A 144,179-nucleotide genomic window follows, 5' to 3' on the forward strand; every position below is an offset into this window, starting at 1 on the left:
GGTTTCTCCCCACGTCCAGTAAAGGATGGAGATTCTCCTTAGTCCTCCATTTTGCATAGATGTATTTGTAAAAAGATTTTTTGTTGTCTTCAATGGCAGTAACCAGATTGAGCTCCAGATGAGCTTTGGCCTTTCTAATTTTGTCCCTGCACAGCCTCGTAACATCCTTATAGTCCTCCTCAGTGGCCTGCCCTTTTTTCCAAAGATTATAAACACTCTTTTTTTCTCCTAAGCTCAAGCTGCAACTCTCTGTTGAGCCAGACCAGTCTTCTTCCGCGTTGGCTCATGTTGCACATCCATCTCTCCAGATGTACATCTACACTGTAATCATTTATTAGTATGTTATCAGCACATTGATTTGGTTCTAATCAATTACAGCTAGATTAAGACTAGCTAGCTCCTAAGAGTTATTTAAAAGTGACAAGAAGTTTTGAAAATATAGATATCTCTGTTAGGTCCATACATGACACCTGATCTCTTGTGGAAACTTAGCTTGAATGTTGCAGCATCAAAACATGGCTTCTCAAGAGTATATCACTTTATAGCTTAAGTAGTCTTTAGGGTAAGTAGGACAGAAAAAACTTGCATGTACCAGAAATTGAAAATTACTAAAAATTATCCCTAATGTGTCTAGCTAGTTTTTATAACATGCAATTCTCTGGAAAGTGGAAGCAAATTTTATTAACTTCACTACTTATATAATGTTTACAACTGTTTATTAACTCATTTTAAATTATGTTTTTAAGCACCCTTATGTACCTTATAATTTTTACAGTTTATGTGCAACATTACATTTTTAAAATTCCATGATTTATGAAACAATAAATATGAGTAAAACCAAAATAAAAATAAAATGTTTCTAAAATGTATTCAATGAAATTGAGGAGGATGTCTATTATGCAGTATCTATATAATTGTGATCAGAGAAGAAGGAAGGGAAAAACACTGAAAAGAGAGGAAGGAGGAAACAAGAAATGAAAAAAAAAAAAAAAAAAGATGAAAAATTACAGAATTACAGGCTATTATGTATTTAACTCAGGTGTCTGAATTCAGATCTATACATAGTTTCCCTGCATATGTCTTTAGTCACATAGAAGACATCACTGAATGTCATTACTATATTTGCTATATCACTACTTGAACACCCACAAATCTGTGGGAACGGATGGGACCCACTATCCTGGCTGTGGTTGGGATTGAGTTAATATTCTGCTTAGTAGCTGATATGGTGCTGTGTTTTGGATTTAGGATGAGACTAATGTTGATAACACACCAGTGCTTCAGTTGTTGCTGAGCAGTACTTACACAGAGCCAAGGAATTTTCAGCTTCTCGTGCTGCCCTGCCAGCAAGGGGGCTGGGGGTGCACAAGGAGCTGGGAGGGGACAGAAACAGGACAGGTGACCCAAACTGGACAAAGGGATATTCCATACCATGTGGTATCATCCTGACCAATATATATGGGCTGGTTGGCTGGGATGAGGGTCTGCTGCTGCTTGGGGATAGGCAGGGCAGTGGTTGGTGGATGGTGAGAAATTTTGTTGTGCATTACTTGCTTTATACATTTTGTTATTATTATTATTATCATTATTTCTTTTTCTCCATTCCGTTTCTGTCCTGTTAAGCTGTATTTATCTCAACCTACAGGCTTTTGCCTTTTTTTTCTCCCCCTGATTCTCTCCACTGGGATGAGAACGAATGCGCCAGTTTAAACCACAACACCACTGAAGGGTGGAAAAGGAGATGGTGTAGTGGGTTTACGTGGCAAGGTTTGGTAGCAGGGGGCCATAGGGGTGGTTTCTGTGAGAAAGATCTAGAAGCTGCCCCATGTTTGGGAAGGGCCCCGTTGTTTTCCAGATCTGAGCCAATAAGCGATGCTGTTTTGCGCCTCTGTGAGAGCATATTTAAGACAAGGAAAAAAAACGCTGCGACACACAGCAGCCGGGAGAGTCAAGGGAGTGAGAAACAGCCTTGCAGGTGCCAAGGTCAGTGTAGAAGGAGGGGGAGAGGTGCTCCAGGGGCCGGAGCAGAAGTCCCCTGCGGCCTGTGGTGAGGACCATGGTGAAGCAGGATGTCCCCCTGCAGCCCATGGAGTACCACGGTGGAGCAGGGGTTCACGCTGCAGCCCATGGAGGAGACCACGGTGGAGCAGGTGGCCCTGCACCGACGGAGGCTGCCGCCTGTGGAAGACCCCTGCCTTCCACGGGCAGATGGCAAAAGTGCTTTGCCAAGCCATTTTCTAGTGGTCTGCTAGCAGTCTTGGCTGACTAAGAAGGTCCCAGTTAACAGTACATTAGTGAATGTGACACACAAATACAAGAAGTGTAGGAAGGAGGATCCAAGGATCTAAGGGCCTGTCAATTTAACCTTGATGCCAAAGAAGATTATGGAGCATATAATCATGAATGTAATCACATGGTACAACCAGGTGATGAGGTTCAGTCAGTATGGGTTTATGAATGGTGGGTCCTGCTTGACTAACCTGATCACCTTGTGCAACAAGATGTTTAGTGGATAAGGAAAGGTTGTGGGTGTTGTTTACTTGGACTTCAGCAAGACATTTGGTACTGTTTCCCGTAGCCCTGTCCTGGAGAATCTGGCTGCTCATGGTTTGAATGAATGTACTCTTATCTGGGGAAAACTGACTATCAACCAATGAAAAGCAATGAAGTAATACAGATGTTGACCATTAAATATGGATGATAAAACATTGAAGTGGTGTCTCATTTCTTGAATATAGTTCATACAATATATATCCATATATCTTAGAAAATATATATATATATATATCTCTTAGAAAATAATGTTCTAATATATGAGTATCTACAAAAAGAACAAACTAAGATCATGGAGTCTGAATAGATAACTAACTGAATACATAGCTATTAACTGAATTTTATTCTGAGTTTTGAAATTTAAGGGAGCATTACTAAAAATCAGGTGATTTCATTTTTTTTATGTAAGAATGCTGATTTTCTGGGAGTCTATCTTAGAAATTAAGATTTGAAACTTTTGACCTTAACTTTTATCTGTTTTCCATAAATTTTATATAATACAGTAGCTTCTGGCTATATTTAGTTTTTTTTTTTAAGAAAGCGCTTCTGACTGCAAATCTTATGAGATTATAGTAATTTTGTTTGTTTGCTTGTTTGTTCATTTGTTGAAATATTATGCAAAGCTATCTTTACCTAAGAATGGAAAATTTCAAAGGTCACTCCTCATTCATTTAATATCATTATACTGGACTGATAATAAGAAATATCAGATTATTAATTTTTGAATATCTAACCAAACTAACTGAAGCTATGAGGTTGGTGTGGTGAATTATTGTTATTAACCATATATATGAATGCTAAACTAAAAGCCTGATTTGGAGTGATACCACATTGCTTTGGAGTGATACCACATAGATATATGAGATACTCATATTTCAGTAGATATGAAATGATATGAAATAGTAGATATGAAATATGAGTATCAGTAGATACATACCCTGAACCCAATTTTTAGTTGTATAGCAACTAAAAAATCCAAAATGCCAGTTTTGCTTGCACAGTAAATGGAAAGATTTTGGTGTCTTTTAAATACCTCTGGCAACCTAATTTATTTAAATTGGAGACCTGAAATTTATGTAGGCAGATTAATTTTCTAGAAATCTTCAAAAACTTCTCACAGTCTCCACTTACTATGAAGGAAGCTTAGTGAGAACTGCCTCATTTTGAGTAGCTGAATATAGGTGTCTAATTTAGGATAGACAGGACGGATCTTCACATTCCACTCAGTATAGGAACTGGACAGAGCAATCAATTTTCTACATTTAGGTAGCTGGTGCCTTTTGAGACAGCTTTTGATCCTTTACCTACTCATCATTGCTCCTTAGATACCCTAGGGAAAAAAAAAAATGAACAGTTGGATCAGCAGAGTTATACCTTACTAATCTTAGCAAGTCAGTTAATTTTCTTGTACATAAGCATAGAGTGCTGTTTGGTATGAACTTGATATTCCAGACCCATGCTGTGTAAGATCAGAAACTGGAGAATGTGTGCGATATTATAGGACATCTCAAATCACATTAGTTGCCTATGGTTGGGCAAATGAATAGAGTCCTGCGTGCTAGCTGATATCAACATTAAGTAGATTGGATCCCCCAATGTAAGTACAAAATAGCAGATGAAATCTGTCCCAAAGAGATTAAAATCAATGCATTTTAGATGATCATGGGATGGGAAAAATTCTATAATATACAAATGACATTTTGACAGCAAATTTTATCTCAGTTCAGTTCTGCAGGAAAAGTAGGAAGAATAATTAGGAAAAAAAATCTAAATGGGGAATAAAGTATAGACTATTTTGGAGGAACAGCACAGTGGAGTTCACAATGACTGGGCAGATTGTTAGGAAGGACAGGGGCAGAGTGAAAGATCATCCATTACATGACATTAAAGAAATCCAGTGTAACTGAGGTACCTTTAGAGGACGCACTTCTTTTGGTGGTTTTTGTTGTTGTTTATATGTTCATTTTTGAAGATGCTTTTACTTGTTGGTATTACTATCTGTCTCTCTCCACAGTTCTCCCCTACATAATCTGTGTTTAAAAAGAAAAATCTAGGCCCTAGTGCCACCTTGTGAATATTTTTTTATTTTACAAATATCTTTATGTCGCGTTAAAGGGGTGTAGCTGATTAACCGTCACGGGCCCGTTTGGATTCAGAGTACTGAACTAGTCGGACATTCACCAAAACTGGGGGTCCGTTCGGACATTCACCAAAAACGTAATAACCGCCTGGGGGTCCACTCAGACATTCACCAAAAACGTATTAACCACCTCGGGGTCCGTTCAGACATTCACCAACAATGCATTAACCGTCTGGGGGTCTGGTTAGATTCAGAACACTGAATTATCACGGATAATCACCCTCACCCAAGTCGCATTAATGAAAGCTATCACAATGCAATCAAGTATGGTTTATTACAGCAACAGATAATCAGGTTCTTTTGGATTGCCGGCGATAGTGACTGTCTGCAAAAGCAAGTTAGTATGTATGAAATACACAGGCGTTATAGGTGTTATAGATGTGACAGGTGTTATAGGTGTTGCAGATGTTATAGGTGTTACAGGTGTTATAGATGTTATAGGTGTTACAGATGTTATAGGTGTTATAGATGTTATAGGTGTTACAGATGTTATAGGTGTTATAGGTGTTATGGGTGTTATGGGTGCACAGCCTAGAAATAAACGCGTTGAAAGGATCGAAGACTCTATATAGAGATTTATAAGCAAATATTCAGATCTCACCCAAAGGCATCCCAATGGGGGGGGAAGAGAGGCTCAGCCCGTCGACTGATCCCAGGAGTCAGGAGGTCCTAAGGATGTTGTATGTCCTCGGGATGGTATCTCCCCTGACGGTGGTATCTTCCCTAACATCCCCTCTCTCTTGGGCCAATTTATATTATTTTCTATCTTTTAGGTGGAGCTTGAGTGGCTCTAGTCAAGCATATCTTAGTTATGATTGGTGTAAAGTTTTCCCGTCTCCGTTTAAAGTAATAGGCTCCGAGAAATTCAGAGCGCATGCTCAGTGAGGGGTGGTCGCACCTTGGAGGCGGGTAGCTTTTGGGATGGAGGTGTGTTTTGGTATTATAATGATATTATAATGAGCAAAAAGTACACTAGGGTACAGCATTTGTCAAAACATGACAGGTCTTTGGCTTAGGGTGGCAAAAAGTGCTGCTTTGTGCACAAGAACAATCGAGGTCCGACCTGATCACAGAGCCTAGCCGTGGTGTCTCCACTCCACTCCACGCTCCGTGCTGTTCCTTAGGGCTAGCACACCAAGTTTCCCCAGCGCGATAGCATCTAAGGTTGGGAGCCTAGCGAACGCTCAGATAATGCAGTTATGCCCTACCCTGAAAGCCTCTTCAAAGCTGTACCTTTTCCTTAAAAACGTGAATGTTAGTTTTATTTTCCTAGTTACTTCAGGCATTTACACCACACTTTACTTCCATGATATTTTTCATCAAATCATGTCTAATTATAGCCAGATTCCCTGGTATTTAACTATTATTGAATGCAGTAATGAAAGAAACCATAGAGATACTTAATTATATACACAGCAGGTGTCCAATGAAGAGTCTTCATTCTAACCTTTTCCTCTGTGATAAGATAATTAGTTGGGTATAATTGCTGTTAGTACAAATATTCACTGATTGCAAAATGTTTCTGTGAAATAAAGTAAAATAAATTAAAATAAAATAAAAGCTCTCCCATAAATCTACAGGAGTGCCATTGCTCAATTTTAAAAGAATATAGAATTGTAATAATAATTTTTCATTGAGCTGCTGCTTGTCTGCACAGAAGTCTATTGCTGGAACTTTAAGAGTATGTTGACTCTCCACACTGGTGAAAAGTTTGGAAATTAAAAAGGCATATGGAGACTGCATGTTATAGTAAGACAGATAAGGCATATGCAAATCAATAAGTAATGAAATTATTAATGACACTTACATGGCTTTTCATGTTTTGGTCTCAGCATTAAACTTTAAGACATTGAAACAGTTCCCACAGAAGTTATGAAAAGATCAGCATTGATGGTGGAGGCATTCAACCATATCATAACTAAATAAGAAGAGCATCAAAGCTTTCTTTGCACGGATGTTGGGGATTCTGTATACAAAGGGACACAGCTTACCAATTGTTTATTATTAGTACAGCTTTTTTGCCTTGTGAAAAAGATATAATTTGAGGGGAAAAAACAAAAGAACTCAGAGGATTTACTTTCTGCAATGTAGTTCTGAGGCTAGGATTTATTTTGGAATTGTGTTCTCTGGAGAAAGATTTGCAGAATTCATTGGACTCTGAGAATAACTGGGTTCAAATAAACACATACACATATATATTTTAACAAATTTAATATAAACAATAATTTCTTTATTGTGGTTGAATTCCTGGCAAACCTTAGAAGTGCAGTTCTTTCAACCAAGAACCCTTTTATGGAACTCTTCAATCCCATTATCTAGAATAGCAATAGGAAATAGTCAACATCTTAAGAAGTTGCCCAGTACTCAGCAAGATCAGACCTTCAATTTTCTGTCTTTCACACATTTCACACAGAATAATAATATAAAGACTGGCTTATTTTTTTCCATCTTTTACCAAAAGAGTGGACAGTTTTCTCTTCTGTCTTTGGCCTCAATTGTCATTGCTCATGATGCATCACTTTAAGGAGAAAAGTAAATTATTTCTTCTAGTTTTTATGTTTATTATTTCCATACAGTTAATGTTATGAGAAGGCTTCTAATGCTGACAACTTAAATACTTTAAAGGAAGTTAATGTTCTTTTCTGTTATAGACATCTGTTGAAAACAAACAAGCATATCTAAAAATTAATAAATTGAATACTAACAGGAAAAAAATATTAAAACTAAAGTAAAATAGGAAATAACATCTAAAGACAGGCTCGTGTATACATGTATAAACTATGTTATAAATAAATCTGGATCTTTTACTCATGAGATGCACAGCTACGAAATAGGAAGAATACGTAACAATGAATTCCAGTGTGGGAGAGAGATGAGAAGATTACAAATTAGATTCCAGACTTTGAAACAATAAGCATGGGCTGAACTTAATTTTGATGCGATAGCTCAGGGTACTGTATAAATCTTAAGTCAGTACCCTAAGTAATGTGACAAAATATATATATATATATATATATATATATATATATATATATATATAATAGAAATCCGAACTAAAAACAAACAAAAAAAATCCTTTCAAGTAGTGCTTCTCAGTACCTTTTGTACTTCATATTGATGAAAGGACTGATAAATCTTAAATCAAAATATAAGTGCTTTGTGCAGTGCTGGGAGATGTTTTTTTAATCTCTAACTAAGCTTTCAATGACCATTTAGTACTTTTATTTTCCCATATCTCGTTTCTTTCTTTTATAGAAACATATACATTGCAGTGACTCACAACCACATCACCATAGAAAAGTCTGATATGGATGTTTATCACCTTTATTCATCCGGAATTTCCTTGGTCAGTTTTCACAGAATCACAGAACTGTAGGGGTTGGAAGGGACCTTGAAAGGTCATCAGGTCCAACCCCCCTGCCATAGCAGGTTCCTCAGAGCAGGCTGCCCAGGTAGGAACCCAGACAGGCTTTGAATATCTCCAGAGAAGGAGACTCCACAACCTCCCTAGGCAGCCTGTTTCAATGCTCTGTCACCCTAACCATGAAGAAGTTCTTTCGCATGTCAGTGCAGAACTTCCTGTGCTCTAACTTGCAGCCATTGCCCCTTGTCCTGTCCCCACAAACCACTGAGAAGAGGTTGGCTACATCCTTCTGTCCCCCACCCCTCAGATATTTATATACACTGAGAAGATTCCTTCTCAGTGTATATTCCCTCCCAGGCCCCGTATCATCTTTGTGGCCCTCTGCTGGACTCTTTCCAGGAGATCCCTGTCTTTCTTGTACCCGGGAGCCTAGAACTGGACTGAGTGCTCCAGATGAGGCCTGACCAGGGCAGAGTAGAGGGGGAGAATCACCTCCCTTGACCTGCTGGCCACGCTCCTTTTAATGCACGCTAGGATCCCATTAGCCCTCTTGGCCACAAGGGCACAGTGCTGGCTCATGGTCAACCTGTCATCCATCAGGACCCCCAGGTCCTTTTCGTCAGAGCTTCTCTCCAACAGGTAGTCCCCCAGCCTGTACTGATACTTCGGGTTGTTCCTTTCCAGGTGCAGGACTCTACACTTGCTCTTATTAAATCTCATTTGGTTTCTTCCTGCCCATCTCTCCAGTCAGTCCAGGTCTCGCTGAATGGCAGCACAGCCTTCTGGTGTGTCAGCCACTCCTCCCAGCTTTGTATCATCCTCATACTTGCTGAGGGCAAACACTATTCCCTCATCAAGGTCGTCGATAAAGATGTTGAACAAGACTGGACCCAGCACTGACCCCTGGGGAACAGCGCTAGTCACAGGCCTCCAGCAAGACTGCTCCGCCGATCATCACCCTCTGAGCTTGGCCAGTCAGCCAGTTCTCAACCCACCTTGCCATCCACTCATCTATCCCACACTTTCTCAGCTTTGCGAGTAGGATGTCATGGGAGACAGTATCGAAAGCCTTACTAAAGTCAAGGTAGATGACATCCACCACTCTCCCCCCATCTACACAGCTGGTGATGCCATCATAGAAGGCAACAAGGTTGGTCGAGCACGACTTCCCCTTGGTGAATCCATGCTGCCTACTCCTCCTTCTTTTCTTCCAATTGCTTGGAGATGGCGTCCAGAACAAGCTGCTCCAATACCTTTCCAGGGACAGAGGTGAGACTGACTGGCCTGTAGTTTCCCGGATCCTCCTTCCTGTCCTTCTTGAAGACCAGAGTGACATTGGCTATCCTCCAGTCTTCAGGCACCTCACCCGTTCTCCAGGACCTTTCAAAGATGATAGAGAGCGGTTCGGCGATCTCATCTGCCAGCTCCCTTAGCAGATGCGGATGCATCCCATTGGGACCCATGGATTTGTGTGCGTTGAGCCCACTCAGACACTCCCGAACCACTCCGTCGTCCAGCAGGGGGGAACCCTCCATTTCCCATACCCTTTGTCCTATTGCCAGGGGCGAGGAGTCCCGGGGGAGTGACCTTAAAGCAAAGACTGAAGCACAGAAAGCATTCTGTGTCTCTGCCTTCTCAGCGTCTCCCATGACCAGGACACTCCCCTCATTCAGCAAGGGACCCACATTATCCCTATTCTTCTTGCTGTTTACATATTTGAAAAAAAACCTTCTTATTATCCTTTATCTCTTTTGCAGGCCTCATCTCTAGGTGGGCTTTAGCCTTCCTCATCGCATCCCTGCAGACCCTGAAAACACATCTATACTCTTCCCAATAAGACAGGCCCTTTTTCCACATTTCATAGGCTTTCCTTTTCCTTTTGATCTTATTGATGAGCTCCTTGCTCATCCACGCGGGTTTCCTGCCCACCTTCCCTGATTTCCTATTCTTTGGGATGCACCAATCCTTAACATGGAAGAAGTGCTGCTTAAATGCAGCCCAGCTCTCACAAGCACCCTTGTCTTCTAGCAGCCTATCCCATGAGATACTCGAGATACTCCTAAGCAGGTCCCAGAAGAGGTCAAAGTTGGCTCTTTGAAAGTCCAGGGTAGTAATCTTGCTTTTAGCCTTACTTCCTTTGCCTAGTTCCATCTGGAAAATGGTTTTAATATAATACATTCTCAAACTGCTTTCTGACTTTGTTCCCATATTCTTTTTGCATTCAGAAACTGAGTAAACCACATCCTAATTTTATTGTTTTTCAAAAGTGCATGCACACAAAAGTTTACAAATATGCATGTATGCATTTTATATATTTTAATATAAATATTGATATATCTTTTATGGTCTTTTACAGTTCTGAAAGTAGCCTGTCTGTGGCAGATGAGTTGACTACTGAATATAACCATATTATCCTTACTAAAATTAGTACTTCTGAACTCCTAAGAAATTAAAAAATGCTAGAGATCTATCATGATACGATTTAAAAGAATGGGAAAAATAAATCTGTTTAAGTTATAATTTACCCACCAAATTTATTTGGTTGGACAAGATAATCTTGAAGGTCTTTTCCAACCTTAATGATTCTACAATGTCTCAGTTTGTACAGCAAAACAGCATAAAACAAAATATTAGATACTAAGAATGCTATTTTTGATTTGAGAGGTTTAATGGTAATACAGCAAAGCCAAAACTTGTTCTCAGACTCTTCTGAATGAACAGTGAACAGACAGAATCTTGTGTTAGACATTCCTTATTTGGTCCAAATAGTAAGATACTATCTTAGCCTGAGGCAAAGCATTATGATATGAAACCTGCATGTATGAACAAGGAGATCCTGGTGAAACTAAAATTGAAAAAGGAAGCATACAGCATCAGAAGTGAATAACCTGGAAGAAATACAGAAACATTGTCCAAGCAGCCAGAAAGCAGATCTGTTTCCTAACAGATGAAGTTAGGAAAGCGAAAGCTCAGATATGAAGGAATCCCAGGTCACAGAGACCAGCCAAAAAAGCTGGAGCAAGGAAGATGTACCCTTGTTGGAAGAGGATTGGGTCAGGGAATACTTGACCAAATTGGACATTCCATGGGCCCTGATGGAATGCACCCATGAGTGATGAGGGAGCTGGCAGATATGATTGTGAGGCAACTCTTGATAATCTGTGCTTGATCATGGCAGCTCAGAGAAGTGCCTGAAGACTGGAAGAAAGCAGATCACTCCTATCTTCAAGAAGACCAAGAAAGAATACCCAGAGAACTACAAGCCAATCCCTGGAAATGTGATAGAACAGCTAATCCTGGAAACCATTTCCAGAAACATGAAGGACAAGGAAATCATCAGCAGTAGTCAGCATGGATTCATCAAAAGGGAGTCATGCTTGACCACTTTGATAAGAATCTTAAATAAGTGGCCTGATGGATGAGCGTATTGCAAAACTTCCTTTAAGGAAGTTTTGAACAAATGAAAACATTCAGTTTCTAAGGGCTGGTGAGAAGCCAATGCTTGCAAAGTCTCAACCAGAGCTCAGATCATCATTGACTCCTTCTATATTATTTGTGCTGTTATTAAAGGATATGGCCAAATTCTCTTAAAACCAAGTCACTTCTGTTGCCCATGAAATGTACAGTTAGTTCCACAAAGTGGAGTCAGCTGTTTTACCACCTCTTACAAGCACGGATACAGTATACAGAAAGAGATTGTGATTTGTATTTGCTAAGATTAGTGGATTTTATTATTATTATTATTAAAAATTGAATACATACTTATGTCTTTGCAAGATCAGAGACATATGCAGTTGATCCACTACCCCTATTTTATTGGAGTCAGTGTCCTTATTTACATTTGCCATAACCAGAACATGTCCATCTCCTTTAAACACTAGCCTCAGTTTTCTCAGTATGCCATCATATTTACTAAATGAAGAAATTATTGTTTAATGCACAGTAATGTATTATTAATAAAAGCAGTCACATTATATCTAGTATATGTCACCCAGGTAAACTGAGCCACTGGCATACAAAATAGATAATGATAACAATAAAAATATTAATACGTAAAATAATGAAAAATAAAATATAATAATATTAATTAATATTTAGATTTTTCTAATGATTTTGATCTATGGATTCTGTTTGCAGTGATAGATAGATAAATGTAAGTTTCATAAAAATACTTTCAGAGATGAGAGTATGAAAATTACTTGATCAAAGAACAAATTAAAAAATGAATTTTGCTGGAACCATCTAAGTATGTCTTTAAGTACTTCTATTAAAAATAAAATAATAATAATGATTACAAACATTATTTTCACCAACACTTTTTCTGTAAAGCTATATACAAACATTAAAATATGTTTTATTTTTCTTGGATTTTATTCATAGGATGTCTATTATTCTTTGAAAGGAAGCTTCCATTCATGACACATTATTCAGTAATTCAAACTGTATGAGAATTCTCCCTGCTGAGAAGCAAAGGTTAATAGTAGGGGCTAATATAACTAACCATTTTTATTCATCTATCTGACCAGGTAAATTCTAAGTGCATATTTTAATAGGACTTAATGAGGTTTCTCACAGTTTATAGGTTCTGGCTATACCATAGTAATTAGCACTGAGGCATTATTCACTTTTCTCTTAATAAGGGTTTCATTTTAGCCTTTGCACAAGGTCCTGTTATTTTTTGCTTCATTGCTTTGCTTTATTAAACATTATACTACATGGTAAACAATTAAGTATTATTGTGGAAGAAATTAAAACACAGGCTTAAATCCATAAAAGCAGTGAAACTGAAGTTAAGATTGAAACCATACTTTACTTCATTGTGCCTATGAACTACAGCTTGCATAGTATTCAAGTTCATTCACTCTTTTCATCTCAGTAGTTATATACAATGGGGAGAAATTACATTTTTCTCTGTAATTCGATATTTACTTCCATTGTGAGTCTTTCAAGAGCTCAGTGTTCTACTGATTATAGTTCTATATTTCTTAAGATGATATTAAAAATGCCCGTGGCCATTACCTAGGCATGTAAATTAATTTAAGTATCTCCAGCTTAACCTATGACTCAAATCTTTTTTTTATAGTGTTGATGAAAAACCTCAGAGATATTCAACCACAAAGATATATCTGTTATGATGAGCATTAGCACATCAGAGGGGAGGGGAGGGGAGGGGAGGGGAGGGGAGGGGAGGGGAGGGGAGGGGAGGGGAGGGGAGGGGAGGGGAGGGGAGGGGAGGGGAGGGGAGGGAAGGGAAGGGAAGGGAAGGGAAGGGAAGGGAAGGGAAGGGAAGGGAAGGGAAGGGAAGGGAAGGGAAGGGAAGGGAAGGGAAGGGAAGGGAAGGGAAGGGAAGGGAAGGGAAGGGAAGGGAAGGGAAGGGAAGGGAAGGGAAGGGAAGGGAAGGGAAGGGAAGGGAAGGGAAGGGAAGGGAAGGGAAGGGAAGGGAAGGGAAGGGAAGGGAAGGGAAGGGAAGGGAAGGGAAGGGAAGGGAAGGGAAGGGAAGGGAAGGGAAGGGAAGGGAAGGGAAGATTCATCTTTTCATAGGTTTTGGAGTATGATTAACTCCTTCCCAGAATCATCTGGGAACTTGCTTCAAACATACTCCTTTTGATCAGTAGTATAACGATATTGTCTGAAAGTTGTATCTTTCCTCCTTTCTTCCTAGTGTTTGTTCTTAGTTTTATTATACAGTAAAATAATAAAAAGCAGAATTCATGTTGAAAGACAGTTGATGAGGTCATCTAGTCTACCTCCTACACAAAGAAGGAAAAAGTCAATTACATAAGGTTTCTCAGGTCTTTGTCTTGTGCAGCTTTGAAAATCTCCAAAATTAGAGATTCTTAAAGGTTGCTAGTCAACCTCTTCCAGCGTTTAACCACTCTGATAAGTTTTTATTGTTGTCTTTGTTTTGCTTCTTTTGGTTTATTTTGCTTCTTTTGGTTATTGCTGTGTTTTGTTTATTTGTTTTTTTTTTTTTGGTCGTTTGGTTTTTATTTTCTCTTGTCAGAATGTCCCTTTTTGCAGCTTAAAACCATTACCTCTGATACGCTCACAGGGCACCTGAGAGAAAAGTCTCATACCGTTATCTGTATCTGTCATACATATATGTCATATATAGAAAATGAAAGACTTATGATTCCCCTCTGTGATCCCAGAATTGTCTTCATGGTCCCCAAATCCAGTACCCACAACTTCTCCTTGGATATGTCACCCCTCTTGGTTTTGTGAAGTACTTATTTCAATCTCTCTCTCTTTTCCGGAAAGCTCCAAAACTGTTTTTCAGAGTCTTGCTGTATAGTGCTCTTAAGGACGGAAGTTAGTTTGTGGGACTGCAGGATATGAACATTAATTAGGGATGGACAAAGGAAGGAAGGAAGGAGTTTGGAACTTTCCATGAAATTCATTTTATTATATTGATTATATTAATCTCCCTATGTTGAGTCTGTTTTGCCTCTGACAATAATTGGTGATTGAGCTCCATATCCTTATCTCAACCCTTGAGTCCTTTCCATAGTATTTTCTCCCCATTTTCCTTTGAGGAAGGGGAATGAAAGAATGGTTGTTGTGGAGTTCAGCTGCCCAGCAGGGTAAAAACATTGCACAGTTATGTAATTTTTTGTATGACAATAGAACTCGGTCAGGAAAGAATGATCAGCTTTTAACCAGTACTTTTTCTGTATTAGAATTTTTAATATAGTAATAGCAGAAATCTCATCTCATCCTCTGAACATGTCACTCCATGAGTGAACAGAAGTTATAAGAAGCCTATGAAATGTTAGTGACAGCAGTTTACAATACATGTTTCCTCAACCTCTGTTCTAGACATCTCAGTATTTCCTAAAGTGTCAATGAATATATATACTGAAGAACTATGAAGTCATTAAATAGCAAAGGAGGAAAAGCAAGTATGAAATAATACAATGAATAAACTTTGCTTTTTATTTATTATTTTATTTATTTATAATTATTTTATTTATTATTAATTTATTTTTCTCTCTGAACAAGTCTGAGACAGATGCTTTTGCAATTGCTTAATCCAATGAAATATTGACTAGTTCTTAGTAGTAATAAAAGCAGATTATCTCTTGTTGAATACATCATAAAAATTTCCATCATATATTAAAAGTTTGTATACCCCCATTGCAGTATTAAATATCTTAGCAGAGACAGAAGGACTCCTGTCAGGTCTGTACAGATTACTTCTGACTAGCCATTTTAAACATAGACAGAATGGGTGTTTCTTGCTCATTAAATGCTTTCACACATAGAATTCTCCTGTGGATCAATGCTGCTACATCCATTATTTAGTATTTATATCCCATATCAAGGCTAACAGTAGCAACAGCTTGGGAATGGAAGAAGGCATTTTATGGTCTAAGGCTTCACATTAATTCAGCAAATAATTTAAAGCTGGTAAAGAAGCTTTACAGTGTGGAGCCCAAATACTTAAAATACTCATTTTAACAAAGAGCATGTTGAGAATTGCTTACTTTTCATAAACATATATAGAAAACTGATGTTATAACAGTGCAGTAGAGCATTGCTGGCATAAGCAAAAGTAGAAGAATCAATGGCTGGAAGCTAGAATCAGACAAAATCAACCTTGAAATAAGGTGCATTTTCCTAGCTGTGATGGTAATTAAACATTGGAAAAGCTATTGCAGTAGGCAATGGACTAACCAGTTCTTGCAGTCTTTAACATGAGGTTAGCTGTCTTTAAAAGTATAATGCTTTAATCAAGTCTTTCAGACAAATGTAATGAATGAACTTAAAAAGTAATTACTGCAGTTATGTTCATAGAATCATTGAATAACCTGAGTTGGAAGGGACCCACAAGTATCACCAAGTCCAACTTCTGGATCCTAACAGAACCAACATCAGCCTGACCCTCCCCTTTTGCAGCTCCATGCCATTCCCTTATGTCCTGTCTCTGTCCCCAGAGAGCAGAGCTCAGTGCCTACCTCTCCACTCCCCCTCATGAGGAATCCGTAGGCTTCTATGAGGCCTGCCCTCAGTCTCCCCCTTGCTAGGCTGAATAAAACAAGTGACCTCAGCTTCTCCTCATATGTCTTCCCCTTTAGACCCTTTACAACCTTTGCTGCCCCCCTTTGGACACTAACAGTTTTATACTGTGGCACCCAAAGCTGCACAGTAATCGAGATGAGTCTACATGAGCACAGTGTAGAGCAGGACAATCACTTTCCTCAACCAGATAGCAATGCTGTTCTTGATGCACCCCAGAATACAGTTGACTCTTCTGGCTGCCAAGGCACACTGCTGGCTCATGTTCAGCTTGCTGTCAACCAAAACTCCCAGATCCCCTTCTGCAGGGCTTCTGTCCAGTATCTCATCCCCCATTCTGTACATATAACCAAGGTTGCCCCTTCCCTGGAAGAAATGATACTGGGAGGACATCAGCCAGTTCCTTCTGTTGTGTTGAGCTACGTAGACTTTTATATGCCCTGGTGGATCAGCAAATCCTGCACGAGTCTGAGGTTGTTTATCATTCCAAGACAGAGTCCTCCAGCTCAGGGCACCTGGGGTCTCAGAGCCCATCATCAATGTTGAAGACAGAGGCAAAAAAGTATTAAACAACACTGCTTTGTCTATGTCTCTGTTTGTGAGGTGACTATCCTCATCAAGAAATGTACCAATGTCTTCTCTGCTCCTCCTTTTGCTGTTATCATTTAAAACAAACAAACAAACAGACAAACAACAAAAACAAAAACAAAACAAAAAGCTTTTTGATTGTTTCCCACAGTACAGATCTTTAACTCATTTTCTCCCTACAGAAACAACATATCTGTAGTCCTCCCATGTCATCTGACCTTGATTCCTTGATTATTTTCAGGATGATTCTTTCTGGCTCGGAAATTTGTGAAGGCATAAGGTAGTAGTCCATATCTTTCTTGCTTATCTTTGAGCAGATCAGAATTGTAAGTATTGTCCTTAATATTTGCAGATCTATGCAGGACTGACAACAATCAAATATCAACTAATATATTTCAGCTATTAACCTCTTTATATAAGAATGATTTTCTCCCATCCTGTCTTTGTCCTTCAAAAACAACAACTGACATTGTAAGTTTTTAGCTTTGTCATCTCATAATTTGGAATAAATTCTTTACTTAATGAGGATAGTAAGGCACTGGAAGAGTTTGCCCATAGAAGTTGTGGATGTCCCATCTGCAGATGTGTTGAAGGCCAGGTTGGATGGGGCTTTGAGCAACCCACCCTAGTGTAAGGTGTTCCTGCCCTTGGTAGGGATATTGGAATTAGATGACCTTCAAGGTCCTTTCTGACTCAAGCTGTCCTATGATTCAGTGATCCTGTGATCCTATGATCTCTTTTCTCTGAACATCAAATGTTGGTTATGTAATGGGACACAGCAGACAGGCAGATCTGTTTCTCCAGTCATACATAGCTGACCCATCTTGCCCACAAGTTCAAGCTCCACCTAATGATCATATTTTGGGTTTGTAAAACACTTTTTCTTCAAATGCGACTCAAAAAGGACTTTGAAAAAAGTGTCATTCCTTTTCAATATGGAGGTATTATTTATCTAAGGATTTAGATCTAAATGATATCTAAGAATATCATTTATCTTGGATAAAATAGGCATTGCTAGGATGATCCATTGTTGCAGGAAGCACGGCCAAAAGCACGACAGACACCAGTAGAGTCAGATCATGCTCCATTTTATTGCCCGAATAGCCTAACTTTTATAGAGAACTTAACAGGGGTGGACAGTGTTTCACGCAAGATTATTGGTCAAAGCACTCAGAAAAACAACTAGAAGAAAAGAACCCCACCTGCAAGATAACAGTCCCCTTGTGATTAGTAGTCACGTAGACCTTGTCTTTGGTATCAGCTGCTGGTAACAATATTTTCCTGCACTCCTCAGTTGGGCGATGTGGGAACACTGTCATAGGAGCTTCTCACAGTTATCCTGGTATCTTGGTTTGCTCAGCTGCAGCAGGCCATGGGATCTATGCTGTTTCCAGATTCCCTCAACAATCCATCCTTACATAATCAAACTTTCCTGTCTTTTTAAGTCTCAGGCACTGAAACCAAGATGATCACATCCTGGTTTCTCCTCCCTGTATCACAAAGTTTAGTCTCCTCATAACTAAAAAAGTAATCTAATTACTAGACATTATACTTATTTTAGGGCATTTGTATTAAACTTTATAAACAGCAGCATATAAAAGGTAATACCAGTAGACTATCTGCTCCCCTTTGTGAAAGATTTACCTTCATGCATGAAGCTAAACATATATGTAAATGACTAGTTGATAGGAACACATTAAATATAAATAGAGAGAGATTTGATAGGTTTGCAGAAATACTGCATACATATTCAATAGTGCTTTGTCTCATTCAATCTTTGATTGTTCCATTTGAAATAGTCAAACAGTCCTAATGCATCTGTTTATAAGATATGATAGTATGAAAATACCATGGAATCGCAGTTTAGATAGATCTTGGTCTGTTTCATCAAAGTAAATGATGTCTTTCCCATAAGAGAGGGAAAGTACAAAAAAGTAGCAGAATCTCTGTATCTTTCTTAGAATATAAACCAATCTGATCTACATAATTCTGGGGAGAAATGACTCATTGCTTTGGACAGGACTTGCTGTTTTAACTTGACACAGTACATATATAGACATGTAATTATAGGCACTTTATAAAAACCTATAAATATAGAGTCAAAACCAGATGAATAACGGAAAAAAAAAAAAAAAAAAGTAGAGAGGAGTAAACATCAGGTAAACATCAGGAAAAAAAAAAAAAGTCTTATCAAAAGATTATTCTCAAAGAGTAGTCACAGATTATAAACGTCAACATCCTCAATCATAGGCCAAAACAGAAATATTTTAATTAATCATCCTGTTTTTAAGTACTATAGAAAACATTTTCACCAAATTTGTTTGACAAAGTTGACTCTCTGATCACTGCTGGCTGTTATTCAAAGTATTTTGAAGAGTTCAGAGCACAAAAAGTAACATGCATGACCATTTAAAGTGCCCATGGATAATTGTTTTTCAAGATGAAATATGACAAATTAATAGTATATAACATATATTCCAGGTTGTCCATACAGATTATTATTTAAAAGAATATGAGACTGAATACATGCTATATTTTCAAGCAGATATTGCCAGAAAAATTAAGTTTTCAGTTTCTGTTCAACTGAAACAGCTGTCAGCATAAAAATGAATGCTACAAGTGAGCATATACATATTATCAAATGTTCTCTAAAATGTTCTGTATATTTCATTTCATTCGAATAATTTTGTTTTCATTCCCTTGAATGTTATAAAATTGAATTATATGATAATATATATTCATAGAAGGGCACATAAATTCACTTATAAGAGTACATGTACAAGGAAAAAAAAAAAAAAAAAAAGGAAAGAAAAAGGAAAACTTGCACTTCTACTCAGTTAAAAAACAGCACTACTATGGCTAGGGTTAATAATAACATTAATTCAACTGCAGTTATCCCAACTACTTCCAGTCTTCATCGTCTTGTCTCCTGTCCCACCCTCCCAGCTTGCCCTGTGCCAGATGAGGTTCTTTGTATGTTGCACAGACTGCACAGCTGGCAATGCTCCCATCTGACCTCTGGGACAGAGTTGGAGGATGTTCTGACAACTTTCAGGTATATGAACTTCTGCTTCTACCTCCAGTACAGCTTGAAAGAGATTGCTTTTTACTGTCTCTGTCTTTATACTATTTTTTTTTTTCCAAACTAAACTGAACAGTGGCCTTGGTAGGCAGAGAAAGAGTACAGCTCTCTGTGCCTTTTAAAAGAGTGCAGTGACAATAGTGACAGTTACAATGAAGGAATGGATATGGGTAGGCAGGTTTGAAGGTGTCATCTGCTTTAAGGGTATCTCTCCCTGATGCTATTGCTTTAACATACTAACATACTTATTTTGAATGCTTTCCACTGTATAAATTGTTGGAGTTCAATATTTTTCTTCTGGGGCAGATGAATTATGACTAAATGCAAAGACCAGTTTTGAAGGGAAGCATCTAAAAATTTCAACATATATGTTTTTCTTAAAGAATGTTCTTCAAATATAATGAAATCTGATCTTAAGGATTATCACATGCATTACTGAAATGTTAGGAAAAGATATTAAAAGCACAAAAATATTACCATCAAAAATATTACCAGCTTTATACTTGGAAAGGTAGACAAATGATTCAAAGATTATAGAACTCTAGAAAAGTCTAAAAAGTTTTATTTCAGGCATGTTCTTGGTTAAGCAGCTACCTCATTATCTGCTTGGATAAATGTTAGGTACTCAGAAAAATTAAGAACTTTCAGAAATATAAAAATATTTCACCTAAAACTTTTATCTCCCAAACAATTAGAGTTAGTAATAGAATTTCCTTCTGCATTATTGTTAGTCTTCTCCACTACATGGACTTATCTATGGATCTACAATTTCAGTTAATTTTTTTTTTAAGAGTTGTTTTCTTGACGTCTTAAACTTTAGCCTATATACATATTCTAAATGCTAGTGCTATTATTTTTAAAAGCAGAACTGTTTTATATGTATAGCAGAATTGGTTTCATAAACAAGTCTTTGTTCTTTTTTATGTTTTAATCACAACAAAAGAATGAAAAACCAAACAAACAAAAAAAAATGTTGTATATTTATATACTTCAGTTTTTTCTTCTTAGTCGGCTCTACGTACAAAGTAAATATTTATAATTGGATTCTGACCACATCATACCCCAGTTCCCCAGTTACAAATCTTTCTAGTTGTCTGACAAACTCCATCTTACTCTGTAAATGGACAATGTTTTTGTTTGTTTGTTTGTTTGTTTTTGTTTGTTTGTTTGTTTGTTTTTTTCCCAGCAGATTTCACTGTACTGACTATTACATCCATCTATATTGTATGTTATTTGCTTCTCATGAACTTAGAGGAACAGTGTAGTGAGATTCATCTCATGAGTGTGTAACTACACTACTAACATTTAGGTGTCTACACCTAAATAATAATTTAGATTGCTTGTTATAAAATAAGTATGTTTATTTATCAAACTTGCTTGTAACTTGCAAGTAAGCCCTTTGATGAGATGAATCAGACTTCAGAACATCTTGTGGACCTGACAATAACTTGGTTTGACAGCTTCCAAATAAGGAACATCAAAGAAAAATTGCCTTTGCAATAGTTTGTGACTTGTTAGATTTCAGTCTAAACAAGTCTAACCATACAGACAGGAATAAGGAAATTGGAAAACTAGAAAGTAAAAGAACCAGCTCAGGAGACATATAGCTTCTATATATCAATAATTAAGTAGTTATTTCCACCCTAGATCAAGCAGTTGGTAGTAGTTGTCTACTGTGTAATTGCCCTAGGATCATCACAGTCAGGGTCTCAAAATCTCACCAGCTGTTCCTGTGCAAAACCTCCTTGCACTCCAGCCACTGCTTTGTACTGATTTCAACTCCTTCTTCTCAACTTTTCAATCTGATCTTTCCTAGAAGACTATATTCATCAACATCCACAGGCATGCAAGGAAGTCCACAATGAACCTCTAGTCTCAAAGAGGCCACAGTTCTGACTGTACATGAGTTTTTAATTCCTATTGATTGTTTCCCATGATGCATGTATACTTACGCAGACATTTGAACTAGACTTCCACCTGTGCTTATTTCACAAGGGAAATGTGAGGGCCTTGCCCATCACAATGTTTCCCAGATAATTCCTCACTGCATGCCATGCCTTCGTTGTGTTTAGGTTATAAGCATTGTTCTTCAGTATAACCTACTTAAAGCTCTCCTCACTAGGATAGAAAGCCTGTTCAAAAACAGAAAAGCCCCACTTTGTCAGATGCAGTGGTCGCTGTGCCCGGCAGTCCTTGTTCCTTAGGCAAGCTCCCATACTCATAAAAACCAAAGCACAGTCCAGTCTGTGATGTCAGCTGTGCACCGGGAGTGCCATGCACACTAGATGCATATGCTCCTCTTTTTCCCTGCTACAGAATGACCAAAGAAGCCTATCACCTGAGCTCTTACTCTGTTCTTTGTCAATCTAAAAGTGTGAAGAAAAGAGTGAAATCACTTTCGATATGTGCTGTGTCTGCCTTGTAACACAGCATGGAGGAACAGCAAAGGTTAATGCTCCAAGAACCAGGTGGGTTTTGAGTCTTTCAGCAACTGCGTTTGTCTGAACCTCCCATAAGCGTACAACCTTCTGAGATACCAGGTCAGGCTAGCAGATAGTTTGCTTCATTCCCTGCAGGAGGAAGACTCCAGTAATGTTTACCTGGAATTTCATTTTTATGCATAAACTTAATCGAGGCTTTTCTGACTCTGATGCCTTCCATGACAGGTCTGTCTCTCTCTCCCTGTCCCCTCTCCCCAACTCCCTCAATACCTATCCCACTATAGTAGTACTGAAGCAATATAGGTATAAGTGGAGAAAGATCCTTTATTCTTCTGCTCAAAGTCACAATCTTTGAAGAAACCCCTCTGTGGGAGTCTACATCCACTGCTACCTTTGAGCATATTTTTTGGCTATTCCTTCTTCCTTTTCTACAGGGCTTGGTCTCCTGCCCTGTCAGGCTCTCCATGAAGACCCTATTTCTTTTTATTTCTCCTCTCTAATGGTGGACCATCTGCTCACTTCCTCCCATAGCTACTTCACCTGAAAATTCAGCACCTCATTCAGAGCACACCTCCCAGATGAGGTAATCCATCCCCTGAAGCTCAAGATCTGCAAGGACATCCACCTTCTGGAGCCCTATGTTCAGGTTCTCTGACTTACCAAGTCACATCTTGGCTGGAGACTGTACTTTGAGACACTTTGGCATGACTTTTGCACAACCTTGCATAGCATACTTAGCCACAGTGACATAAAAGGTAAAGATCACAGCACTCTGGAGTTCATTTGGTGCTTCATTTGTGAACTAAGTTGAAAGTCCAGTTCAGAATTGCATTCTAAGCATTATCTGTAGAAGGAAATCTCTTTTCTGCCATTAGTTGAACAGCAATAATTTTTTATAATACTTACTGTAATCGGTAAAAATGATTGATGAGATTCTTATAAACAGGATGAACTCAAATAATAGGTCAGTATTCATTTCAAACTTTCAGACTCAATTCACTTTGTATCATTACATTACTACAGTATACTTTATGGTATAAATTTGAGGATTTTCCAAAGAAAACACCCACACATGGCACTACCAGAACTCACAGAAAACTGAAGTAAAGATGGCCAGCTCCTGATCTCTACTTATGTGGAATTGTGAAAATTGTTTCACTTGTGGAAGCACATACTCTACAGATTCACAAGCACTCTACAGATTCACAAACATGTCCACACTTTTAGATCCCTCAGATATCAGCAGACACCACAGACCCACTGGCCCAAGGTCCCACTCCAGTTGTTGTGATTTAAACCTTGCAGAATTCACATTTGGGATAGAGAATGAAATTAGACAGAAAGATATTTAAGAAATGATTTAATCAAGAGGCATGCAGAATGTGGTTGGTGATCAGGTTCCAGGTTCAGTCAGGCAATTGTATCAACCAGAAGCCTACTTTACATGCAACAGGCCAGACCCACATTATCCTTCCTCTTCTCATTTCTCATCTAATTTTCTCTACCCATTCTTCCTTTTCCTCACGTTTAACCCTTCTCATAAGCATTCCTTAACGTATTTTGCATAGTCGCACAGGATCCTTTCAAATATCTGAAATGCTTGTGATCATCTTGTTTACCCTTTTTTATCACTTACAAATCCAAGTCTGGCTGTTTCCAAACCTGTACCTGTAGTTTCTTAATGGCCTATCAATTAGTAGCTGAAGAGTCTTGGTCCTCATTATAGTGTCCCTTATCAGGTTTGTGTTTCTGTGTTCTGTTTATCTTTTTCCCTGTCACTTTTTATTCCCTTTGAACTGAAATGGTCTTTGACCTGATAGCTTTAATGAAACAGATGCTCTCAGATTTAATGTGATTTTTACAGACACTTTTCAGTATTTTACACCATCATTGCCATAAGATGTTAGGATAGCCTCTGAAACTGCTAACCAATCAGAACACAATCATACCATTTTAGGCCCATCTGTTCAATAATGTTACACCCAAAGCCCAAAAGTTTGAACAAGAAATATGACAAAGCAGATGGCAAGTGGTGGTGATGATGATCAAAAGGTCTAATCGGTTTGGGGAATATTTAGAATCCCCATCCATTCTTCACAGAAGAAACAAAAAATATTGGTAAACTAACAAATGACAATTTAAGCTACACTTTTCCCAGCTGTGAGATATTTTAACATAATTATGTTTTCTCACATAGCCAAAAATGTTAACCACGTCAACTAAAAAGGAAAAAGTTACACTAAATAACATCATTAAATTTTCTTTATTTTTTATCATTATTAAAGCAAACTAACTTATTTTCTTTATAGTTAATGTACGTATATTAGTACATACTGTATGTGCTAAAACATGTTAAGAAAAATGCCAAATTAGAATCATTAATGCAATATTTATATTATGATATTGCTTATTGTACAAGATAATAAATGTAATTATATTAAAAGAGGATACTGTAACTTCAAAAAAAAAATCTACTGTCATGTCACTTCAATAACTGGAACTGAGAGTTGTGTTTCTTGCCTTAACATGCTTCCCAAACGAGCCCTTGAATATTATCACTGGCAGTCAGTATTGTTTTCAAGTGGCACAGTTGTGTCGCTCCTATACAACTCCCCACACTGTTACTGCTACACTGTTATACAATGCCCTCTCCAAGAGACCTTGGCCCATATTTATCCAGCATGTAAATAGTTATACCGAAATCCCTGGATTTATCATTGAGGGAAACCAGGTAGAAGACACTGCCTGCTATGTACTCGACCTTTGAGAGGTGGCAGCCCAATCCCACCATCAGTTTCATCAGTCTGCCCTCACTTTGCACTGGCAATTTCATCTACCATTATCTGAAGCGAGAAACATAGTGGCAGCTTGTTGCACTTGCAACACTGCAGCACCCTTGCCCACAGGGGTTAATCCTCGGGGTCTACGCCCCAATGAGTTATGGCAGATGGATGTCACAAAATTTGCGCCTTTTGGGCGACTCAAATATTTGCACATAGCAGTCGACATGTGCAGCGGTCTCATGTGGGCTACCGCCAGTATGGGCCAGAAAGCGAAACAATGTATTGCCGCGCTTCACATAGCTATTGGTGTCCTAGGCACACCTACCACCCTGAAAAGCAATAACGGCCCAGCTTATATCAGTCATACTTTTACCGATGCTGTGCTGCGTGGGGTATTAAGCTCGTTAAGGCAATCCTGGCAATAGCCAAGGCTAGGAGATTGTGGAACGAGTGCACTGGACCCCCAAGGAGCAACTTCAGTCGCTTAAGGAGGGGGGACGTTTGGATACTCTGGAGCTATGCCCACATGCTTTGCTTCTGCGAGCTCTCTTTTCGTTAAACCATCCAAAAGGACAGGCTAATGACCACCTTTGGGATTCTGCAACACCCATTGGTATAGTCCAGACATGGACAGCGGCAGGCCTATGGTCGAAAGACCCGATACCTTTATTGGTCTTGGACCGGGGCTCTGCTTGTGTGCAGCTCCCTTCTGGACCAACCTGGCTGCCAGCCTGACATGTACACCCTGTGCTGAGAGGTGAATTCCCCTTGTGAGTAGAGGCCGTTTATATTCCTGCAGCTCATTCGAAATACTAAGACGATTGAGCGGTTACCTTGTTGGGTGCTGAAGAATGCTAACCGCATGGCAAAGGCTTTGACAAATCTCATTGACGGCATGGAAATTCTTAAGGAAAGATTGTCCTCAACAAGGCTGGCTGTGGACTACTTGCTTGCTTGAACCGGCATCAGTTGCTCTGAGTTGGAGGACGCTGGCGTCAAAGGTTTCTGTTGTATTGATTAGACAAAGAACGCGACAATGGCAATTGAGCAAGCCAAGGGCACGGTTGAGGAGTTGTTGAAGAGCTCGTATGGAGATTGCATTAACTGAGACTGGTGGGGCTGGCTAGATTGTCTAGGAACACCAGATTTGTGGATAACTTCTCTTTTATCAGCAGTTTTGTTGGTGGTGATATTATTGGGTGTCGGTGTATTCTTCTTGCTCCTGCTATTTTGACTAATGTGACAGCTGCTTGAAAAGCTAGTCCTGCAAATGGTGAATATTAACCTGCTTCTTAATAATGGATGGCAGTGCCTGCCACAAAAATAAGAGAATGATCGCCTTTAGCTAACGCTGTACTATGCTAATATTTTTTGTAACGGGAAAAGGGGGTGCGACAAAAAGGGGCATGACATGTAGCATAAGGAGGGGGGAGATGTAGGGGGAGATGTGAGGGGAGGATTGGGAGGGACCATGGGTGGAACAGAGGGTCACGGGGATTCGGGGCAGTCGCGTGTACAGGTATAAGAAGCTATGCTACGCAGCAATAAATTGGCACTTGAGCTAGACACAGTGTGTCCATCTCTGGTGTCCTTGCTTGGGGAGCAGACGTCCAGGCAGCCAATTGATGTTTTCTCTCGGGATGGGGTAGCACGGAGAGAAGCAACAGTAACAAATAGATTCAAAGCTGATAAGAAAATCCAGGAAGAGTCCTGTTATTTATTTTTATTTTTTCACCCAGTTATATCACTCTAGTCTCCTGCATGCAGAAGGCATGAAAGTAGGGACAACAGGATGAACTGAGAAAAAAAAAAAAAAAAAAAAAAAAAAGCCAATATTGCATTTAAAAACTGCTTGTTTTGGGAAAATTCAAGTCTTTAGCGAAGTGCATAGATTAACCTTGAAACAATTCAGTATATCCCAGAATACTGGTAATGTTGGGGTGGTGTGGTAGTGAATGTTCTTCTCCCAGCTATTCAATAAACTAAACCAAAAGCAAATAAATAATTCATCATGATAGAAGATAGTTTCTAAAAGATGAACAGAAGAAAGGGACAATATTAGACATGGAAAACATTAAACAAACATCCATTGACACATCTTTAGTTATACTTGACTGGTCAGGGACAGGGAATGTAAATGGCACAGTTTTAACAGTAGATAGGATTTTCAGTTAAGTGAGAATGATCCAACTCCAAGGTTAAGTATTCCTCCTCATCCCCCTCAACCCTCCCCCCAAAAAAAGAAAAAAAAAAAAAAAAAAAAAAAAAAGGAAGACTGTTAAGCAAGGAGTCAGTCTTTAAATTATGCACACATTTCAAGGAAAGGAATCTATAATGCCAAGCAGGGTACCTGTGCCTGGAACCACAACAGATAGTGTGCTGAATCACTACACTCTCCCTCTGAAATGTATATTTAAAACTGACCTCTAGAATGAGATATCACATTTTTGCAAAATACATTTTAAAGATTTATACTAATCTGAATACTTAGGTATTAAAATCTTTTATTATTTTTTTTTTTTCTCCTCTCTCTCTCTCAAAAACACTGGTAGAGAAGTAGATAACACTGTAGCATTGTAAACTTTCCACAAAAATTCCTGGTGCTCTGGAACTTGCACAGTCTAATGGAGATGTTGGATTTGGCTCCTCTTCAGGAAATTTGAATCCAGAATCCTTAAGCAGAAGATCCAAACTATTAGCCCAATGGCCATTCTGAAGACATCTTTCACATCTCCTCTTGAGGTTTGATCACGGTGTAGTGAAGAAAGTAAGACTGCTGGACCCAAGATAAAATGAAATTGAAAATCATCATCTATTGCTGAGAGATAGAAGGGAAGGAAAATGGACAGGACTCAAGATTTAGAAGGATGGATATATGTTTCTTGTATTCAGTCTTTCCTATTATCTCATTTTTAGAAAGCTTTGTGTAATATAAATGTTCACATCATCAAAATGAAAATATAGTGAACTAGCATAATAATATATTTGTGCATGTTATAGATAAGACAAGATTATTTTAACAATTAACAATTTCACAACATTGGAGCACTGTAGCCATGCTCTCTCTCAAATTAAGGGGCTTTATTTTATCCATGTTCATATGACCAACTCTTCTATTGTTTTATTTTATTTTATTTACTATATTTTTTGTGTCTTTTCCAGTTTTGACCATTTATTATGTTTCACCTAAATAAATTTTTTTCCATACCTCATCTATCTTTGCAGTGCAAGTTCAGCCATTTATCATTTGAAATTTTAAATTTTCACTTAAAAAAAATAATAATAATAAAAACAACACGTGATTTGTTTTCTCTCTCTCCTTCTCTCCTTTTTTTTTTTTTTTTTCTAGGAATACAGCAGTAGCCCTCCTGATCCAATATTTTGTTGACACTCCTGAAAATAACTATTTTTTAGACTTCATTTTTTTAAAAAATTGTTTGAGTATAGTTTTCATTACTATGTCAAGTTAGAACTGATGGCTGGCCTTACTTGGCTTCAACATGGAGCAAGTACATGTCTGAGGAGTCTGTAAAATGTGTATATACTGGCACTGCGTTATGGTTTAACCCGGTCGGCAGCTAAACACCACATAGCTGTTCGCTCACTCTCCCCCCTCCCTCTCTGGGATGGAGGAGAGAAATAGGAAAGTGAAGCCTGTGAGTTGAGATTTTGGTGGTTTTACCGTGCTGGGCAGCCAAACACCACAACCGCTTTCTCACTCCCCCTCCTTAGATGAGGAGAGGAAGAAGTAAAGCAAAGAACAACACACGGGTTGAGATAAGGATAATATAATTAAAGGGAAATAATAATAATAATAATTAAAGCAAGATTATTATGAACTAAACAATTTAACTAAAGGAAAAAAAAAAAAAAAAAGGAAAGGGGAAAAGGGATGGGGAAAGGAAAAAAAAAGGGAGGAAAACAAACAAATAAAACAAATGAAGGCTATGTGGAAGTGCAGAGGAAAGAAATTACTCTCTACTTCCCACAAATGAGAGATGTTTGACCACGTCCTTGAAGCAGGGCCTCAACACACATAGCCAGTGTTCAGGAGAAGAACCAACATTTTCAAAAGAGCCCACCTCTTCACTCTTCTTCCTGTTTCCACCTCTTATTGCTGAGTGTGACATTATATGGTACAGAATACAGAATATCCCTTTGGTTGGTTTAGGTCAGCTGCCCTGGTAATGTTTCTCTTCTCACTTTTTGCCCACCCCCTAGGAGGGTTAGAGAGAGTCCCAATGCTGTGCCAGCACTGCTCAGCAGTAGACACAACACTGGTGTGATAACACTGCTGTTCCAGCTAGAAGTGCAGAGCACAGCACTGTATGGGCTGTGTAGTGGGTTTACCTGGCAAGGTTTTGGTAGCAGGGGGCCATAGGGGTGGTTTCTGTGAGAAAGATCTAGAAGCTGCCCCATGTTTGGTAAGGGCCCCACTGCTGACCAGAGCTGAGCCAATAAGCGATGTTGTTTTGCGCCTCTGTGAGAGCATATTTAAGACAGGGAAAAAAACACTGCGCCACACAGCAGCCAGGAGAGTCAAGGGAGTGAGAAACAGCCTTGCAGGTGCCAAGGTCAGTGTAGAAGGAGGGGGAGAGGTGCTCCAGGCGCCGGAGAAGTCCCCTGCGGCCTGTGGTGAGGACCATGGTGAAGCAGGATGTCCCCCTGCAGCCCATGGAGTACCACAGTGGAGCAGGGTTCCACGCTGCAGCCCGTGGAGGAGACCATGGTGGAGCAGGTGGCCCTGCACCGACAGAGGCTTCCGCCTGTGGAAGACCCCTGACGGAGCAGATTCCGGGCCGGACCTGTAGCCCGTGGAGAGGAGACCATGCAGGAGCAGGTGACCTGGCAGGAGCTGCTGCCCATAGGGGAGCCAGGTAGGAGCAGTTTTCTCCTGAGAGATGGACCCCGTGGTACGGACCCATATCTGGAGCAGTTCTGGAAGAGCTGCTGCCTGTGGGAAGCCCACGCCGGATCAGTTCATCAAGGACCTCATCCCATGGGTGGGACCCCACAGCACAGGGGATGAGAGTGACCGAGAAGGAGCGGCAGAGAAGAAGTACTGTAGACTGACCATAACCCCCATTCCCCCGTTCCCCTGCGCCGCTCGGGGGGAGGAGATGGAAGAGGGTGGATGGGGGGGGAGGTGCTTTTGGTTTCTTTCCTTTGTTTCTCACTTCTCTAGCTTGTTGGTAATGAGCAATAAATCTTACTATCTGTCTTCTTACGCTGAGTCTGTTTGCCCGTTACACTAATTATTGCGTGATTTTCTCGTCCTTATCTCAATCCTTGAGCCCCTTTCACATATTTTCTCCCCATTCCTCTTTGAGGAGGGGGAGTGAGAGAGCGGCTGTGGTGGAGCTCGGCTGCCCACTCGAGTGGAACCACGACAGGCTGGTGCCGGGAAAGTTAACATTCCAGCCAGACCCAGTACAGAGATAAAGACAGTTTATTAAGACAGGAAAATATTAACAACAATAATAATAATAACAATAATGATGATACTAGTACTACTAATAATAATGTGTACAAAACAAGTGATGCAAAATGCATTTGCTCACCACCTGCTGACCGATGCCCAGCCTAACCCCAAGCAATCCATCCCCCTCCCCCCAGCTAGCCACACCTATATTTTGTTTAGCATGATGTCAGATGGTATGGAATACCCCTTTGGACAGTTTGGGTCAGCTGTTCTGGGTCTGTCCCCTCCCAGCTCTTGCTGCACCCCTAGCCTGCCCGGTGAGAGGACAGAGTGAGAAGTTGAAATGTTCTTGGCTTGGTGTAAGCACTGCTCTGCAACAATTAAAACATCAGTGTGTTATCAGCACTCTTCTCATCCTAAACCAACACATAGCATTCTACCAGCTACTAGGAAGACAATTAACTCTGTCCTAATTGAAACCAGGACACACTGCCAATTTCAAGTTTTTAAGATTATTATGTTTCTCTTGCAAATTAATAATAAAAATGAGAATTAAAAGGTGTTCTTTAAGAAAAACCAGGAAAGTTTCTACCAAAGTGATCTAGAAGTAGAACTTCAAGAAAGACAACATTTTCTGAGGGGGAGAAAAAAGCAATATTTAATACAGGAACATATATAGATATTGCTGATATATTCATAGGTTTGAATGAAGAAAACCTGGAGATGACTTCTGTTTTCTGTGGGACACAAAAGGACTGCTTTGGCAGGGGGGTTGGACCCGATGATCTCTGCAGGTCCCTTCCAACCCCTACAATTCTGTGATTTTGTGATTCTGTAACTGTAAAGCCTTGAGTAGAGTGAAGGTCCATCATTTGCCTTATGTAACTAATTTTCTTTGCTCTTCACAGAAAAGATGAAAAAAAAAAAGATCTAATACTTGTCCTTTGTACTAGGAGAGACAATTTTTAGTTGTGCAAAGTAGACTGGGGTTTAAAAAAATATTATTCCATATTGCTTTTCTGTCAGTGTGATGGAACAGCTTGTCCTGGAGGTCGTCTCCAAGCACGTGGAGGATAAGAAAGTGATCAGGAATAGTCAGAATGGATTCACCAAGGGGAAATCATGCGTAACCAATATGATATCCTTCTATGAAGAGATGACTAGCTGGGTAGAGTGGTGGATATGGTCTACCTTGACGTCAGCAAGGGTTTTGACAATGTCTCCCATAACATCCTCATAGACAAGCTCAGGAAGTGTGGCCTGGATGAGTGGACTGGCAATTGGCCAGATGGCAGAGTTCAGAAGGTTGTGCTTAGCAGTGTGGAGTCTAGTTAGATGCCTGTAGTGAGTGGTGTCCCCAGGGGTCAGTACTGGATCCAGTCTTGTTCAAAATGTTCTTCGGTGACCTGGATGATGGAATAGCATGCACCCTCAGCAAGTTTGTTTGCACATAAAACTGAGAAGTGGCTGATACACCAGAGGGCTGTGCTGCCATTCAGAGGGACCTGGATATGCTGGTGAGTTGGACAGCAAGGAATTTCAAGAAGTTCAACAAAGACAAGGGCAGGGTTGTGCACCTAGGAAGGAATAACCCCAAGCACTGATACAGGCTGGGGGCTGACCTGGTGGAGAGCAGCTCTGCAGAGAGGGACATGGGGGTCCTGGTGGACAGCAGGCTGACTATGAGCCATCAGTGTGCCCTTGTGGCCAAGAAAGCCAATGATATCCAGGGTGCATTCAGAAGAGTGTTGCCAGCAGGTCAAAGGAGGTGATCCTGCCTCTCTGTTCAGCCTTGGTGAGGCCATACCTAGAGCACTGTGTCCAGTTCTGAACTCCCCAGTACAAGAAGTACATAGACCTACTGGAGTGAGTCCAGAGGAGGGCTACGAAGATGATTCTCTAATCATCTAATCATTTAATGACTGGAGCACCTGTCGAATGAGGACAGGCTGAGGGAACTGGGCCTGGTTAGCCTGAAAAAGAGAAGGCTGAGAGGAGACCTCATCAATGTTTATAAATATCTGAGGGGAGGGTTGTCACATTCAGGGGCATAGCTGATTAACTGTTATGGGTCCTGTTGGATTCAGGGTACTGAACTATCATGGTCACAGATTCACCAATAACATATTGTGCCCTCAGTCTAGTCGCGTTCAATGAGAACTATCACAGCTAGGAACAATGCAATTAAATGCAATTTATTATAGCAACAGTTAAACAGGTTCTTTGGATTGACAGTGATAAATTCACTTTCTGCAAAAGCAAGCTAGCATGCATAAAATACACAGGTACACAATCTGGCTATTAACATGTTAAAAGGCACAAACACTCCAGAGATTTCTATGTTTCTGTGGAGACACCCTGTATAACCAAGTGTTCAAATCTTACCCCACAACATCCCAATGGGGGAGGGGGGAAGGGGAGAAGGTGGAAGAGAGACTCTTCCCATCACCTAATTCCAGAAGTCAGAAGGTGTCCTTCATGAGGGTGTTTTCCCTAACATCCCCTCTCTCTTAAGCCAATTTATATTATTTTCTGTCTTATAGGTGGAGCTTGAGCGACTCTTGTCAGATATATCTTGCTTATGATTGGTAAAAAGTTTTCTTGCTTTTATTTAAAGGTATGGGCTCTGAGAAATTCAGGGCACATGCTCAGTGAGGGGTGGTCACACCTTGGAAGTGGGTAGATTTGGGGATGGAGGTGTGTTTTGGTATTATAATGATATTACAATGAGCAAAAGTACACTAGAGTACAGTATTTTGTCAAAAACATGCCAGGTCGTTGGCTCAGGATAGCAAATACGCAGCTTATCAGTCTCAGTGTGCACAAGAACAATCAAATCTCCATCTTGTCACAGAGCTTAGCCATGGTGTCTCCACTCCAACCTATGCTCTGTACTGTTCCTTAGAGTCAGCACACCAGGTTTCCCTAGTGCAATGGCATCTAAGGTTGGAAACCTAGGGAATGCTTAGGTAATGAGCATTTCGCCACCCTGAAAGCTTCTTCAATCCTGTACATTTTCTTTGAAATGTGAATATTAGTTTAATTCTCCTAGTCACTTTAGGCAATTATTCCACAAAGGTGTCGAGAGGATGGAACCAGTCTCTTTTCAGTTATGCCCAGAAAGAGGACAAGAGATAATGGGCACAAACTAAAGCACAGAAAGTTCTGTCTGAATATGAGAGGGCATTTCTTTCTGTGAGGGTGACAGAACACTGGCACAGGTTGCCCAGAGAGGTTGTGGAGTCTCCTTCTCTGGAGATATTCAAAACCTGCCTGGATGCCATCCTGTGCAACATGCTCTAGGTGATCCTGCTTGTCAGGGGGCTTGGACTAGAGGTCCCTTCAGAGGTCCCTTCCAACCTCTGCCATTCCTTGATTCTGTGATTCTGTTTCTGTTCTGATTTTTCTTAGCAGTATTAAATTGAATGTCATTACTAAACATAATTGTCAACAATTTTTAAAACCTTTTCTACATATAATTTCACACACTGCATATTGGCTTATGTCTTAATATGTTCCACTTTTTAAGTGTAAGGAGATGGTGGATGTCAAAAAAATTCTTAAGTTAAATTTAACTGAATAATATAAGCTGCCTCTGTTACTCTTTCATTACAGTTTTCCACATTTTAGCAATAACCATCATTCAAGTGCCAAATATAATGTGTCTACTGAAATTTTAATAGAAGAATTATGCACAACAGGGATTCAACAGGGATTCTATTATGATCTTATACTGTTACTATGAACATAAAAGACATTAAGCTGAATTGTAGAGAGAATGCATCCACTCAAAATTCATTAGAGGAATTTTCACAGTGAAGAAGTTGTAATTTAGGAAAAAAATAAAAAAATCTTTGAACTGAGGAGGAGATAGCTTTTGTACATCCAGATTTCCTTGGAATCAAGCAGCATTGCTAAAATATTGGGGAAGATGTGATCCTCCATGCCATTATGTTAGGAAACAATAAAGCATTGAACACCTTAATTACCCTTATTCCAGGTCCATTCTATCAACTGCCAGATTTCAGGGAAAGTCATTTCCACAAAACCTCTATAACCTGAGTTACTAAACTGAGAAAATTTAAAGTAAGTCTACCACAATGATACTTAACTAATCCCACCCTCCATGAAAACTCCTTCATGAAAATAACAGGCTATTCCTGGTTTATGCTGAAAGACAGGGAAATAAAATACTATTTTCACTCCTCATCAAACTGACTACAAATACTGTATTTGATGTTACTTAATTCTTCCTTAAACAGCTGTAATAAAATGGCTGTCCTTGTGGAAAAGCAAAGATTAAAGATTTTACTTTACTTTTGTAGCAGCAGAGGAATCATTGCTAAAGGTATTATGGCTCACATAATAGTAGTGGCAAAACCCCATCTGGATACAAGTTGTAAATGCTGGGCCTTACCTGTCTTGAAGGCTAAGCCCTCTGGCCAGTCTTGCAGTGTATAGGTCTTCAAGATGTGGTAGAGATATATATAATATAATTTATTTGCCATATCTATGAATATTTGTGTTCATTTTCTCCTGTTCTTTCTTTTAAATAAAAATAATTCAAATTTCAAAAAGAAAAACAAAACAAAATTCTGTTTGCTAAGTGTAATACACTTTTACCACTGTTTAAATCTTAGAATGTACATCTTATCATGATCATTATCTAAGTCTTACTAACTACAAACTTAATTCAATACTTATTGGGAGCCAGTATTAATTTTTACATGCTTTTCTAATGGATGACTTGTAACTGTTGCATTAGTATTTGTAGGTTAAATTCATGTTCAGGGAGCAATTTTTTTATAGCTACCTTTTTAAAACTTGGAGATTTGTTAGTTTTAGAAATATTTTTATCCATTTGGGCTATAAATATCTACATTAAATTTTACAGCTATTAATAAAAAAGCAAAAAGAAACACATGCTATCCCTGTGGCTAACATAAACATATATTCCTACATAGTGAGAGACTATTTCCATTTAATAACTGTAACTGTTAAAGAACATATACATTCTTACATGAGAGCATAAAAATGCTGTTCTGTAGTTATACTTAATGACATAGTTGTATACCTTATAATATATACATTATTATTATATTATATAGATTCATACAGATTTTATAAATAAATAATGTATATTATGCTGTTGTGTATGCAAATTTTAATGATATATGCCATATATAAACAATATTTTTATTGCAACTCTGATAACCTCACCATGCTTAAAAAATGTATTTGAAACCTCTAATTTTTTTTAAAGCTCTTCTTAGTAGACTATATATATAATTAAATGCAGGCATCATCAATACTTTCTTAAAATATGTCTTTGGAAGTAATCAATGTTTTGATTATCTGTGCTTCCTCTGTGTGAGATAAAAATCTTAAAAGGGGTTGTTCATGTTCACTGAAAATGCTTCAGATTAAAGGTTCTTTTCTTTCTAAATTAAACATCCCCTAAGAAATTGACATAATCAAGGTAAAGTGCATAACACAACAGTGAGGGTACTTACAGAGGAATGAGCCTAATTATTTGTAATTACTAGAACAGGCAGCTATTCAGAAGAAATACACACAAAGAACAGGTGTACCCAAAGAACTTTTAAAAATTATTTACATTAATCTTGAATTAAATATATAGATTCCAGTTTGAGAAGCATTTTTTTTTTTTAATATATTTAGATAGGAAAAATATCTTGTATCATATTGCCTGAAAGAGATATATTTAATGAAACAAAATGAGTAATAAAACAGTGTTTCAGTGATGCCAGAGATTATAGGCAAAGCATCTGCCACTACAATTTCCAAAGTCAGAGCTGGCTGGGATAACCTTCAAATCTTCTCATTCATTTTGTTGTTTTCTAGTTTTTCTATTAGAAGCACTGCATGTGGCATGTAGGCTACAGACTTTGCCACCTTGTATAATAGGTGTTTGGGGAAATTAGAATAAATGTTCCTAATTGAAATTTAAATGCTGTCTGTTTCTTTCCTGTCTTCATTTCTAAAAGGAGTAAAAATTTTTTAACATTGGAATCCTGATTTTTTAACGATTTGGCAACAATACTACTATGTTGCACTGCTTAAACAGGTTAAGACCTGTACTGTATGCTTAGTGCAGTATAATGATCAGTACTTTAGGGAACTGTTACGCTGTATTTATAGAAAAATCAGAGTTGTTTGTTTGTTTCTTAGAAGTATTTTCTTCTCCATTTCTCATCCATTTTAAAAGACAGTGAGAATTTGTCCTTGTATCTTCCTTGTCCCTCTTGGGCCAAGTTTTTATTCCCATCTATGTTCATAAAAATATATGCACTATCTTCAAAGAAAGAAAGATATTTTTTTGTGGTTACTGCATAATATTCCCTGTAGAAGGAAGTTTTTATACCTGCAGAGAAAACATGGGAAAACACTAGCTTTGGTTATCTATGCTCAACCTTATATATATCTTCTTTATTCCCCATGTTTAAAAATAATAATAATAACAATAAAAAAGTCGAATTTCAAGAGAGATATAGATTTAAGTTAATAGTGATTTTTAAGTCATGAGTTTTTGTTTTGTTTTCACACTTGCTCAGGTGCTAGAGCTATGATGTTCCTTGGACAGCAAATTTGTGCTCAAGAATACAAAGTATTCATGTGGTCCATCAGAAAGTGGAACACCTTATATATACAACATCAAAGATCCAGAAGACATATTTCTACAGTGCTCCTTATGGTTAACGTGAGAAGCTGTACTGCTTAAATTAAACCCTCTAATTTTGTGAACAACTGTGTTCAGGATCAGGACATTTATTAACAGATAAATATACATGTTTTAAAAATGTTATTGGGATGTATGTTTTAGCATTCATTTAATGTTAAGGAACTTAAAATAAAAATTTCTTAATATGTTACAAGAAAATGAAAATGCTGCAACATTTCTTTAGGATTATAGTTAATATTATGTCTTTTCCCTAGTCATATTTTAATAAATGAAGATCCAGAGATGAACACTGTCTTGAAATTAAGGTTTTTCATTTCTCTTGTCTAAGAACTGCTGCTTCTTTTTTTTTTCTTTCTTGTGTGATATATATATATGCTCGTATAGATGTGTACTTACTGTGTATATGTGCATAAATAACCTTTCCACATTACAAATAGTTGATTGTAGTTGTAGCAATACTTATATACTTTGTAAACCCAATCCATAGTTAACAAACAAACAAAAAAAGTTACATCGTGTTTAATTTTTTTCATTTTACATACTTGGAGAAAATGTCCAATTTTTAGCCTATCCATAAGACTTTAACTTTCCTTTACCAAATACTTAAAATTCATATTATCATGTTACTGAGTATCAACCATTAAGCAAAGAGAACTCAAAAAATAATGGTCTCAATTTATTCATTACTTATTAGAACATCTAAGGTCATCTAACAATTTTGCATACAATTACAACATATTATATTTGAATATATTTTTTTTTCTAGAGTGCTAGATGTTATCAAGATGTTTGACAAAATATTGATATGATTTAGTCCAACAGAATCTTTATTGTTCATTTAATATGACCTTGCTTTTATTCGTCTTTATATATTCTATTTTTAGAATGATGAAATCTTGAGTCCTGGCTGGACCCCTGGATAATAGTACATTGCAAAACGTTAATCATGAGTCTCTTCAAGATGGTAAACAAAACCATTAAAGTAGTAGAAGTGTAAAACTTTAATATTGAGACTTTTTGGTTTTAAGATGACTGATTAAAGATGTGCATTCACAGCCACAATATATTAAATGAAAATTTAGATTTTGTATCTGTGATTTACATATAGCAAGACATAGATGATGTTTGAATGGAATATCATCCATAGAACAGACTGTTACTTACTTCGATGGAAGAGAAAAAAAGTACCTCTCCATGGGTTCAATCACATTCTTACTAAACTTTGGCTTGAAAGTTTCCTAAGTAACAGCAACATTTGTTCTCTTAAAATTCTTTTTGGTAAAGAATTAAACAGTTAACTACAGATGGTTGTTGCCTCTGTTATGCTTATATTTCTGTTTCTTGGAGGTATGCTTTGGCATAAAAGTAGAAGATCACTCTGAATTTTTAGTGAATGAAAAAATAACTGTCCACATAGCATTTCTTAAGTAATATAAAGTCCTAATGTTGTTTTATTATATTAAACAGAAATAAACATACCTGCTTTATGAATCTTCAGGAGTTGTGAAGTTTGTTTTCCACGTCTCACTAGGATTAGGAATCTGTGACCATTGTGCTATTGCAGGAACACTGTAAACCTACCAACATAAAAGCAGAGAGTTAACAAAAAATCAAGCATAACTAAGCATGGGTATGTCAGGTTTAATAACAGGAGTGGCAGGGACTGAGCTTGATCATTCATTCGAGTTTATTTCATTCTTTTGATGGCCTGTTTTGCAACAGTTTCAACAAGTTCTCACTCCAAGTGATATCTCCTTTAAAAGAGTTTAAGTCTAAGCTATGTGGACAGAAAATATCTAGTGCCACTTGGTCAAAGTGCAAAGGATAATGCAAACGGGGATCCTCTTAGCAATACAGACATCAAGCTTGATGAGCATTGTAAAAAAAATAAAAAAATATATATATTTATATATTTATATATTTATATATAAGTATATATATTTATATAAATATAAACAATTTGGTATTCTATTATGAACTTATCAACAAATATTCTTTTTAAAAATATATACATTTATATTATATATATATAATAATATATTTATATATATATATATATTTGTATATTTATATATAAGTATATATATTTATATATATACTTATATATATATATTATTATATATATAATAATATAATATATTATATTATATTATAATATAATATATTATATTATAATATAATATATTATATATATTATATATATTATATATAATATATATATATAATATATATAACTCATTATAATATATTATAATATTATAATATAATATAATATATTATATTATATTATACATATATATTATATATATAATATATATGTATATATTTTAAAAAAGAATATTTGATGATAAGTTCATAATAGAATACCAAATTGTTTTTATATTACAGTAATGTAGATTAGAAAAACTTGTTTTATCCAGGTAGAGAAATCCTTTTCTTCCCCAAAAGAACAAATACTTTTTTTTATAAACTATACTGACTCCTACAAATATATTATCACATTGTACTAAATATGTACATGCTTATGGATGACATTAATAAATATTTGTTTCGCGTATTGTACCATTCAAAGGTCATATGTTTAAATATTTGATTATTTCTCCTTTGAATTTTAATTTTGTCCTTCATTTTTAGATTTTGTAAAAATGCTTCTTGGTATTGCAAGTAGTACAATTCTAATTGTGGCAAAAAAAAAAAATCAAAATAGATATAGTGGTAAAATATGACAAAGAAGATGCAAATTGAATCAATATCAGTGTTACTCATTTCACTTTTCTGTGGATTTCATGTAGTGGGCTTTGGATTTTATGACTCAGAATTTCTCTAAGTTCTAACAAAAAGTCAAAATTCAAAAATGAGATGAGGATGTCGACTTTGTCAAGATGTTCTTTTCATGGAAATTTGTTTTGTATAGTCTTTGTTTGTATACCAGTCTTTGTATACCAGTTTCATTTTATGTATTTTATGTATCCAGTGCCATAGATTACATATTGGCTTTATGCCATTGTTGCACTTTTCCTGAAGGACCAGATATATATCAAGTTTTTATGGTGTATATATATATATATGGTGTATATGTATATATACACTACACTACATATATATAGTGTATATATACATATATACTGTATATATACACTATACTACAGTGTATGTATATTGCAAAAGAGAGATTGCCTTAATCTTCAGCTGCTTGACAGTTTTAACTTTATATAGTCTTTTGTTATACAATCAAGTCTTCCTTTCACTGCTTATCAGGCAGCTCAGTGCAGCAAAGTGATAGAACTACCAGACGGTCATCTGCCTGCCAAGGCTTTCAGGGGGAAGCTCAGAAATGAAGTGTTCTATCTGGAAAAAAAATTGACTGCTAAAGCATTCAAGAAACTGATGGACTGGAACTACTTTGAAAAAAATATTGCTAAACATACTTTATCTTTATTTCAGTGCCTAAATATCTATAAGCAGTCAAAACATCCTTCCCAATATATTTAGTTTTCAACAGTATATACAAATTCAATGAACTATAAAAATTTAACAGTATTCTTATTTTTGTAAGTCATTTCCATTTTCAAAAATCTGTTTGATAAGGTTTAAGGATACATAATTTTAGGCAGTTTCTCTTTTTTATATAGAATCTCTTTTACCAAGGGCTGTGTTTCTAACACACTGTTCTCAGACTATTTCTAGAGAAGGAAACAGATAAGTTTCTCTTTATGATGATGTGTAGTTTTCTACAAGTATATTGTCATCTTTTTAAATTTTACTCTATTAAAATAAATAAATAAATAAATAAATAAAGCTCTTTAATGTAGAGTAACAAAAATACTATGACATATAGTTTTTTTCTTCCATATTTTATGTTTATTTATTTTAAATTCAGCATTGTTTTTTTTTTTTTTGTTTTGTTTTTTTTTTTTTTCCGTCTTATCTTCACATCCTTTTTCTTTCTTTCTTTTATCTTATCCTTTATGATTTTGGGGAATAACATAAAAATAAAATCCTAAATGTACTCATAGTTATTTTAAAAGTATTAAAGGAAAGTAAAAAATATTTAGTGTAATATTTACTATTAAATTAATGTATTATATTATTTTTTTTTAAAGTCAATTGCTCTCTCCACTTAGCAGAAATGTTAAGATGCATAGATAGTGAATATTCATAATCCAATTTGCAATCCTTATATATACAAGATTGTATGTGTGGAAAATATCCTAACACATTTTCCCTTGAATAGAAAATATCTACCCTTAAGCTATAATCTAACACTCCAAGGGTGTTCCTGAGGGTGTCACCTAATGAAGGTCCTCACACATTAGATAGCTCAGAATGTGGTTTGGCATAGACTTAGTAATTGTTACGCGTTGTTAAAGACTGATTGTGCAATTGACATCGCATTATTGGTCAACAAATGTTAATCTTATAATGGACCTAGTCATAATCACAAGATACAGCTGTTAAATAATCTCTGTTTAGCTAATACAAGACTCGTATAGCCTTGCAATTAAATGGCATACACTTCACAGTAATTTCTTGTAGTCAGGGCTCAAAGAAAGGAGTTGCTATAAAAACAAATTGAGTATTAGTATATTTTAACATTTTTATTATAACTAGTGTTATAAATTCTGAGTCATTTTAGCTTTATCAGATTTATTTATGGGGTCAATAAAAAGCAAGTAAACAGTGCTGGGTGTGCAAGGAGTCTGGGCTCCTTCAACACACACATGTTACTTCAGGCAGCTGGTTTTTATGCTCCTAGGCTAATACATTGTCGTGGTTTAACCCGGCCGGCAGCTAAACACCACACGACCGTTCGCTCACCCTCCCCGCTCCCTCTCTGGGACAGGGGAGAGAAATGGAAAGTGAAGCCTGTGAGTTGAGATAAAGACAGTTTAATAAGACAGGAAAATAATAATAACAATAATAATAACAATAATAATAATAATAAATAATAATAATAATAACAACAACAACAACAACAACAATAATAATAATAATAATAATAATAATAATAATAATAATAATAATAATAATAAATAATAATAATACAATGGTGATAATAGTACTACCACTAATAATATGTACAAACAAGTGATGCACAATGCAATTGCTCACCACCCGCTGACCGATGCCCAGCCTAACCCCGAGCAGTCCGGCCCCCTCCCCCGGCTAGCCACCCCTATATATTGTTTAGCATGACGTCAGATGGTATGGAATACCCCTTTGGCTAGTTTGGGTCACCTGTCCTGGGTCTGTCCCCTCCCAGCTCTTACTGCACCCCCAGCCTGCCCGTTGGCAGGACAGAGCAAGAAGCTGAGATGTCCTTGGCTTAGTATAAGCACTGCTCTGCAACAATTAAAACATCGGGGTGTTACCAGCACTCTTCTCATCCTAAGCCAAAACATAGCATTCTACCAGCTACTAGGAAGAAAATTAACTCTCTTCTAACTGAAACCAGGACATACATATTCATTACTTCTTCTATAAAAGGCAGGGTTATTATAATTAGTTCCCAGAATCTGAACGCTCCCACTGGCACATGTGTATCAGTTGGTACCTCTGGTATCAGGTGGTTCCTGGGGGTCTCTCATGCTGAAGGTGTTCCTCCCAGGCTTTGTCCTTGTCCTTCTTCTTTGTCCATCTTGGCCATCACAGACTCGCTCAGCGTCCCATGCAAGGTTTGTCTTTTAGTTGTCCTTCAGCTTTCCCTTTCTCCTTAATCTCTTGGTCGGATATCAGAGACTTGTGTAGTGTCCCATGCAATAGTCACAATAGTTAGCAGTTATTCTGAACTGATATCCGATATCTCCCAGATATCAGATACTCAAGGTTTACCATTCAAGCCTTCTATTAACACGAATTGCTAGAACATTCCTTACACTAGTAAGGTTATTTGCTTTCATAAAGAGATAGGAAACATCTTATTTCAGGGATCCACATTCTTTTTGTTTATTTATTTTTTGCTTGTTATTTCATTTCATTTCATTTCATTTTTATTTTGTAAAATCATGGTTAGTTTGTACAGTGAATATTATACATGTATTTTGATACTAGATTGTATTTGTAAAACTTGATGACTTTCAGTAAACATATTTACTAATATTTCATAACATAATATAAGATTATTTAAAGAAACAACGCATAATAAATGTTTTGAATTGAATAATTCTGGGTTCAATAGTTCTTCCATGATTGGAAGTCTTACTATTTTAATAAAAGCATAGGCAGCAAGAAAATTATTATATGGAGTAAGATGCACTGGAGTGTGAAACATCTATTTTCCCTTAAGAAAAAAGTTATAAGGAGTTTAAGGAAAAAAGTTTATATAAGTTTAAGGAAAAAGCAAGTAATACTGAGATTCAATGTTTTTCTTTTTTTTTTTTTTTTTTGGTAATATATTTTTTCTTTAAAAAAAAAAAGAAAAAAGAAAGAAAGTTAGGAGACTAGTCAGCAAGCTTTACAGAAGACAAAAACAGTAACAGATGCAAGAAACTTGAGTGTCAATAAAAAATGGAAAAAAATAAAAAAAGAAAAAAAAAGAAAAGGTGGATGACAACTGAAACTATTCATGTAACCTACCAGAATTAAAATTAACAGTATTAGCCAGAAAATTAACTTTGGAGTTAATGTTGACAGCTCAAGAGAAACCGCCTTTCTGTGTATAAACATGATAAAACATCTACAAGACACTGCACACATGGAGAAATAAATAATGCAAAGAACATCAGGGTGATTTTATTTAAATGTGGTTACATGTTTTAAAACATTTGTATATAATGCAATTAATATATAATATAATATTATAATAATATAATATTATTAATTAATAGTATAATAAAAATAATTAAGAATAAAAAAAGCATTAAAAAAAAAAAGATAACTAAAGAGCTGAGGAATCTTTGCAAGCCTTGAAAGATTGTTTTTCATCTTTAAAATCCATCTTAGGATGACAGGACAGAGATAAACTTATAAAAATAAATCATAAATGAACACTATGGACAATATATATCAGAATATTTTTTCTACCTGCCTCAAAGCTGAAAAACAAACAAAAATAATTGAATTGAAATCTGAAGAGTTAAACAGCTAAAATATCATCTCATTCAGTGTTTAAGTATAAATGCCATTGTCTTAGGAAGTCACTCAAAAAAAAAAAAAAAAGCAAAATTAAAAACTATGATGAAATTTATGTGCTTGTTTTGTGTTTGTATTTTAAGGTGGTTTAGCTGAAAATTTTCTTCTGTGTAGTATAAGAAGTAGATAATTTTCATATACCTTGGTCTAACAATGGTCAAGACAGAAAGTTAAATGAACCAGAGAAAAATTTTGAGTTTGTCAAAAAGTGTTATGCAGTCATCTTTTTTCTTAACAACACTGTAAATTTATATGCAAAACTATTTAACTATTGAGTTATAATTAATAATTTAAAAGTGGAAGGCTTATTAAATTTCATGCTTCAAAGATTAAAAGATTATATTCCAACTAGTAATCATGATGAGATTTAATATATATAAAAAAAAAAAAAAAAAAAAGATCACGAAAGATCACTGTATAGCTGTTAAGTAAATGAACAAAAACCACCTTCAAACTCAGAGTATTCACTTTTATGCCTCCTATTTCTTCACTTTGTTCCAGAGAGCTAAAAGACATGCAAAAGTTGCAGTGTGTTCTCTTGATACCACAGATGTTAAGGATGAAGCAGATTATCTGTAGGGCTGATATCTGAAGGACAAAATTTGACTGGGTCCCAAATTTCAACATAAAATAACAATTGGTTTTATCATCTCAGCTGAGGATGAGGTGTGAGTAACATACATAAAACTCTTATTGGATTCCCCCTACCAGTCTGGGAATTTATTTTTTCTTCATAATCTCAGTGTTGATGAATTTATATGAACCCACGATAATAGATAATGGGAAACTGTTGAAACTGACAAACTTAATTGAAGTGTAGAGTTAGACTGTTTTAATTTACCTTAGAAACCTAGAATTTATATGTCTAATTTGAGTTCTTTACCTTACATTCCTTTCACAAACAGTGGACGAAAGAAGAATCCAGCCCATGGACATTTTTTACTTGTTTATGTATTTCAGATATCTACCTTCAAGTTAAATCATAGATAATAGACCCATTAAGGTTGGAAAAGACCTTCAAGATCATCTGGTACAACCATCACCCTGCTAAAAATGTCACCCATTAAACCATGTCCCTAAGCACCACATCCAACCTTTTCTTGAACACCTGCAGGAATGGTGATTCCACCACCTCCCTGGGCAACCCATTCCAATGCCTAACCACTCCTTCTGAGAAGAAATGTGTCCTAATTTCCAACCTAAACCTCCCCTGGTGCAACCTGAGGCCATTCCATCTTTTCCTATTGCTAGTTATCAGAGAAAAAAGAGGCTGACCCTCAGCTCCCCACAACTTCCTTTCAGGTAGTTGCAGAGAGCAATAAGGTCTCCCCTGAGTCTTCTCTTCTCCAGATGAAACAACCCCAGTTTCCTCAGCTGCTCCTCATAAGACTTGTATTCCAGACCCTTCACCAGCTTTGTAGCTGTTCCCTGGACACACTCCAGAGCCTCAGTGTCCTTGTACTGAGTACTCGAGGTGCAGCCTCATCAGAGCTGAGTACACGGGGATGATCACCTCCCTCGTCCTGCTGGTTACACTGCTCCTGATACAAACCAGGGTGCCATTGTCTTTCTTGGCCAGCTGGGCACACTGCTGGAACATGTTCAGGCGAGCGCTGATTAGCACCCCCACATCCTTTTCCTCTGAACAGTTTTCCAGCCAAGTTTTCTACCCGAAGCCTGTAGCATCGCATGGGTTTGTTGTAGTACAGGACAGGATACTTAGCCATTCTGAACCTCATTCAACTGGCATCTGTCCATGGATCCAACCTGCAGGGCCTTCCTGCTCTCCAGCAGGTTGACACTTGGTGTCATCTGCAAACTTACTGAGGGTGCACTCAATTCCTTCATCCAAATCATCAATAAAGATATTAAAGATGATGAGCCCCAACACTGATCCCTGGGGAACACCACTAGTGACAGGTCACCAGCTCGATTTCACTCCATTCACCACTACTCTCTGGGCCCAGGATCCAGCCAGTTTTTAACCCAGAAAAGAGCATACCTGTCCAAGCCATGGGCTGCCAGTTTATTCAGAAGAATACTGTGGGAGACCTTGTCAAAAGCCTTGCTGAAGGTAGACTCTAGGTAGACTACAAAAAACTATTTTTCTTCTATTGATTTATGTTTTTGTTGACTTTATCTTGACATCTAGTCCACATTAGATATCTAGCTTTTCTATTCCTGCTTTAAAGTAGATTAAGGTTACTTACTTTCTGATTTCAGCATATGTGCATATGAGAAAGAAAATGAATGTGTGCTCTTTCTTCTTCCCTTCCACCTGTTATGTCTACCTCCATCTCTCCTTTTCATCATCCTATTAAGGAAAGAAAATATGTAGTACCAAATGAAGTTTTCTTGCTTACTATGGGAGCCGAGAATAGAATCCAGGCTGGTCATCTGCTGACCATGCATACAACTCTTTTCAGGTAAAAAAAAACTCTTTGCAGTTTCCACAAGAGATGTAACAGGTGTAGTGAATGGATAATAAAGAACTATATATAACATAATCTTTAGATACAGCAGTCAACTTCCACCAAGCATCCATCTGAAGATGTGTGTTAATTAGGTTTTCCTCATTCAAAATTACTGTTGTCACTGTCTCATACTCACAGACACTCAGGATCATTTCATGTTAACAACATATGCTGTAATACCTTCTGTTACATAAAACAAATACAAATTAAAGGACCATTGTGCCTCTGTGCAAACTTTCGGCTACTATCAGGAGGTTTTGATAACAGAAATAAAATTATGAAAACAACTTAAATCACATTTAGACAAGAAATAGCTACTTTTAAAATTTATGTCAAGCCACAAGCTAACCAGTACAATTCGTAAGGATCATTGTTGAGCAAGGGATAGAAAAAATAACTATGTCTTCTATAACATTATGGCACAAAAGAACAATGAATACATTCAGTCATTTCTACAAATGAACAGCAAAAGTAAAAAAAATATGTTATGGCAGTAGGACTCCACACCTATACAGAAGCCTATAACTAGTTATTTAATCACAGCAGAGATGGTAGAATGAACTCTCAAATTGTCCTTGTTAGGTGCAGTGGAGATTAAGGGTTGAGATGGAGGCTTATTACCACAGTATGGGACAAAGAGAGTCATTCACCTTTGTCAAAGAATACTACTTTTCTGAAATGTCAGACCTAGAGATAAAATGTGTCTACTACTGTATCTCTTGATTTTTTTGTTCCTATTCCACTGTCTGCTTTCCCTGCTGTCCATACTACACCATGAACTGAAAGAATGAAGAGAGGAAAAAATCTCTAACCATCATAACTGCAATTCTCTTGCAAGCTGTGCTCTGAAAACAGGAAGAAATTTCCATGTGAGAATAAAGCACAAACCAGGACCAAATTAGAATAAACTCCTTCAATGTAAAATGCATGATTTTTTTTTTTTTTTCCAGCACTAACATAACTGTTGTCTGTAGGTTTGTGCTCAGTGCACCCTACCAATAAGCACACAGAGTTATTTTCTCAGCTATAGACTGCAAAAGCTACAAGCCTCCCTATTTTCTTCAAGGCTTCCTTGTTTTTTTCTCATCTTGGTACTACATAACACTGCCGTTAGTATTCATATATAAAATAGATGTGAAGTTCTAAGTGATATACACGTAGCTGTCACTATCCCTCTAAAATCACTTTTTTGTATGAAAACTGAGAATTATTTAAAATAATTAAACCTGAAATATGTCTTCAAAGTTCTTTCTTGAGAGTAGTATATCATTTTTGAAATAATACTTTTCATTTGAAAACATTCAAAACATTTTCATTAAAATCATTTTTGAAATAATATTTTTATTATTTCAAAAATGCCCACGCATCTCACTTTTAACCTATCATTTATTTTCACAAGTAGTTTGAAATAAAACGATAATGGGACTCCCTTTAATTGGGCCTTATATAAACAAATAAAGATTTAGACATGTTCAGAACCCATATGATAGACCATTGGGATAAATGACAAGCTAACTGAGTTGTGAATTAGAATATTCTGCCTAGTTGTAATGTTTGCTCACAAAACAGGGACCGATGTAAAAATAAATTGAATTTAGAAATACATAGCACAAGATTGTTTACCATAGTCTTCAATCTAGAATGAAAAAACAAAGGAAAAATAACAGTCAATAAGAAGCTAACATCCAGAAAGATAAGTGTCCCAGCAGTAAATCATTTCCTTCTTATAAATAAATAAATAAATAAATAAATAAATAAATAAATCTGCTTTTCAAATGAAAAGTAATTAGAAGTAGCAATGCTCACACCTGTTAGCCATTTTCAAAGTAATTAAAACTTAAATTTGGGTTTCATAGCATATTTAAGAACTTGAAATTTGTCTGAGATGTACTGTATGTAGGTAAGATGCACTAAATCTGTTATTTCCTCATTCTTTGCTTTAAAAGTAGTTCATTCTTTAATCAATCACAGCATTCATCACAGAGTATTTAATTTATTACTACAATGTCCCTGATTTTGGGGTCTTAATATCAGCTGATTGCAGACATATCTGCATATGTAGTCATACTATCCTACATTATTTTTGTTACACGTATGAGATTCTTGTTATATTTAGCACATCTAAGCTAAGTATTTCAATGATAGGATAGAAGCCTTGGAAACTCATTTCATACCCACAGAGGAAAATTTACTTGAGTACTTGGAAATTAGAAGTTTTACATTAGAAATCTGTATTTTCTACATCTACTGGATAACAATTCTCCTGATCATTATCAAATAATCAACATCTCTACAAAGAAAAATATATACCAATTTCCTCAATTAAAATTCTTTATTTTTACTTAATTTCTGGAAATTAGTAGGGAATAATGCTTACATGGTTTATGTGCAAAATTTATAAAATCGTAGAATCATAAATCACAGAATCATAGAATGCCTTGGGTTGGAAGAGACTTTAAAGATATCCAATCCCTTCCAATCCCTTTTCATGGACAGGGACACCTTCCGCTATAATAGGTTGCTCAAAGCCCCATCCAACCTGGTTTTATCAACAAGTTTACAGATTACACAAAATTGGGAGGAGTGCCTAATACACCATAAGGTCATGCTACCATCCAGAGGGACCTCAACAGGCTGTAGAAAGAGACATAGGAGTCCTTATAGACAACAGCAGCAATATGCCCTTAGTGCTAAGGTTTATTCTTGGATGCATTAGGCAAAGTATAGTCAGCAGGTCAAGAGAGGTGATCCTTCTGCTCTACACAGCTTTGGTGAGTTCATAATAGGAGTACTGTCCAGTTCTGGGCTAAACAGTACAAGACAGACATGGACATACTGGAAAGAGTCCAACAGAAGGTCACCAAGATAATCAAGGGACTGGAGCACCTCTCCAATGAAGAGAGGCTGAGAGAGTTGGGACTGTTCAGTCTGGAGGAGAGGAGGCTCAAGGAGTGGGTCTTATCAATGTGCATAAATAACTGAAGAGAGGGTGCAAAGAACATTGTGCTGTGCTCTTTTCAGTGGTGCCCAGTGCCAGGACAAGAAGCAACAGGCACAAACTGAAAAACAAGAGGTTCTGTCCAAACATCAAGAAGCACTTCTTTACTGTGTAGGTGGCAGAACACTTGCACAGGTTGCCCAGAGAGGTTGTGGAGTCTCTCTCCCTGGAGATCTTAAAAAGCCACCTAGACATGGTCCTGGGCAACCCAATTTAGGTGTACCTGATTGAGCAGGGGGGCTGGAACAGATGACCTGCAGAGATCTTCCAACCTAAATCACTATGATTCTGTGATTTGTGGAATAATGAAGATTGTGCCACAGATACTTTCAAATAGAGGTGAAAAACCATTGGTTTATTTAATATCGAATCTCCATTTATTAGCAAGGAGATATAATTTCTTTCCTTCTCTGGTGACCTTTGTAAGTGGACAGTGAGAGAGATTTACATAAGAACAGAAGTTATTTTCTCAACAGGAAGAGACTTGAGCACTTGAAATTTAAATTCTGAATAAAATGAATGTAGTCTAAGCCTCTCATTTTGCTAACAGTTATATACATAAAGCTCAACATCGCCAACTCACAAGCTTTTTTGAAATTTATTAATTTATCCACATTATTCTAATAGCACATAATATTTTCTTGAGCCTCTTTGTAACTACATCTGAGTATCTTTGATTTTATTTTTTTGGTTTCAAAGAAGAGACTTCTGGAAGAATCTTCAAAGCAGCTTTTTTTCCCTTCCTTTTGTTAAATTATAAGTAGAAGTGTCATCATCAAAAAGCATAGCTTTCTTTCAGTAGATTACTTTCAGCAATTCTCATGTCTGGCCAAATGCAAGATTAGACCCTTTGCTTAAACTTGAGAGTATTTATATTATTATTATTATTATTATTATTATTATTATTATTATTATTATTATTATTATTATTATTATTATTATTATTTCCTAGCAGAATCTGAAAATAATGTACCTTGACAGTATTCTTTCTCTCAAGATGTTTTTACAAACTAGTTATTTAATAATACTCAGTGGCTGATGTAGGAACAAAATAAACATTTATCACATTACTTCTTGTTCTGCCATTGATTGTTATGTTTTACACAAGCATTGCTAAAGCCTATAATTTTCTTTTAAAATAATAAGGACAAATAATAAGGGAACTTAAGGGAACATCTTCCAGTGTTTGAAAGATAATGTATGAGGGGCAAAATTCATAATAAACAGTGTGAGAAGGACTGCACTGTGCTTGTTTCCCTTTGATCTACACATTCTTCAGAAGTCCTCCAAAAGGCTTTACATCTTCAGATACTCTCACAGATACTCCAATATGTCCTCATGATAAACCCCGAAGCATGCCACAAACACCCTCAATTTTATTTCAAAATCATATAACTGAGGTTTTCCATACAGATCTCACAACAACTCAGATGACTGAACTGAAAAAAAAAAAAAAAAAAAAACAAAGAAAAAATAATAAAAATAATAAAACCAAACCAAACCTCACAAAAACAAACAAACAAACAAAACACTTATGCCAAGGAAGCACCCAGAGGAAATGTGGGGACAAAGGAAAAATAGGACCAACTGCTATGTAGCATGAATGCACTCAGTCTGGGCCATCTCACTTTCAGTGAAGCATGCCTGGTCCTATTTTAAACAACAGCATTGATATAAGATGTAATGGAAGTAAATCATTTTCAGTTAAAATCGGGACAACTTGGGTTTAAACACTGAATTCTTTTTCATTTACACTGCTTAATTATTAGATCACTTGACCTGAATATATATGGGATTGTGCCAACTTACTTTTTTTTTTTTTTTCCCAGATAAATGTGCTACAGATCATGTTACGCTCAAAATTTGTTTATAGGCAAGAGTTATCCGTTATACTATCCTAGTATATACATTGAGCTAAGAATTTAATGATAGTCAGTCAATGTTTTAATTTATTCAATACTTAGAATAGCATGTACTCATTTTCCAATTACTAAATAAAAGTCTCAGTAAATATATGAAAATTGTTACATAGGAAAACAACAACAACAACAACAAACAAACAAACAAACAAAAAACATAAAACAAACAAACAAACACCTGCCCTTTCCTAATACCATTATTCTTTGGTATTATGTTCAGTCTTTTGGTGTTCTGGGTTCTAGGTCTGAATGTCAGCTTTCTTCAAGAAGCAGAGTGACAGGGAGCTAGGTTTTCACTAGGAAGAGTATGATGTCAAGAGTGCTGTCTTTTTCCTTCTCTTCCCTGTAGGGGGAAGGGAAGAGTATAATACTGAGGCTTTCTTTCTCTTCAACCTACTTTAGACCCACTTTTCAGGTGCACTAGGGCAGTTCTTTCCGTAAATTTTCCTTTCTGTCAATTTCTTTCTCCTTAGTTGCCAGCAGAAGTTTGGATATTGCAGAATAGCCTTCTTCAGCTTCAGTAGATGTAAAGAACTGTTGTTTGCTATGTTAATAGTAGTGGATTAAAAATGTTTTGACAGAGTATTTTAAAATATTTTTAGTATAATTTTTAGAGAATTAAGTTTGTATGCTTTTGCATCTGAATAGAGAATACTTCAGATGGCTAATATCTTTTGTGTGGTATACTGAGAACTTTAATAATTTTCAGAGCTACTGATTGGCTTCTTATAAACTGAAAATGTAACAAAAATATAATTTATCTATACAAAAGTATTGTTTCCTTCAGAGAATATATAACAGGCACACACATTTTGTGGACTACTTTTAATTGATCTTACATTTCCTGTGGAATTGTTTCCTTTGTTAGCTAAGTGGCATTTTCATGTTTCCTTTGCCTGGTTTTCTCACAAATCAGTGGTTCATCAGCTGTAACTCTCAGCACACACAGAGAGCAAATGCAACTCACAGACTATGATTAACATAAACCCCTTCAAATCCAGCACTGTTTACACATACTACCCAAAGTTTTATGCAACAGATTAAATCCAAGTGATTTGCCACTAAACCATTCATTTAATTTAACAATCCACAAAAGACTGAACATAAAAATGTTTCACATCACAAGAATTATAATATTCATCTGATATAAACCCAAAACATGTCAATCAAAAATTGGAATATACAAATTTTAAAGTCCTTCCAATTCATGAATTGCTATTTTATTCATTTACTTATTTATTTTTGTTTAAAAAAAATAAAAAATAAATAGTCCCATAGTTTTCAATGAAGATTGAAATGTGAAAAAGTAAACCTTCTAACAAACTCAAACTCTCAAAGGAAAAAAAAAAAAAAAGAAAAAGAGAGGGGATGGGATGTGACAGAATAAGGTGTGGGGGGAGGATTCAAATTTATACATTTGAAAGTATATGTGATCATTGTCTGTAACTCTAAAAATATAGCTATGACTGTTTTAAGATTTCAACAGTATGGTCTTGAAAAGATTTAATATAGAAAAAAAAATAATCCTAATAACCAAATTGTTGTTAGGAATACACCTTGGGAATGTCTACACTGATGTACATTTTCAGGTCAGTTCTCTTTTAGAACAACAGACAGCCATATACTAACTACAAATAACAAGTAGTAAATTACAGAAGTGAAAATATGAGAGTAGCTCACAGAAGTTAGTAAGCACCTTTAATAAGAAACTATTGTAGAAGATGAGATGGGCTACATTTGCATTCAATTTTATATTTAATGCTTGATTTTTAATACTTCAGAGTCATGTACAGGAATGTTACAATTTTCTGGTATTTTCTTCCCCTATAACTATGTATAACTACGCATGTCAGAATTAACTGGAACACATTTTAAAATTACATATAATTTTTACAGAGTTGTTGCAAACTACCTTTGAGAAAAAAAAATAATAAAAAATAATAATAATAATAATATTTTTTTCACATACAATGTAAAGCATGGTTTTCTATCTTGATAGTACATTGCAATAACTAATAATCATTTATTTATTTCTAAAAAAAATGAACATATTTTCTTGCTTAGTTGCTTATTTTTAAATCCTTGAATATATTTTTGATAATACTGTCAAAGTCTGCTTCTTCAACCAAGTGCCATAAAAAAAGGGAAAGAGTCAAGAAGAAGGTGTTTTCATTCACTTTGAGAACTGAAGCATTGACACACTTTGGATGATAAGTAGTTCAAGAAATATAGATATGCCAGATCAAATATTTACTATTATGGGTGATTCTATTTCACCTACTCTATTATATAAAATTGGAGAAGAGAGGGGCCATTTATGGACTTTTTCTTGTCTAAATTAGAAGAACTGTAGACTGCATATGTCTGTATCCAAAAGAGTCTCCCTACTGCTCTTGCCATCAATCTGGATCATACTCAAGTCTTGTTTTAGTTTTCAGTAACAGAGTATAGGGGTTCTTAGGTATAAAGATGTAATTTTCTCAGTATCTATCACACAATGTACAGCAATTTAAAGACAAATTTAAGCAAAGGAGAGCTTGACATACTCAAGAGAGATGAAGCATCTCCCAGAACTGTCTGGAATTTCTTTTATTGCATCCTTCCTCCTCAATATTTTACATCAATAAGGCAGAATTAGCACAGGATAGACTGAAGTCAGGATTACATCTCTAGAAATCTTCCACAACAAAAATGCTTACAATGATGAACAAAAAGTGAAAAAGTAAGTGTGACCCTGGGTAGTTACAGATTCTATTTGTGAAATTGAAAACACTTATTCTTGATATCTGAGTTGAAGTGGTTGTATGACTATATTTGCAAATGTCTTACTAATACACAAACAAGAATACTGCCACTACTTTTTACATTTATTTACTGCTACTCATTATTTTTCTCTTGATTCAGACATAAATAGAACATAAATTATCCCATCTGGCTCAACTGAATGATTACAAACACCACATTTGGCTTCTTGTGCCACAAGCTTCTGAAGAACTATTTTATGATAACCAGGAATGTTCTTTCAAAGGTAACAAGGTACTCAGAGTACTGATGCTTCATTGGACCAAAGGTTCCATCTAGTTAATGGAAAGACTAGGTAACACCAAAGCAAAACACACTGCAGGTGACTTAGTATGAGAGGCATTTATGACAGATCATAAGAAAGGATGTGACTACAACTGACAAGAACGACAAGTTTAGGGCACTCATCTAAAATAATATTTTCCAGGGTATGTTTTTGCATTTTCTATTTAAAATGCGTCCTGATGATAGGAGAATTTGTATCGACTGTGGCTAATTCAGATACCTAGAAAATAGGAAATGATATATCAGAGAGAGTTCTGCTTAACATTTCATGTTTTTCTGTTTCCCTAAGCAGGGAAACACTCCCTTAGTGTGATATCTTCTGTGACTCAATGTCAAGTCCCCAACTTGTTCTATATGTTGTATTTATGTTTTAGACATTTTAGTCATGAATGACTTTACTATCAGAAGTTTAAGTGGCAGGCACTGCAACGTTATGAAAAATCTGTTGTTGTAGTTTTTTTGTTTATATATATATATAAATATGTATACATAGATATAAGTTACTTAAGAGTACTTCAGTAAAACAGAAAGTAATACAAACATAAAGAAATATACAGAAGTCATGTCTGGAACCAGTCTAAAACATGAATTCTCATTAATATACACTCACACTGCTTGGCTAATCACTAAAAACTGTCCTTAAGGAAGATAATTTGTTAAGCATAAGGGTTTGTGAAAGTATTACAAAAATGTTGCTTGCCTCTAAGTTAGTCTAATTAAAGGACCCTGGAAATATTCTAACAAATTATACTCAAAAAATTGATTTGTGGCATTCATACACAAGGCAATATTTATGTAAATCCCTTTGATTAATACCAATATTATTAACAGTGACAGTAATAATAATTATTACAGACAGTAATTAGTTAAATTAGTAATAGCTGTGTACTATGTAAAGGCTATGATTATTTGAAAAGACAGTTTAACAGAACGTCCAAGGTCCTCTGCCAATCAATGTGTATCATGTGTTTTTACCTACTTTAAAGGAAGATTCTAGTATACAAAACATATAATATGCTCTGCTATACTCTGTGGAAAAAGTTGAATAGATAAATTTACTTTTCCAGTCAGTAGGAGAGTGGCTTTCTCTTTCCCTTCCTTGTAAAGAGATGAATTATCTTTCATGAAGAAATCATATTCTTCTCAAAAGCAATATATTTTCTTAAACATTACACAGAAGTGACAGAGTTAGTCAGGCAATTACTAGGTCGATTGGTAAAATAGCTATTTTGCTCCTAGCAGATGTCTCTCCATCTCTACTCATCTAAATTGCCAGTGATATGGATATAATAATGGATCTCCGATTCATACACATGGGTGAAAAACTTTTATTTTACTATGCATGAAAACTATATATCATGAGCACCATTTTTATATTCTGGTAATGTCAAAGCAGAATCCCTGGTGTGACTGAAGCTGTGACAGCTGGGCGACAAGCAGTAATTGAACATATTTAAAAATCCACCCTGTGTACTGAACAGATTTCAATGTCTGCTTTGTTTAAGGTCCACTGAGTTGTGAAATGGTTGCTTCATGCACACAGATGTTAATATCTCCAGGCTCTTCTTTGTTGTTCCTCATTTACATATTTGCAGTAAGTTTGCTGCTCGTGAAGTCAGATACAGATACTTGTTACTACTTTTAGAATAATGCATGTTCCAGACAAAATATGAGAAACTGTAATTACACCCATTAAGATTTAAGGAGAAAAATAATAAGAAGCATACCGATAGGTGTTCAGTAACCAGTGCTTCATTAGTTTCTTTACTATTGAAATATCTGTCTCTGATGATGTTAATTATGTAGGGAAAATAATATAATTTTGAATCAGTTTAAGTTCTCTTCTTAGTCTCTTCATCTATGAACACATTTTGAAGTAATGATCCAACAAGATTCTGAAGTTTTATATGGTTATTAACTGTTATACTTGGTCATTCTATTACAAAACAAACAAACAAACAAACGAAAAAACAGAAATGTCTTTTTCTTTTATCCATTCTTTGAGAATCACGGTATGATGCCGAGTACTCCAGAAAACTTATTTCATTGAACAAGAACTACAAATAAATTAATGAATAAATAATTAAATAAAACAAATGAGTTGGCTGACTGATTAAGCTGCAGACAACAAAATCAGGTATCAGTGACCATTCATTTGTTTAGTAAATTGTACATCAAGATGATGAAGTGCCACTTTTACAGAGAAGAATGATTTCACAGGAGATAACAGAAAAACAAAGACATATCACGTTAACGTTGTCATATGCATTTTTAATATCATTGACAGGGTGTCAGATAACTCAATGTGTATTACAACTGTAACAACAGTGTATCACTTAAAAATAATATCTGGGTTACAACTGATACTTATAGATCTATGAATCATAGTTACTATAAAAGCTTATCCTCTTCATATTTTTTTTTAATTATTGTTATAATTATTTAGTTTTTAATCTGAAATCATTATACTTCAGCCTTACAAAGTCTCTTCAAGTTTGTATTTAGTTTGTCAGGTTACTTGTAAACTAGAATATGTCATATTATTGAGAAGTAGGTTGACCTGGCTAGCACCTAACCACTCTCTTAACTCCCGTTCCTGATAAGCGAGAGAAAATAAGATGAAAAGTTCATGGGTTGAGATAAAGATGGGGAGATTACTTACTAATTACTGTCACAGACAAAACTCAGCAGAGAGAAACTTATTTTAACGATGCAGGGATTTTTATTTTTATTTTATTCTAATTTTTTCTGATGATAATTATTTGGATAGTGAGAAATAAAGACACATTTAAACACCACCTTTCCAGAGAAGGAAATATTCATCTGCTCTAGTGTGGGCTGCAGTTTGGATATGTACTCCACCATGGTCTTCACTATGGGCTTTCAGCGGAATCTCTGCCATGGTCCCTGAAGCACCTCCTCTCCTTCTTCTCTGACCTTGGTGCTAGGGCTTTTTCATTACTTGTCTGTCTGTGTAGCATTTTGTAACATTTTTTGCCCTTTTTTTATCTAGGTTTTACCAGAGGTACTACTACTGTCTTAGCTACTGGGCCCAGCCATGCCCTGTGGTGGTGCCAGTGGAACTGGAAAAAGCTGTGTCCAGCACGGGGAAACCCCAGACTCTGCTCACAGATGCCACCCTCCATTTTGCTACTGGGGCATCTGCACCCAGTACATCCTGCAATCTAGTTTTACCTGTGTCACTTATTTCAAATTTATTTTCTCAGGGGAATGGACTTTAAAATTTTCTGCAGCTGCAAATGAAAACATAAGTAAATAAATAAATAATTAGGAAGTAAGGTAAACCTACTGTTTTGTCATTTACAGATAAGACTGACATAAATTCCCATTGGGTTAAAAACACTTTTGTCTCTAGCAAAAGGGTTGATGCCCTGGCTATAATAATGGGTAAGTGCAATTGTTGTACGCGTGGTAAAAGCTTAGAAGGATTTCTGTCACAAAGAGTATTTTGTTGACCTGAGAAAATTATATTTGTTGGAGTTATTTTTCAAAGAGTTGGTGATAGAGCTGTGCCCATATTTCTAAAGGGAAGGGATTCACTACAACTTGTACTCTGGGAGGGATCTTTAAAAATTGTTATTGCATTTCAGTGGGGAGATGTTATTTAGGAAATCCCACTGTTCTGAGAAGGAATCTGAACTCATTTGTGTTTTCACATTCTAAAATATGACAGGGAATTACTGTATAAAATAACCCAGCAGATCACATGAGACAGTCCAATGATACATTACCAGAAAATTTACAAACTAGAACAAATCACACTCAGCAACAGGAATATGTGGGGTCTATAACCACTGGGGTGACAGCTAGCACTAAACAAGTAACTGCTGAAAGAGAATATAATTATCAAAGGTATCTAATGGCACATCAGCTAATGGTGATTAATGGGACCACAGCTAGCATGATCCACAATGTATACATTTACAAAGAGTGGATACTGGCAAAACAACAAGATCAGCATCAACTCAGAGAATCATAGAATCATAGAATGGTTTGGGTTGGAAAGGATCTTAAAGATCATCTAATCCCAACTCTCCTGCCATGGGCAGGGACACCTACCACTAGATCAGGTTGACCAAAGCTCCATCCAACTTGGTCTTGTACACTTCTAGGGATGGGGCATCCACAACTTCTCTGGGCAACCTGTTCCTGTGTCTCACCACCCTCATAATAAATAATTTATTTCTAATACCTAATCTAATTCTATAATCTTTTAGTTTTAAACCCTTACTCCTTGTCCTATCATTGTCCCAATAAAAAAGTCCCTCCCCAGCTTTCCTATAGGCCCCCATTAGGTATTGGAAGACTGCAATGAGTTCTCTCCAGAACCTTCTCTTCTCCAGGCTGAATAATTCCAGCTCCCTAAGCTTGTCTTCACGAAAGAGGTGGTCTAGCCCTTAGATCAACTTTGTGGCCCTCCTCTGGACTTGTTATAACAGGTCCATGTCCTTGTGCTGGGCAACTCAGAGCTGAACACAGTGCTCCAGGTAGGGTCTCACAAGAGCGGAAGGGGAGAATCACCACCCTCAATGGTGTTTGACCATGCTTCTTTTGAAGGCCAACCCAAGATACAATTGGCTTTTTGGGACAAGTTGTTAACATATAAGTGTCTAAGCAGAAGCTAAGAGTCTCTGATTGTTTTAAATCACCAGATACCTAAGCTTTGACTGAGTTTTCTTTTAAATAGGCATTGCCCAAATTACTTTAACAGGCATTTAGCACTCTTTGAGATTCCTTAGGAGCTCCTACTAATGTTCACACTGCTACTGACGACACGGGTCTTCTCTGTCATGTTTTCCTGCCTCATCTGAACATCTTCAGTGTCCCAGTGCATTTCAGAGGGTATTTAGATAACTACATTTATCTCTTAGTTGATATATTCATTGAAGCCAAGGGGAAGAATTTAATTGAAGCTTTAATGTCTCAGATCTGAGACTTCTGAATGGAACTGGCAGACACAATACAGAATCCACACATTTTCATCGATCCCTATGTCTTACAATTATTAATGATTATCAGTGATTTGAACCTCATGTTGACATTTTCTGTTGAAAACAAAGCGGAGTAAATAATTAAGAATTATTCTTAAATTCATTTCCTTTAAGATGAAATAGAGGTAAAGAACTAAAGAGCATGCAAGAATGCACAACCTAGTTCAGAAAAGAAGATAAAACCAGATCGTCTTCTTTAAGCCAGGAAAATATTTTGTGATAGCTCTGTAAAGTCCTGGACCCATAGGGGCTTCATGGTTTTCCCTCTGATTCACAACATCTTCCTTCATACTTTATGTTCAGATACATTGTAGGACATTCTATTTTCCTTGTAGTAATCAACATTTACTTGGCTAAAATATTTTACCCCCTCACTTTTTTAATTTTTATTTTAATATCTGCTTACTAATGTGATCTAAAAGCCCTAACTGAAATACTTATTTTCACTTATTTTCCCCAGCCTTCTATGGTTAGGTCTGATTTTTCTGCATTTTTATTGGATTTATTTATAGTTTGTGTGTAAATAAACCTGAGAAACCAATATCTCCCATGGAAGTCAGGCTTATATTTGAAAAACTAAATCTGATTGGTATGTAGAAAAAGAAATCACAGAATCACAGAATCGAAGGGGTTGGAAGGGACCTCGAAAGATCATCAGGTCCAACACCCCTGCCAAAGCAGGTTCCTTGGAGCAGGCTAGGCTGCCCAGGTAGGCATCCAAACAGGCCTTAAGTATCTCCAGAGAAGGGGACTCCACAACCACCCTGGGCAGGCTGTTCCAGTGCTCCATCACCCTTACCCTGTAGAAGTTCTTTCTCATATTGGTGCAGAACTTCCCGTGATCCATTTTGTGGGCATTGCTCCTTGTCCTGTCCCCACAAACCACTGAAAAGAGGTTGGCCAAATCCCTCTGTCTTCCACACTCAAGATATTTGTAAACATCAATAAAATCCCCTCTCAGTCTTCTCTCCTCCAGGCTGAACAGACCCAGGTCTCTCAGCCTTTCCTCATAGGGAAGATGCTCCAGGCCCCATATCATCTTTGTGGCCCTCCGCTGGACTCTTTCCAGGAGATCCCTGTCTTTCTTGTACTGGGGAGACCAGAACTGGACAGAGTGCTCCAGATGAGGCCTGACCAGGGCAGAGCAGAGGGGGAGGACCACCTCCCTTGACCTGCTGTCTCCTTTTAATGTATGCCAGGACCCCATTGGCCCTCTTGGCCAATGATACTCATCCAACCTTTTTTAATGCAATACATATTTGGGGGAAATTGTAGAGAATACTCAAATTGCATGAATATTCACGTTTCACTCGGAGGTGAGCAATGATGCAAGCTCCTGTTTTCCACTGTCTCTTTGTTGTGTTTCCGCTCAAGTGGGCAGCCGAGCTCCACCACAGCAGCTCTCTCACTCCCCCTCCTCAAAGAAAATAAGATGAAAAGGGCTCAAAGGTTGAGATAAGGACAAGAAGATCAAGCAGTAATTATTGTAACGGGCAAAACAGACTCAGCATAGGGAGATAGTAAGATTTATTGCTCATTACTAACAAGCTAGAGAAGTGAGAAACAAAGGAAAGAAACCAAAAGCACCTTCCCCTCCCCATCCACCCTCTTCCACTTCCTCCCCCAGAGCGGCGCAGGGGAACAGGGAAATGGGGGTTATGGTCTGTCTACAGTACTTCTTCTCTGCCGCTCCTTCTCGGTCACTCTCGTCCCCTGTGCTGTGGGGTCCCACCCATGGGATACAGTCCTTGATGAACTGATCCGGCGTGGGCTTCCCACAGGCAGCAGCTCTTCCAGAACTGCTCCAGATATGGGTCCGTACCACAGGGTCCATCTCTCAGGAGAAAACTGCTCCTACCTGGGTCCCCCACGGGCAGCAGCTCCTGCCAGATCACCTGCTCCTGCGTGGTCTCCTCTCCACGGGCTACAGGTCCGGCCCGGAATCTGCTCCAGCAGATTCCACAGGTCTTCTACAGGTGGCAGCCTCCGTCGGTGCAAGGCCACCTGCTCCACCGTGGTCTACTCCACAGGCTGCAGCGTGGAACCCTGCTCCACCGTGGTACTCCATGGGCTGCAGGGGGACATCCTGCTTCACCATGGTCCTCACCACAGGCCGCAGGGGACTTCTTCTCCGGCGCCTGGAGCACCTCTCCCCCTCCTTCTGCACTGACCTTGGTGCCTGCAAGGCCGTTCCTCACTCCTTTCACTCTCCCAGCTGCTGTGTGGCTCAGCGTTTTTTTTTCCCTGTCTTAAATATGCTCTCACAGAGGCGCAAAACAACATCGCTTATTGGCTCAGCTCTGGTCAGCAGTGGGGCCCTTCCCAAACATGGAGCAGCTTCTAGATCCTTCTCACAGAAGCCACCCCTATGGCCCCCTGCTACCAAAACCTTGCCATGTAAACCCACTACACTCTTGTACATTGTTTTTTGAGGGTTTTGTTGTTTGTTTGTTGATGTTTTATTTAAATATATGTTTTTAATTATGTTTTTTCTTGATTATACTCTGTAAGATCAGTTCTGTAGAATGGTGAACAGGAACAACCTTAATCTAATGTCATTTTGCACAATTAACTTTCCCTAGCCAATTTGGATTTAGTTCTTTTCTTTGTCTTTTTAGTGCCAATCAATCAAAAATTTATCAGATTAATTCATTATCCTCATCCTTCACTGACTCTCCATACTCAATAATGGCACCCACATTGTTCAATATATTTTTTTTTTCTGATTGTTCTAGTACACATAACTTTTTTCATAACTGTTTTTTTAACATAACTGTTAACTTTTTTTTTTTTTTTTTCCCTGCAGAAACCTCTAGAGAGAACAGGCTTCTTAGCTTTTTAGAGAACTTCAAGAAATAAAGTTACAGTAGTTACTTGCTTCATTTGAAATGTTGGCAAATTTTTAAAAACAAAAATAAAATAAATCAATTGAGAAAATCAGAAACTGTTATTAATCACATGAAGTCCATACCATTCAGGGTAATGTCCCTCTTCTCATGAAAAGGTACTTCGAATAAAAAAGGTGAAAGATTAAATAGATCAAATTCTTCTTCACGTTAAACCATGGTGTTGGAAATTTACATTTTTTTTTTCTTCAACTGCATATATAAAAGACTAATCACATAGTGTCCTACAGTATTAAAAGACATCAAAGATGCCTCTTTACATATTAAATTTGAAAAATAAAGGTTTGTTAATGCACATGAATAAACTATGAAATACAGAACAATTGAATTATCATAAATGATAAAAATTAGGATAAAAGTTTTATTGAAGTAGCTGACAGTCTGAGAAGTATTGTTGACAAAATTTATGAAAATAATTGGCAGTGAAATTAAGATTTTATTTTATTTTTTTAAGGATTTTCATGTAGGCATAACAGTTAGGCTAAATCATTACAACGCCATCTACAATAAGATTCCACAATGGAAAATGATGGACATTCTCAGGAGGCCATTTCCATTATTTCCGCCTCTGTAAGGCTTCACTGGGACCAACAGAACATGGGTAATAATTCGCTAGCACATTTCTGAATTATGTCTTATTAGTATCTATGTCACTCATTTCAGGGCATAAATGGATCACTCAACATCTCCTGCTTTTTCCACCATTGTTTATTACTATAAACTACAGATATCAGAACGGAATATTGCTGTAGAGAGTAGAAAACTATACATGCTGCATAAATAAATAAATAAATAAATAAATAAATAAATAAATAAATAAAATCCAAGTAACTTTTCTGCTTTTTGCTTGTTTGTTTTATTATTTTTTTATTAGGTGCTTGTTATGAATACTTCAGGTGGGATCTATCTAATTAGGTTTTCTATAAATTAATTTTCCTTGAACAATTAAAGGAAATCAGTCTCTCTAAAGTGTGATTTGTTACATTTTGAAAAGGAATCAGCAAGATTTTAAAATCAATCTTATAGAAATTCTGTATAATTAAGATAAAATTAAGAAAAGTATCTTATTTTCAAATAGCTAAAGCTGTATAAAATAAATCCCAATCTTCTGCATTACAAACTTAATTATTCTTCTTATAAAGTCAAGGACAAATCTCTGTTGAGTTTAATAGGAATATTAGCTAGCACATACAACTTACCATTCATTCTCAGAGAGTAGAAAAAAAAATATGTCAATTAGATGTTATCTGACTAATACAATTTACATTTTTCATATTTTGTATATATATTTTAATCCTTCTAGAGCAAGTATAATAGTATAATGAGTTGTCTCTCTCTACAGTTCTGCAGCTTCTGTAGCTATAGCCCAACTCAAATAACAAACCACTTTCTATTATTTCTTGTATTAAAATGTTACTTTTTTTTTTTTTTTTTTTTTTTTTCTTACTTGTTTTCATGTTTTAAAGACATTTTGGATTATTTCAGTCATACTTCTGTCTTTTACCTGCCATCTAGATACTCAAGACTATAATGACTGTGCATTATTAAGAGCCATCAGAAGTGCATAGACTCCATATTTGTATGATATATCTGCATGATATTGCTGCTGAGACCTGAACTATCCTTTCCATTGTCAACTGGCAGCTGCTAAACTCAAAGATGCAAAATAAATTGTCTTTTATGGGCAAAACTACTTTTATCATTGGTGTTTTTGTTTGGTTTGGTTTGTGAAAATTATTCTTTATATATTTTAAATAAATTTCTCATAACTGAGGGCAAATAAATATTTTTCCTTTGAAAATTTTCCTAAATTTTAAATACCCTCAGGATTTTTAATAGCTAGGTCAGTCAAAGTAAACCCATATTATCGATGGAAATCCCACTAAAGGAAACAGAGGTTAAGTGGGATTCATCTTACCTGTTGTCAGGCGCCTTACCTTAAAACAAGCACCTTGAACAAGATATACGGTTCAAGTAGTCTGCTAGATTTTCTTTATAGCTCATAGACAGAAATAGTCTCTTTCATAGGGCAATTCACTTATGTGTATGATATCAATCTTACAAGGAGATGAACTGCCCTCTGGAAATGGCTATTTCTTTTCATGGATCATAAAGAGAGTTTAGATGACTAGTTTATCCTGAGAACTTAACTTTTAACTAGCAGAAGTTAGATGAAGTGAATCCAGGACTGAATTAGTGATATTTTAATATTAGTTTCATGAAAAATATTATACTCTTGACAATGTTAATAAAATGTGCAATTAATATAAGTTAAAATCAGACTTTATGCCTTCATGAGTGCACATGAAGTTTTCTCATGCCATTTAACATACTGTATGATATCTGAGACATATGCAGATTCTGATAAATGTGGAATAGGACAGAGAAAACCTGCACCTGTCTGAACCAGCAGCTAGAGGCCACCTGGAAGACACTAGAGCATCTGAAACTGTACTAGTACACCTATGTTTATAGAACTGAAAGTAGCCACTAATACTCCCTTGACTCCAACATACAGTAAAGCAAACAAGCCCTGTGACTTGGCAAGGAGACTACCAATTCACAGCTGAGGAACTGTGACTATAAATACAGTGCAGCATGCTCTGATCACGGCTGCCATTATCTGGAGCCCCTTGAGTCCCAGGTTGGGTCCCAAAATACGTGCCGAAGTTTACCAATAATTTAATAGATGAAGTAAAATATCCATACATGGGAAGGGAAGGGAAGGGAAGGGAAGGGAAGGGAAGGGAAGGGAAGGGAAGGGAAGGGAAGGGAAGGGAAGGGAAGGGAAGGGAAGGGAAGGGAAGGGAAGGGAAGGGAAGGGAAGGGAAGGGAAGGGAAGGGAAGGGAAGGGAAGGGAAGGGAAGGGAAGGGAAGGGAAGGGAAGGGAAGGGAAGGGAAGGGAAGGGAAGGGAAGGGAAGGGAAGGGAAGGGAAGGGAAGGGAAGGGAAAAAAGAAAAAAAATAAAAAGGAAAACTTTATTCACTGGTTCTCAACAAGAGGCAGATGCTTAAACATTTCCTGGAAAGTTTGGCCATAGCATGCATATCTTTGTTTGTTTGTTTGTTTGTTTGTTTTTGTGAAGAAATACAACATAATCCTGAGTGTCCCCATTTCCTCCTCCTTTTCTTGAACTTTTATCACTGAGCATAATGTCATATGGAATGGTATATCCTTTTGGTCAGTTTAGGTCAGCTGACCCAGCAGTGTCCCCTCCCAACTTCTTGCCCATCCCCTGCATAATGGTTGCAGGACACAGAGTGAGAAAAAAAAAGAAAGCCTTGGCACTGTGCAAGCATTACCCATCTACCCATCAGTGTTCAAAACACTTATGTGTTATCTAAATGTTTTTTATCACAGATCCAAAACAACAGTGCTATACGGGTTACTAAGAAAAAAGTTAATTAACTGCATCCTAACCAGACCCAACATAAAGCATTACAATGATATTTACAAGGATCTCTGAAGGTCATGTAGTCCAACGTCCTGCTCAAAGCAGCACTAAGCTTCAAAGCCAGATAGTCCAGAGCCTTATACACTGGAGTTCTTAAAATCTCCAAAGATGGAAATTACACAGCCTCTTTGTGTATCCTGTTCTAGTGCTTACTCATTATGACTTATTTTTCCACTTTTGTACAAACAGAATTTCCCTTATTGAAACTTCTGGCCATTGCCTGTCATATGTTTGCTTAACACCTGTGAGACAAATCTTACTCCATCTTCTCTATAACACTTTTTTAAAGATCAAAGGATTGGCAACTCTATTTTTTACTCTGAATATATCCAAGTCCCTCAACTGCCCCATGTGTACTTCATCCCCATGCAGCTGAAGGAAAAGTCTGTAAAACAGTTGCATTATAAGCATAGATAACCATACTAAAATAGCAAAAACATAATAACTTTTAACATTTGGTAACCTTGTACTACTAACTTTTTTGCAACACAGCATAATTTAAATATATAAATAATAGACATAACTGCAAGGGGTAGATGGAGGTTTATATTACATGTATAGTTGCATAAAAGTGATGTAGGAAAATGTGAATTATATAAAAATAGCAAGATAAAAGTTAGCAGGCAGGAAAGGTGTTTGGTAATATTCTACTGTGCAAACAGGAATAGAATCTGCATGAGAGAAAAATCTTGCAGGGTAAGTGAAACAAGAACTGAACCTGATCCCAACAATAAGGTTCAATGAACAGAGATTACAAGATTACATCTTCTTTTGTGAAAGCATCGGATGAATATAAAACATAAAGAAAAAGAGTGGAAAGATGAAAAAAGATAAGAAAGTGCTCCAGTTTTCCTCACTGACAAGCTTTCAAGCCTAGTCACTTTGACCTTGGCAATAAAAAAGATATTAAGGTTCCATTGAGGACAATAGCCATTAGTGTTCAATAAAATGACATCAGACCCAAAGAATTTTATAGTTACAGCGATTTTAGGACAAGTTTGTTAAGGACCAAATATTTTGTATATTTTTGTATATCCGGAGATAATTGCTAAAAGAGATTAAGAACTACCCAGTGACAATGTGTATTAATGAATAACAATCCAGTAAAAAGTTGTTCTAAAATTTAAAGCTGGATTGATTTGTCAGTCATTTTAAAAGCTCTCATCACAGCAATCTCTATTTCCCTAATCATTATATAGACTGTTCTGTACCTCACAGTTTGCTGAGTAGATCATCTAGTCAAATCACCGTGCTGAAGCAGGATCAGCTAGTCAGCCCAGGACTCTGTCTAGATGGGTTTTGAGTGTCTCCACAGACAGAGATTCCACAGCCTCTCTGGGAAATCTGTTACAGCATTTGACCACCCTCACATTAATAGTAGTAGTAATTAATGGTAATTGTACTTAATAGTAGTAAGAGTAAGAGTAAGAGTAAATTCTTTGTTTTCAGGTAGAATTTCAAATGTTTTAATTTGTGCTTATTCACTCTTGCCCTGTCAGTGGGCACGACTGAGAAGATTCTGGCTCCCTCTTCATTTCCTTCCATCAAAGGAATGTTTATTGGTAACATTCTTGCTGAGCCTTATATTCTCCAGAATGAAGAGTCCAAGCTCTCTCATTGTATCCTTGTTGTGCTCAGTCATCTAGGTTTCTGAGGAAGTTGACAAATGCTATTGAGTCCAGAAATGATCCTTTATAATCTGTTTCCAAACAGTCTTGAAATCACCAATCCTTTCAGCTCAAAAGGTCCATACTCTACCTTTCATCTTTCAGGTCCATACTTTGGCTATAAAAATACTGCAACAGAATGTAACAAAGTCTTTGAGAAGGTAAAGGTAAATGAAGTGCCAATTCTCTCTCCTTGTCCAGAAGAACTGTTATTTCCTCATAGCAGATAATCATGCCCTTGACCCTTGCCTGTTAAATGCCTTTTATCTGTCTGTCTGTCTGTCTATCTATCTATCTATTTATTTCCCTGTGCCTGGAAATGGCTTCCATGAAGACTTAGTTCATAATATTACAAAAAGATAAAAATAAGGTTGTAAGATCTGGCCTACGTTTTTGTGGATCCTTTTTCTTTTGGTTCCTTCAATGCGTTCCTTCAATGCATTGAAGATAATTTTCTGACACAGGTGGTGGAGGAGCCAATGAGGAGGGGGGGGTTCTGTACCTTTTTCTTACTAACAGGGATAGGCTTTTTAGGGATGTGAAAGTTGGGGGCAGCTTGGGATACGGTGGCCATGAGATGGTGGAGTTCAAGATGGAACTTGGTGGAAGAAGTAAGGCAAAAAGTAGGTTTTCTACCCTGTATTTTTGGAGATCCAACTTTGACCTCTTCTGGGACCTACTTGGGGGTATCTCATGGGCTCGATTGCTAGAAGGCAAGGGTGCTTGTGACAGCTGGGCTACATTTAAACTGCACTTCTTCCAAGCTCAGGATTGGTGCATCCCTAAGAGTAGGAAATCAGGGAAGGGGGGCAGGAGACCTGCATGTATGAGTAAGGAGCTCATCAACAAAACCAAAAGGAAGAGAAAAGTCTATGAAATGTGGAAAAAGTCTATGAAATGTGTAAAAATTCTCCTCTTGGGAAGAGAATAGGAGCATTGACAGGGGCTGCAGGGATGTGACGAGGACGGCTAAAACCCACCTGGAGATGATACAAAGCTGGGAGGAGTGGCTGACAGGCCAGAAGGCTGTGCTTCCATTCAGCAAGAACTGGACAGGCAGGAGAGATGGGTAGGAAGAAACCAAATGAGGTTTAACAAGAAGAAGTGTAGAGTCCTGCACCTAATAACTACATGTATCAGTACAGTCTGCGGGTTGACCTGCTGGAGAGAAGCTCTGCAAAGAAGGACCTGGGGATCCTGGTGGACGACAGGTTGACCATGAGCCAGCACTGTGCCCTGGTGGCCAAGAGGGCCAATGGGGTCCTGGCATACATTAAAAGGAGACAGCAGGTCAAGGGAGGTGGTCCTCCCCCTCTGCTCTGCCCTGGTCAGGCCTCATCTGGAGCACTCTGTCCAGTTCTGGTCTCCCCAGTACAAGAAAGACAGGGATCTCCTGGAAAGAGTCCAGCGGAGGGCCACAAAGATGATATGGGGCCTGGAGCATCTTCCCTATGAGGAAAGGCTGAGAGACCTGGGTCTGTTCAGCCTGGAGGAGAGAAGACTGAGAGGGGATTTTATTGATGTTTACAAATATCTTGAGTGTGGAAGACAGAGGGATTTGGCCAACCTCTTTTCAGTGGTTTGTGGGGACAGGACAAGGAGCAATGCCCACAAAATGGATCACGGGAAGTTCTGCACCAATATGAGAAAGAACTTCTACAGGGTAAGGGTGATGGAGCACTGGAACAGCCTGCCCAGGGTGGTTGTGGAGTCCCCTTCTCTGGAGATACTTAAGGCCTGTTTGGATGCCTACCTGGGCAGCCTGCTCCAAGGAACCTGCTTTGGCAGGGGTGTTGGACCTGATGATCTTTCGAGGTCCCTTCCAACCCCTTCGATTCTGTGATTCTGTGATTCTTGAAGATAGAAATGATATTAGTCAGTTCTCCACCCCTTAAGTACCTCCTCAACCACCAAAACCTTTCAAATAGGGTTAACACCCTATCTGTCAGCTCAGTGAGCACATTTAAATGCTTTCCATATGATTCCATTGACTTGTGTAGTACCTAAGTAGTTCCTAATTTTATTCTATTCTACTCTTTGTAGTCTTTCCTCAACTTTTTTTGACGTGGGAAACCAGAAAACAGGCCTTCCCAGAAAAAATATATGAAAAAGACACTGTAAAGCTCATATTATCTGTGTTATTTGTCACTAGATGATCAGCCTCATTCAACAGCAGTTCAAAATTTTTCTTTATCGATTTTTTGCTACTGATAAGTTTGTTAAATGTGTTATTGCACTAGTCATCTCCCACCTATTCATTTTATCCATGGTTTGACCTTCTTAATTTCATGCCTGGGATGGATGGACATGTTACAAAAAATCTGAGGGGAGGGTGTCAATAGGTTGGAGCCAGTCTCTTTTCAGTTGTGCCCAGGAAGAGGGAGAGAGGCAATGGGCACAAACTGAAGCACAGGAAGTTCCATCTGAATATGAGAGGGCATTTCTTTCTGTGAGGGTGACAGAGCACAGGTTGTCCAGAGAGGTTGTGGAGTCTCCTTCTCTAGAGATATTCAAATACTGCCTGGATGCCATACTGTGCAGCATGCTCTAGGTGATCCTTCTTGTCAGGTGGTTGGACTAGAGGTAACTTCAAAGGTCCCTTCCAACCTCAGCCATTCTGTGATTCTGTGAATAAATGTGGACTCAAGAATATACATGGAAAGATGTACATGCATATTCTTCCAAGCCAATGCTATGAAAGAAACAAATTAATGGAAGACTATAATAAAATTGAGGTTATTCTAGTTATTCTTGCAATCCAGTTATTGTAATCCAGAAGTTGCATAGGGAACAAATGAGGAAATAAATATAGGTTGTTATATCTTAATCAATACTCTTATCTGTGGAAAAGACATCCATAAACAGGTGGAAAAAAAAAAAAAAAAAAGTATCATTCTTAGTATCTCAACTGTCAGTAATTTTATGAAGAACAAGAACAACAACAAAACACTACTTACTTTAGTAGTAGTAGTAGTAGTAGTAGCAGTAGCAGTAGTAGTAGTAGTAATTTAAGATTCAGAGAAATATGTGACTAAATTGCAGCTAAAAGTACATTTTTAACATAATATTTTGCTGTCAAATAAAATTAATTAACATGTAAAAAGGAAAAGTTTTACAGTGATATGCTATGAAAACTAATTCGACTGCAGATCCAAAAGGGAAAAAAAATTCTACACGTAAGAAAAATAAAAAGAATAACTCACAATAAAAAATAAAATAAAATAAAATAAAATAAAATAAAATAAAATAAAATAAAATAAAATAAAATAAAGTAAAATAAAATAAAATAAAATAAAATAAAATAAAATAAAATAAAATAAAATAAAATAAAATAAAATAAAATAAAATAAATAAATAAATAAAAAGTCAGATTTTAGATACTAAATATTTGGCCATTTGCTCACAGAGCAGGATCCCAAACCAATATTGAAAGTTCAATATTGAAAGACGGCTTTTGACACCGTCTCCCACAGCATTCTCCTCAAGAAACTGGCTGCTCTTGGCTTGGACTGGCGCACGCTTCGTTGGGTTAGAAACTGGCTAGATAGCCGGGCCCAAAGAGTTGTGGTGAATGGAGCCAAGTCCAGTTGGAGGCCAGTCACTAGTGGCGTCCCCCAGGGCTCGGTGCTGGGGCCGGTCCTCTTTAACATCTTCATCAATGATCTGGATGACGGCATTGAGTGCACCCTCAGTAAGTTTGCAGATGACACCAAGCTAGGTGCGTGTGTCGATCTGCTCGAGGGTAGGAAGGCTCTGCAGGAGGATCTGGATAGGCTGCACCGATGGGCTGAGGTCAACTGTATGAAGTTCAACAAGGCCAAGTGCCGGGTCCTGCACCTGGGGCGCAATAACCCCAAGCAGAACTACAGGCTGGGAGAGGAATGGTTGGAGAGCTGCCAGGCAGAGAAGGACCTGGGAGTGATGGTGGACAGTCGGCTGAATATGAGCCAGCAGTGTGCTCTGGTGGCCAAGAAGGCCAACAGCATCCTGGCTTGTATCAGAAACACTGTGACCAGCAGGGCTAGGGAGGTGATCGTCCCCCTGTACTCGGCTCTGGTGAGGCCGCACCTCGAGTACTGTGTTCAGTTTTGGGCCCCTCGCTACAAGAAGGACATCGAGGTGCTTGAGCGGGTCCAAAGAAGGGCGACGAAGCTGGTGAGGGGCCTGGAGAGCAAGTCCTATGAGGAGCGGCTGAAGGAGCTGGGCTTGTTCAGCCTAGAGAAGAGGAGGCTCAGGGGTGACCTTATTGCTCTGTATAAGTACATTAAAGGAGGCTGTAGCGAGGTGGGGGTTGGCCTGTTCTCCCATGTGCCTGGTGACAGGACGAGGGGGAATGGGCTAAAGTTATGCCAGGGGAGTTTTAGGTTAGATGTTAGGAAGAATTTCTTTACTGAAAGGGTTGTGAGGCATTGGAACGGGCTGCCCAGGGAGGTGGTGGAGTCACCATCCCTGGAAGTCTTCAAAAGACGTTTAGATGTAGAGCTTAGGGATATGGTTTAGTGGGGACTGTTAGTGTTAGGTCAGAGGTTGGACTCGATGATCTTGAGGTCTCTTCCAACCTAGAAAATTCTGTGATTCTGTGATTCATAGTATCATAGAATGGCCTGGGTTAAAAAGGACTTTAAAGATCATCTAGTTTCAACCCCCCTGCTCTGGACAGAGTTGCCAACCACTAGAACATACTGCCTAGAGCCTCACCCAGTCTGGTCTTACATGCCTCCAGGGATGGGGGCATCCACAACCTCTCTGGGCAACCTGTTCCAGTGCCTCACCACCCTGTGAGTGAAAAAAAAAATTCTCCTAATATCTAACCTAAATCTCACCTGCCTTAGTTTAAAATCATTTCCCTTTGTCCTATCTCTATCAACGCATATAAATAGGTGTTCCCCCTCCTGTTTATATGCTCACTTCAAGTACTGGAAAGCCACAGTGAGGTCTCCCCAGAACCTCCTCTTCTCCAAGCTAAACAAGCCCAGTTCCCTCAACCTTTCTTCATAGGAGAGGAGCTCCAGCCTCTTAGATCGTCTTAGTGGCCCTCCTCTGGACCTGTTCCAAGAGCTCCACATCCTTCCTGTGCTGGGCATCCCAGGCTTGCACACAGTATTCCAGGTGGGGTCTCACAAGAGCAGAGTAGAGGGGGACAATCACCTCCCTCTCCCTGAAGGCCACCCCTTTTTTTATTGCAGCCCAGGACATAGATGGCCTTGTGGGCAGCAAGCATGAACTGCTGGTTCATATCCAGCTTCTCATCCAGCAGGACCCTCAAGTCCTTCTCTGCCAGGCTGCTCTCAAGTTCTTCTTCTCCCAGTCTATATATGGATTGCCCCAGACCAAGTGTAACACCTTGCACTTGGCCTTGTTGAACCTCATTAGGTTTTCACGGGCCCACTTCTCCAGCCTGCCCAGGTCGCTCTGGATGGAATCCCTACACCCTATTATATCAATTGCACCATTCAGCTTGGTGTCATCTGCAAACTTACTGATGGTCTATACTCTTTGGGTAGAGATGACTACTTTGTAAAAATAATCCAAACAAAGAAACTAAAATCAACCCTCTCTTCTCCCCAACACAGGATGTGCCTGTACTTAGCTAGTTACGAACGGGAAAGTTTCCAGATGATTTCTGAAACTTTAACAAGTCCTTTACAAAAATCCACTGATTTTTTTTTGTTTGTACACAGAGCTAATTATGTTCTATGCTGAAACTGTGTTAATATTGCTCTCAAGCATGGAAAAAGCTAATGATAATGTTGTCCCCTTAATAATAATATACTTCTTTTTCTTTTCCTTTTTCTTTCTCTTTCTCTTTTTCTTATTCTTTTTCTTTTCTATTTCTTTTTCTTTCTCTTTCTCCTTTTCTTTCTTTCTCTTTCTTTCTCTTTCTTTCTCTTTCTTTCTCTTTCTCTTTCTCTTTCTCTTTCTCTTTCTCTTTCTCTTTCTCTTTCTCTTTCTCTTTCTCTTTCTCTTTCTCTTTCTCTTTCTCTTTCTCTTTCTCTTTCTCTTTCTCTTTCTCTTTCTCTTTCTCTTTCTCTTTCTCTTTCTTTTTCTCTTTCTCTTCTTCTTCTTCTTCTTCTTCTTTTCCTAAAAAAAGGCAATTTTTTCTTGCTGATTTATCAAATCTCTTCTCTGCCTGTTAAAATAATTCCTGAGCAATGTCCTAGAATAAATCGTGTCTTAGAAAGGACAAGAAATTTGTTCTGGAAGAAATCTTAACTCTATATAACTGCATAATAAAGCACTTAAAGAAGAACAGTGCTGTAGATTTATAAAAGCATTTACTGCTTCCAAACAAAACTAAGTGAAATAAAACTTGTTCTTCCTGAAACTATATTTTAATGAAAGCAATGCATACCATAAACTTCGAAACATACCATTGCTGGAATTTCCTAGTTTGTTGACCCGTAATATGAATATTATATAAGATGAGATTTTCTACTTTCATTATAGTAGCACTATGGGTTCAGAATTTCTGTTCAGATTTGAATATTATGAATTACACATTGTGTTCAGGGAAAATTTTGTATGATATGAAATGAAATAGGGTATTCATGTAAAAATTTAATTTAAAAAAGATGCAAAGATGAAGATTTCAGAAATGCTGCCAGGTAGTGAGTTCCATCTTGATTCAGAGGCTGTATATTTTGTCATGACCTTCATTTGCTATTTCTACATCATGCTTAAATTACCTTTGGTCTTTGAAATAACTACTTTGTTGTATAGGTTTGGTGCCAAATTAAAAGACTGAGAAAAGGTGATGGAACAATCTAGTCATTAATTATGAATAATTAATCTTCTTGAAACTACGCATTATTTATTTATTTATTTATTTATTTATTTATTTTACTAGACCATTGACTTGAAATGATGAATATGAGCCAGCAGTGTGCCCTGGCAGCCAGGAGGGCCAACCGTGTCCTGGGGTGCATCAAGCACGGCATCGCTAGTAGGTCAAGGGAGGTGATTGTCCCGCTCTACTCTGCGCTGGTGAGGCCTCACCTCGAGTACTGTGTGCAGTTCTGGGCACCACAGTATAAAAAGGACATGAAATTGTTGGAGAGTGTCCAGAGGAGGGCTATGAAGATGGTGAAAGGCCTGGAGGGGAAGACGTACGAGGAACGGCTGAGGGCACTGGGCCTGTTCAGCCTGGAGAAGAGGAGGCTGAGGGGAGACCTCATCGCAGTCTACAACTTCCTCGTAAGGGGGTGTCGAGAGGCAGGAGACCTTTTCTCCATTAACACCAGTGACAGGACCCGTGGGAACAGGGTTAAGCTGAGGCAGGGGAAATTTAGGCTTGACATCAGGAGGGGGTTCTTCACAGAGAGGGTGGTTGCACACTGGAACAGGCTCCCCAGGGAAGTGGTCACTGCACCGAGCCTGTCTGAATTTAAGAAGAGATTGGACTGTGCACTTAGTCACATGGTCTGAACTTTTGGGTAGACCTGTGCGGTGTCAAGAGTTGGACTTGATGATCCTTAAGGGTCCCTTCCAACCCAGGATATTGTATGATTCTATGATTCTATGAAAAGTCAGAGGTTGGAGTAGTTTTTCTCAGTTTTTCTCTGTTTTTCTCAGTGGAAACATTTAGGGATATTTATTTCTAAACAAGGGATGGATCTTTATGATATAGAGGAAAAATAAGTCAAGATTCCAAAGAGCAATCAGCTGTTAATGATTTTGATTTTTTCTTGGACTTGTAACTCTCCAGCACCATACTAAGTGAAAGCACCCAAGATTAAGAAATGCTTACACAAGTGTTTACTCTCTGTTTTTCTATTAACTGTACTCTAACTAGAACCAGAACCTCTGGGAAAAGTGTCTGAGCAGTAGAAGGCTCAGAAGGGTTGTGAGACTCCTCTAGAGGCTTAAAATTGTAAAGAATTGAGAAAAGTGGACTTTCCAAATAAGGAAATCTCTAGCAAGAGGTCATCAGCACTTGCATACAATATGTAGATGGTCTCCTAGCAGACTGGCTTCCATCAAGAGCAAGCTATCCAGTGAGGTCAGAAATACAGCAATAGAGGTTCACCTTATATAGAGGAGATCTATTTCTTTCCCTGAGACAAATACATCTTACTTTGGATTAAACTTTCAGTATTTTTTTTGTCTCTTTTATTTTTGAATCAATTACAATAACATTTATGCTTTCATATGAATAACAAAAAAAAAAAATAATAATAAAAATAGTCACCCTAAAATCCTGGCCTTTCATACTATGTAATAAACAAGCTTGTATCTGCTAGATAAACAAACAAACAAAGCTATAATGGAACATGTATGATAAAAATCTCTTTTAATGTATTTATCTTTCTATTTTGCAATGAAGATGAGGACTAAAATTCAAACAACTTTTGTGGAAATTTCCACAATCCTAAATATCAGATTTTATGTTCAATTTGTTTCTTTTTTGACAATATATAAAATATACTACACAGAAGCATAGAAACAGGAAATGTAGTGCTACTATACTCCTAGTTTATAAATGATAAATATTCTCTATATTTCAGGGAGAATTACAGTGATGTAGTCAAACATCTGAATTGTATACTAATTTAAAGCCCCTCTCAATTTCTTCATAGAGAATGTAATCACTCTGAAGCCATAAGTTGTAATGTGGATATTCTGGAGATATTTTCTTGGTAAAATTTAAAAATAATTTGCAGGTATCTATAGACACAGTTGTCCCTGTGTCCAGTGTCCCTGTTTGTTATGGAGGAAGGTGTTGAATGAGTGGTTGGATTATGACTAGGTCCTCTCTCAAGACAGCATTGAAAACTATACTTGCAATATCTCATTTTTCAATCACTATATTGCAAATGTATAAATGAATGCATAAATGAATTATGACAAATTCAAATATTTCTAAAATAGCATGTTGTTTTTCTTAATTAATATTTCTAACAATTCTCTATCTTGTATAGATTTTGATTTATTTATAGTCACCATCCCCGGGGGTGTTCAAGGAAAGATGGTGCTTACATGCCTAAGACGTGGTGCTGAGGGACATGATTTAGTGGGTGACATAGTAGGGTGATAGCCAGATGGTCTTGAAGGTCTTTTCCAACATGAATGGTTCTATGGTTCTGTGAAAAGCCATTTGTTGTGAAAATGCATAATGTCTGATATCATTAAAAAAATAAAAATAAAAGTATGTAAACCATTAAAATAAAGTATCAGCTGTTTGTGACATTTTGAACTGGGATGATATTAAACTTATTTTCTTCTGTTATTACCTTGGTTTTGTTTTATGGGTGAAAACAGCTGCTAGAGCTTGACATATGGATATGACATAGCATATTGAAAAGGCCTTTGAAATATCAGGACATTAGAATTTATGCTGTGAAAAGAAAGAAACATATTGAGGTACTAAGCATGTCATATTAACTAGGAATAGGCTGGTACTGTTATATATGAATTTAAAAGGATTCATTAGATGCTTATAATATAGTTTGGAAAAAAATATTTCCCAACATGCATTTATATAAATAAGTGGAACAAAATAGCAATGATGGAACCTCAACACAGCCAGTAAGACATAAGGAAAAAAAATCTGGAAAATAAAAGGAAGATCTAAATTTATACCTTTACTCAGACCAGTAAAGATTTACTCAGATTTTGGTACCCATGGAAGAAAGTGATACCTTGGTAGTTTTACCTTGTTGGGCAGCTGAACTCCATCACAACTGCTCCCTTATTTCCCTTCCTTAGAAGAATAGCAGGAGAAGAAAGTATGTTGGGAGGAAAACAAAACAAAACAAAACAAGACAAAACAAAACAAAACAAAACAAACAACACCAAACAACAAGAGAAAAAAACACCAACTCATGTTGAGATAAGGATAATTTAATTAAAGAGAAGAGGGGGGTGGAACAAGCAGAGGCCACACAGAAACACAGAGAGAAAAAAAATACATTTTACTTCCCATCCAAGAGCAATGACTGTCCACTTCCTGAGAAGCAGGATTTCCATACCAAGAGCAGATTGTCTTTATAATAGACATCTTTATAACAATGGAATACCTCTTTGGTCAGTTTAGGTCAGCTGCCCTGGTGTGTTCCCTCCACACCTCTAGGCTGCTGGCTCCTGGAGGGGGGGAGTTTTGGAGGGATTATTGATACTGTGCCAGTATTGTTCAGCAATAGACAAAACACTGGTGTGATACTAATGCTGTTCTAGCTACAAGTGTAGAGAACAGCACTGTATCGGCTGCTGCAGGGAAAGTTAACTCCATCCCAGCCAGATCCAGTACAGATAGTCAATATAAATAACACTAGGATAATGTTCTAAGAACATAAAATCTATATGCCATTCAGTAACGTGAAATCCTTTAGTTTTAACAGATGTAAACAAACAAGTTTTTTCCTCCCACAGAAGTGCCAGACTCCTCAATATCACATAGACTTGTAACACTATTGTGACCCTGTAAAGAAGACTTAAACTTTAAAACTGAAAAAATAATATTTGCTTCCTATATGTGCAAACGTCTTTCTGTGGTATGAAAAGTATGTTATGTGTTTGTAGAAACATGGCTGACTTCCTAATCCATCTAAATGTTTACATTAAAAAAAAAAAATCCCAGCTATTATGAAGAGATAAAGGACACTGTTTAGAGTCTTGTCTCTTGCAATAGTCCTATAGCACACAGTATTTTTTTTAATTTATTTTAAAATAATTTAAATGAAAAAATTGTTAGTCTCATTTATGTATTTAATTATTTATTTATATTCCATGTGTTCTGCTAGGGAAAATATGGTTGTGAAGAAGCAGCAATGATCATTTTTGTAGACAGTGCTGAAAGTAACATCTCTTACAGAGTTACCTATTTTTATTATTATTGTTGTTGTTTGTTGTTGTTGTTTTATTTTATTTTATTTTATTTTATTTTATTTTATTTTATTTTATTTTATTTTATTTTATTTTATTTTATTTTATTTTATTTTATTTTAATATCAGTTGTCCCTTGAAGACATTGAAAATAAAAGGGAAACAGGGAAAACAATGTATAAATAAATGACAGATCTAAAGACTGGTTAAACACAATAAGAAAATTAGATATCTATAAAAACTTTAAGAGAATCTGAGGTTCAAAAATGAAAAGTGTAGCTAGAGAAGTTCAAATAGTGAACAGTTGTCATTCACTTAGAGCAATGTATTTTTAGCATATTTTTATCTAATCTTGTTTAGCATATTTTTATCTAATATTTTATATAATCTTATTTGCCTTTAAACTTTTTAGAAAACAGACAGGATTCAATTGCTTAAATAGAAATGCTTGGTGGCATCCTAAATTATCATAAAAATATGCAGAAAAACTGGAGATACAATGAAAATGCTGCATTTTTGTTCTTTGAGAGGCATAATTACAGGTCATGAGAAACACCCAGGAACAGTAAGTGAGTTAATACATTAGATATCTATAGATATTGAGTCCATTGACAGAAATGAAAACAATGAAACATTAGAGACCTTATACACATAAAAAATAAACCCAAACTTTTACACTGTAGAAAGTCAAATAAAATGAAATTTGTGTAATTTAATATGTATTGAAAACTCTACCCAGCCTCGTCCTTAATAAAAATTATATCTTCCCTTTGTGTTATTTTCCTTCTTTGGAATTTTACTTGTTAATTTCAATATTTAACTTGTAATCTTTAATAATAATAATAATAATAATAGCAACAACAAAAAAATCCCCCTGGTTTTCAATAATGCCAATCACATTGAAATGCTATTCATATTTATTTATTGTCTAAATTCCAAATTCTATCTTAACTTTTCTGGTAATTTGAAAATTTCCTCCTTTGTTCCTTCACAATGCCTTTAACACATGTCTATACTCAGGTACACATTCAAGAGTTTAGACCCCTAAGACTGTACAATGCAGAAACAAAAAATGTGGCTTGTAGGACTGAAGAAAAAAAAACTGAAAGTATACACTTTTTTTTTTTTAGTATTGTATTATGAAGAGCAAATAGAATTTAGTTGTGCCTGATACGTGAGGCATTGGTTTTGCTGCAAATGCTTGAAAAATCTTGTGCAAATGTGGCTTTTTATTCAGTCCCCTCAAATAAAAACAGATACAATCACAATACTAGCTTTGGGACATAACTATTAATGTAGTAGAGCCTAATACTAAATATAATTAAGTTTCAAAACCACCATAGATTATCAAATGATATGTCTGATATAAAATTACTATTACATATTAATTCTCTGGGAAATCAGAGTATGAACTGTGTGCTTAAATTAAACCAATCCAGTAAAAAGCTAAAATCAATACACAGCTAATATACCAAAAACTAATACATAGAAAATATGGCTTCTAGTCATAACAACATTAATTAATCAAACAATCAATCAATGAAAAGTTATATAAAGTATTAGGAAACATAGTTGGTTTTATACTTAACTTTAAATACTGATAGTTTGCATTGTAGCACTGAAAAAACATTGAGGAACATATTGCAAATTAGCATAAAGTAATCAACAATTTCGAGTAGCTAAAATTTGATTATGTATACATAAATCAAGCACTTCTGAAGTTTATCAAGTGTTTCTAGCTTTTGTTGTTAAAATTCATCATAAGACCATCTTAAAAGCAATTTGATTACAAAAAACATAAACAAATCTAGACATTTTGCATGTCCAGATATCTCCTTGATCATAGTCTTCATAGTCTTTCTGTTTTTTCATTGTTGTTTTTGTTTCTTTTTTTTTGTTTGTTTGTTTGTTTGTTTTGTGTTTGTTTTTAAATCTTGTCTTATACTAAAAAGATTATTCTTCTCTAATTTCAGGCTATTAATTCTTTCTTGTATTCCTTGTGGTATCCCCTTACTGAAAGAGGGAACACCAAATCTTCCAGCCTCACCCAATACTTCTACCCTATCAAATCCTGATTCATGTGCACTTTCAATTATAACAACTTGTACATTACTTTCTTGAGCAGAAAATTGTATGTGTGTATGTTTGTGTTCATGTGTTCATGTATGTATATGCATCCTTCTATCTCCAGTATAAAATACGAAATAAAATAAATAACATAACATAACATAACATAACTAAAATAAAATAAAATAAAATAAAATAAAATAAAATAAAATAAAATAAAATAAAATAGTATTGGTGGTCAGTTAGTGAAAAGCCCTATATAATTCTAAGGAAGAGTCTGTGGAAGTTATTACGCTTACTTGATGTAGAATATTCCTTTGTAGTGCATAGTCCTTCTAAATTAAATTACTAAATTGTAGGGAAATAATATTCAGTTCTGGTCTTTCCAGTACTGAAGAGAATGTAGTGCTTACACTTAAGCATAGTCATCCTATGTGAAGGAGATAGGAAGCAGGAGTTGAAAGCCATATCATAGATGTACTATGTACATAGGTGTACATAGATGCCATATTGTAGATGTACTTTATATAACTGATACCATTTCTTGTTTAAGAGTATATGAAAGCAAGCCAGGAAGGTAGTGTCAGCTTCTTATAACATGAATCAAACAAAGAAAAGCAGCCACGTCCTTTGTACAAATTCATAGTCATACATATGAATTTGAGGGAAAATGGACAGGACTACTTGGAAGTTTGGACCTGAGATATTATTCTCATAATACAGAGGTGAAGGTGTTATATAAAATGCTTTTATGTTCATATTTTTGAAATGCTTAGAGAATTTGCCTACGTTCTTTGAAATTAGTTCACAAATTCTTAACACACGATGGCTTTAGAATTCTTTGAAAAGCATAATATAAAAGCTAGTGTCTTTACAAACATGTACAATGAGTCATGTTGTGGAATATTTCAGTCAAACTAACTGTAAAGTCCTGCGTGATTTACTACTGTTTTCTATTTGCATATCATTAAGATAAATGAAACTACATTTTCCCTAAAGATTGTTTTAAATAAACTATACAATTCTTAGACAAACCAAAGATGACTTGCTGGAGTTTCAGCCTAAACAGAGAAAAACTAATGCAAGAAAAGCTTATTCTAGAAAACACATTTATTTGGAGATTGGGTTGGAGTGGAATACATTATCTCATTTATGGTTAATACTGGTAGGTTTCATTTCCAAATCTGACAATAGTCATGATGACATCCAGAGAACACAGTGGCTATACATACTCATTTTCAGTTAAGTCACAGAAGAGATGTACAGTATGAAATTCATGTCATACCAACAGCATAGGACTCATATATAAACCATGACTGCCATAGATTTCTGCTTGAATTCAGTCACTGAGCAGCACTGAAAGTTGTCATTATTTAAAGACAAAACTAAAGTGATATACCTTTATTTTTATTTGCTTTTCTCCACACTCCTTAAGAATTCTTAAACTCCTTGGAGTAATGGTATGACAGAAAGAATTATTTGATACACTTTTTAAAGTATGCAAAATCATTTGGCAAAGACTGGAGGCTCTAATAAAGTAGATCATTCTCGATTGTCTTGATATGAATCATAGACACTACGGAACGGTATGGTACAACAATGAGTAGCTGACTAATATAGTGCATTGGTGCAATCTTTTACAGACATTTTAAAGCCAAATTCAATAGCCATTTATTTTCTAGAAATATGTTATTCAAACATTCACAGAGGATATAGAACGAGAACAGACAAACACAAATAAAAAACTGAGAATATGAGCTGTATTTAATTTCATCCTTTTTTTTTTTTTTAAGATTAATGAATACAAATCTGGCTCACATTTTGAGTCAACTTGTCACTGAAATAAGTTATGTAGTACCTGTGTTTTTCTATTTCCAGTTTAATATAATAATAATAATATATATTTATAATATATATATAATAATAAAACTAATGTGTAGTTTTCTAGTACAATAAATATGATTTTGCTTCCTCTAGCTGTAAAAGCAGTTTGCAATAAAACCAAAATTTTTAGTGGTTATATGTTAGCCACTCATTTTGTTTACTATTGCTATATCTTGTATTTACTGGAACTCTATTTGAACTTGCTGAGAATTCCTTCTCTTAAATGTATGATATAATGCTTATCCATACCACAGGCAACGAAGCTTAAACTCCTATATATGTGGCAAATGTCCAGGAAACAACCATGAATAAGTAAAATTGTTAGCACAATATAGAACTGCTGAGCAATAAGGAAGAAGATGACAAACTATAAGCAATAATAAAAGAAGAAAAGAAAAGAAAAGAAGAAAAGGAAAGAAAAGGAAAGAAAAGGAAAGAAAAGGAAAGAAAAGGAAAGAAAAGGAAAGAAAAGGAAAGAAAAGGAAAGAAAAGAAAAGAAAAGGAAAGAAAAGGAAAGAAAAGAAAAGAAAAGAAAAGAAAAGAAAAGAAAAGAAAAGAAAAGAAAAGAAAAGAAAAGAAAAGAAAAGAAAAGAAAAGAAAAGAAAAGAAAAGAAAAGAAAAGAAAAGAAAAGAAAAGAAAAGAAGAAAAGAAAAGAAAAGAAAAGAAAAGAAAAGAAAAGAAAAGAAAAGAAAAGAAAAGAAAAGAAAAGAAAAGAAAAGAAAAGAAAAGAAAAGAAAAGAAAAGAAAAGAAAAGAAAAGAAAAGAAAAGAAAAGAAAAAAACAACACACACTCAAAACTGAAGAAAAACAGAAGAGGAAGAAATGGACATCATCAACATTGCATTTGTCCTGACAATAACTCAGGGTGTTCACATCTTTCCATGATGGTTTTTCTCCCCTCCTTTGCATAAGGATGAAAAAGAACATCAGAAAAATTAAGAAGAAAAAAGAAAAGAAAAGAAAAAAACAACACACACTCAAAACTGAAGAAAAACAGAAGAGGAAGAAATGGACATCATCAACATTGCATTTGTCCTGACAATAACTCAGGGTGTTCACATCTTTCCATGATGGTTTTTCTCCCCTCCTTTGCATAAGGATGAAAAAGAACATCAGAAAAATTAAGAAGAAAAAAGAAAAGAAAAGAAAAAAACAACACACACTCAAAACTGAAGAAAAACAGAAGAGGAAGAAATGGACATCATCAACATTGCATTTGTCCTGACAATAACTCAGGGTGTTCACATCTTTCCATGATGGTTTTTCTCCCCTCCTTTGCATAAGGATGAAAAAGAACATCAGAAAAATTAAGAAGAAAAAAGAAAAGAAAAGAAAAAAACAACACACACTCAAAACTGAAGAAAAACAGAAGAGGAAGAAATGGACATCATCAACATTGCATTTGTCCTGACAATAACTCAGGGTGTTCACATCTTTCCATGATGGTTTTTCTCCCCTCCTTTGCATAAGGATGAAAAAGAACATCAGAAAAATTAAGAAGAAAAAAGAAAAGAAAAGAAAAAAACAACACACACTCAAAACTGAAGAAAAACAGAAGAGGAAGAAATGGACATCATCAACATTGCATTTGTCCTGACAATAACTCAGGGTGTTCACATCTTTCCATGATGGTTTTTCTCCCCTCCTTTGCATAAGGATGAAAAAGAACATCAGAAAAATTAAGACGGAACAATAAGTGTATTACAATTTTAACTGCACTGTTAATCCCATCTTCTTAATTATTTTAATGAAGGATTTTCAATTTCAGATTTGCAATTTTAATTTTAACCGAAATAGAAACAGATAGTGTTGCCTTTTAATTGGATTAGTAATAAATTATAGGAATCGTAATTTTTGTAACCTTTTTGTACATTACAAAGTTTTGAATACAACAAGTATGGAAAGGAGTATAACTTGATTCTAATTCTTGATTCTAACTTGATTCTAATTCTTTTTAACTTGATTTCAAAGTTTGTTTGTTTGTTTGTTTGTTTGTTTTTTTCTTCTGTGTTTATGTCTCATTTAATAGAATGCAGCAGCATAACTGAAAGCATCTGATTGAGACAAGACTCCAGTGCTGAATATTAATCCTGTTTTTCATTGACAAATTCAAATACATTAAGTGACAACGTATTTAGGCTGAAATAACTAGCTAACATAATCCTGCTTCTTCTTGTGGGGCTTTGCCAACCAAAACCCAGGGGAGTAAGCAATGCAAAACAAACAAACAAACAAACAAAAACTGTATCATTTAATTCCATACTGCTTTATTGGAATTCCTGAATACAGACTCTTCTGTGAAGATGAGTGAAACCACCTTCAGTAAGGTGGATTAATGCAGATAGAAAACATGGATATCTTGAAAAGGTTCAAATCATGGTGGAAAGAATCAACTATTTGAAGAAGAGTGTGGAGGTCAATTTTCACAAGCTTCTACGTAATTGAGGAGTTCTCAAAATCTGTTTGCAACACAGGATTTCACAAAGTGACAAATATACAATTAGGCAGATGTTGTAGCTTGGGTAATTGTCAGTTCTGATGCTCTTTTTTTTTTTTTTTTTTTTTAATCATTTTGAACCCTATAGTTTGTATAATCACAATTAAACATTTTTTCCTCAGAAAATACGGAGGAAGCAAGATATCGATTGTTCACCAGGTTAATATTTATTATATATAATATATAACAGAATTTCTTTGAAGGTGATTCCACCTCTCACTAAGATGTGGTGGTTTTCATTTACAGAAATATGTGAATTCAGGAAGATCTGTTCTATTGTTCTGGAAAACAACAGCAACAAAAATCCTGTCTCTGTTGCTTCTGCAGAATCCACTAACTGCAATAAAAGGAACAAAGAGCTACTTAAATAAATGCCTGACCAAAGGAAGCATTGCCTACTATGAAAACATTCTTTTTGATGATGTTTCTCCTTTCTAATTCCCAGAAGGTGTTTGAAAAATGTGGGTGGCATAGTAATACAATACTGATATTAATTTTGTATGAAGTGGCACAGCATGAATTTTACTCCCCATGTAGGTTCTAGGTATTCTTCTAATCCATCAACCAGTGCAGCAAAAGAATTCACCTAAGTTTATTTTCATATGGAAGCATGTTTTAGCCCATCCAATTTACATTATATTATTAGTGAGCTGTCTTCCATGTTGTTTGTTTTTTTTTGTGTGTGTGTGTTTTATTTCATTTTGTTTTCCCTTTTATATTTGCTAATTTTCTGTATTTCTATGGAAATATTTCTCAACATTTCTCAGTATCTCAACAGTGAAAAAAATCAGGCATTAAAGACATAATTTTGCAATATGACTGATCAATTATTTTATTTTATCATGATTTCTTTCAGTTTATATGATATTGAATTGTAAAATGTTTCCTTAGACTTGTATGAATTCTGAAAAAATGCAGATACAATTCTCAAAAAATGCAAATACAGAAAGAGAATAAACATTCCAATGTTTGAGAAAGATAAATATGAAAAAAAAAAAAAAAGAGAGAGAGAGAGAGAAAATTCACTCTTTTCTTAAACTTTATGGTTTTCTGTTTGTTTGTTTGTTTTGTCCTAGTACTGACTACTGGGTGTCTGTCACTGTCTAACTGGAATCTGCTCTGATAGTCAGAACCCTCTGAAACATGGCACATCAGCCTGGTTTAAAACCAAAGTATACACTTATTTAGTTGATACTTTTCAGTTTGTCAATGAGGATGCCATGGGAGAGAAGGTTAAAAGCCTTGCTAAAGCCGAGATAAACAACATTCACTATTGTTCCCTTGTCCACCAAGCCAGTAACCTCATTATAGAAGGTTGATGAACCCTGTTTACCTACCTAAATTTACAGTGATTACTCCTAGTCACATTCTTGTCCTTCTTGTATTTTGAAGTGATTACCAGGATTATTTGCTATCATCTTCTCAGGGACTGACAGGCTTTGTAATTCTCTGTATCATCTTTCTCATCATTCTTGAAAGTAGGAGTATCAATTGTTTTCTTCCAATCTTCAAGAACTTGTGTGAAACACTATGATCTTTCAAGGATGATAGAGAATAGCCTTGGAATGACACTGGACATTTTCCTCAGCACATGTGTGCATTTCATATGTTGTCATGGACTTGTTCGTGTCCAGATGGCACATGTTCCATCTGGATCCTGATCCTGTAACCTGATCCTCCTCCACCCAGGGGTTTTCCAAGTGGTCTCAGAGGCAGGGAATTCCAAAAGGCTGGTTGTACCAGTAAAGACTAAGATGATTTAAAATAAATAAATAAATAAAAATTTACTACTTTGTCCTTTGTTGCCAGTTTTCCTGCCTCCTTCTTTCACTTGCCCACATTCTCCCTAGTCTTTCTTTTGCTATTGATATAACTGTAGAGGTGATTCTTGCCACCTGTCATGTCCCTTGCCACATTTAACTCCAGATGAGTTTAGGCTTTTCTAACACATACAGGATCAGATAGGATGTCTGCATTCCTCACAGGTCACTTGTCCCTTTTTTCTACTTCTTACATGTTGCCTTTCTTCACTTTATTTTTTTTTTTTCTTTTCAGAAAATCACTGCTTATCCATGCAGGCCTCCTGCCATTTTGTTTAATTTCCCTGCTTCTCTGTTCTTGGAGTAGGTTGTCTTGAATATCAACTGTCTCTATTGGTCCTTTCTTCATTCCAGGACCATATTCCATGGAGTTCTTCTCAGCAGGACCCAGAAGTCTTCTCTCCTGAATTCTGTGTCTGTGGCCCCACTTTTTGCCTTGATCCCAGTTCACAGGATGCTGAATTCCATCATCTCATGGTCTTGTAATCAAGGCTGCCCCCAGCCTTCACATCTCCAAACAATCCTGGTTTGTAAGTATCAGGTCGAGCATAGTCTTCATCAGCTCCTTGACCACATTGGTCATGAAGTAGCCATTAACACTCTATAGAAATGTCTTGGATGTTATCCTTCCAAGAGATACCAAAGTGGTTAAAATCCCCAGTGAGGACCAGAGATGACAAACATTAAGTTTCTTCCAGTTGTCTGAAGAAGATCTTGTCTCCTGCTACTTCCTGATGAGGTGGTCAGTAGCAGAAACCAACACCTTCACACACATTGATCTGCCTGTTAATCCTGACACATTCAACATGATTTAAATATTTGAAGACACTTTTTTATTTTCAGCCCTTATGAGAAAAGCCATGTACATGTATATGTTGACCACTCCAGTTAATAGTGTTCTCAAAGAAAATATCAGACAGTGCTTCACTTCCAAAGAGATAATGCAAGCACCTATACATAAGAAGAGATTTTATGCTGTAAACTTCAGCTTCATATGAATCATTCTGCTTTTGGCTTATGAATTTTCATCCCAAAACTGGAAATCCATAGTGATGTAGGCATTCATTACTCTCAATTCATTTACAAGATCTGAATTTGTGCTATCATCACTTTAAAAAGTATCACTGAAAAATATATAACTGCAGCAAATTTTCTGGTTTCAGTAGATAAGATTAGAATCTAGGAAAAAAAAATCCTTCTTAATTTTAATCAGAAACATTCAACCTTATTTTCTCAAATGCAAAACCTTTTACTGCATAAGGACAGAACAAAGAAAACATTTTTTATTAGGAAATACAATATTTCTTGATTAAAAAAAAAAAAAAAGTAAGTAGAACTATTATTTTATCATCTAACATAGATCATAACATCACTGGAACAAAACCATAATGATTCAGAATTTAGAATTATTGATGTTTGTTGCAGTGAAGGGAGTTATATCCAGTTGGAGGTTGGTCACTAGTGGTGTCTCCCAGGGCTCAGTATCAGGGCCAGTCCTCTTCAATATCTTCATCAATAATCTGGATGAAGGGACCAAGTGCACCCTCAGTTTGCAGAAGACACCAAGTTAGGCGTGAGTTTTGATCTGCTTGAGGGTAAGAGAGCTCTTCAGAGGGATCTAGATAGTTTGGACCACTGGGCAGAGGCCAACTGTATGAAATTCAACAAGGCTAAGTGTCAGGTCCTGCACTTGGGGTACAACAATCCCATGCAACGCTATAGGCTTGGGAAAGAGTGGCTGGAAAGCTGCCCAGAGGAAAAGGATTTGGGGGTATTGGTTTATAGCTGGCTGAATATGAGCTAACTGTGTGATCAGGTGGCCAAAAAGGCCAACAGCATCCTGTCTTGTATCAGCAATACTGTGGTCAGCAGGACCAGGGAAGTGATTGTCCCGGTTTGCTCAGCTTTGGTGAGGCCACGCCTCAAATACTGTGCTCAGTCTTGGGCCTACATGAAGGACATTGAGGTGCTGGAGCATGTCCAAAGAAAGGCAGCAAAGCTGGTGAAGAGACTAGAGAGTAAGTCTTATGAGGAGTAGCTGAGGGAGCTGGGGTTGTTTAGTTTGGAAAAAAAAAGAAGGCTCAGGGGAGACCTTATTGTACTTTACAATTAGTTTAAAGGAGTTTGTAGTGAGGAGGGGGTTTGGCTCTTCACCCAAGCACCAAGTGAAAAGATGAGAGGAAAAGGCCTCAAGTTGTGCCAGAGGAGGTTTAGTTTGGATAGTAGGAGAAATTTATTTACTGAAAGAGTTGTGTGACACTGGAATAGGCTGCCCAGGGAAGTAGTTAAGTCACCATCCCTGCAGGTCTTCAGGAAACATGTAGATGTAGACTTGGACTAGATGATCTTGGAAGTCTTTCCAACATGAATGATTCTATGATTCTCTGATTTTAATAACTGAGAGATCACAGAGCTTAAATTCTACATTCAAAGTCAGAACAATTTAATATAAATAAAATCTGAATTTAGTTTTCATTAAATACCCAATTTGACTCACTACTCACCAAGGCAATGCTAGTAATAAAACGATTATAGTAATAATAATAATTAATAATAATAATAGTAATAATAATAATTGTTTACAAGTACTAAAGGAGGTAATGAGCAATTAAAGTCATCTTTCATTTCAGCTGGAGCCATTTCAAAGCAGCTGGAGCCATCTCCTCCAGCTGCTTTGGCCCAGGACCATTACTGTCTAGCCATTAGAGCCCAGCCCAGTGCCTGGGGTCTCTGCTCAAGCCAAAGGACATGGCTGTCAGTTTCTTGTTTACAGGTTCAACCCACAGCAAAGCTGAGCATATATCCCAGAGATATACAGGCACACACAGATAGAGGCAGGACGCCAACACACTAACCACAAAGAGTGTTCTAGTCAAGGGCTGCTTTCAACAGCAACTCAGAACTTACATCAAACAGACACAGACAGCCCCCTTCCTCCTGTCCATCTGTAGAAAGTTGACTATACACTCTCTCTATAGAAGTTGACTCATGAAGGTACACATACACACTCTCTAGGTAAACACAGGACTCACATGAAACATAGACACAGACAGCTGAGTCCTGTTCCTCCTTTTCAGCTGACAGAAATATAAGTCCACTTGGGAAGTCACAAAGACGACACTCTCCATTTTCACAGGCACACACACATTTGTGGATCCTGAGTATCTGGCATGGCCCTTTCTGTCCATCCAACCTCTGCTTCCTTAGTGTCCTTCCCTTACAAAAATAATTTCATATACTTTCTCTATTGGTGTCTTTCATTTTAATATCATATATGAAACAGGAGAGACACATCTATGTTTTGTTGTTGTTTTAACAAGATTTAATAATCACATTTAAAATAGCAAATAAATTTGCTAAAATAATAGTGGCTTCAGGTCATTCCAGTTTCTTAAACCCAATGTTTGCAGGCTCTCCAATTTATTTAAAAACCTCCACAAGTTTGTAAAGGTATGTTATCCTAAAATAAAATATGCTATACAGTCTTACAGTTTAGCATCTAGAATTCGATCCAGCCCTGTCTATATGACAAATTGTTATTTTCCTGAATTCATATTTTTCTGAAACACTATGTTATAAAAGATCTTGTCTTTTTTTTTCTTTCTTTCTGTTTATTATTATTATTATTATTATTATTATTATTATGTATTTTTATTTTTCTGTGTGTCATTCAGTTTGAATTTAGGATGGACACCTACATTATATCTATCTCTGTCTACATGTATGTCTTATCTATCTCTGTATGTCTACAGTCCATCTAGTCTTCCAACTATGCTCTGAGGAGATGGAGCTAGGGTAGCCAGTGGACTCCAAAAACATGGTTCTAAATGCATTAAACCAGAAACTTAAAAGCTCGATTAAAGAGACTTCAGAAGCACATCTAGTGACAGTAAGATGTCTTGAAAGCTCCAAGACATCCATGTGAAACCAGAGAAAATTCCACAAGACAAGAGATTAATGTCCTTTTGGAACAGCAGCTAGATCTTAGGTGGGAAACCAAAAGGTATCTCAAACAATGACAGTGTGTTGCACTGAACTAAGCCCTCTTCATAAGACTTTTTTTTTTTCTTCTGAATTTGTTGTGTTTATATGTAAGAGAAGTATCTCTAACATATGGATACATGGGAGTAACAAGACACAAGTAAATGCTTTTATAGAAAAATATTTATTGTACAAGGTAAGACTTAAAGAAGGAAAGTATATGGTTGATACTATCCTTGTGTATCCTTGTATCCTTCACAATACAGAAAGACCTAAATATCTCACCTAATTAGCCCATACTAATAAGCCTTCAGTTCCTCTGTGCTCAACCACTGTATTACTAACTAGACTTCAAGACTGTGTTCACACTGCTAAATAAAAGAAATCCAAAAACAAATTCAAAGTTCTGAAGACAAGAAGTAATCAGACTTATTTTAAGACAATTTTGGATTAATAGCATCTAAAACGTATTAGTCACGTTCGTAGTATACAGTACTTTGTTTACACCCACCTCTCTGACTTTTTACAAGACTCTAATACATGCTTATCATATTTTCTGTGTATTTTCTGTTTGACTATTAGGAAATATTATGAAGGTTGTATTACTCTGTATGGTATTTTACAGCATGAAATGCAGTATACATGCTGAGTAACTTGGAGAGCAGACTCAAGGCGCTTAAATTGTTTGACAGTGTAGATGTGAATTCAGTAGTTATTAAGAATTAAAATGCAGTCAAAACTGGTGCAGTGTTATCTGTACTCTCTCTAGAACTGTAAATGTAATAGACTATTTTAAGAATTGTGTCTGGGATTTGCTAGAGTGACAAATGGAGCGATTCAAAAGGACTCAGAGAGACCAGAGCTAGCAATTATGTGGTTCCACTGCTAAATTTTCTCATTAACCCTCTTTTATTTAGCAATGTAGACACAGACTAAAGGCCTAGAAATCAAAATGTTGCTACAGTAAGTATCTTCAGGTCCAGCCAATGTTGAAGAAACTGTTCAGTATTTGGACATGAAATATGAAATCAAAACTTAAGTTCCTGATTCTTTTGTTGTATGTCCTATCATTGTTTTCACTACTTTTAGCCACAACCTAAAAGAGGAATGTATCACAGAAATACATGCAAACATACACACAGTAGTCAGCTAAAGGAATAAAGCATGCTTTGTCACACATTTTTGTTTTCTCTGTGTAGATTGGCATTTCAAATTTGTTAAAAAATTATCTGTAAAAAAAAGGACAATTTGAATGAAACAGTACTATTCTTTCATTCTCCCCTTTTTCTTCTTTAATACAACAGCTTTTTCTACAGTATTCATGGAGTGTTATCACTAACATGAATGTTTTTATTACAAAATACTGTGGGACCTGAGTTTCACCTCTGGATCAATCATTCTAATCATTCTAATTAATTTCATTTTTCCTTATTTCCTCTCAAAAATCTATGATAATAAAATACATATATGATTTATGCATTATGTACCTCTATTTTAAAATAACATTTCTATAGATGCAACAACATTACTTGTTCTTTTAGTTAAAAAAAAAAAAATCTCAACATTAAGTGACATTTATTCAATTTTTCTGTTACCTGACTTATTGGACATTTCTCACTTTACTAAATGATTCTTTATTAAAAAAATAAAAAAAATAAAAAAATAAAAAAATGAAATTTCCTGATTAAATCTTTATTTGGACTCTTTTTTTCAGTTTTGTTTGTTTGTTTGTTTTGTGGTAGTCATGCAGTCTGGATATTTTTGATATAGGTTTGTAAAACAAATTTGTAATTGTCATCTGAATAAGTAATCAGCATTCTTTATACAGATGCTCAGAATTTTACATCAGTTATTTTTCAATTATCAATTTTAGTATTGATCTGAAGATCTTATTTCCCTTCTATTAACTTTTCACTCCAGTTTTTCTCTCACACATTTCTAACATTTTCATTTTGAATTTCAATTAAGAATAGGATGGTTTGAAACAATCATATTTCATTCACAATGAAAGGGTAGTTTGAAAAGATCATATTACATTTACACTGAATCACTGAATTTAAATTTTTCTTCCAGTAACTTGGTCTTTTTCTGTTATTAAATCAAAGCTGAGACAAAGATAAAACGGAACTCCAACGCTGATGGTACAAATCATCTTTCATCATTTATCCTTAAGGACCATTTTTACAGAACAGTAACTGGGCAGAAAGATAGCTGCTACAGTGATCCACACAAAACATAGGACATAAGCTAACAATTAAGCATCATGGATGGGTAGGAAGATCAGTGCTTGAAATTACTTCCTGATTTCCCATTATTCATCAGTACGGAGGTATCCAGAATTTCAAGTTTGTTCAGAATAAAAAAGTTTGTGGTGAAGAAAGTAGAACAAGATAGAAAAATCTATTTTTCAAAGTTATTAAACAATAAGTAGATTTGTGGTTTAGACATATTTAATATTTCTTCATCAGAAAGTTTGAATTCTCTCTATATAGAAAATTATCCTATCTTAGCTTTTTGTGTGTTGCACTGGGTCTGGCTGGAATGTTAACTTTCCCTGCAGCAGCCCATACAGTGCTGTACTCTGCACTTCTAGCTGGAACAGCAGTGTTATCACACCTGTGTTGTGTCTACTGCTGAGCAGTGTTGGCACAGCATCAGGACTCTCTCTAACCCTCCTAGGGGGTGGGCAAAAGGTGAGAAGAGAAACATCACTAGGGCAGCTGACCTAAACCAATCAAAGGGATATTCCATACCATGTGATGTCACACTCAGCAATAAAAGGTGGAAACAGGAAGAAGAGGGGAGGGGTGGGCTCTCGTTGGGAAAACATTGGTCCTCCTCCCAAACACCGGCTACGTGCGTTGAGGCCCTGCTTCAAGGATGTGGCCAATCATTGCTCATTTGTGGGAAGTAGAGAGTAATTTCTTTCCTCTGCACTTCCACATAGCCTTCATTTATTTTATTTTTTTTCCTCCCTTCTTTTTATTTTCCCTTTCCCCCTCCCTTTTCCCCTTTCCCTTTTTATTTCCCTTTAGTTAAATTGTTTAGTTCATGGTAGTCTTTATTTAATTATTATAATTTCCCTTTGTATATATATATATAATATATATAATTTATATATAATATATAATTATAATTTCCCTTTAATTTCCCTATATAATTTCCTTTTAATTTCCCTATATAATTTCCCTTTAATTAAATTATCCTTATCTCAACCCGTGAGTTGTTCTTTGCTTTACTTCTCCCCCTCCTCATCTAAAAAGAGGGGGAGTGAGAGAGCGGTTGTGGGGTTTAGCTGCCCAGCACGGTAAAACCACCACATGTGTGTGTGTGTGTTTCTGAGTACTTATCAAACATAGCTTTAGAGCTATGAAAGATATGTATTAAGAGCTACCTATTGTTTTTTTGGTATACTCATTTCAGGAAAATAATTTTGTGGGACAGATTTATAACACCTCTGTTTCTTTGTTTTAAGATATACTTAAATTGGGAGTTTTTGTGGACCGCTAGACTTATCCTTTTATTTTCTCGTCCTTTTTTTTTTATTATTATTTATTTATTTTCCCTATTTGTCTAATTTCATATGGTTCTTTCTTGAAATAAAATACCAGTATTCTCAATTTATTTTTCCTACTTCCTTCTGCTACAGTTTTAAGGTTAATATTTGCATGCTGTTGTTATACTGGTATTCCACCTTTTGGACTGCATCCTGGATATAACCAGGAAATAACTCAGAATCATAGACTGGTGAAGGTTGTAAAGGCCTCTAGAGATCATCTAGTGCAACTGCCCTGTTCATGAAAGCACACCTAAAGCAGGTTTCCCAGGGCCATGTCCAGGCTGCTTTTGGAGACCTCCAAGTATCTTCCACAACTTCGCTGAGCAACCTTTTCCAGAGTTCTGTCATCTTCAAAGCAAAGTGGTTTCTAATGTTCAGACAGAACCTCTTGTGTTCCAGTTTGTGCCCATAGCCTCCTGTCCTGGCACTGAGCACCACTGAAAAGAGCCTGACTCCATCTTCTTTGCTCACTCCCTACAGATATTTATTCACATTTGTAAGATCCCACATGAGTCTTCTCTTCTCCAGGGTGAACAGTCCAAACTCTCTCAGTCTTTCCTTATAGAAAAGGTGTTCCAGTCCCTTGACCACCCTGATGGCCTTCCATTGGACTCCTTCCAGTAGCTCCATGTCTCTCTTGCACTGAAGGGCCCTGTACACAATACTTTAGAAGTCGTCTCACTAATGCTGAGCAGAGCAGAAGGATCACCTCTCTTGACCTGCTTGTAATACTTGTCCTAATGCAGTGAACAAGATCATTAACCTTCTTAATGGCAAGGGCACATTGCTGACTCATGGTCAATTTGGACTCTTCAAGACTCCTAGGTCCTTTTTGCAGAGCTTCTTTCCAAATTTTTTTTTTCTCTTCCCATGCTTGGTCAGGCAAATCTTGAATTATTAAAGAGATTCTCTGTTCTTTTTCAGTCAGAAAAAAAACAGTTCACACAGGATTTTTATGTGTCTTTCTTTGCTGAAGTCTTCATGACTTCTTTTTTTCTTCTTTTTTAATGTTATCTATTGATGTTGAAAAATAGCCTGAGATAGATCCCTTCTCCATTACACAAGGAATAGCATTCAGAACCCTTCCTTCATGCCTTTTTGGCAAGTATTATAATATCTGTATTACAGAAGCATGCCTTGTTCATTTACTGATTGCATAAATCTATATTTTCTACATTTGTAGTAGCTTATATTTCTCAGAAAAGATGGAAAAGAATCTCACTTAAGCCCAGTTTAGAAGGTGTGGATTAGAGCATTCTCCTCACAAATGGGATTTGTAATTTGTCAGACCAAAAAATTATTTATGCACCCATTTCCTTTTTCAAGGAACTGTTCCATCTATTGAAATTGTATGTAAAATCAAGAATAACTTCCTACTGCATTAGTATTAGTCAAGCAGGTCTAATGTGCAAATTTGTTCATGTGACAGCTGCAGTGATGCTGATTATAAGAATCCTAAAATCTTGAGAGGGAAAAACTTCTATTCCATCAGGTTTGCAGTGAAATGGAACAAGAGGTGCCCCCAAAATATTTTCTTATTAAAACTAAAATACGTGGTGACTGATATGACTAAGGAGATTCCTTTTTGAGTAGCTTTGATAAACCCAGGAGAAACCAAAATGTTTATCTTTTTGACATTTTTAATGAGTTACATGCAATGTAGGTAGCTAAGACCCAACTTTGATTTAGGAACTTGCTAGGTAACTTCAAGTTAGATATACGCTCAGATAGATAACACGCTTTGTAGCTATAGCTTGAATCTGATTGCATTCCAGTGTTTTAGAACTGACATACAGCTTTGTTACTCTGAGACAATAGTACTTTGCATTTATAGTGTACCTTTTCATTCAAATACCTCAAAGGACTTTACTAGCAGAAATAAAGCTTGAACTATTTAGTAACATCCTATTTTCACTTTGGATATTGTTTTCTCACTCCTTTATCCCAGTCAAGCTATTAAATTATGCATGTGATTTTGTTTTCCTTTACAAGCTGTATGAACCTTATCTACCTGACTGAGAGTTTATCTTTTCTTGCACATTTAACATGTACACAAATGTACACACACTATCTAAAGTATTGATATAGACTGCCTTACTTTACTGCATTCTTTCTATCTTAAATCAGTAATCTCAAATGGATAATCATTATTAAGAAATACAAATCCAAAGAAATATTATAGCAAATATAAAAAGAATTGAAAGAGAGTCAGTGTGCTCATTCTGTTAAAACCAAGGAAAGGCAAAGGTAATCAGACTGCTGAAGACAGTCTTGCCAGAGGTAATAATCCCCATTTAATCAGATACATTAAAAAAAAAAAAAAAGTTTTACATTTCTCTAAAGCAGCTTTGCACATGTCAGAGCACAAATTAGTGAAGTCTAAATTTCAGCTCAAGGCTCCACGTGTCATTTAATAGCATACACTTGCTAACTGCAGTCAGAAACTAGGCTTCCATCAGGGACCTTGAAACTCTTCATTTACATAAGAATGGGAAGTTAATTGTGCTACAGATATCCTGGCTTCCCCAAGGAATTCATTAAGCATGCTGAACTTGCTGAGAATATAACTTAACTGTCATTTCTAGTAAATCAGGGAAATTCAGCTTCAGAGACAGCACCAAGGAAAGGTAAAAGACATTATTTAATATCAATTTGATTCAAACCTGGCTGGAGTGAGTTTAGAATACCTACTGCACTCTCATTCCAGGAGTTATTTTCTAAATATAGCAATTACTTATAGTAACTGTTTCTTCCCTTTTCAGCTTAGGGTCATGAGATAGATTTTTTGTTTTGTTTTGTTTTGTGTGTTTTTGTTTGTTTGTTTGTTTTTTATCAAGAGGATTTACACATTACTTCTAAGAGATTTACTTAAAAATAAATAAATAAATAGGGGGGAACTTAGAGTTATCTTCTGTTCCCATATGCATATAAACAAGTATACAGAGAGTTTATTTTAAAAGGGAAATTTTCAAGACATTTATTTTAGTCTTAAATAATATTATTTATTAAATATTATTAAATTATTATTATTTATTCAATATCATTAAATTATTTATTAAATATTATTAAATATATGTTAAAAATACCATTAAAATAACACTAAAATACTCTTACATAACATCTCCAGCAACAGGCCTTAGAAATTCTTATATCAAATAATATTCTGTTTTCATAAATTACTGTGCAAGGGCTGTGGTCAACTGAAACAGCTAGAAGGGCTTCCCATGTAATAATAATTTTTACTCACAAAGAACTCTCAGCTCACATAAATGTACTTTTTTCTCTGTGAATTTACATTATACAGATGAAAGTACTTAATTGTTGAGGGGTCTGCTTATAAGTTACTGGCATTTTAATTAATTCAAGAAAATACTGCATTTTTAGAGTTTTTAGGGGTTTTATTTATTTATCTGTTTCAGATAATAGAGAAATTCTTTGAAAGCTTGTTATTAACAATCTACTGTGACAGGAAAGAAGTGTAGAAGAGAGTTGCTAACTTATCACATCATGTGAATTGTGGTACATTAATGCTTCTGATTGCAACATTAGAAGTCAAACCTTTGCAAATTGTCTTCATTTATCAGCTTAGAGACAACTCTGGAGTAATTCAGTTATCTCAGTACCAGCACTTGCAAGTTAGCAAGGAAATGCCTACAAGGCACCATTATGGAGAAATCCATAATAAAACACTTTCTAGAAACACAACATTCTGCAGTGCCTCTCTTAAGTGTCTGTACACTAATGCACTTGATGCAAGTAATAAGCAAGATGAGTTAGAGACATGCACATGCCTGGAGGGCTCTGATCTTATTTGGATCATGGAGACATGGGATGGTTCCCATGACTGGGGAGTGCTGAAGGATAGAGGCTCTCCAGGAAGGACAGACCTGGGGAGATGATGAAGGGGATTTCTGTTTCATAGAGTACAGTGGGATAAAGCCCTGAAGAAGGGCCTGAGAAAGCTGGTTATTATTCAAGGATCACCTTCTTCAAGCTCAGGATTGATGCATGCCAACAAAGAAGAAGTCATGTAAAAACACCAGGAGGTCTGTGTGGATGAATAAGGAGCTCCTGATTAAACTCAAACACAAAAAGGAAGTGTACAGAGTATAGAATCAAGGACCTGTCAGAAATATAGAGACATTGTCCAAGCTGCCATGGATCAAGTTAGAAAACCTAAGTCCCAGAAGGAATTGAATTTGGCTAGAAACATCCAGAACAACAAGATAGGCTTCCACAAGTACCTCAATGACAAAAAGGAAGACTAGGGAAAATATTAGCCCTCTCCTGAAGAAAACGGGAGACCTAGTTACCCAGGACAGTGAAATGGCCCAGGTACCAAGTGCCTCTTTCTTTGCCTCAATCTTTACCCCCAAGACTGGCCTTCAGGAATCCCAGATCCCAGAGACCAGGCTGAAAGGTTGGAGCAAGTAAGATGTACCTTTGGTGATAGAGGATTGGGTCAGGGAATTCTTAAGTAAACTGGACATTCATAAGTCCATAGGTCCTGATGGGATGCACCCATGAGTGCTGAGGGAGCTGGTAGATGTGATTACAAGACCATTCTCAATAATCGTTGCTCAATAGTGGCAAATGGGAGAAGTACCTGAAGTCTGGAGGAAAGTAGGTGTTACTCCTGTCTTCAGTAAGGATAAGAAGGAACTGGGAAACCACAGGCCTTATGTCCATCCCTGGAAAGGTGAAGGAACAGCTAACCCTGGAAGTCATTTCCAGACACATGAAGGACAAGGAAATCATCAGAAGTAGTCAACAAGTATTCAGAGAGTGCCAGGAAATCATCAGCCTGATAGATGAGGGCAGAGCAGTGGATACTGTCTTCTTGGATTTCAGTCAGATTTGATATGGTCCTCCATAAGATCCTTGTAGTGAAGCTGTTGAAGTATGAGCTGGATAAGACAATGGACTCAAAATTGGCTGCACAGCCAGACCCAGAGGGTAGTGGTAAAAGAGGAACAAACTCTAGTTGGAGGCATGTAATGAGCAGAGTAGGCCAGGGGTAAATACTAGGTCCATTCATGTTTAACATCTTCATTAACAATCTGAGTGATGGGGAAGATTGCAATCTCAATAAATTTACAGATGACGTTGAAATTAGGTGAAAATTAGGTGGAGCTTCAAAAGAAGGCCGTACAGCTATCAAGAAGGACCTTGACAGGCTGGAGAGATGGGATGACAAAAATCTTAGGAATTTCTAAAAGGTGAAGTGTAAAGTCTTCAACCTCTGGAGGAGCAACATCAGGCACCTGGAGGCCACCCAATTGGAAAGCAGTTCTGCTGATAAGGACCTAGAAGTCCTGGTAGAAAACAAGTTGAACATCATTCAGCAATATGCCCTTGCCACTAAGAAGGTTAACATTCTTGATCACTACATTAGTCAAAGTACTGCCAGCAGCTCAAGAGTGGTGATCCTTCTGCTCTACCCAGCACCATACTCAGTGTGCAAAGAAGATGGAGCCAGGCTCTTTTCAGTGGTGCCCAGTGCCAGGACAGGAGGCTATGGGCACAAACTGGAACACAAGAGGTTCTGTCTGAACATTAGAAACCACTTTGCTTTGAAGATGACAGAGCTCTGGAAAAGGTTGCTCAGCGAAGTTGTGGTAGATACTTGGAGGTCTCCAAAAGCAGCCTGGACATGGCCCTGGGAAACCTGCTTTAGGTGTGCTTTCATGAACAGGGCAGTTGCACTAGATGATCTCTAGAGGCCTTTACAACCTTCACCAGTCTATGATTCTGAGTTATTTCCTGGTTATATCCAGGATGCAGTCCAAAAGGTGGAATACCAGTATAACAACAGCATGCAAATATTAACCTTAATATTTGCCATCAGATCTTCAAGGAACTCTGAAAGATTTTGTGATCTCTATATTTTCATTAATATCTATGTCCTCTTTGTTAAAGGCATGTTTCATTCCTTATTGTATGGTGAAAGAAGAGTAATGATTCTATTCAAAATACCTATTTTATAGGCATTTAATCTGGTCTTCTTCTGCTGTTGTAGAAGACAGATGCACATCGAGAGGACAATTTTGAGGGATTCAATTGTCTGAAAACAGGTATCTTATGCTATTTGAAATTCCTTAGTGTATGCTAACAGATTTTTGGAAAAAAGAAAAAAAAAAAAAGAAAAAAAAAAAGTTGTATTTTAATTCCTACTCTGATGCCTACTCTGTGTTTTTGAGGTATTTTTTCCACTTGACAAGATCAGAATGAAGAGTGATAATAAGGACAAGCTGTTGGAGAATGATGACTTGTATTTTCCAATACTGTGACTGTTGGATGAAAATTAAAATGAATTAAGAATTGAGGGCAACAATTTAATAATAATTATTATTATTATTAAATTAAATATAATAATGTAAAAAATAAATTAGTAGCTTTTAACTTCTGTTGATAAAAATTATTTTCCCTCACAATCCTGATTCAGATACGAAAAGGACATATACTTTAATAAGAGGTTGAGGACAGAAGAAAAGCAGGCAGGTTAATATTGACACAGAGAAAAACATTTCTTGTACTTAATATTACTTATCTGTAGCACTAACTGAAGTCTCCATAACTGAAGAATGAAGTCACTAAAACACCAAAAGTTTAAACTTAGTTTAAAATTCATTGCAGAAATCCATTTTAGAGAAAAGTGATTCCTTCAGTGTGTCCTAGATTATTTTTAGATTAGACGTTTATCTGATAATCTCTGAAGTAACCTCTGAAAAAGCATAGAGTAGGTGAAACATTTATAACTTTCCATTACTTAAATAATGTTTATTCTGAGATAAAGTATGAATAATACGTATATTTAAAATAATAAGCAATCTCCTATTCTAAAACAAGAAAAATATATATCCTGCTGTATTGAGGGATAGATAAAGTTGGTTTCTCATGTCATTGAAAACAATGTGAGTCACTTATCAATGTAAATAATTCAGTAAAATTCTACTTCCTTACTGAAGGTATTGATATTTTTATTTTATTTTATTTTATTTTATTTTATTTTGGTTTCTAGTTGAATTTCTTCAACTAGTTGCTACCATCAATGAAGCAGACCAAAATAGATATAACAGACAATAGCTATCTGTATCTGTATCTGTATCTGTATCTGTATCTGTATCTGTATCTGTATATGAAAGGAGCATAGATAATATATATAAATCCTTGTTATTGTATCACAAACTGCCTACATTGTCCAATTTGTTTTGCGGGAGCTGTAGCAGGGATTATGTACATAATGAGACTACACTTCATTGTCATATACACTCATGTACTGTACTTGCTGTTTACATTATTAAACATGGGGACAGCCTCATTTTTAGTTCAGTGAGATGAAGAAATAGAAATGCTCAAATGATTTTTTTTTTTATTGCTATATTTGCTTCTTATGGGGATATGAAGGAAAAAGAAAACCTCTCCTTATACGGATTTATTTGTTACATGGCAAGAAATTCTGAATACATTGGTATTCTGTTAGTTATATTCATCAACCACCATATTACGGTGGCCAGCATATTGATAAACATTGACCCTTTTAGCCCACCAGGACTATAATGAAAATATTTGTGCCATGACAGTAAGGAGTAAAAAAAAATAAAAATAAAAATAAAAATAAAATTGTCTGTTTCTCTGAGATTGTCCTTCACCTTATGTTAGAAAAACAAGCAAACAAACAAAAAACCTTAATCTCTATTGACTGCTAAAGCAGTTTCAAAGATTTGTTGTCTTTTTTTCTTGTTGTTCTTCTGTTTGTTTGCTTCAAATACAGATATGCGACAGTGTACATACTGAGCTTCTGTGATATTTTTGATTCTCATTAGGAACCAAATATGGAAACGAAATAAATTCTTGCAATAAGTAATGGATATCAGCTGTTCTTTGAATAGATGCTCTGTATCTCTTTCAGTAATTCCAGAAACCTAAAATGCCACTTTTCCCTCTGTATACTGTGAGGAAAGAGATACAACTTATCTCTACAAAAAATGTTTAAACTCACTTAAGGTCATGTTTATTCTTGAAGTTTCCTGTATTCTGAAAACTACTATAAAAGTAAATTTGGCTACCCTATCTGCAGACATCTGCAAAATGTCTGCATAGAGGAAAGAGTGTTTCTTTCCTGCGAAGTAGTTTATAAGAATAGAATAGATAGACAGTCATTTGAACTTCATTTAGGACCTCAAGGTAAGCTCAACAAATGCAGGAGAATCATCAGAATATCGTTGTAGTGATAACCTTCTCATAAAGTCTAACCATATGTTGTAAAGAGTACTTATTTTCAGAGAGACTGAGATGCTAACCTTTATCTTTGAAGATCAGACTCTTTAATAGAGAGTCTCTAAAGAGACCTTTTTTCAACAACTTTCATGAGTCTATATGTTCTTAGAATTATATAAAAATTAAGAAAACAAGAAAAAAATAAAAAACAGTCTTGATGATTTTATCATGCAGGTGAAAGGAAACATGAATGGAGTGGTTTAACCAAAATCCTGATTATTTTTTTTTTTTTCATTTCCATTTTTAGATAGACAATAAAACCAATCAGAGGTTTAAATCATGGGATTTATGGTTATTATTTTTTTCAATATTTATACTTAATGTCAGCGGGAGTTACGTGCACACACAAAAAGACAGATCTTTATGTAAACAGTCATTCATCTTTAGATGAGAAACAAGAGAGAGAGAAGAGAAAAAGATCAGATTATTTAAATTTTAGAGTACTTCAAAAAGGATTGTGCAGACTACGAGTCAGGGTTATACTCAGAACGTCTGTGAAATTCTGATCAACATAAGCAGACATTACAGTAATTCCCTGTGCATTGTGATGAAAACCTAATAATTACTTTTACAAAAATAAATGTATTCATTCAAACAGATTAAATGCATATGCAATGATTTTTAATATCTGTATAATATTTAACTCTTAAGCCTTGTCTGTCCAGAGGTGAAATATACATTTCTTTAAGGTGCTTACTACCCTTATGAACTATCACTCTTCAGTCTCCTGGTTTATTTCTATAAACTATAATTTTTTTCATTTGTTCCTTATTAAAAATTAGAAATTTTCTGTAAAATTGCCATTATTAAATAGGAAATCTGGATCAAAGCAGAACCTTATAGAAGATAAGGTGCCAGATAATCTAAGAGATATCATGCTTAATGCATATGAAGAGATTAAGTTGATAGTGCTTTCCATAAATTACTATAGAAAGCAACCTTTGGTACAGAAAAATATATTTTATCCTGTGCTTTGAAAAACAATGTGGCTGATGCTGTGCATTAGCACCAATGGCTATTGTCCTTGATCATTTTATGTAACAAAATCAGTTTAAAACCAGGTTTAAGTCAGGTTTAAGACTCTTTGATGAGAAACAACAGAATAAAACCTGATATCTTTTTCCAATCCTCTCCCCATTGCAAATGCAAGATCTTTTTCTTGTATAAAATATTTGGGTTTATGGAAAGTCAGCTAAGCTCTGCTTCATAGAAAAATTTTATAATAATTGATAGCAAGCTTAAGAGGCCAGAATGCCATAGCATAGTATAAGTACTTAAGTGTTGTTCTCAGTAATGACAGTATTGTTTACACTGGACCACTGGGTTCAGAAATGTATTGTTTACAAGCTATTTATATAAGTACTTTTTTTTTTTTTTTTTTTTTTTTAACCATCTAATAATAATTAAATCCATCTTAGTGTGGTTTTGTTTTCAAAGCAACAGACTACAGCCCTCACTGCTCTCACAAGGTTTTCTCTCTTTTCTATGGCAAATGGCCAGCTTGTCCCTGGAATCTGTACTGGGAAGTGGAACAATAAGGAAGGTCTGCCTGGGAGGAATGTACAGACATGGTTTTCATACAAGACTAGAATTAAGTAAGTGAAACTTATCTGGAACTGAAAGTAGGAAGGGCTGTGAAGGACAACAAGAATTTCTGCAAATGTATCATCAGAAAAGGAAGAACATACCCAGTGGAATAAAGTATCTGTTGACAAAGGTCTTGGGAAAAGTCGATCTACTCCAATATCACTTTTAAATTTATTTTTTTACTGAATAAGTTTATCTTCGACCATCCCAGACCATCAAGCCTTTAAACAGAGTCTGTAGAAATAAGGCATTACCCATAGCACTGAAAGTTTAAATTTAGGAACCACATAAGATAATTGGACATACGGATGAGGGATACACGGGACCAGATGAGTGCATCTAACGATGCTGAGAGAGCTAGTTGATGACACTGTAAAGCAGCTTTCTGTCATCTTTGACATATCATGGTGATGAGAGGATTTGCTGAAGATACTCATGTAATGGTTTTCTTTCAAGGAGGGCAAAGAGGAACTGGGGAATTAGAGGTCAGTCAGCTTAACATCAGTTCCAAGGAAGGTCATGAAGCCATTTCTAAGCAAGCAAAGGACCAGAAGGGGATTGGGAACAGCAAACATGGGTTTACAAAAGGCAAACCATACCTGACTAAGGTGAGTGCCTTCTGCACTGAGATGACTGTCAGTGCAGTTAAGGTGAGAGCAGTGGATGCTGTATACATAAAGTTAAAAGTTTTTAACAGAGCTAACTCATAATATAGTAAAATTGGAGATATATGGACTTGAGTAGCAAATAAGGTGGATAGAAAATTTGCTGGGCTGTTGGAGTCAAAAGGAAGTATTTAGTGGTAAAAAGTCCAACTGGTAGCATCCTTCAGAGATCAATAAGTAAGACTATTTTATGTCATTATTAACAACCCGCATGATGGTGTAGATTTCACTATCATCAAGTTTGCAGAGGATGCCAGAGGGATCACTGATACACTCAAAGGTAGGTCTGATATTTAAGGCAACTTCAACATTCTGGGGGAATAGACTGACAGGGATCTCATGAAGTTCAGCAAAGAAAAATATGGGAAAGAAAAACCTAGATGTAGTGGGTTTATGTGGCAAGGTTTTGGTAGCATGGGGGCCATAGAGGTGGTTTCTGTGGGAAGTATCTAGCAGCTGCTCCATGTTAGATAATGGCCCCACCACTGGCCATAATACTACTACTACTACTACTACTACTAATAATAATAATAATAATAAATGCATGCTGGGGAACAGCAGCTGGGAGAGAGAGAGGAGTGAGAAACAGCCTTGCAGGTGCCAAGGTCAGTGAAGAAGAAGGGGGAGAGGTGCTCCAGGCACCAGAGCAGAAGTTCCCCTGTGGCCTGTGGTGAGGACCATGACGAAGCATGCTGTCCCCCTGCAGTCCATGGAATACCACAGTGGAGCAGGGTTCCATGCTGCAGCCCATGAAGGAGACCATAATGGAGCAGGTGGACCTGTCCTGATGGAGGCTGAGGCCTGTGGAGGACCCCCACCAGAGCAGATTCCAGGCCGGAGCTGCAGCCTGTGGAAAGGAGCCCATGCAGGAGCAGGTGACCTGGCAGGAGTTGTTGCCCATGGGGGACACAGCCTGGAGAAGTCTGCTTCTGATGGATGGACCCCATGGTACAGATCCATATCTGGAGAAGTTCTTGAAGACCTGCTGCCTGTGGGAAGCCTCTGCAGGATCAGTTCAGCAAGGACTGCATCCCATGGGAGGGACCCCACTTTGGAGCAGGGGAAGACAAGGAGCGGTGGAGACAAAGTGCTATAGACTGACTGCAAGCCCCATTCCCCTGTGTTGCTCAGGGGGAGAAAGTGAAAGGGTGGATGGAGAAATGGCATTTTTGGTTTATTTCCTTTGTTTCTCACTTCTCTAGCTTGTTAGTAACAGGCAATAAATCTTACTATCTCCCTACTCTGAGTCTGTTTTTCCCATCATGATAATTGTTGAGTAATCTCCTCGTCCTTATCTTAACCCTTAAGCCCTTTGCATCATATTTTCTCCCCTATTTTTCCCATTTCAGGAGGGGGAGTGAGAGAGCATTTGTGGTGGAACTTGGCTGCCCACCCCAGTAAAACCTCCACACTAGGACAGAATAAACCTATGAAATACTATAAGCTGGAGGATAACTAAATAAGAAGGCTTAAAAACAAAACAAAACAAAACAAAAAAACTACCTAATTGAGAACATGTTGAACTTGAGTCAGCAGGATGGCAGCAGGACGGCCTTGCAGCAAAAAAAGGTCAGTTGCCTACTGGCAGGGAGAGTACAAACAGCAGGTGAAGGGAAAGGATTCTTCAAGGCTCCCCAGTTCAAGAAATACATTAATAAACTCAAGTGAGTTCAGCAAAGTTTAATCAAAATGGTTAAGGGGCTGTAGAAGAGAGGTTGAAAGAACTGTGATTGTTTATCCTTAAGAGTAAAAGGTAGGCAAAAAAAAGATCTTATTTCTTTCTTCAAACACTTATTGGAGGTTATAGAGAAGACGGAACCAGACACTTCTCAGAGGTTCATATTGAAAGGACAAGAGGAAATAAAAGCTAGAACATAGGAAATTCCAACCATATATAAGGGGAAAAAGTTTTATGTGTTGGTCAAACACTCAAACAGTTTTCTGAGGAATGTTATAGAATCTTCATTCTAGAAAACATTAAACACTTGAGCATAGAAAGTCCTAACCAAGATGATTTAACTGTCCAACCACAAGAAGAAGAATGTACAAAATGAACCCAGATGTACCTTCTGATTAATATGATTCTATGATTAAATGTCTTTCATTGCATTTTGTTCCCAAATCTGCAGAAGAGTGCAAGAGCTTGAGATGAGGGGAGACCTTGTCATGGTCTGTAGTTTCCTCATGAGGGAAGTGGAGGGATCTCTTCTCTCTGGTGACCAACAGTAGGATCCAAAGGAATGGCATGAAGCTGTGTCAGGGAAGGGTCAAGCTGGATATTAGGAAAAGGATCTTAACTGAGAGAGTGTTTGGACACTGGAATAGGTTCCCCAAGTCAACCTGGCTCAACCTGCTGGAATTCAAGAAGCATTTGGACAATGCTTTCAGAAATATGGTATGATTTTTGGTTGGTCTTTCACGGAGCCAGGAGTTAGACTTGATGATATTTGTGGGTCCCTTCCAACTCCGATATTCTATAACCCTATTATATGATTCTATGATTCTTCTCAATCACGAATCCTCAATGTAATGTTTTATCAAATACTTTAAGCTTATTTAGAGGGGAAATTAGTTAAAACCCTTGAAAACTACAGATCTAGAGACAGTAAAATATCAGTTATTTATAATTCTGTAGATGAAAGGAGATATTATAACCTCCATGAAAAACCACTGAACAGTCTGTTTCCTGCAGTATTTGTGTTTTACCCTTGTGTTTGTGTCTTTATATCATAAAGTTTAGGGGTCAAGGTGCAGTGGTTGTACCCAGCTGGGCAGCTGAACTCCACCACAACTGCTCTCTCACTCCCTTTCCTCAGAGCAAAACTGGAAGAAAATATGATTAAAAGGGCTCAAGGGTAGAGATAAGGACAGGAAGATCACCCAACAATTATTGTCACGGGCAAAACAAAATCAGCATAGGGACATTAATATAATTTATTGCATATTACTAACAAGCTAGAGTGGTGAGAAACTAAAACCAAACAAACGACAAACAAAAAACACCTTCCCCCAGTGCACCCTCCTCTATGTCTGGCCTCTGAGAGGTACAAGGAGGGGAATGAGGAACTGGAGTTGTGGTCAGTCCTTAACACTTCGTCTCCACCACTCTTTCATGGTCACTTTCTGACCCTACTCCAATGAGAGGTCTCTCCCTAGGGATTCCATCCTTCCTGAACTGATCTTGAGTGGGCTTCCCACAGGCAGCAGCTCTTCAAGAGCTGCTCCCATATAGGTCTGTACTATGGGGTCTGTAAGGAATAAATTGCTCCAACATGGATCTCCCATGCACAGCAGCTCCCCCCAGATCACCTACCTGTTTCTATGTGGGCTCCTCTCCACAGGCTGCAGGTCCATCCCGGAGCCTCCCCCACTGGGGATTCTCCACTGGCCAGCCTACTGTATGCCACATCCACCTGTTCTACCGTGGGCTCCTCCATGGGCTGCAGTGTGGAGATCTGCTCCCCTGTGTTACCCCACAGGCTGTAGGGGAATTTCTGTTTGGGGCCTAGAGCACCTCATCCCCCTTTTTCTGCACTGACTTTAGTGTCTTCAGGGTTGTTTTTCAATCCCCTCTCCCAAATGCTGTTGCATAGGAGTTTTTTTGTTATGCTTTGTTTTTCCTTTTAAATCTGCTCTCACTGAGGCAAAAACAACATTGCTTATTGTCTCTGCTCTGGCAAGTCATGTATCTCTTTGGAGCTGGCTGGAACTGGCTCTTATCTAACATGGAACAGTTTCTGGACTTTTCTCACAGAGGCCAAAACCTTGCCAGGTAAACCCAATACAAGAGGGTAACATGTCAGTGATACAAATAATCACAAATTTATTCAAACCATATTAAAGTTTATTTTCTCTATGTAACTTTAAAGAATGCATATTTAAATAAACAGCTATACTGGTTGCTCATCTCTACCGGTTGGGCTTCAAAAGTCTGTCAATTTGGTCATTATTGATATTCCAGGGTAGGTCACAAAGAGGTAATTAAGTATGCCAATAAAGTCCAAGTAAGCAGACTGTCATGTGTCAGTGGGGAGGCCTTTTATTCCAAACTGAAGCAATATTTTTGTATTGTTCTTCTTTTATCAGATTATTTATTTATTTAATTTTGTAGAAACTAGCTGTATATATTTTTATAGGTGTATATATATTTATTTTATCTTCATCTGTTGGCAGTTGTTCACGCTAAAAGTAGTTGAAAGATTCAGTGATTATGTTGTCATCTGTTTGGAATTATAAAGCTTTCTGTTGAAATGGAAAGGGAAGGTAGTATTTTCTTCTCTTTTTAGAAAATTTATTCTAAGAGAAGCAATGGCTCTAACAAGCATTGCTTTGAATATTTTAGGATATATACTGTCAATAGAAGAATTAATGCTCACACCATCTGATCAGTGTATTTTTCACATCCTGACAGTGCCATTTCATGTATCTTGATTAAACTCAGCCAACTGCATTTCATCTATATGCTCATCACTCTTGTGTTAAAAGATATATAAGTAAAAGTGCCTACGTGTACTTCCTGAGATGAAAACAGAGCTGGATGTCTTCAGTATGTGCTATAGTCACTCTATTTCATGATTTATCCCAGTAACCTGGGAAGATGGCAAAGAATGATCAATCTTTGTGGTCTCTGTAGCGCTATGTGAATAATATAATATTAGTTTCTACATATTCCAAAATAACTGAAAGAAGGTGAGTAAAAAAAAAACAACAACAACAAAAAAAAAAAACACAAACGTGTACACATACCTTTTAAAGTCCATAAGATGGTGGGAGGGAATATGAAAACTGAAAACAGTCTTATTAACATTCATTATTATTGTTGTATTGTATACTATAATGAAAATAATAATAATAGGCAATATATGTATTAGAGTACTTTGTGAGTGTGGAAACCCTTCATACCTTCTGAAATGGGCATTTTATACAGACTGCACTATTTCCAATTAATATTTAACAATTATTAAGGCAAAAGTAACTAAAAGGTCCATCATAATATATACTGTTATTATGAATGATAAATATGAATGCCAGTTACTGTTGTACAAACTGCAGTCCAGATCCTCTGGAGTTTAAAACAAACAAACAAACAAACAAACAAACAAACAAAAACAATAACATATTTTTAAAAGATTATATACATTTTAAAAAGTTAAGGATATGAACTGCTGAATGTTGAACCAGTGATGTGTCTATGGGTGTAGATTTAGAGTGGAAATCTGTGTCTTTGGCTTTAAGTTATAAGATGTAAGTCATAGAAACATAGAATGTCTAGTGTTGGAAGGGATCTGGAAGATAATTTAGTTCCAACCCCTTTGGGGGGGGGAGGAGGAGAAGAGGTTTCACCTACAAGATCAGGTGGGCCAACAACCCATCCAGCCTGGTCCTGAACACCTCCAGGAATGGGGCATCCACAACTTCTATGGGCAACCTGTTCCAGTGCCTCACTGCACTCTGAGTGATGATATTCCTCCTAACCTCTAATCCAAATCTTGTAGTTTAAAACCATTCCCCCTTGTCCTGTCATTATCTGACTGATAAAGATGTTGCTCTCCGTCTTTTTTATAAGACCCGTTTTACCCCTTTAAGTATTGAAAAGCTGCAATAAGATCACCTCAGAGCCTTCTCTTCTCTTCTCTTCATCCTGTCTTCATAGGAGAGGTGTTCCAGCCCTCTGATCAACTTTGTAGCCCTCCTCTGGACTCATTTTAAGAGATCAACTTCCTTCCTGTGCTGGGGGCCTCAGTCTTGGACACAGTACTCTTAACTGAGGCCTCACAAAGGTAGAGTAGAGGGGAACAATCACCTGCTGGCTACACTTCTTTTGACGTAACCCAGGATGCAATTGGCTTTCTGGGTTACAAGCATGCACTGCTGGCTCATGTCAAGCTTTTTGTCCACCAGAACTTCCAAGTCTTTCTCTGCAGGGATGCTCTCTGTTTCTTGTCCCAGTCTGTTCTCCTGTCTGGGATTGCCCTGACCCAGATGCAGCACCTTGCACTTTGACTTGTTGAATCTCATTAGTTTCACATGGGCCCACTTTTCAAGCTTATCCAGGTCCCTTTGAATGACTTCCCTTTCTTCTGTTGTATTTACTACAGAACTCAGCTTGGTGTCATCTGCAGACTTGCTGAGGGTGCACTCTATCCCACTGTCTATGTCACTGATAAAGATATTAAACAGTACTGTTCCCAAAACAGACCCCTGAGGGATACCACTCATCACTGACCTCCACCTGGACATAAAACCATTGGCCATCAGCCTGGTCTTGAACACCTCCAGGGATGGGGCATCCACAACCTCTCCGGACAACCTGTTCCAGTATCTCATCACCCTCTGAGTGAAGAACTTCCTCCTAACCTTTAATCTAAGTCTCCCATCTTTAACAAGAGCAAGTTCTGGATTCTGCACCTGGAAAGGGGCAACCCTGACTATATGTATGGATTGGGGGATGAGAGGTTGGAGAGCAGCCTGGCAGAAAGGGATCTGAAGTTCTGTTTGACAACAAGTTGCATATGAATCAACAGTGTGCCCTGGCAGCCAACTGTATCCTGGGGTGCATCAAACACAGGATAGCTAGCTGGTTGAAGCAAGTGATTGTCCTACTCTGCTCTTCACTGGTGCAACCTCACCTCAAGCACTGTGTGAAGTTTTGGGTGCCACAATATAAAAAGGATAAAAAACTATCAAAAAGCATCCAAAGGAGAGCAAGAGAGGTGGCAAAATCTCTAGAGGGGAAGGCATGAGAAATGGCTGTAGTCACTTTGTTCAGCCTAAAGAGTAGGAGACTGGGATGAGACCTCATCCTGGTCTATAGCTTCCTCACAATGGAGAGTGGAGGGGCAGGTGCTGATCTCTTCTCTATGATGACTAGTTATAGGACCTAAGAGAATGGCATGAAGCTATGTCTTAGGAAGGTCAGGTAGGAAACTAAGAAGAGTTTCTTCACTGGGAGGGTAGTTGGACACTGGAACAGGCTCTTCAGAAAAGTGGTCATGGCACCAAGCCTGCCAGAGTTCCAGAAGTGTTTGGACAATGCTCTCAGACATATGGTTTCATTTTAGATTGGTCCTGCACGAAGCTAGTAGTTGGACTTAGGGATCTTTGTGTGTCCCTTCCAACTCAGGATATTCTATGATTTTGTGATTCTAATTTATCCACTGCAATGCAGATGCCCTGCTCTTTTTTCAGAGCTGAGCTCATGAAAGACCAAATATTAAAAAAACAACAATAACAACAATTTAAATAAATATTTTGACATACTGTTATATCAACTTAGAGTATAATCAGGACAAAGGATCAAATATGTTGATGTGTTTTGTTGGCAATATTGCACTTTCAGTTTCACTGTTTATATTTAAACTACCAGAATTGTCATTAAAAACTTTTAGCACAAGGTGTAGTATTCTTTCATAACTCCATCCATCCTGTACTGCTGCTCACAGACATACAGTTTTTACCAGAAGTCTGATCAGTCCTATGTTTGAAAGACTTATGTCAACTCCATTCAGGATACGATGTTTAAAGTGCAGGAGTAGACACTATTGCAACTCATTTTTCTATTAAACTTCATTAGATATTTAACCTTTATGACAGATGTCATCGAGATCCTCTGTAACAGACAAATGTGGAACTGAAATGTTACAGAATGCTGGAGGCTTCACAGCTTTCCCAATTAGAAATAAGGTTTCATTTTCACTAGTTATTTTACCATTAAGCAGTGTATTTCTGTGCTCTTTTGCAAATTTTCTGTCATTATTTTTGTCTGCTCCTGCACACAGTGCATATAAACCAGTTTTAAAACCAGTCCTCCTATTTTCTCTCTCAGAGTTTGTTCTCTAACATAACATCCAATAAATTAAGTTGGCATATTCTGTCAAAGATTATTCAATATTTTTCATGTTGGTGTCTCTTTTCTTTTTTTCCCCTGTATTTCCAATCCTCAAAGGTATGTGGAAGACAAATTTTTAAAATGTCCTTAAAAATACCAAGAGAACTGTTTAGAAATTTCAAAACTGAATATGCATTTACCTCCAACCCCCTCCCCTTTTTCTGGGGGGAAAGGGGTATTAAAAAATAAATAAAATGAAATAAATAAATATTCAGAATCCATCAGCTTATTTATTTAATTAATTAGTTTATATACACTATGTAATATCTTTTTGAAATCCCAATGCATATGTCTAATCTGCAAAGTAGAAAAGAAAACCTATTCAGATTGATTTCCTGTATTTATTCAGAAGTTTTTTTTCTCATTTGTTTTTTCATTACACTCTTGTCACTCAGTTTTCCAGTTTCCTTACTGTTGGGTGTTCTGTGTATTATTTTGAGCGTCAAATAGAATTACTTACTATAATGTTCTCACTCCTTTTCACATTTTTTCACAAGTTAGAGAAGTTCATTCTCTTGTGTGGTCTTTATCCATTTTTTTTTTCTCCTTTCCTATTGTTGATACTGTTATTTAGTCTTCCCTTCCTTCCCTCCCTCCCTCCCCTCATTAGTCTATTAGTCTACACCTCTTCCTTTTTTTTCTGCCTCTATAGATACTATTGATACATTTAGTTAGACTAAAACAGCTTTAAGGCTCTCATAAAATTATACTGTATAAAAGTATTAAGGATAATGTAATGTTTTTCACAATAAATAAATAAATAAATTAAATCTTTAGGCAGTGTCTTCTGTTAAACTCCTAACTCTAGTGATTCTGTTTGTTCCTTGGCTGCCAAAAGTAGCCCAAAGCATTTAATTTGTACAGTAGTCTTTTCATCATATTGTTTACTTATGTGATTACTTCAGCTTATTTCATTTTCCCTGTGATCAAATTCTAAACAGAAACGAACTTTCCTTTGTGCAATTGCAAAAATGCAATACCTTTTAAAAACTGATTCCAAGAAAATATGTAATTTTGCATATGACACATCAACTAACAGCTGGAAGATATACATTTTTTTAATGAAGATTAGTGGATCTTGAATATAGCTCAAATAAAGAACGCAACTACATGGTAGCCAAAATATATGACAACAGTTTTTCAGTAGCTTTGTAAACTGGTCCCTTAATAACATGACAAGTTAGTGAATCTTGATACTAATGGACATACGTATGCATGAAGTCATAGACATTAGGAACTTATTTGAAATTAAAATGTCAAAAATTTAAAAGAAAAAAAAAGTTTTCTAAACTAATTTTAAGTTCTTTTTCCTTAAAAACTGAAAAATATATTGTTCCTTGAAGAAATGAACACGTGTAAAAAGTCATATTTTTTAAGAAAGTCACAAAACTTGTTTTAATAATAAAAAATAATACAGTATCTTTTGAATGTCAAGAATTATTAATAGTCAAATTTAAGAGCTAAATGGCAAATTAATGCCTTCATAAATCAATATGGTATCTGCTGTAAAACCAGCTTTGTGTGAATTTTTCTTACTCAACTTTAGGTAGTCTGTTTTTGAACTTATGATGATTTTGAGAGATGTTCATGGTAAATGAATCACACAACTTTTTGTATAACAAACTCATTTTTAGTCACTTGCTATACATTTATTTAAACACATAAATATGCATTCTGCACACAAGCAGATCCTGCCTTAAACAAAAGACTTAACCTTGAGTTTTCCAAAATCAATGCAATTTGTGTTAAATAGCATAAAAATGATTTTATAACTGCTTTTCTAACACTGAAATATGACGAAATATGATGAAATCAAACCCTGCTTAACAATCCATTATGACATGCATGCAGAACTTTGCACTGAACATACTGTTTTCAGAAATTCTTATTATCTGGATACAGAGGTTATTTATTTTATGTCATTTCACACGTGAGGATTTTTTTGGGGGAGGGATAGATTGGCAGTGTGATCAAATATCCACATATCATGTGCTGAATAGTGGGAAAAGAAGCTAGTTAAAATTCTGTTGCTCTTTGCAGAAGGAAAAATATATTTCTGTATTTAAACCTTTCCAGTTCTCTGTAGAAGAAATTACAGAATGGAAATATTGTAAACCATATATATTAACAAACTTCAATATTATTTTCAAACCCAAAATTATATTAAAAAAAATCAATACAGCTTTCTTATTTGCAGTGTGCAGCTGCTCAAACAAATGGAAATAAAGTCCAGAAGTATTGTTTACTGCATGCAAACTGCTTTTTCATTTCTACATGAAAATTATCTTTAAACATTATTTCCATATCTCAACAATTTTCTCCTAATATTTTAGGTTTATTTCTTTCCATGTTCTTACTTTATTCAAAGAGGTAACATTTCCACTTAAAAGATGTGCTGTTATATACAAATCCTGTGGTCAAATTCTGTTCTGATTTTCATTTGATGTTATCATACATAAGTTAGTGAAAGGGCATAAATAGAACATATTTCATTTGTTATTAATTTTTATGGATGAAACTGTATGCAAATATTCTAAATATAAAATATTATATACTATACTAAATATAAAAGCTTTATCAAAATCCGTTATTCACAAGCATGTAATGATGCATAACATAATGATTAAAAGGAGCACAAATCTATAATTCATTTCCAACTTCAGTAACCAGTTCAGGTTGACTGAGGTTTTTCAGTACCTAAAGGGGACTTATGAAAAAGATGCAGAGTGACTCTTTGCTCAATCATATAATGACAGGACAAGGGGGAATGGTTTTAAACTGAAATAGGGGAGATTTAGTTTAAAGATCCGGAAGAAATTCTTCACTCAAAGGGTGGTGAGTTGCTGAAACAGGTTGCCCAGAGAGGTTGTGGATGGCCCATCCCTGGAGGCATTCAAGACCAGGTTGGATGATGACCTGAGCAACCTGATCTAATGGGTGACATCTCTGCCTGTGGCAGAGGGTTGGAACTAGATGATCTTCCAACCCAAGCCATTCTATGATTCTATGATTAATATAATTATTAATCCTATTAATAGAATTAATAGAATTTATGCTGTAGGGGTGATCTGTATAAGCTGAGAATCAAGCCCATCATGCTATTAACAAAACCTACACAGAAAATTTAATATAATCTTTTCCTTATGCATTCATTCCAGTCCAACGTACTCAAGGTGTTGATGCTTTCTGTCATCTGATTAATTCCCTACTTAGATTTGGCAGGGAGATGAAAAGATCCTTGTTGGCTGCCTAAGGAGTCAGACTTTAGAAGTATTAAAAAAGCAAGATACAAAAACTGTAAGACTAAAATGGTATACACAATGATTTCATGGGAAGATTCTATTAATAATAATGCCCAGAATATTAGCCTTTATTTATTTGTTTATCAATAATGACTAATACTCTCTTAGCAAAATTCCTCATTTTTTCAGCATGTTTTTAACAGTATGGATAGCTGTCTTTCATAATTCACCTTTGAGGTTGCTTTAATACAGAAAATGAATGTCATCACAATAGACCAGAAACACTGTGTCAAAGATCCTTTGCAAGTGAACTGGGATTGCTGATGGCAAGGCTCGGTCTTAGTTTTACCCTTCTTTGGTCCTAAGAATCTTTATTATATAGTCTGGAGGTACTTTCCTGCAGTGTTTCTTATCCTGCAGTCATTTACAGAAGATTATTTCTCTTTTTTTTGAGATTGGAGCAATATTGGGAGAATCTTTGTGAGCTGACTTTGTGAGCTCTTCTGTTCTGTAGGTGAGAACACTGTAAGACTATGGACTCACTTAGTTTATAACTTCTGCTTGAAAGTGTTTGAAAGATTATTTTTTTTCTCCTGTGAAACATACCGCATCATCTCAGTCGTAGATTAGTGATGTGTTTGGAGTACTGTTTGCTACCTCATCAGTAGAACTTTCAGAGAGAAAATGCATCTGTTTTCCTTTTATGAAAATGCCATAGATATAAAACTCTGATTTACCCCTGTAAAAGCCTCTTAAAATAATTTGGAAACCGGGAAGAGGCAGTCAACAGGATGTGCTCCTTCAATTCGATCGAGACAGGGACACCTCCTTGGTAAATTCTGTGCCTTTACCTTTTTGGTGAGGAATATCTGGGAGAGCATTTTGCTTGCAGTGTTACTATATATTAGTGCAGTAAGTGTATTTATTGATAAAAATATTGTTATTAGTATTACTTGCTTATTAAGTTGAAGACAACATGATATTTAGATCTCATTATCATGGAAGTCAGTTCAAAAACTCCTCATTAATTTAAAGGGACCTTCAATTAACCGACATTCCATTCAAGCTGTTGTTGTTTCTTCACTACTGGGAATTTAGTACCTCGATGCAACAGAAAACCCTACTACTACTTCTTAGTAATAGCAATGCTCAAGTAATGTGATAAAAAAAAATAGATTAATACTGACAGTGACATTCATGTGCACATTAATTTCTATCATAATGCTTTATAACTATTTACCTTTGCTGATAGTGGTAGCTAAAAGATGATACAGAAAGTCAAGAAAACATCTGTCTTCACTGGAATGATTCAGTGTTTTCACTGGAATGAACAGCTGTCTGCTCTGGAAGAAAATTCAGTCTCTGCATCAGTGCTATTGCCACAATCAATAGGAAATTATATGAAATCTTAAATGTAGATGCCTATAGGACACAAAGACAACGTGAAGCTGCTAGCTTATTTCAAATCTAGAAATTTAAAATGTGTGATGAGACGACTGAGTATAACAGAAATAGACCTACTTTTTGCATTATGTTATTTCAAACACCAAAAAAGATAGCCAATAAGAGTCTTTTGAGAGCATTAGATTTCCCTCTATGAGGGAAATGTATTATGAATGAGAGACATTTTGCCCAAGAAGAGAAGTTTTTTACAAGCAAATAAGTCTGTTGACATATTCTTACCTGGCGATTGCTAATCTTCTCACTCATTGCATTATATTAACATTTTTTTGTTTGTTTGTTTGTTTGTTTGTTTTTTCTTCCATCTTCCTTTTGGGAATATATATCTATGCATAAGATTGAAAAATGGCATTATTTGGCAGAGCAGTGAATGGCTGGTTCCTCAACAGAAAGCAAAAAGTCTGTGGCAGGGCTTATAGAATAAGAACACAAAAACCATCACTCTCTCCAATTGCCACGCTTGAAGTTATCCTACAATGCATCAAAAAGTGACCTCATATATCATGTCAAAGCCTGGTGTCAGAGAGACAACTATGCCCCAGATTATACTTATTACATTCTTATGTCATACCAAAATAAGCAGTATCTTGTAACCTGATGTTAACAGGCAATTGCTTAGAGGTGAAAAAGGTGACACGAAAGTTTGAGGTGATCAGTGCTCTAGTCTTTGTTTGCTGTGACATGACCCAGAATCTTTGCTTTTTATAACAAGGTTGATGAAATGCCGAGGTTGATTTCAGGAAAGAGATGAGAAATGTTGCTTAAAGTAAAAAAAGCAAAGATGTCAGCATGGTAGATCAGTAATATGTGTTATCCCAGTGATTCAATACAGTACATACATGTGTATTTTTTGTAGGGCCAATGTTCCCCTAGAAGGATGGGGGAAGAGAATAGAAATGGAAAATTTTAGAAAATCATGGGTTGAGATAGTAGGTTGAGTTTAATAAGATAAAAAAAAAAATAAAAAATAAAAAAGGGAGAGGAGGAAAAAAACAAAAATGAAACCAGAACAAAACAAAAAACAAGGTGATGCAAAAAACAATTACTTACCATCAGCTCACCAATGCCTATCTAGTCCCTGAGCAATGGCATCCCTGGCAAACTTCTCCAGCTTTTATTGCTGAGCATGACATCATATGGTATGGAATACCCTTTTGTTCAGTTTGGGTCAGCTTCCCTGGCTGTGTCCTCTCCCAGCTTCTTGTGCACTCCCAGCATCTTTGCTGGCAGGGCAGCATGAGAATAAGAAAGGACCTTCATTTACTGTAAGCACTGCTCAGCAACAACTAAAACACCAGTGTGTGATCAACACTATTATCACTATCCAAAACATAGAAGCATACCAGCTACCATGAAGAAAATTAGTTACCCCAGACAAAACCAGCACAGAAATCTATTGGAGTACTTACTTTAACTGAAATGTAGAACCGATATTTGTTCAGAGTCTGACTCCCAGTTTTGACAAACAACTCCTATTTCATTGCGTGTTTCTTCAAAGCTATCAAAGATACTTGCACTGCAATGGGGATACATTTGATATAGGATTGCGGAAGTTTTTAAAACAGAAAATATATTAAAAATATATATTTTTACTTTTTAAAAATCATAATTTTTTTCAATTGCTCTTTTTTAGTTAAAGGTTAAGAACAACAACAACTGTTGCATCTTCTTTTCTGTTTATCTCTGAACATAGGCAATACATGCTGTTAAAGCAGTGACCTTCACAGACAGAACATTTTTTTTCCTTTCAAAAGATGAAGGGTGGGGTGTTTTGTGATTCAGATAACCTTCATTCACAGCTAGTTATCTAAGTATTGGATTTTATAAAGAAATTAAGACACCAGTCATTTGGATTAGTAGTGTTTGCCATCATTCATACTCAATAATTGAGGTCACAGGGATTATAAACTCTAATGTGTCAAATTAAATTCACCAGCAACACATCTAAAATCCTTTAATTATCTGCTTTGGGGGCAATGGATTAACCAGAACCTGTCAGTAACAAATAGACATTGTATTTGCTTTTTCCTTTTTTTTTTTTTTCCCTCTACTTTTTTTTTTTTTTATTTGGCAACTGAAAATTCTTTAGCTAATAAGTATAAAAATAAAATCTAAACCATACTCTTCCTTTTCCTTAACAGGTTTTACATCACCATTTAATTACAGGCACTGTATATCTGAATCATTATCTGAGTGTATAGCAAGTAGAGAAAATCATAGATCTTTATCACTTCCGATCATTTATCATAAAGAATTATATTAGAGATGCATATTTAAAATGTCATTCGGTTTGGTCATAAAGAGATAACTAAAAAGACATATGTACCAAGAAAGATATATAAGTTGTTAGACTGTTTTCCATTTCATTTACTTCTTAACTGATCTTAAAGTCTTTCTTAAAATGTTTTTGTTGTTGTTGTTATTCATTTCTGTTGCTAGAAGACAGAAATAGTTCTTATTTTCTTCATTTTCTTCTCATTAGTCTTTTTCACATTCAGTAATGAAACACCATCAAAAATCTCTCACCCACGATCTTAGTAATAAACTTAATTAGTATTGCCTTTTTAGTTGCTAGGAGATTTTCTTTTGGATTATATCATAGTGTTGTTAATAATCTGTCTTTTCAAAGCTGTAGGTCCAGTTTAGCTGCTATTTATTTAGAAACTATAAAATACACTAATAAACGGCAGAAACATTAACATCTTCAGAAAATGTTATGTTGTTAATATCCTCCAGAATGACAACAATAACAACAACAAAAAAATCATAAAAGCTAAATATATAGCTTTCCTATCTACCATTTTATTCAGAAGGGAAATGATTATGTTACCCAGGACTGTTTTCTGCTTTAGATTTGTATTTTAAAATCATACGTTTCTATTTTGTATATGAAATCTCTCAGATTTAGTTTTTGATCAAAAAAGATCATAAAAGGAGAAAATGTGTTTGTTGACTTAGGTTTTAGTCTCTGTCTCAGGTTCCCACTCTGGTGTTTTTAGGAGGCCTCTGGTTCAAGTCCTGTAACTGTGCTGTATATTTAAGACATCAGTTGGCAATATTTTAGAGGATGGAACTCATGAAAGAATAAGAGATAAGTAAGAAAGAACCGTGCTACAGTAACAGGTATTCATCTAACCAAATTTAGATATTCATACTGTTGATGTCTACATCTGAACAAATAATTTAAAATCCCATCTTAACTAAAGGAAAGAATATGTGCTTCCGTGACATTATTCATCTAATTCTGAAGCAAATGCCTAAAAAAGATTGGGTGAATCAAGACTTTAAAGTAGTTATTTCTGATTACAGGGTATAAAATGTGATTAGCTGCGACATAGATGTTTACCCTGAGGATTGTTCTAAGCTAGATGAGAGAAATCTTTTCACTCAACAACTGACTCAAGTTTATAAAACCAAATCTACAAAAAGCATACAAATGGAGACAATGGCATTGAATATTGAGTACTGTGATTTAATTAATATCTGTAAGATGATAGGAACTAAAAGGGGAAGATAGAAAGATAAATGCCTATGACAGATAAATGATATACATGAAAGATTGTTACAGAACTTCAAAGACCTTACTGAAGTTTTGTTCTTCCATTTCCTTTCTTTATTTTTTTTTTCTTTTTTTCTAATTAATTCCTTCATGTGCCTTAGTGTGCAGAGTAGTGTATGTAATACACAGTTTCTACCAGTTTTTTCAGGGCAGTCTTTATAACAATAAATTGCAGGTACTTTGGTGACCATTTCATTATTCACGAATGATCAAATGCAAGTAAATACATAAACTGAGTAAATAACTTTCTCATTTTCAAGGATTTTTTTTTTTTTGTAATATGCCAATTGTTATGGTTAATCTGTGTAGTTGTCCAATGTTTCAAGTATTTCAGTAAAATGCGCTAACACAAGATGATAGAAGGATCAATCTTACTCACTATTATTTGACAATGGTTTGCTGGTTTACTGTGGCAGTAACCGTTTCATTATTTAATGGAAATAAATGTCACATTTTGGTGGCAAAGCTTCATATTCTCAAGACTTTATTACACAATTGAAATGATTAATTCCTGTTGATTGGAATTTGTCCAAGGGCATAGTCACTTCCACATGTCCCTGGATTTAACAGCCACCTTTTCGAAGCTCAGGAAAATCTAGATATCTTTGTTCACCTTTTGAATAATATTTTCTGAAACAGTCAAAGGAAAAAGGGCAAAGAAAAAAAAACAACAACCCACATACATAGAAAATGTGTCACTTTTTAGTTGTCATCACACAAGTCTCTGTGTTACATCTCTTTGTTTGATAACATAATTATGCTAGAGCTATATTTTTCCCCACAAGTCTTACAAGTAGACATGGTTGTCAAGCCTTATATATTATGCTTCTTTTGCTGCTATTACAGGAGTTCCCTAAATCCATTGTAGTTTTTTCTCATTAACTCCTGCTGCCACCAAACAAATGTGAAAATGCACTGACTGCTTCTCGAAAGGAAGAAGTCCTATCTCAATAACTGTGGCTTTCTATTCCCTCCTTACTGACAGGGGGTGCAATAAGCTTAATTCTTTAGATAGAGATTAACCTTCTTTTTCACAATTGCTTTCTTTCTTGCATGAAAAACAAACAAAACAAACAAAAATATATAAAAGTTTCTCTTTCCTAATAAAGCAAAATTGAATTTTGTTTACACAGAGATATTATGTTGGTGTTGACCATATACAATGTGTGGCTTATACACCAGGATGTTTCTTTTTCACTTTTTATACTGAACACTGGCCTATAACCTTCAAGTAGAAAATCAAAAAGTGAGAGCAGAAACAACTGAATCAAAGCATAGTCTAAAATAAATGTGAGGATAAATGGGTTCCGATGAAGAGCAGAATTCATCAGCAGTGACCATCAATCAGGAAGGTCTTGGACTCCTGTGAAAATTATTATAACAAACAATTGGTGTTTTGGAAATACATTGAGACTATAAGGTCTTTTATTTCAAAATAATTAAGTGTATACTATTTATACATTACTATTTTTTTTTTCTTAAAGCTTAGTGAAAGCTTAATGAAAACAAATGATAAGATACATACTAGTCATCTACAAATTCTGGATGATCAGAGACATTTTTAAAGAAATCCCACTTAGTTCATGGGATAGTATAAACTAATGCTTAGAATATACTATGTTTGTATGAATCATATTAGTATTATAGGGAAAAAAAAAAAAAAGAACAATCAACAACAAAAGCAACCCCACAACTTACACTTCACCATAATAACACAGCTGTGAAACATTAAAAATAAAATAAAATAAAATAAAATAAAATAAAATAAAATAAAATAAAATAAAATAAAATAAAATAATAAAATAAAATAAAATGGGATAGCTATATGCTTAGTTTATTTTGTTCTTTATGAAATGTTCTTTATTTATGTTCTTTATTTATGACATTATCAAATGCTAATGTTTTACATGGTTCCTTTACGTACCTTCTATTGTTTGAAATAACATTTTTTTAAAGGACATTCATTTAAATTTAGAATCCACAATAGTCTTTTGCAATGTTTCCAGATTATTTGTATTTAGTAATAGGCTGAACATGATTTGCCATTAAGTTAATCTATTTTAATAATTGTTATTGCAGAAAGTAGCAAGCTTGAAAATTCTCACTTTGGAATAAATATGCTCTGTAGTTGTTGATAAAGCATATAGGCATCTGTTGTAATCAATATATAATAAAAAACAGCTATTTAATTATTTTATAATTCCATGTAATTATGTACCTCAAATGTGTTTAGATTAGAATGCAAAGGAACACACTGAGTATACAGAGGTTAATTATGTTCCTCTATATTAACTATGCATAGCATGTTATCTAATTTTAAATGCAAATTAGTAAGAGATAACATAAAATACATTTTAATTTTAAGATTGTGAAGTAATAATGATATACTTACTGCACATAGTCTTTTAAAATGAAAATTACTTTATTAATGATTACATCTATCTGTTCTAGTACTCCAAACTGACAAATTATATATGAGATTTGCAAGCAATTTCTTTGATGCATTATGATTATAATTTATTTTTTTTTTTAGATCAATTTATTACAAGGAAAAATAGCACTATGTGAGGCAAGGAGCAATGATACATTAATAAATAGGTTATTTTTATCTTTTCAGAATAATGAACATCTGGACTATCATATTATAACGGTATAAAATAATTAGTAGTATTATAGTTTGTATGTCTATAAGTGTTTTCCATTTCATTCCCTATTTTTGATTAAGAAAACTTTATTTAAACCATAATTTATTAGCCTTGACTACAACACACTGATAACATGTGAGGGGACAATTTTGAAAGTTATTCCATACTACAGCAGCATGGATCTCTGCGTAGCTCAATAACCACCCAACTAGAAAGCAGTAGTTAGTCACAATAGTAAGGAATATATTCTCAGAGGGCTATACGTGAAATGGAGTAAATGGTACTTCACTCACAGAACTTCACTGTACATGGTCAGATCACTTCAGAAGCTCTTTCCTAGCTATCTACATGGATGAATTTAACAACAGGATAACACATTGTGCACATAATGCACTTTCACTTCAGTTCCCTGTACTCCTGGTGTTTTCTGTTTATTTGTTTTTTAGAAAATTTTTAATTAAAAATGATAAACTTAAGAACTCTACAGGAAACAAAACAAACAAACAAACAAACAAAAAACACAACATACAGTCATGCTACATTGAAGTTATTTGGTCTGCAAGGTAAGACTCCAAAATACCCACTTGCTTGGATGCTCTGGGAAATCACGTACATCTTCATCATGGAGTAACAATTACAGGAAAAAATTATGTACAGCCCATATGGTCTTGGCTGAATATAATCTTTGAGTCATCTTTCAGATAATGTAATTCTATGCTGTAATTAATTTCTAGTGAACAAGTATGAATTAAAGCCTAAGGTTACCTGAAAAGATCACTTTTTTTTTTTTTTAATATTAAATAGTAAATGTATTTTATTGATATCACAAAATCACAGAACTGAAGGGCTTGGAAGTGTCCGCGAAAGATCATCAGGTCCAACCCCCCTGCCAAAGCAGGTTCCTTAGAGCAGGCTGCCCAGGTAGGTGTCCAGATGGGCCTTGAATATCTCCCGAGTAGGAGACTCCACAACCACCCTGGGCAGCCTTTTCCAGTGCTCCGTCACCCTCACCGTAAAGAAGTTCTTTCGCATGCCATTGCAGAACTTCCTGTGCTCTATCTTGTGGCCTTTGCCCCTTGTCCTGTCCCCGCAAACCACTGAAAAGAGGTTGACCAAATCCCACTGTCTCCCATACCTCAGGTATTTATACACATTGATGAGATCCCCTCTCAGTCTTTTTGTCTCCAGGCTGAATTGACCCAGGTCTCTCAGCCTTTCCTCATAAGGAAGATGTTCCAGGCCCCCTATCATCTTTGTGGCCCTCCGCTGGACTCTTTCCAGGAGATCCCTGTCTTTTTTGTACCGGGGAGACCAGAACTGGACAGAGTACTCCAGCTGAGGCCTGACCAGGGCAGAGTAGAGGGGGAGGATCACCTCCCTTGACCTGCTGGCCACACCCACTTTTAATGCATGCCAGGATCCCGTTGGCCCTCTTGGCCACAAGGGCACACTGTTGGTTCATGGTAAACCTGTCATCCACCAGGACCCCCAGGTCCTTCTCCTCAGAGTTCCTCTCCAGAAGGTCATCCCCCAGCCTGTACTGATACTTCATGTTGTTCCTTTCCAGGTGCAGGACTCTACACTTGCTCTTATTAAACCTCATTTGGTTTCTTCCTGCCCATCTCTCCAGCCTGTCCAGGTCTTGCTGAATGGCAGCACAGCCTTCTGGTGTGTCAGCCACTCCTCCCAGCTTTGTGTCATCGGCATACTTGCTGAAGGCAGACATTATTTCTTCATCAAGATTGTCAATTAAGATGTTGAACAAGACTGGACCCAGCACCGACCCCTGGGAAACACAGCTAGTCACTGGTCTCCGGCCGGACTCTGTGCTGCCAATCACCACCCTCTGAGCTCAGCCGGTCAGCCAGTTCTCAACCCACCACTCATCTATCCCACACTTTCTCAGCTTTGCTAGTAGGATGTCATGGGAGACAGTATCGAAAACCTTGCTAAAGTCAAGGTAGATGATATTCACTGCTCTCTCCCCATCTACCCAGCTGGTGGTGCCATCATAGAAGGCAATGAGCATGACTTCCCCTTGGTGAATCCATGCTGACTTATAACCTCATAACCTTCTTCTCTTCCAATTGCTTGGAGACGGCTTCCAGAACAAGCTGTTCCAACACCTTTCCTGGGACAGAGGTGAGACTGACCGGCCTGTAGTTTTCTGGATCCTCCTTCTTGCCTTTCTTGAAGACCGGAGTGACAGTGGCTATCTGCCAATCTTCAGGCACCTCTCCTGTTCTCCAGGACCTTTCAAAGATAATAGAGAGTGGTTTGGCGATCACCTCTGCCAACTCCCTTAGCACATGTGGATGCATCCCATTGGGACCCATGGATTTGTGTGTGTTGAGCCCACTCAGATGCTCCCGAACCACTCCTTTGTCAACAAGGGGGGAGATCTCTACTTCCCAGACTCTTTCTCCTCCCTCCAGGGGTGAGGAGTCCCAGGGCGGAGTCTTTGAAGCAAAGACTGAAGCAAAGAAAGCATTCGGTATCTCTGCCTTCTTGGCATCTCCTGTTACCAGGACACCCCCCTTGTTCAGCAAGGGACCCACATTATCCCTAATCTTCCTTTTACTGTTTACATACTTAAAATAAATAAATAAATAAATAAATCTTATTATCTTTTATCTCTTTTGCAAGCCTCATCTCTAGGTGGGCTTTAGCCTTCCTTGTCGCATCCCTGCAGGCCCTGACAACACTTCTATACTCCTTCCAAGAGGACAGGCCCTTTTTCCACATTTCATAGACCTTCCTATTCCTTTTGATCTTATCGATGAGCTCCTTGCTTATCCACACAGGTTTCCTGCCCCCCCTTCCCCAGTTTCCTACTCTTATGGATGCACCGATCCTGAGCTTGGAAGAAGTGTTGTTTAAATGTAGCCCAGGTCTCACATGCACCCTTGCCTTCTAGCAACCTAGCCCATGAGATACTCCCAAGCAGGTCCCAGAAGAGATTGAAGTGGGCTCTCCGAAAGTCCACGGTTGCAATCCTGCTTTTAGCCTTACTTCTTCCACCAAGTTCCATCCTGAACTCCACCATCTCATGGTCCCTGCATCCCAAGCTGCCCCCGACCTTCACATCCCTAACAAGCCCATCTCTGTTGGTAAGGTCAAGGTCCACGAGAACCCCCTTCATTGTCATCTCCTCCACCACCTGCGTAAGAAAATTTTCTTCAATACATTGTAGGAACCGTTTGGACTGCACATGCCTGGCCGAATTGCTTATCCAACAGATGTCTGGAAAATTGAAGTCCCCCATGAGAACCAGTGCACGTGATCGTAAGGCTACTACCAGCTGCTTGTAGAAAGCCTCGTTGACCTCCTCCTCCTGATCCGGTGACTTGTAGTACACCCCCACAATAGTGTCCCCCATACCAGCCCACCCCTTAATTCTCACCCACAAGCTCTCCACTTGTCCATCACCCTTCCCCTGAGTGGATCTGGGTACACTCTAATTGCTCCCTCACATAAAGGGCAACACCACCCCCTCGTTTTCCCTGCCTGTCTTTCCTAAAAAGGACATAGCCCTCCATGACAGCATTCCATCATGCAAGCTGTCCCACCATGTCTCTGTGATTGCAACAAGATTGTGGCCCTGTGACTGAACACAGATCTCGAGCTCATCCTGTTTATTTCCCATGACCCGCGCATTGGTATGCAGGCACATTAGGCAAGCAGCAGGCACAGTTACCCCTGGAGGGATGCAAGAAGAAGAAAATTCCGGACAGGGTATCAGGATCATCACCTTCTCTAAAGAACCCTCGTCTGATCCTATGGGACAACTCAGAGGTTTTTCCCTACTATCTTCAAAAGTGACAGCAGTGACAACTTCCCCCAGCCCTTCTCTGTCACTTTTAGTTCCCCTCCCTTCCCCCATCAAACCTAGTTTAAAGCCCTGGTAATTAGCCCAGAGAGCTTGCTCCCCAACACATTTGTGCCCCACTTACTGAGTTGAAGTCGGTCAGCAGCCCACATACCCGGCTTCTCAAAGGGCTGCCCAAGATCAAAATACCGAAATCCTTGCTCCAGACACCACCCCCTCAGCCAGTCATTCACCTGTCCCATTCTCCTTCTTTCTGGGTCCCAGTCACCCAAAGGGAGGACAGAGGAAAACACTACCTGCACCCCGATCCTTTCAACAACCTTCCCAGGGATGAAAAGTCCTTTTTAATATTCCCCTTTTTTCTAGTTGCAGCTTCCCGGGATCCAACCTGAATGACAACAGGAGGATAGTAATCCTCTGGTTTAATGAACTGTGGCAGAGACTTCCTAATGTCTCTGACATGTGCCCCAGGAAGACAACACACCTCTCTGGATAGGTTATCTGAGTGACAAATGGGAGCCTCAGTGCCCCTCAGCAAAGAGTCTCTGATCACTAAGACTCTCTGTTCTTTTTTTGTGGCACTGGTTGTGATGCAGTGCTCTGCACGGTCCCGCTCCCTATGCTCAGTACTTCGCCCACACTGACACGCTTCACAGGGTTGCTTCCCGGGTTTGGACTACTGTCCAGACCCTCAACCTCATCCTTTTTCTGCCTGAGAGCCTCAAATATATTACCCAGGGACACTGTGGGGGTTGGTGGCACCGTAGATGTTGGGGGCAAACGTCTCTTTCTGCTTCAAGCTGAGATGAGGGTCCAGCCCCTTTTCTCTTGTGAGTGGTCAAGCCCTCTGTCCTGCATGTGATCAGCTGGGTCAGCTACTACCCCTTTCAGGGATGCAGGAGGGGGCTGCTGGGCATCAGTAGGGGTAGGTTGACACCTCCTGTCTGTCACCCTCAGAGACACCCAGGAGCTCCCCAGGCTGACAATTTCTTGCTGCAGCCCAGACACCTGCTTGAGGAGTCCCTTAAGCAGGGCACACCTGCACCCATGACAGCCCTCTCTTCCCTCAGGACCCAGGGGGGGCTCCAGATTCTGGAGCTCCCTGCAGTCACCTGCCTGGACTGCCACTTTCCCCCTCAGGGGATCCACCTGAGTGCCCATGTGAGCCCAGAGAGGTTGCATCTCCTCTGTTTGGGTTGCCACCCCGGACCAGCCACTGCGATGAGTGCCCACCATGGTGAATTCTAGGTGCAAAGAGGCAGAGTTCCCCAAAGAGAGGTGGGGAAGAGAAAGGGAGGTGGGAAAGGGAGGAGAGGATACTCCTCGCACTCTTCCTTGCCCCGCCTGAAATGCCCCGCGCTAATTGCCAAACCAGTCCTGTTAGCATGTCTTGTTTGCGGCGCTCCCTAGGGACTAGTTTTATAGCACCAGGGGGTGGGTGGGCTGCTATCACCCCTGGCTCCGCCCTCATCACGTCAACGCCCGCGGTGGCACAAGCACAGCTCCTGGCTACTTGAGGGGAGGGGGTCCGGGGCTGCGGCTCTGACCAATCCGCTCTGTGCTGCGTTATGGGGGGGAGGGGGTGTGTTAGGGGTTGGGTCTGTTCATCTCCCTGCCAGGAGCCCTCACTGCAGGCTATCTGCGCGAGGTCCTCGTTAAAAAAAATATATTGGCAAAGTATCAACCAAATATCATACCCGTGCTCCTGAAGAAGATGAGCTCTTTTTTTAAAAAAAAAAAGAAAAATATATTTTTGAAAGACTGGAATAATATGTTTTTTTAATATGAATGTGAAACAACAGACTGGTTTCAGATGAAAGTCTCCAAGAAAAATCAGATCCTTCATCTAGAGCAAAAAAATTACAGACTCAGTAAGTGGGGGGAGGGTTGTGGGCATTAAGATGATGCAACTGGAAATAAAATTGTAATGCAAAAATTTGGGCATTTGTAACTATCAGTGCCATTACCTATGCTATATATATATCATTGTACATTGCACCAGATCTTGAACTAATCTTTGTTCTTCTGAAGCCAGCTGGTTCTTCCACAGCAATGATGCTTCCAGATAGATATTTTCAATTAATAACAATCACAGATTTTTTTACTATTTGCAGTCTCTTCTTGATTGAGTTCCTTGGTATGAAATGGAAGACTCACAATGTGGCTTTGCATAAAGTGTATAATAAACTGGCCACTGTTACTAACATAAGAATGTTCTACAGATCTGCAACTAAAACTTTATAACCAGCTGACAGAATTACTTACAGGAAGACTGAATTGACTGGCTATAACAGTAATTTCACAGTTCTGCTTTGCGTCACCCACCTTTCTGAATATCACTGTTACTGCCTTTGCTACTGCAATGGTATTGCATTATTTTCTGTATTACTGACATTTGGAACTTATTTAGGTAATTGTATCTAATTTGTTAAGACTTTTTGTATTTTTATGATTTATTTATTTTTTTAAGAGAGATCAGTTTACTAGACAGTTGTAAGAGTAAATAGTAGTTTACTATCTTTAGTTGGTTGGGTAGAAGCACTTAGAAATGGATCAACAACATTTTCTAAGAATATGCTGATGACAGAATAGCCACGTACTGAATCTGAGCTAAAACTTCAGGAGATGGTGTTCTTTGTAGCATAGGAATTAGCAGACTGGATTACAGAAATAACCCAGCTGGTCTAGTATCCTGTTTCTGTTATGGCTGATGTCAGCTGTACTTCACAGAAACAGGCTCTGTTAGCTGACAATCAAGTGTGACTTATTCTTTCTAAAACCTCTCAGCTGCAAAATGTATCCCAGAACTTATGATTTTGTAGTTCTTATTTAAAGAAATAGTCTTCCAATCAAATATAAATAGAAAATATGCTCATTGACACAGTAACAGGATCCATCAATATTTTGATATATAGAAGTTAGTAATACTGCCTAGAATCACAGAATGACTGATTCTTGAAGGGACCTCTGGAGGCCTTCCAGTCTAACCCAGAAGTCTCAGAATCATAGAATCATAGACTCATTGAATCATAAGATCATAGAATGGCTTGGTTTGGAAGGGACCTTAAAGATCATTTAGTTCCAACTCCCCTGCCATAGACAGGGATGCCACTCTCTAGATCAGATTGCTCAGTGTCTCATCTAACCTGGTCTTGAACACCTCCAGGGATGGGTATTCCTCAGTCCAAAGACTCCAGAAGTCTTTGCCTAATGTATACTGATCCAGAGAAGAAACCTGAGCTGTTTGCTGGCGGACTGAAAAGTTTCAAGTGGTGGAAGAGAATAAATGACTGAAATAAACATAGTATTTTACTCCCTTCCTGGGTACTCATGCCCCAGACCTTTGTTTTAGGGGAGGAAGACTGAAGACATTCTATATATAACTGACTCATAAAGTTCACAGAATCATAGAATTACTTAGGTTGGAAAAAACGACTAAGACCATCTGGTCCAACTTTAACCTAGCACTGCCAAGTCCACCATTAAACCACATCATCTAAGCACTACATCTACACTTTTTGTGGAAGACCTTCCAGGAAGACTTGATGACTCAGCTACTTCCCTAGGCAGTCTGTTCTGATACTTCACTACCCTTTCAGTGAAGATTTTTTTCCTAATATCCAACCTAAACCTCCACTGGTGCAATTTAAGGTCATTTTGTCTTGTCACATGTGCTTGGAAGAATAGACTAATCCCAGCCCTGCTATAGCCTCTTTTAAGGTAATTGTAGAGTTCAATAAGGTCTCCCCTGAGCTTTCTTTTCTCCAAGCTAAACAACCCCAACTCCCTCAGCTGCTCCTCTTAAAACTTGCTTTCTAGGCCCTTCACCGGCTTCTTTGCCTGTCTTTGGACATGCTCCAGCACCTCAATGTCTTTCATGTACTGACGGGCCCAAAACTGAACAATGCATTTGTGGTGTGGCCTCACCAACAACAGTTGTCTCTATTCATGCCCTTTCCGGTTTTCCTCTGGTTTTCCAGAGTATATTTTGTACCATTATGAAGAAACAAATAAGGATTAAGTAACAAAAACAAAGAAAATAACAACAAGCTAACAACCCACACCCACTGTATTTGAATCTTTAGTATATAAGCCAAACAGTGAGATTACTTGCCAAGTAGATTTTCTAGATGCATGGTGTCAGTTGGTTAATACCTGTTTGCAAAAAAATTTTATAAGGTAGGTGTTCATCTGCAAGGTCTTTGTCAAGTTAAGGGCACATTTTAAAAGAGCTGATACCAAAAGGTGACCTACACTGAGCAATAACAGAGCAATAACAACATCCACAGTATCTGCAAGGTATTAGAGTTGACATATGCTTGACAAGCACTCAGACAGCTCTGAAAATCTGAATGTTTGTGATAAGTGCACTCATGCAAACTATAAATAAAATATACATATTGCAGAACTGCTTTTTTGAGTTGAAGCAGGTGAAGTTCTGAGTGATGTGAAGAGCTGTAGTGAGATAGGGTGTTGCCTTTAATATTTCATGCTTAGTTATGTCATTTTCTTAAAGATTTTGAGGTAGATTTTGACCTGAAATACTTTGTAAGACCAAGGTACCAATGTTTCTTAATATTATATAAACGTGATTTTAGGTTTTTCATTTTGTTTTAGTGGAAGGAATGTTACTGTTAAAATGTCATAAACCAGAAAACTGCATCTCTTGATGCATAATTTTGGCACTAAGCCAGGGATAGCAAAAATAAATTTCAAATAATTCTTCAACAGCTTATTAATTTTTAATGACTATGCTGGTTTACCTCATCTTGATATATATTTTGATAAACTTTTTTTTTTTTTAAGAAACAACAGCAACAACAACAACAACCACATAACTATGGATATCAATAAGCTCTTAGTGATTCATGGTATATAAAAAGAAATGAGTACATTTGATGAAAGTATAGTGAAAAACAGAACTTTACACTTGATAAGAAGTAAGAGTGTTTTTTTTTTTTCTATTTTTTTCTATTTTTTGAGTTTTTTTTTTCTTTTTTTTTTTTTTTCTGGAGTTTAACTAAAAGGCACACGTTTATCAAAGAAAGCCTTTATAATATTCAGAAGTTTCTTCTATTTCAAGCATTACATTAAAAAAAAAAATCAGTTTAAAATGTTGCAAAATGATTTCTCATTCTTACAAAATACTAATAGGGGAAAGTGTACACATGACTAACAGTGACCCAGTGCCACAAAAAAGGTTGGTGGAGGAATCATCAAATATCTGAGTTGGAAGGGACATACAAGTATCATTGAGTCCAACTCCTGGGTCCCGAAAGGACCACCCAGAAACTCAGACCATGTGTCTGAGAGTATTGTGCAAATGATGCTTTAACTCTGTCAGGCTCGGTGCCATGATCACTTCCCTGGGGATCCTGTTCCAGTGCCTGACCACCCTCTTGGTGAAGAACCTTTTCCTCATATCCAGTCTGAACCTTCCCTGTTGCAGCTTCAAGCCATTCCCTTGGATCCTATTACTGGTCAGCAGAGAGATCAGTGCCTGCCTCTCCTGCCTCTCTGTTCCCCCTTGTGAAGAAGTTGTAAACTGCCATTAGGTCTCCCTTTAGTCTCCTCTTCTCCAGGCTGAACAATCCAAGTGACTCCAGCCGCTCCTCATACAAATTCCCCTCTAGACCGCTCATTATCTTTGTTGCCCTCCTTTGGACACTCTCTAACAACTGTATACCTTTCCTATATTGCAGTGCCCAAAACTGCACACAGTACTGAAGGTGAGGCTGCACCAGTGTAATGTAGTGAAGTGCAATCCTTTTCCTTCAAGATCTAACACTGCAGTTCTTGATACACCCCAGGATACTGTTGGCCCTTCTGGCTGCCATGGCACACTTCTGGCTCATGTTCAGCTTGCTGTCAACCAAAACCCTCAGATCCCTTTCTGTGGGGCTACTCTCCAGCATCTCATTCCCCAGTCTGTACGTATAACCAGGGTTGCCCTTTCCCAGGTACAGAATCTGGTTCTTGTTCTTGTTAAACTTCATATTGTTGGTGATTGCCTAGCTCTCTAATTTGTCTAGATCTCTGCAAAGCCTCATCACCCTCAATGGAGTCATCAGTACCAACCAATTTGGTATTGTCTGCAAACTTGCTCAAAAAACCTTCAAGTTTTTAGAATGAATCATAGAATGGCCTAAGTTGAAAAGTACCTTTAAGATTATCTAGTTTCAACCCATTGCCCCCATTGTCATGAGCAGGGTTGCCAACCACTAGAGCAGGCTGCCCAGAGCTGCATCCAGCCCAGTATTTAATGCCTCCAGGGATCGAGCATCCACAACCTCTCTCGGCAACCTGTTTCAGTGCCTAACCACCCTCTGAGTGAGAAACTTCCTCCTAAATCTCCCTGTCTTAGTTTAAAACCATTCCCCCTTGTCCTGTCTCTATCAGCACATGTAAACAGGCATTCCCCCTCCTGTTTATACATGCCCTTCAAGTACTGGAAAATTGCAATGAGGTCTCCCTGGAACCTTCTCCAAGCTAAACAAGCCCAGTTCCCTCAACCTTTCTTCACAGAGGTGCTCCAGCCCTCTGGTCATCTTAGTGGCACTCTGCTGGACCCATTCCAAGAGCTCTACATCATTCTTGTGCTGGGGGCCCCAGGCCTGCATGCAGTATTACAGGTGGGGTCTCACAAGAGCAGAGTGGAGGGGGACAATCACCTTCCTCTCCCTGCTGACCATCCATTTTTTAAGTCCTGCATCTAAATTGTTTATGAAAACATTGAAGAAGACTGGTACTAAAATGGAGTGGGAACCTCACTAGTGACAGATCACCAGCCTGATGTAACCCTATTTAAAATAACAGTTTGTGTGTGACCTGTCAGCCAATTGTTCACCCATCTTAATATTCTTTTACCTAACTCTATTCTGGTCATTTTGTCCAGAAGGATACTGTGAGAGACAGTACTGAAAGCTTTACTGAAATCCAGAAAGATTATATCATCTGGCTTCCTTTGGTAAACCAGCTGGGTGATCTTGCAAAAAGGAAATTAGGTTTGTTAGGCATGACTCTCCCCTTGTGAACCCATGTTGGCTCTGACCAATGGGTACATTGTCCTTTAGGTATTTTTCAATAAATCCTAGAATAATCTTCTTCACAGTTTTAGCAGGCACTGAAATGAGAAAGAGGAAACTGAACGAAGTGATGAGGAAACTGTAACTGTACAAATAGCAGTATACGTAGTAAAGGGGAAGCACCAAACAAAGGAAGATCACCATCAAAGTTTTCAAGACAGCTCTATCACTGCTACCAAATAAGAGTGTCTGACAGTGAACTAGAGCTAAAGGGAAAAAATAAATGAAGGTCTGATACTTCTTTCGGAGGGCTAGTAAATGTCATAATGGGGATGATCAAGAAAAGAGATAAAAATGCATGCAGTAAGTGCAAATGTGACAATCTGTCTCTGGCTCAGTACCTCACCACCGCAACTCCGCTGAGGACAGTGAGCCCGTTGCTTTGTATACAAGTCTGTCTGAATTATCTCCACTATCTAGGAATACCTGGAGTGAACTCCTTAACAGTATCCCCACTAGAACAGACACCTTCATAACTGTGAAATTTAGACAATAAGATTATTTTTAAAGTGTCATCCCTGTCTTTATAAAAACTCCTCTTAGTGTTGTGACTCCCTTCTTCAGTAAAGTAAGGAATATTTTGTTGTTGATTTCACTAAGATAAAAAGCTATATATATATATTTTTTTTAGTGTTTTGTTTTGTTTTTAATCAGCACATATGCATTTGTTTCCAAGATTCCTAGATGCAAGCAAGATATCCACTGATTAAACTGACTGCTTTCTATTTTTATTTTTTTTTCTAGTAAACATGTATGCAGATAAAATACTTGTACTATTTCTTCATAGGTATTTTAAGAGTTCTTTAACCACTGCTTGCTGTGAGTTTAGCAGAGGGGTATACATGTATGAATGTTTTTGGTTTTTTTTTTTGTAGTTGTTTGTTTGTTTGTTTGTTTTCCCCAGGGGAGGAGGAAGTAATTGTTTAGCCACTTAAGCAATAAAAATCTTCAGAAAGATGAAGAAATTTAGAAAGAAAAATCTTAATTACTTCATTTTAAATTGGATGCTGTTTTGTCATATTCTTTTGAAAGGTGTTTGCATATCTTAAATGGGGCAATTACCTAATAAGACAGCTGAGAAAGTCTAGCACAAAGTAAACTGCTCTATTTAAATTTGACCCTGTAATTTGGTACTAATTTGATGCAACCCTATCACTAATTACTGGGGTCGTAAACAAAATAACTTCAGTGTAACTGTAGGAAAACGTGAGCAGGTGGTTTGCATGTGAAAATCAAGCACAATTTAATTTGTGTTAACTCAGATTTTTAATATTTTAATTCTGAGGTTTGCAAGTAGTTCTGTGATGGATAAGAACAGTGACGCATAAACAGTGTCTCTCACTTGATAAGTTAAGACCATTGCATTTCATGCTTAGAATCTCTGATGTTTAAAGAGCATCATTGTGCAACCTCCCCTTCTGCAAGACACTAGTAGGGGCACTCTCTTACACTCCTACTTGAAAGTAGATTTTCACCAGAAGTGTTTTATCTATCTATCTATCTATCTATCTATCTATCTATCTATCTATCTATTATTTGTAAATTAACAGTTTCAGCTGGAAAATACATGAAAGGTTTATTAGCAGAGGCAGAAAGAAAATCTAGTGTGGCAGCTTAAGTCTCATTTTCTTAGAAAGAAAACAAGTAAACAAGCCAAAAACAGATGAATAAACTTTAAGATATACATTGTGTGGTAGGAAAAAAAAAAAAAAAAAAAAAGGGGGGTCAATTCCCGCTTAAAACAAGAACTCAGCTCATAGTAAAGTTTTGTTAGCACATTTTTATTTGCCTTCTTTATTATTCTTAGCAGGTTTAACTTACAAGAGGAACAGACAGATACACTTTTGGATCCTATAAAGCTTCCAACAGGAGCCCCCAGAAGAATTTGTGTTCCTTACACATATCTACATTGCAGACTGACCTGGCTATAAATAAAGTGTTCCAAGAATGCAAAACAAATTAGTTGTTTCATCAGAGAGCAATTGCACCACAGCTCAGTGCAGTTTAATGCCCTCTTCAGAGAATGAGAGTTGATACAAAGCATGATGGCTGATAAAAATATTAAACCTGTTTATACCAGTTCTAATGGGTTTTGTATTTTCCATAACAAAGGTGAAGCTAGACAGTAAGGACCTTGTATTGGCTAATACACTGCAGATCAGGAGCAACCCTTTAAAGAGATGGAAGTATTGTACCTTCAATGAGATGCTTAAAGAAGCTTGTGAAGGACAGGGGAAGCAGTCAGTGAAACAGAAAGAAAATGCCTGTAGCAGGAGAAGAAAGTGGCAGACAAAGGGATATAGCTTGCAACGGCCTCATAATCAAGTCCCACAGTGATCTAGTAAGAGTTTGGAAGGGCTTTATTACCCCCAAGAAGTCACTGGAACCTGACTGTTTGAAAAAAAGGACCTATTTTTTTAAGTAAGAAAAATGTAAATTTCTTTTCAAAGCTTCTACTTAAACTATGCCATATCTAGCAGTTCTCTCTGCATATACTTATGATGGCCAAATCCCTATAATTACATTCTATGAAACAACTGTATTCTGTTAACATGTCAAAAGCTTTGGTAGTGGGGGGACTGCAGAGGTGGCCTCTGTGAGAAAAGTCCAGAAGCTGCCCCATGTTAGATGAAAACCAGTTCCAACAAGCTCCAGAAAGGACTTGCCACCAGCCAAAGCTGAGCCTATTAGCTACACTCATTACACCTCTGTGAGAGCAGATTTAAGAAAGGGAGAAACTGCTGCACAACAGTAGCTGGGAGAGAGAAATGAGAAAATGTAGAGAGAAATAATGAAGATTTCAACATCAGTGAAGAAGGAGAGGGAGGAAGTGCTCCAGGCACCAGAGCAGCTTTCCTGAAGCCTGCAAAGAGCAAAATGGCAGAGCAGTCTGTCCTCTTTCAGCCCCTATAGTGTAACATGTTGAAGCAGATATGCACTCTGCTGCCCTTGGAGGAGCCCATGGTAGAGCAGGTGGATATGGGCTGAGGGAGGTTGCAGCCCATGGGGAGCCCATGCAGGAAGAGATTCTGGGCCAGAGCTGCAGCCTGAGGAGAGGAGCCCACAGTGGAGCAGGAGGTGTGGCAGGACCTGACACCTGTGGGAGACCCATGCTAGAGCAGTCCATTCCAGAAGGGCTGCACACCCTTGTATGGTCCAATACAGGACCAGTTCTTGAAGGGCTGCAATATGTGGGAAACCCATGTAGGACCAGTTTGGGAAGGATGGCATCCTGTGGGAGGGACCTCACAGTGGAGCAGCAAAAGAGAGTGAAGATGAAGAAACAACAGAGATGAACTGTTATGGACTGACTGCAACCTTCATCCCCCATTCTGTGCCATGCTAAGTTTATGAATTCCTAAATTTTCTTTGCTAGCACATACACCTCTGCTTCATTTACTAAACTCTTGATCCACACATGTTTATCATTATTGCCCTTCCAGTTATCTTTCCCCTGTCTTTCTGAGGGGGATTGAGTGATTGACTGCGTGGGGGTTTACCTGTCAGATGGAATTAACCCACGATTATGCAGAGATTTTCCTTGTTTTAACAGCTGGGCTACATGTGATCCCAAACAGAAATGCGTCTGCTGTATGAATCCAGTGTTGTCAAAGTTACAGAAAACAAGTTCTGGAAACATCAATCCTTTGTTGCAAGTGCAGAATAGTTATATGTTGAATATGGTGGTATTCAATGCTACTGATGAAAACAATATCTAGTGTGTGCACAAAAATTCCACATTTCCATGAAAGCATGGCTCCTTCCTGCAAAAGAACTATGCAGCTTGACAGCTCCATGTAGGCCAGGACACTGGGAGTGACAAAGGTTCCCCAGGGTCCATCGCAGTAGGGCCTGACAGCCAGGGCCTATCCCACGGCCCTAGCCAGGAGGAGGGCAGCTTGGGGTATTAGGGCAGCCCTGGGCATCAGGCACCTCCCTGGGGATGGGGACAAGCCAAGGCTGATCTGAGACATGGATAAACAGGTAGGTGAGGTCCAGGTTCAGATCCAGCCCCAAGATGGCCATTCAGGACCATGGGGATGGAGCAAGAGCCTGGTGCTGTTAGCTGTCAGGTCCGCAATGTTTTGGGGCTGTAGCTGGAGCCAGGCCTTGGTGAATTACCACAGACTGTATACTGGTGTGAGCAATGACTTCTCATGGAGAGGTATTCATGAGCAGCATCATGAAAAGACAGAACTTACATCAACAAACTTTTATTATCCATATACATGCAACTTGTCTATCTATTGTTTAAACAGTGAAAGTTGCCTCCATTTGTGCACCATTCTCTGTACTAAGTATTATTGAATACACATATATTGAAACACCAGAAAACAATATATATTTAACAATTTTAATGTATGTATGCATATAATTTTCTAAAGAAAGCACAATTCTGCTACCACTGAAAGCAATTACAAACTTCATACTCAAAAACCCACAACACATTCTGTTCTCAGGGAAGTGTTTGTTTTACTTGAGAGTCTAGTTCCTCATCAGAGCTACTCACTGTAATTTAATAGAAATATTTTTCTTTTTTGAAGGGCAGAAATGAAGTCCTGAAATAAAAGATTAAAAAGATGATGTCAGCCTTTCAGTTGATGAGCTGATCTGCATACTGAAGGAAAGTAATTCAATTCCACGGAGTAAAGAAGGATCAGGGGGCATGAAGCTGAGGTTTACAAAGGCTTAATATAAGGAATAGTATGAATACTGATTTCTTTTTGAGTGGGGGAAACTAGAAAAAATAATTAATTAAGTGTGTTGAGGCTAACTAAGTATTCTCAAACATATTTTCCTACATAAAACTAATCTATATATATGTAAATTAACAGGAATTTCTCAAGTATCATATTTTGCTTGTAGTTGCTTAATTTTTCCTGGGATGTACCTTCTAATCATTCTTAATGTAATTCATCTTTGAAGAGAAAAGATTTATCTGAAAATTTATCATAAAAATAAGTTCTCGAATACCATAGATTAGTGTATTACAGACTCCTGAAGATGTAGAAGGACTGACGCTCACACGAATTCTTACTGGGGCTTGGTATAAGCAAAAATTTAAAGTTCTTTGCAAACTTATTCTAGATTGGGCTTTTATCACATTGAGAACTCTGTGAAAATTTGAGTTATTATAAAAGACATAAATTTCACAAACTTTTGAGAAAATCTAATAAAGAAAAAATAATGTTCAACACACTATATTTAGAAATTGATGTTTTATTTCATCAGACTGCTTTCCAGCTTATCTAGTGTCACATAAGATCAAGACTTGGTCATTCAATATGCAACCACAGAAATGTACATGTCATTGCAAAGATTAAAAATTATTCTGAATTTGAGATGAAACTCTAATAACAAGGATAAGTGTAAAGGAAATTCTGTCAGAAAAGTGGAAAAAAAAAAAGAGATAGGAGATGAAGTTTGGCATTGCATGCTTGAAATTTGTTTAAATCAGAGTAGCTGTATATAAAAAAAAAAAAAAAAAAAAGAATATAATTGTGGAGGAAGATATCAGTTTGAACATGGGATTCTATCAGCTATACTTTACATTAAACAATTGCGAACAGAAGAAGCATTTAGCAAGGGATGGTGTTTAATGAACAACCTTTAAAATGGGAAAGAATGAAAAAAAAATGTCAAAGAGAGGGTAGCAAAACATAGGAAAGCAAGCAAACAAACAAACAAACATACAAAACCTTTGCCAACTATAGAAGATAAAGAGTACCAAATAGTAATTGTGATGAGTAAAAAGGATATAGCTGCATGTGGGATGTTGAAGAAAAAGAGGAATAGAGCAAAATGTAGACCAAAGAGAATACAGTAGCTGGCAAAGGCTGTATGAAATCTGAAGAACCTGTGGAAATATTCATTTACAGTAGCTGACTTTCAAGATGGTGCTATGAAGGAGTGTAGCTTTTAGCAAGTCTACAGACAAGTCAATTTCCCAAATAGTGAGCAGAGGTACATTTCTGCAGAAAGGGAGAAAGTAAAAAGATTGGAGTAGCTTGGGGAATTTGAAGTCCTCTTGCTATATTACTTTTAACTGTAAGGAGGAGTTGATTTAGAACTATATGATGCAGTACCTGTGCTTTTATTAATTGTTAAAAGGTAGATACATACAACATCCAGATCAAACTAACACCAATGAATGAGAATCTCTTTTTAAATACTATTCTGTAACTCCTCCTTTCAGTCCTGGAAATGGATATTGTGGATATTGTGTTTTTGTTTGTTTGTTTGTTTGTTTGTTTGTTTGTTTTTTAATGGAAAGGCCTATTTCTCATAATTCTTTAATTCTTACTGAGGATGACAATCTCTGAACCAAATTCCAGAGCCCTAAATACTCAGTATGAGTAGCAATAGGGAACAAGACAGCATTTCCAAATATAATTGTATGTCTACCACAATTCAATTTCTACTGTTTTCTTATTTGTTAGTGTTCTTTATCATTCTTGATGTGAATTCCTTCAGGCAGCAGGTGAAGGAGCCTCCTGAAGGAGGCTTCAGCATGTGGACAGCCCATACAGAAGCAGACTCCGTGCTGAAACTGCAGTCCATAAAGAGATTATGGCAGATCTGGTAGGAGGTGCTGTGCATGGGGGACCTCTGATGGAGCAGTCCATATTTAGACAACATATTTTCTCCTCCTGTCCTTTTGAGGAGGAGGAGTGAGAGAGGAGTGTGGTGGTGCTTAGCTCTCCATTGGTGTTTAACCGCCATACACATGAATGTCTTCATTTTCATTGCTATTCAGATTCTATTTCCCTTATGTGAAATGTAATTCAAGACTTATGTTGAATGTTTAAATAAGGTATGCAAAGGCAAGATACAACAGGTTGTATTGTCAGTGTATTTTGCCTTAATGAAAGAGAAGGACAAACTCGTAGCCAACAGTGCTGATGTAATGAGGTAACTTGAGAATGATATGTAAGTTTTTAACACCTCTCCTAAGCAGCTCAAAACTTTGCCATATCACTTATTATGAAAGTAAAATAAACTATTTAAAGCTTAGTAATGAGATTTTTCATTATTTATTTTTAGAATAATTTCCAAGAAGAAAATAATTCAAGAAAGTAATAGAATAAGTAATAGAATGAGAGCTAATTAAGCACAGTTTTTTTTTTTTGTTGTTTGTTTGTTTTTTATTTATTTATTTAGCGTCAGCACCATAAAGATGAATTGGTTGATTTACTTTCCTCATACGTGGGTGTCCTGCTTTCAGCTAGGATAGAGTTAATTTTCCTCCTAGTAGCTGGTAGGGTGCTGTGTTTGGGATTTAGGATGTGAATGATGTTGATGCCACACTGATGTTTTGATTGTTTCATAGCAGTGCTTACACTAAATCAAAGACTTTTCAGCTTCTGACACTGTCATGCCAGCAGGAAGGCTGGGGGTGCATCAGGAGCTGGGAGGCGACAGAACCAGGAGAGCTGACCTAAACTGGCCAAAGGGGTATTCCATACCATCTGATGGTAACAATTAATATGGGGTGGCTGGCCAGGGTTGGGGGACGGGCTGCTTGGGGATAGACTGAGCATTGGTCAGCAGGTGGTAAGCAATTGCATTGTGCATCACTTGCTTTGTACACAGTATTAGTACTACTACTACTGTTATCCTTTATTTTCTGTCCTAATGAACTCTTTTTATCTCAACCCACAGGCTTCATTTTTTCCTGATTCTTTTCCCCCATGATGGAGGGCGGAGGGTGAGAGAATGGCTGTGTGGTGCTTAGCTGCTGGCCGGGTTAAACCACAACAGTGGGTAAAATATGCATAAGTTTTATTAATCCAAACCAAATTCAAAAAGTTGGGTGAAGGGTGATAATATTCCTTTACATCTTTATTATTATTTCAATATACATATATACTTCTTTTTATATTGTTGTATTGGTTTTATATGGCAAGGTTTTGATAGCTGAAGGCTGTAGGATTGGCCTCTGTGAGAAGAATCCAGAAGCTGCCCTATATTAGATAAGAGCCAGTTCCAGCTGACTCTAAAGGGACCCGCTGCTGGCCAGAGCTGAGCCAATAAGCAACATTGTTTGTGCCTCTGTAACATCATATTTAAGAAAGAGAAAAAAACTGCTGTGCAACAGCCTCTGGGAGAGTGAGATGTGAGTATCAGCCCTGCAGACACCAAGGTGAGTACAGAAGGAAGGCAGGAGCTGCTCCAGACACCGGAGCAGAAGTTCCCTTGCAGCCTGTGGAGAGGACCCTGGTGGGGCAGGTGGATGTGGCCTGGAGGAGGCTGTGGCCCATGGAGAGCCCCTGCAGGAGCAGGCCCCAGGCCGGAGCTGCAGCCTGTGGAGAGGAGCCCACGCAGGAGCAGGGAGCCTCTGGGGAGCTGCCGCCCACCCGTGGGGGACCAGTGCTGGAGCAGTTTGCTCCTAACGGATGGACCCTGTGATACGGAGCCATGTAGGAGCAGTTCTTGAAGAGCGGCCTCTGGGCAGCCCCTGCAGGATCAGTTCAGGAAGGACGGCATCCCATGGGAGAGACCCCACGTGGAGCAGGGGCAGAGAGTGACCAGGAAGAAGCAGCAGAGACAAAGTTTACAGACTGACTGCAATCTCCATTCCCTGTTACCCTTTGCCACGCGGGGTGAGGTTGTAGGAGAAGGTGGATGGGGGGAAGGGTGGTTTTAGTTTTGTACTCCCCCCTCCCTCCCCCCCATTTCTCACTGCTCTAGCTTGTTAGTAATATGTTGTAAATTACATTAGTCTTCCTATGCTGAGTCTGTTTTTCCTGTGACAATAATTGAGTGATCTCTCTATCCTTATCTCAACTGTTGAGCCTTTTTCATTGTGTTTTCTGCCTCTTTGCCTTTGAGGAGGGGGAGCGAGAGAGTAGTTCTGGTAGAGTTCATCTGTCTAGCTGAATAAAACCACAATTGTGTGATAAAAGATTTAAAATATTACAAAAGTTGAATGTAACAAAATTTGACCTTTTGAAAATAACACTTAAACTGAAAGTTATATGTTGTAAAATACTTCATTTTAACTACCTGTGAATTGTACATAGGAGAAACCTATTCCTCCTTCTTCAGCTTTCCAGTTTAGTTCACTTGTTTCCAGTTCATACGTGTATTTCCTCTCCCTCTTCAGGGAAACTGTCTCAGTGAAAAACTTTTTTATTTGATCTAGTTATTTGTTACCACATTTTCAGTAGAAGAGAGGAAGAGAGACGGTAAAAGTCGATGAGTTTACATACCGTTTTGATAAACTCCTGCTTTAAAGCCAGGTAACAGAAATACACCCAATCTTTTGGAGGTGTGTGCCTACACTAATTACCCTTTGTCGCTACCATCTGAAGAATAGAAAGGGGAGTTTTCTGTCTGTGCTTAAATCAAATGCTGTATGTAGGAGCTGCTGAAGGCAGTGCCTTGCCTAAAGTGCCTTGCCAGCTGTGTCAGCATCCTGCATGTCTCTTGGATACATGTTCAGCCTTGCTACTGGTTGCACCTACAAAGGAGAAAGCACAGCCATATCACCCAGCCTGGGCAGAGACCCTGGGTCCTCCGACATCGGGCTGGCCTCCAGCAGCCCTGCAGGAGGGTTCTTGGG

The sequence above is a fragment of the Anas acuta genome, chromosome 1, assembly GCF_963932015.1.
Source record: "Anas acuta chromosome 1, bAnaAcu1.1, whole genome shotgun sequence".
In the NCBI taxonomy this organism is placed as follows: Eukaryota; Metazoa; Chordata; class Aves; order Anseriformes; family Anatidae; genus Anas; species Anas acuta.